This window comes from Siphateles boraxobius, unplaced genomic scaffold, assembly GCF_051911475.1.
Source record: "Siphateles boraxobius isolate OS27281-9 unplaced genomic scaffold, OSU_SipBor_1 1, whole genome shotgun sequence".
In the NCBI taxonomy this organism is placed as follows: Eukaryota; Metazoa; Chordata; class Actinopteri; order Cypriniformes; family Leuciscidae; genus Siphateles; species Siphateles boraxobius.
This window is the reverse complement of record NW_027508699.1, coordinates 28,985,107-29,091,724: the sequence shown is the minus strand read 5'-3', so window position 1 is coordinate 29,091,724 and position 106,618 is coordinate 28,985,107. Positions and strand designations below refer to the sequence as shown.

At 38.3% G+C, this 106,618-nt stretch overlaps 7 protein-coding genes and 1 pseudogene across 8 annotated transcripts; 5 read left to right on the top strand and 3 right to left on the bottom strand.

Moving 5' to 3' along the window:
* The first annotated feature begins 603 nt into the window (after nucleotides 1–603).
* LOC143739887 (interferon-induced protein 44-like) lies at nucleotides 604–4,022 on the top strand. Its single transcript, XM_077232269.1, has 6 exons — nucleotides 604–668; nucleotides 2,463–2,691; nucleotides 2,815–2,967; nucleotides 3,114–3,285; nucleotides 3,539–3,639; nucleotides 3,729–4,022. The coding sequence occupies exons 1-6, from the start codon at nucleotides 604–606 to the stop codon at nucleotides 3,912–3,914; spliced, it is 906 nt and encodes a 301-aa protein (XP_077088384.1). The 3' UTR covers nucleotides 3,915–4,022.
* Nucleotides 4,023–5,086: 1,064 nt separating this feature from the next.
* Nucleotides 5,087–12,263, top strand: LOC143739731 (interferon-induced protein 44-like). The gene is made up of 9 exons (XM_077231991.1): nucleotides 5,087–5,178; nucleotides 5,440–5,923; nucleotides 6,010–6,061; nucleotides 6,210–6,405; nucleotides 6,517–6,669; nucleotides 6,816–6,987; nucleotides 7,241–7,341; nucleotides 7,431–7,606; nucleotides 12,017–12,263. Exons 2-9 carry the CDS (start codon nucleotides 5,446–5,448, stop codon nucleotides 12,042–12,044), a joined length of 1,356 nt encoding a protein of 451 aa, XP_077088106.1. The 5' UTR covers nucleotides 5,087–5,178; nucleotides 5,440–5,445; the 3' UTR covers nucleotides 12,045–12,263.
* On the top strand, nucleotides 9,140–9,651 carry LOC143739773 (interferon-induced protein 44-like; annotated as a pseudogene).
* Nucleotides 9,691–11,381, top strand: LOC143739789 (interferon-induced protein 44-like). Its single transcript, XM_077231994.1, is given in 4 exon segments — nucleotides 9,691–10,864; nucleotides 10,976–11,128; nucleotides 11,242–11,302; nucleotides 11,305–11,381. Coding segments are annotated over 4 exon segments (435 nt in total). The 5' UTR covers nucleotides 9,691–10,705; the 3' UTR covers nucleotides 11,367–11,381.
* rabgap1l2 (RAB GTPase activating protein 1-like 2) lies at nucleotides 12,259–17,619 on the bottom strand. 2 transcript variants are annotated; one of them, XM_077231993.1, is made up of 9 exons: nucleotides 17,082–17,619; nucleotides 16,790–16,950; nucleotides 16,128–16,196; nucleotides 15,865–15,975; nucleotides 15,653–15,757; nucleotides 15,469–15,552; nucleotides 15,313–15,384; nucleotides 15,032–15,223; nucleotides 12,259–13,470 (listed from the first exon to the last, which is right to left on the bottom strand). In XM_077231993.1, the coding sequence occupies exons 2-9, from the start codon at nucleotides 16,898–16,900 to the stop codon at nucleotides 13,252–13,254; spliced, it is 963 nt and encodes a 320-aa protein (XP_077088108.1). In that variant the 5' UTR covers nucleotides 16,901–16,950; nucleotides 17,082–17,619; the 3' UTR covers nucleotides 12,259–13,251. The 2 variants fall into 2 exon arrangements, with proteins under 2 accessions (XP_077088108.1, XP_077088107.1); XM_077231992.1 differs by lacking the exon at nucleotides 17,082–17,619 and having other exon boundaries at nucleotides 16,790–16,986.
* Nucleotides 17,620–20,069: 2,450 nt separating this feature from the next.
* fam163aa (family with sequence similarity 163 member Aa) lies at nucleotides 20,070–44,648 on the bottom strand. The gene is made up of 4 exons (XM_077232807.1): nucleotides 43,049–44,648; nucleotides 23,264–23,363; nucleotides 22,966–23,080; nucleotides 20,070–21,836 (listed from the first exon to the last, which is right to left on the bottom strand). The coding sequence occupies exons 3-4, from the start codon at nucleotides 23,056–23,058 to the stop codon at nucleotides 21,477–21,479; spliced, it is 453 nt and encodes a 150-aa protein (XP_077088922.1). The 5' UTR covers nucleotides 23,059–23,080; nucleotides 23,264–23,363; nucleotides 43,049–44,648; the 3' UTR covers nucleotides 20,070–21,476.
* A 3,290-nt stretch (nucleotides 44,649–47,938) lies between these two features.
* Nucleotides 47,939–61,065, bottom strand: nrd1a (nardilysin a (N-arginine dibasic convertase)). Its single transcript, XM_077231989.1, has 31 exons — nucleotides 60,981–61,065; nucleotides 60,365–60,652; nucleotides 59,856–60,099; nucleotides 59,512–59,593; nucleotides 59,257–59,410; nucleotides 58,988–59,061; nucleotides 58,804–58,899; nucleotides 58,593–58,715; nucleotides 58,449–58,506; nucleotides 58,302–58,375; nucleotides 58,139–58,208; nucleotides 57,665–57,742; nucleotides 57,439–57,559; nucleotides 57,087–57,145; nucleotides 56,912–56,966; nucleotides 56,646–56,750; nucleotides 56,378–56,501; nucleotides 54,681–54,767; nucleotides 54,472–54,591; nucleotides 54,270–54,321; nucleotides 53,941–54,091; nucleotides 53,727–53,854; nucleotides 52,647–52,809; nucleotides 52,502–52,533; nucleotides 52,260–52,398; nucleotides 52,112–52,159; nucleotides 50,923–50,975; nucleotides 50,752–50,835; nucleotides 49,137–49,344; nucleotides 48,930–49,019; nucleotides 47,939–48,821 (listed from the first exon to the last, which is right to left on the bottom strand). The coding sequence occupies exons 2-31, from the start codon at nucleotides 60,538–60,540 to the stop codon at nucleotides 48,606–48,608; spliced, it is 3,264 nt and encodes a 1,087-aa protein (XP_077088104.1). The 5' UTR covers nucleotides 60,541–60,652; nucleotides 60,981–61,065; the 3' UTR covers nucleotides 47,939–48,605.
* Nucleotides 61,066–66,890: 5,825 nt separating this feature from the next.
* On the top strand, nucleotides 66,891–72,547 carry slitrk3b (SLIT and NTRK-like family, member 3b). The gene is made up of 2 exons (XM_077231988.1): nucleotides 66,891–67,260; nucleotides 68,362–72,547. Exon 2 carries the CDS (start codon nucleotides 68,386–68,388, stop codon nucleotides 71,029–71,031), a length of 2,646 nt encoding a protein of 881 aa, XP_077088103.1. The 5' UTR covers nucleotides 66,891–67,260; nucleotides 68,362–68,385; the 3' UTR covers nucleotides 71,032–72,547.
* Nucleotides 72,548–106,618: the final 34,071 nt, after the last annotated feature.

Genomic DNA, 106,618 nt, shown 5'->3' with positions numbered 1-106,618 from the left:
AGAATATAATATGCCGGTAACTCCCAAAGAGTTTGTCACAGTTATGGATGCTATTCCATCTGGCATACTCATGCTTTTCAAAAATAATACTCACTCTTTGGGTTCATTATCTTTTCCTGAACCTATCAACACTCCTAATAGGCTTTATGCACAGCTTCACTACTTCCTGAACTTCAGCCAGTCCTTTGTTTCCTGTCTGTCATTATTGGACAAACTGATTAGTCCAGGTGTGCCTGATTATTGTTACTGAGGCCAGGCACACCTGAATTAATCAGTTTGTCCAATAATGACAGACAGGAAACAAAGGGCTGGCTGAAGTTCAGGAAGTAGTGAAGCTGTGCATAAAGCCAATTGGTCAGATATGTTTCACTGAAAAAAAGGAAGATATTATAAAGTAATTCTCTATAAAGTCATGCAATCTCATATTGGAATGGACTTTTTGATCATTTAAATTGGAAAAATATATGGTCCATACAACAAAGGTTTCTCCTCATAAACAAAGTAAAAGAGATATCTTTTAAATTAACTCATATTTACCCAGTCAAAAATTTCCTTAGAAAAAATTCAGATCTGATTTTGACACTAATTGCTCTTTCTGTCAGAATGACACTGAAACTCTTCTTCACTTGTTTTGGTTGTGCAGTTAAACTCTGCAACTTTGGAAAGATGTTAGTTGTTTTTTCCGAAGCAATATCTTGCAAAATTTCTCTATGAATCCCAAAACTGTTATTTTAGATTTTTTGAAGCGGATTCAAATGCCTGCTTTATAATAAATCTAATTATTTTCCTATGTAGGTTTTTTATATTCACAAATTAAAGGTATTCTTTTTTGCACAATTTTTTGAGATAAACATTAGTTGATTACAATTTCATCCTCTCTTAACCCAAAAGCACTCAGAACATGTACAATTTGCAAGACCTACAAACTTTTTACCTTAATAAATGTTTAGTTTTCTTTTAATTTAAGTAATGCCCTCTTTCTTTATTTTTTCCCCCATTCTTGTTTATATCACTGTCTAACTGTTTTTTGTTTTGTGCTATGATGTTGTTGAAGTGTTTTCTTTCATTATTCTTCATATTTTTGTTATTTTTAATTACTGTTGTGTTCTTATTCTGTTGTTTCACACTGTAAACTGAATGTTCAAATAAAGCCGAAAAAAAGAGTTGCGTTTCCCCCACAAAAAAGAAAAAAAGTTGCATTTCCCTAAAAAAATAAAATGTTGCGTTTCCCTAAAAACGAAAGTAATCTCTTTCAGGGCATAGAAGAAAGCAGACGATCCTGACGACTTGTTCCAATGTGAGCAGTTTTCATTAAGTTTTTGTTTTGTTATTTGCATACTATGGAGGTAGTTTTGTTTCTTTATTATTCAATCAAAAAATATATTTTCAATTAAAAAAACCTTCACTTCAATAAAAGAAAAACTTTTCAATCAAAGAAAAAAAGTATTTGAATCCAAAAATATATTTGAGGCTCAAAAAAATACATTTGAACACTGCTTTTCTTTGATTGAAAAGTTTTTCTTTTATTGAAGTGAAGGTTTTTTTAATTGAAAATATAATTTTTGATTGAATAATAAAGAAACAAAACTACCTCCATAGTCCAATCAAAAAACAATGTTACTTCAATTAAAAATGTTGCTTTAAACAAAACAAAAAGGACTTCTATCAAAGAAAACATTTTCAATCAAAGAAAAGCAGTGTTCAAATGTATTTTTTGAGTCTCAAATATATTTTTGGATTCAAATACTTTTTTTCTTTGATTGAAAAGTTTTTCTTTTATTGAAGTGAAGGTTTTTTTAATTGAAAATATATTTTTTGATTGAATAATAAAGAAACAAAACTACCTCCATAGATTTCCTACTGATAAAATTCGCGTAGTCGTTTATACTTTTTTTTAAAAAAATCAATAAACAGCAAAGCAGTCCAGCTTCCCTGGCAATAAGACCGAAATAATAACATTAAAAGAAATACATATGATAAGATATCGTGAATAAATGCCGATTAAACAGCTTTCTCTGCTGCAGCCCGACTGGCAGAAAGAATCGTGCATTACATTAGTAAAAAAATAAATAGGCTAAATAAAAACCACGTATCGCCTCTATTGGACTTTTCACCCGAAAAGTGCAGGGAAAACATACCTGGAGGTACGTATTTCAGGTTTTGCACCATGAGCCTGGGTTGTTTCGTTACTATGTTGCTCTGCGTGCAATGAAGCAAGCTTAGTTCAGCGAATAAAACACTGACACAATAAAAGTAACAATAATATTTGCAATAACATAGTTTTACTGAATAATTAAGTAAACATACATTCTTAATTTATCCTTGTAAAGAAACCTCGCTGAACTGGCTACTCTGTCTCAGACGATGACATAATTTTCCTGTCGGGCACCGTAACTTTAGTTGGTTGCAATTCGTAATCTCACCACTAGATGCCGCTAAAAATCACACACTGCACCTTTTAGGAATTTGACAATTATAATTGATAATGTTTTTAGGAGAAGAAAGGAGCTCTTAAGCACCATCTCGGACTGGAAGCCTTCTGTTAGCTCAGTTAAACAGGCTCGGATTCTACTGGTGGGTCCTGTTGGTGCTGGGAAATCAAGCTTCTTCAACTCTATCAACTCTGTTTTCAAGGGTTATGTGAGCAGCCAGGCCAACACTGGCACTGCTGGAACCAGTTTGACTACTCGGGTAGAAATGCACCTTGATTATTACACCTCTGATATTTTACAGAGGGAAATATTGTGTAAAGTATTTTGATTAGTTATCTCTGTTCTGCATTAAACATATTTGCTAAATATTTCTGCCATGTAGTTCCGTACCTACTACATAAAGCCAGGCAGCGGTGTCAGCCATGTTCCCTTCGCTCTGTGTGACTCGATGGGTCTGGAGGAGGGTTTGAACAGCGGTCTGGATGTGGATGATTTTGCCAGTATTTTGAAGGGTCACATTCAAGACAAGTATCAGGTAAGAACTTTATAAGGGGGTAAACATAATAGTTATAGGTTTAGAAGATGTTTTACTAGCTAGTTACAGGAATAAAAAAATATGGACATTACATATAATTTTTTACTCTTGATGATTTAAAGATATTTGACATATGTTTTTCTTAGTTGAACCCATCGATGGCTTTACAGCCAGACTCCCCTCATTTCCATAAATCTCCTGGCTTGAAGGACAAGATTCACTGTGTGTTGTTTGTGATTGACACCAGCAAAGTCAAGCTCCTCTCTGACAAAATGATTGAAAAGTTTGTGGTTTTTCGAAGGAAAACCAACCAGCTTGGTGAGTGACTGATAATAATGACACAGATTTGAATTAACTTCAAGTGGCATCGGTGTATTTTGTAATTGAAATGATGGAAATTCAATTTACAGTCTCTCTCAAGCAACCTGAGGTCAAGTCCCTTTCTCAAGAGCAACTCTTGTGGGGATTGCGTTTAAAACTAGCATAAATGTTTAACCACTAGGGCTGCTTCACCCATAGGTTAATGATCTCTGGGATTTTATAGCATTTAAGGTGTTTTTCTGTACTTCAGGTATTCCTCAGCTGGTTCTTCTCACTAAGGTGGATGAGGCCTGTCCCTTAGTGGCAGAAGACCTGAAAAATGTCTACCAGAGCCACTATATCAACAAAATGGTACAAATATATCATTTATAGTCAGTATTCTATACCGTTCTCTTTTACATCTTGTTCTTTAGTATTTCTGATGAACTGTTTTGTGACAGGTACAAGAGGTGAGCACTCAGCTTGGAGTTTCTATGTCTGCTGTAATCCCAGTGAAAAACTACTACCAAGAACTGGAAATAGACCCTGAGACTGACATTCTGCTTCTAAACGCTGTTGTTCAGATACTCAGAACCGCTGAGGGCTTTTTTGATGATTTTTACTATCCAGAGGAGAGGTCTGAGTAGAGCTCACTCTCTTTTCCTTGTCTAAGCTAAAGATGGATGTAGCCTATGATTTGTATAAAAAAATTTAATCTTTTGGTTTACACGCATAATCACATTTATATTTGTTACAGTTTGTGCTTTGAGTGTTTTCCTCTCTCTGTATATGCGTGACATCATTACTCCTTTTATCTCTCTGAGTATATGTTAGTTTAGCTCCACTCTTGTGCACCTGTGTTACTTATTTTTAAGAGCGGATGCAGCCATTTGTAAATTGAACGTGTTTGGTTTCTGGTGTCATCTGCTTTATTATTATATAATTGTTATTTGTTTGTGTTTTGGTAATTTGCTGTAAAGCCATTTAGAGTTATTTCACCTTCTTGTTTCTCTGATGAAACACATTTCATTTTGCATCTGGTAATTTGTGTTTGTATTAAATGTTTCAATATAATTGCATCCTGGTTTCATATGTCCATTATGTTGCTTACACCTTTGCAGTGCAAATGTAGTCGGTTACTGATTGCAAATTACATGGCAAATATTGTAGTTAGTAACATAATCCATTACATTACACATTTAAGGTAATATAATCTGAATACTTTTTTATTACTTTTAGATTACTTTTGACCTAACTCATTTATCACACTGATTTGAATGAAAGAATGAAATACTATATTTTTGAACGAAAATACAAAGAGAAAGAACATTTTGAATAACATGAAGTGTATTAAATGTTATATTATGCCAGGGTTTCCCAGAATGATTTTTTTTAATGAACTGCAGGTTTGTGAGTTTGATAAAAAGCAATTTTTAATGAAATCATACAATTTTAAAATTAAAACAATGAAAATTTCTAAATAGATTAAACAAGATATGTATTTTATTTGTTTACCATATGACCATTATAGAACCGTGAACTTCATTTTATTATTATCATAATAAATATAGCCTAATATAATTATTTTGGTTGTGTTTTTTTTTTTTTTTGCAGGGCAGCAGAGCTACAGTTTAAAGATTCGAAATGTCATTAATTTTAAGATTGTTACATGTTGGTCTTATAAGCTTTATTAGGTGTCATTACTAAACTATTTTTTATTCGAGTGTTTTAATTATGAAACATCACATCTCTGATATACCGAACCCGCCAGAACCAAACCAGCGACGGCACGTTTCATTTTTGTGACGTAGGCTACGACGTATTACAAGCTGCTTTTCCCTAAAAACGAAAGTAGACTAATCCCTACCGGGTTTCGAAAGAAAACAGGCGATTCTGACGACTTGTTCCAACGTAAGCTGTTTTCATTATGTTTTTTTTTTTTTTGCAAGAACATTGCATTTTTAATTTCATTTGCATACTTAATATAATTTGAATTATTTGAGTCATTTCGGATGTATTTGGTGCATGTGGGGAATAATATATACGTTGCTCTTTTTTATATAGGCTAGTAGTATACATATTTTACAATATATTCAAAATACTTTTAAAGGACCTTTTCTTTCTATTCCATTATAACAGCATGCTTTAAAATGTTGGTTGAATGTTTTTCAGATCATTATGAGCACCATCACATCCAGCTTCACCAAATGGCAGAAGAAGAAGCTCTGCTCCTTGCTCAGCAATGACAGACTCTGCCTGTTGTTCAAAGCCAGTGTGCACGGCTACAATGTCAATGCATTTCACCAAAAGTGTAATAAGCAGGGACCAACTGTTATTGTAGCTTACAATAAGTCTGGATATGTTTTTGGAGCTTTTACTAGCAAGGATTATGGTCAAACTGGCCAAAATGTTGTGGATGACAAAGCATTTCTCTTCAGCTTTAATGACAAAGAGGTTAAAGAAGCTCCTCTCCGTGTGTTCAGTGGAAATCCCCAGTTTGCTTTCAATGACAATGGTCCGAACTTTGATTCTTTAGTGTTTCTTTACAGTAACACAGCCACAGTCTACAGTAATCCAGCAACATACAAATTCGATCCACAGCAGATGCATGGGAATGACTTACAGCTGACTGAATGTGAGGTGTACAGAGTTGAAGGTTTGTATTATTTCAGATAATTGCAGAGAAAATAGTGCACCTTCATTAATGATTGTGTGAATAACTTTGGTTTGGATTCTCACCAGAGTGTGGAGGACTCTTGGAGAAACCATGGAGAAATTTGCAGTGGAACTCTGAGTGAGTGAAGCAAATTTAGTGTCTTCTTTAAAGTAATTTAGATATTAGTTTGGTCTGTTGTCCTTACTTTAAGATCAAGGTCTTTTACTAAATGTTTCTGACTTACTGTGTTCCTTAAGGAATTTGACAATGAAATTAATAATTTTAGGAGAAGGAAGGCGCTCTTGAGCACCATCTCGGGCTGGAAGCCTTCTGTTAGCTCAGTTAAACAGGCTCGGATTCTACTGGTGGGTCCTGTTGGTGCTGGGAAATCAAGCTTCTTCAACTCTATCAACTCTGTATTCAAGGGTTATGTGAGCAGCCAGGCCAACACAGGCACTGCTGGAACCAGTTTGACTACTCAGGTAGAAATGCACCTTGATTATTACACCTCTGATATTTTACAGAGGGAAATATTGTGATTGGTTATCTCCATAGTGTATTTAAATTAATTGCTAAATTTTTGTGCCTTGTAGTTCCGTACCTACTACATAAAGCCAGGCAGCGGTGTCAGCCATGTTCCCTTCGCTCTGTGTGACTCGATGGGTCTGGAGGAGGGTTTGAACAGCGGTCTGGATGTGGATGATTTTGCCAGTATTTTGAAGGGTCACATTCAAGACAGGTATCAGGTAAGAACTTTATAAGGGGGTAAACATAATAGTTATAGGTTTAGAAGATGTTTTACTAGCTAGTTACAGGAATAAAAAAATATGGACATTACATATAATTTTTTATTCTTGATAATTTAAAGATATTTGACATATGTTTTTCTTAGTTGAACCCATCGATGCCTTTACAGCCAGACTCCCCTCATTTCCATAAATCTCCTGGCTTGAAGGACAAGATTCACTGTGTGTTGTTTGTGATTGACACCAGCAAAGTCAAGCTCCTCTCTGACAAAATGATTGAAAAGTTTGTGGTTTTTCGAAGGAAAACCAACCAGCTTGGTGAGTGACTGATAATAATGACACAGATTTGAATTAACTTCAAGTGGCATCGGTGTATTTTGTAATTGAAATGATGGAAATTCAATTTACAGTCTCTCTCAAGCAACCTGAGGTCAAGTCCCTTTCTCAAGAGCAACTCTTGTGGGGATTGCGTTTAAAACTAGCATAAATGTTTAACCACTAGGGCTGCTTCACCCATAGGTTAATGATCTCTGGGATTTTATAGCATTTAAGGTGTTTTTCTGTACTTCAGGTATTCCTCAGCTGGTTCTTCTCACTAAGGTGGATGAGGCCTGTCCCTTAGTGGCAGAAGACCTGAAAAATGTCTACCAGAGCCACTATATCAACAAAATGGTACAAATATATCATTTATAGTCAGTATTCTATACCGTTCTCTTTCACATCTTGTTCTTTAGTATTTCTGATGAACTGTTTTGTGACAGGTACAAGAGGTGAGCACTCAGCTTGGAGTTTCTATGTCTGCTGTAATCCCAGTGAAAAACTACTACCAAGAACTGGAAATAGACCCTGAGACTGACATTCTGCTTCTTAACGCTGTTGTTCAGATACTCAGAACCGCTGAGGGCTTTTTTGATGATTTTTACTATCCAGAGGAGAGGTCTGAGTAGAGCTCACTCTCTTTTCCTTGTCTAACCTAAAGATGGATATAGCCTATTATTTGTATAACAAATTTAATCTTTTGGTTTACACGCATAATCACATTTATATTTGTTACAGTTTGTGCTTTGAGTGTTTTCCTCTCTCTGTATATGCGTGACATCATTACTCCTTTTATCTCTCTGAGTATATGTTAGTTTAGCTCCACTCTTGTGCACCTGTGTTACTTATTTTTAAGAGCGGATGCAGTCATTTGTAAATTGAACGTGTTTGGTTTCTGGTGTCATCTGCTTTATTATTATATAATTGTTATTTGTTTGTGTTTTGGTAATTTGCTGTAAAGCCATTTAGAGTTATTTCACCTTCTTGTTTCTCTGATGAAACACATTTCAATTTGCATCTGGTAATTTGTGTTTGTATTAAATGTTTCAATATAATTGCATCCTGGTTTCATATGTCCATTATGTTGCTTACACCTTTGCAGTGCAATTGTAGTCGGTTACTGATTGCAAATTACATGGCAAATATTGTAGTTAGTAACATAATCCATTTCAATACACATTTAAGGTAATATAATCTGAATACTTTGTTATTACTTTTAGATTACTTTTGACCTAACTCATTTATCACACTGATTTGAATAGGAAAGAATGAAATACTATATTTTTGAACGAAAATACAAAGAGAAAGAACATTTTGAATAACATGAAGTGTATTAAATGTTATATTATGCCAGGGTTTCCCAGAATGATTTTTTTTAATGAACTGCAGGTTTGTGAGTTTGATAAAAAGCAATTTTTAATGAAATCATACAATTTTAAAATTAAAACAATAAAAATTACTAAATAGATTAAACAAGATATGTATTTTATTTGTTTACCATATTACCATTATAGAACCGTGAACTTCATTTTATTATTATCATAATAAATGTAGCCTAATATAATTATTTTGGTTGTGTTTTTTTGTTTTTGTTTTATTTTGCAGGGCAGCAGAGCTACAGTTTAAAGATTCGAAATGTCATTAATTTTAAGATTGTTACATGTTGGTCTTATAAGCTTTATTAGGTGTCATTTCTAAACTATTTTTTATTCGAGTGTTTTAATTATGAAACATCACATCACTGATTTACCGAACCCGCCAGAACCAAACCAGCGACGGCACGTTTCATTTTTGTGACGTAGGCTACGACGTATTACAAGCTGCTTTTCCCTAAAAACGAAATTAGGCTAATCTCTTCCGGGGTTCGAAAGAAAACAGGCGATTCTGACGACTTGTTCCAACGTAAGCTGTTTTCATTATGTTTTTTTTTGTTACAAGATCATTGCATTTTTAATTTCATTTGCATACTTAATATAATTTGAATTATTTGAGTCATTTCGGATGAATTTGGTGCATGTGGGGAATAATATATACGTTGCTCTTTTTTATATAGGCTAGTAGTATACATATTTTACAATATATTCAAAATACTTTTAAAGGACCTTTTCTTTCTATTCCATTATAACAGCATGCTTTAAAATGTTGGTTGAATGTTTTTCAGATCATTATGAGCACCATCACATCCAGCTTCACCAAATGGCAGAAGAAGAAGCTCTGCTCCTTGCTCAGCAATGACAACTCTGCCTGTTGTTCAAAGCCAGTGTGCACGGCTACAATGTCAATGCATTTCACCAAAAGTGTAATAAGCAGGGACCAACTGTTATTGTAGCTTACAATAAGTCTGGATATGTTTTTGGAGCTTTTACTAGCAAGGATTATGGTCAAACTGGCCAAAATGTTGTGGATGACAAAGCATTTCTCTTCAGCTTTAATGACAAAGAGGTTAAAGAAGCTCCTCTCCGTGTGTTCAGTGGAAATCCCCAGTTTGCTTTCAATGACAATGGTCCGAACTTTGATTCTTTAGTGTTTCTTTACAGTAACACAGCCACAGTCTACAGTAATCCAGCAACATACAAATTCGATCCACAGCAGATGCATGGGAATGACTTACAGCTGACTGAATGTGAGGTGTACAGAGTTGAAGGTTTGTATTATTTCAGATAATTGCAGAGAAAATAGTGCACCTTCATTAATGATTGTGTGAATAACTTCGATATGAATAATTTAGATATTAGTTTGGTCTGTTGTCCTTACTTTAAGATCAAGGTCTTTTACTAAATGTTTCTGACTTACTGTGTTCCTTAAGGAATTTGATAATGAAATTAATAATTTTAGGAGAAGGAAGGCGCTCTTGAGCACCATCTCGGGCTGGAAGCCTTCTGTTAGCTCAGTTAAACAGGCTCGGATTCTACTGGTGAACAACTAAAAATCAAGTCAGGAATCTGGGTGTGTCTCTAGAGTCAGACCTTAGTTTCAGTAGTCATGTCAAAGCAATAACTAAATCAGCATATTATCACCTGAAAAATATTGCAAGAATTAGATGCTTTGTTTCCAGTCAAGACTTAGAAAAACTTGTGCATGCTTTCATCACCAGTAGGGTGGATTATTGTAATGGACTTCTCACTGGCCTTCCCAAAAAGACCATAAGACAGTTGCAGCTCATACAGAACGCTGCTGCTAGGATTCTGAGCAGAACCAGAAAATATGAACACATCACACCAGTCCTCAGGTCTTTACACTGGCTGCCAGTTACATTTAGGATTGATTTTAAAGTATTATTACTGGTATATAAATCATTCAATGGCCTAGGACCTCAATACATTGCAGATATGCTCACTGAATATAAACCCAACAGATTACTCAGATCATTAGGATCACATCGGCTAGAAATACCAAGGGTTCACTCTAAGCATGGCGAGTCTGCTTTTAGCTACTATGCCAGCCGCAGCTGGAACCAGCTTCCAGAAGAGATCAGATGTGCTCCTACAGTTGTCACATTCAAATCCAGACTCAAAACACATCTGTTTAGCTGTGCATTTACTGAATGAGCACTGTGCCACTGTTCGTCCGACTGTTTGCACTGTATTTTATTTTATGTTTTAATTATTCTGATTTCTGTATTTTATCTTTTATTCTAAACTGTTTTAATTATTCTGATTTCTTTTGATTATTTTAATTTCTTCTATGTAAAGCACTTTGAATTACCATTGTGTATGAAATGTGCTATATAAATAAACTTGCCTTGCCTTGCCTTGCCTTGGTGGGTCCTGTTGGTGCTGGGAAATCAAGCTTCTTCAACTCTATCAACTCTGTTTTCAAGGGTTATGTGAGCAGCCAGGCCAACACAGGCACTGCTGGAACCAGTTTGACTACTCAGGTAGAAATGCACCTTGATTATTACACCTCTGATATTTTACAGAGGGAAATATTGTGATTGGTTATCTCCATAGTGTATTTAAATTAATTGCTAAATTTTTGTGCCTTGTAGTTCCGTACCTACTACATAAAGCCAGGCAGCGGTGTCAGCCATGTTCCCTTCGCTCTGTGTGACTCGATGGGTCTGGAGGAGGGTTTGAACAGCGGTCTGGATGTGGATGATTTTGCCAGTATTTTGAAGGGTCACATTCAAGACAGGTATCAGGTAAGAACTTTTGGTGAAAGGTAAACATACGTGTGGCAGATGTTTTATTACTATTTTAAGTCTCACTTAAACTACTTAATGATTTAAAGATATTCTACATGTTTTTTTCTTAGTTGAACCCATCAATGCCTATAGAGCCAGACTCCCCTCATTACCATAAATATCCTGGCTTGAAGACAAGATTCACTGTGTGGTGTATGTGATCGACACCAGCAAAGTCAAGCTCCTCTCTGACTAAATGAATGACAAGTTTGCGTTTTTTGGAAAGAAAACCAACCAGCTGGGTGAGGGAATAACAATAATGAATTAGATTTAAATTAATTTCAAGTGACATGAGTGTATTTTTTCATTTAAATAATAGAATATTAGATTTTCAGCCTCTCTCATAAGAAAAAAGAGGTTAAGTCCATTTCTGAGCATTTCTTGATGTCACTTCTTCAATTAACACAAATGTTTAACCACTAGGGCTGCTTCACCCATAGGTTAATGATCTCTGGGATTTTATAGCATTTAAGGTGTTTTTCTGTACTTCAGGTATTCCTCAGCTGGTTCTTCTCACTAAGGTGGATGAGGCCTGTCCCTTAGTGGCAGAAGACCTGAAAAATGTCTACCAGAGCCACTATATCAACAAAATGGTATATATGACTTTATAGTCAGTATTCTATACCGTTCTCTTTCACATCTTGTTCTTTAGTATTTCTGATTAACTGTTTTGTGACAGGTACAAGAGGTGAGCACTCAGCTTGGAGTTTCTATGTCTGCTGTAATCCCAGTGAAAAACTACTACCAAGAACTGGAAATAGACCCTGAGACTGACATTCTGCTTGTTGTTCAAATACTCAGAACCGCTGAGGGCTTTTTTGATGATTTTTACAATCCAGAGGAGAGGTCTGAGTGGAAGGTTCTGGATTTATAGTAGAATTATAAAATCGTACCTCTTTGTTTACATTCATATTGTTTTATTTGACGAAATCATCTTTGTTTGTGTAAGGTCTGTTGACATTTCTACTGTTGCTCTTAACATGCAAACTATTGGTGATCCAAAACATGCAATAAGATGTCTAATATTCAAAGCTTTCTTTTCAGTTTGAGAGAAAAATTTGTGGTTTAGAATTGAAATAAAGGTCTTATTAAAGGTCTCATACGGTTTATTTGTTGTAGAAGATAATGGAAGAAATACATTCACATTGTAGAGTACCAACAATGAACCGTAAATGCGTTTGAAGGCAATTGTTTGTACTTGATCTAACCCTTAAAAATGACTTTTGTTTATGTACCCTAATGTAAGTTAGGTTAATTTAGTGAAATTAAAATAAAAAACAGTTAATTTAGAAGCATAATATTTAGGTTAAGTTGCAAAACACTTTTTGCAGTGCTTAAACTCACAGTACAAAAACTTCATACAGTCTTCATGTGAGATTGCCTTAGAGCAACTGATCTCATGGGGCAGATATTTCTTTCTGTCACCCATCCTTTAAGAATCCTCTCGTTCCCAATGTTTACAATCATACAGCTCTATCCACCTTGTTTAGCATTACATATGTAAGCTAATTTCTGTGAATCTGTGAGACTTCTGGTTCATTAGCCACTATAGGTAAATAACTAGAAAAATAACCATGTGCTACAAACCAGTGTGTTTATAATTGCAACAATACTTTAAAATAATATGTAATAAGAAACAGCAGTTTGCAATATCAGGCAGCATAACAAGCTGTTTTGTACAGCTAAAAATAACTGGAAGCGGATGACACCAGAAGCCAGACACATCAAATTAGCTCTTACGTTAAAAATAAGGTGGATAATGTCCTCTGTGGCTAGTTGCGTATTAAATTAGTCTTAAAAGTTAGTCATGTAATTGTTTTTTTCTTTAAGACTGGTCATAACTTTTTTTAAAGAAAGTTAAACAGGTGAATTAGTCTAGTTTGAATCTGAAAAGTAGGTCTTTTTAGATTACCCCTTGACTAACTGTTGGTCAGACTAGTTCTTAAAGTATTAACATTGTGACTATGTTCATGCAACTGGCCCTAAGGTCTGAGAGAATAGCCTTCTCATCATTTGTGAGACTCAATTCAGCAGTGCTCTCACGAAATATTTTTCTTCTCCACTAGTAGGCCTCCTCCTTTTCATACTTTGGCCGCTCTCCCTTCTCGTTGGGCCCAGGAGAGCCTTCTGGTGACCCAGCTGGAATGGGGGTTATTTGTGGGGCTCCAGGCAGAATCTGATTGAGATTGGTTCTGATGGCTGCTGGCAGCTGTCCTGAAAGAGCCCAGAGTTTTTCTGAGCCATGTGTTCTTAGCAGCCTGAAGTTCAGTCCTCACAACTGCGTTTTGGTGCTCCAACTCCTTGGGAAAACAAGATGATAAATAAATGATGAAAAAGAGAAACAATTTTTGCATAAGAGTATGCATTTCAGTAACACTTCAGTAACACTTAATTATAAGCTTCAATTTATTAACGCAAGTTCATTTATTATATCATGAACAATGAACAACATTTTTAACAGCATTTGTGAATGTTAATTTATAAATTTACTATTGTTCATTGAGTCATGTTATTCACAATAAGTGAACTAATGTTTATTTATAAAACTTGAATTTTGAAAAATGTATTGAAATAGATAAATACATTCTGTAAAAGTATTGCATGGTTTAAAAAAATGTAACTTAAATTTGTAAGTACCAGTCATTTCAAGTCATTTCAACTGCAATGCTTATATTATGTCTATAGAATTTTTTTCGATGAGTAATAAGAAATTAAAAAACATATAATTTCACACCTAATGTTGTTTTTATTAATTTATTTGTTTTTACTTTTCATTTTATATTTATATGAAAAATTCTAATTCTGTTTTTCTTGGTTAATCAATAAAGACTTTCCCAGAATCAGAAATGTTTACAAATGTTGTAAAGCAATATAGAGTAAAAAAAAGGTAGAAGAAAAATTAGGGCTGTCAACGTTAACGCGTTAACTCATACGATTAATTTTTCCAGTTTAACTCGTTAACGCAACATCTAACCAGCGTTACATTATATGATCACGCTCTTCTTCATGCAAATGCTATTAATCATTCAAGCGCGTCAAGACAACAGAGAACGCGCTGGCTGTGAATGTCCTGACACACACTGGACGCATAGATCGGGACGCGCGCTAGAATCGTGAGTGAATCAAGTTCTGTTTCGCGCTCGAACGACAAATAACACACACAATTATATGCCAAAATGTCCGGTTTGTCGAGTGTCTTCATAAAAGCAGTCTTAAATAAGTTAAATAAAGTCTTAAATGAACGTAAATAATTGAGAGAGAATAAGACGCGTGCATTTAGTCTATATTTAATTTATAATTAATGCAGTGCAGACTGTTTGATGATAACTAATTTCTGTATATTGTTCTGTATATGTTAGACAGGTAGGAAGGGCACGGGTAAATATGACAGTTATTATGGGTTTATGTGAGGATTGTTAAATTAAAAGTTATATTTGTTTTTTTGAAGCCCAATAAATGTAAAAAACAAATTGATAGCTTGTAATAACAATGTAATGTTGAATGGCTATAATTAATGTATACAATTGGGGAGGGGAAATCATTTTCATCCAGACATTAGTAGCTGTAGCCTATTAGTATCTGTGATACTGACCTTCATTCATAAAAAAGATGCCACGTACAGAAGTATTTAAAATATAGTGCCTTTATGTTGTCTCTACATTAATTTGGAGATTATATGAAATTATTACATTAAAAAATATATAAAAAACGTAAGTGTTTTTAATTGCGATTAATTGCATTATTAATTAATTAATCAAGTAAATTTTTTCATCGATTGACAGCACTAAAAAAAATATATTTTAAAAATCTTCTAAAAAAAAGTTTCAAGTCACATGCTTTCATCAGACTTTTATGTCTTACTTGTATCTTGCATTTGGACTCCACCATTTGTAGCTTGGTCTGGGCTAGCTCTCTCTCTAACTCTTGGACCTGTTCTCTGACCGAGGCCTTCACTTCCTCCTGAGCAGAGCTATCTTCACTCTCAGAGCACAGCTGAATTGATCCATCCATACTAAAGATGTGTCTGCACCGCTCACACTCCAGCATCTTGCTCTGAAATAATAAAATAATGTATGTGAGAAAACATGCCAGTAAGACTGACGGTGAGGGTCAAGCTGCTTTGAGGTCAGTTTGTTTCTTACCTTGATAACTGCCAGCTCTTTGTCTGCTTGAGCTTTCTGGTTTTCAAGATTAGTGTTCAGTTGGGAGCAAATCTAAAGGACGCAAGAAAACGGGCTGAAAGTTGGCATCAAATGCAACAGTTTATTGAATACGTGGAGTTGTAATTGAATGTTTACCTGCTTGTAGTCGGCAATGATGTTGTTTGATCTCTTAATGTCTGACTCTGCTTTGTCCAGCTCTCTCCTAAACATCTTTTTTAGCTGTAGAACACAATACATTAGACAAGGGGAAAAAGCATGAGCTCTCTTTCACAGAGATTGGTCAAACACTTTACTCTCCAGATCAGTGATGTTAAAGCACCTGTGAAGTCTCCTCCTCCTTTCCCCTTTTCTCCTCCTCTGTAATCCTCAGAAGCTGTTTGGTTTTTAATAGCTCCTTGGTTAATTCATCCACCTGGTCCTCCGTCTGAAAAACACACCAGATCTATCTAAACATACACAGCAAATAAAACAGAAAATGAAACCAGCCTGTTGCATATGATATGCATGATAACTCGTAATAATTTGACAGACCTGATCTAAAGCAGTCCTCAGTGCAATCTTGCTGGTGACAAGTTTTTGTGCAAGATCATCATTTTCCTGCTCCAGGCGCAAACTGGTTTGCTGAAGTATACGGTTTTCTCTCTAGAAAATAAAAAGAAGAAAAACATTAATACCACAAATCTACAACCCTGAATTATTCAATGTATAATTATGCAAGAGCTGTAGTTGTGTAGATATGGGTGTTGCAGAGCAGGACGGAACCTTTTTGTTTTTGTCAGGGTGTGATCACCTACCTCGTACCTGTCGAGCGGGTCTTCTGGCTGCAATTGGTTATCTCTTAATTTTGGCTTTTTAGATGGCACCTGTTTAAAAAGAAGATTCAAAAAACTTTCAAATCAAATCAGGTAGCCTCCGCAAATCTAAGGCATGAATGGAATGTACTTTAACATCTTCTAAGTACCGATTATATAATAAATTAATAGTTGCAATTTTATTAATAATTTTTAAAAATTCATTTATGTATTTAATTAATGTAAATAAACACACACACAATTTTATCGATATATTTTTAAATTAATTTATGTATTTAATTCATGTAAATAAATGCGCACACACACACACACACACACACACACACACACACACACACAAACGCATGCACGCACGCACGCACACACACACACACACACACACACACACATATATATATTTTACATTATACATTATACACCATATACATATATTTATTATAATATTAAAATATTTATTAGTGAGCACCAAGGAGTAAATATTTGAACAATAATTGATCACTACACTGATATTTCTGAATTGTTTTAATAGAGATTTGAAAAACAAAACAAAAATATATGCTGTTGTGCTACTCCTTTAAAAATTCCAGCATGCCAGCTTTAAGTCAACATGTGACAAATGTTAGGTCCAAGCTTGCTGAACTTACCACTTGTTTCGGCAGAGACTCCACCACTAGACTGGCCAGGATCTCCTCCTCTGACATTTGGTCAATAATATAGGCATCATAAGCAACAGCAATAGACACTTCTTCCATCATTTTGGCAGGTGAGTAGAACACAAGTGATCTCAAAATACCACCGAACGTTTCTGGAGAAATGACAACAGGTTTGACAGGCAACGGTTTATACTGTCTTGTCTCAATGCAAGCCCAGCCCTACCATAAGACAATGGGAGGAGTTTCATTTCAGTTCACCTTTGTCCTGTGGTTCTTCACTTACCTAATAAGCAGGTATCAAAACACTATGGCCTTCCAACTGCTCCCTGTTGAACTTCCTCACAGTATTATTCCACAATCCGGCAGCCAATACTATTATTTCCTCAGTTAAAACCCAGTTAAATATCATTAAAATTATGAATCCAACACAATTAGGTTCCAGAACAGATATATATTTTTTCAGAACAGAAGATATTTTACCGTCACAGTTTAGAGTTTGTAAGCCTGCCTGTGGCTTCAAGCACAGGGCTAAAGACTGTGAAATTGGAATTCTTGCTGTAATCCTGCAGGTCGCCCCTCACACAAAAACACTGTGGTTTGCCGGGAAAAATCAGGTGCCAGTACATTCCTCCATTCCTTAAGCTGCTTATATCTGGCTGCTGTATATGTTCACTGGGATTGATGGAGGCTGAGAACTGCTGTTTTTATCATTTCACTGCAGCTTCATGGCAGCATCGTGCACATATTATTAAGCAAAATGAACAAAAGCACTAGTTTCTTATAAAACTAAAAGCAATTTTTTTGTCTGTTCTGCAAAGCTAATCTGTTGTGGTCATCAGCTTGAACAAAGCCGAGCTAATAAGGCGAAACATAAGAAGGAGAGAGAAAGAGAAGGGGAATGTGAACACAAGTGGGGGAGGATGTTATTAGTAATTGAAAGAAGGTAGGAGAAAAGAGCAATAAAGACAGCAAAGTGTGACAGTGTTCAAAGGTTCTTGTATTAGAGGAGGCGCCAACTCAGTCTTCAGGTATCATCATGAACCTGCCAAACAAACAAACGCACAACTGACCGTGAGGTGGCTCTCACCTCCATTTGCTAAGTGTGCTGCTTATTATGGCTGAAAACTCATAGCGAGTCAGTGGAAAGCTTTATCATGCTGAGAGTGAAATTCTTTTACAGTTGCTGAACTGCAATGGAAATGAGATGCATGAAACAGCTATTTGCTTAACAAGATCTTAAACTGGTCCTTCAAGTCGTTTAACACAATCACAATGCACAGACAGAATGCAGTCCCAGCCCGGCTTGACACTCCCGGGTAAGTATCTTCAGTGCTTTTAAATATCAAAGTGAAACAAAATGTTGCAAAGAGAAAACGGTAAGATTAGTGGATTCTGATTTTGATTTAGTCAAAATTACACAAATGTCTGTTTACTCAAGCAGTGGTTTTATACACTACCGTTCACATGTCTGGTGTTATGTTTTTAAAATAAATACTTTTATTCACCAAGGATGCATTACATTGATCAAAATTGACAGTTAACATGGTTACAAAAAATTCTATTTAAAATAACTTTTCAAGTTTCTATTAATCAAAGAATCCTAAAAAATATTTATATTTTCCACAAAAATATTAAGCAGCTCAACTTTTATATTTACACATTTGGTAGACACATCCAAGAAATTAATTTGATCAGTTCCTGCTTTCCCTGAGAATCAAACCCATGACTTTTGCATTGCTAGCACCATGTGCTACAGTTTGAGCTACAGTACAGTGGATAGGATAAGTGAACACACCCATGCTAAAGTTGACTAAAAAGAGGAATAAAAAAATCATCTTTTGAAAATTGATCTTAATGCCTTAATTTAAAAAATGAGGAAAAATCCAACCTTTTAGGACACCAATTTTTTTGTGAATGAATAATGTATCGTAAATAAATACATGTTCTTCCTTAAAATACAGGTTGCATAAGTCAGGACACCCCTATGTTAAATTCCCATAGAGGCAGGCAGATTTTTATTTTTAAAGGCCAGTTCATGGATCCAGGATATTATACATCCTGATAAAGTTACCTTGGCCTTTGGAATTAAAATAGCCCCACATCATCACACACCCGTCACCATACTTAGAGATGGGCATGGTGTTATTTCAGCCTAGCTGGTTGGATTTGCATTGAGAGATGATCTTATGGAAAGTGCCCCATGCCAATCTCTAGGTATGTTGAAGGGTATGTGATGTCGTCGGGCTATTTTAATTCCAAAGGCCAAGGGAACTTTATCAGGATGCATAGTATCCATTAAATAACTTGCCTTTAAAAATAAAAATCTGCCTGCCTCTATGGGAATTTAACACAGGGGTGTCCTGACTTATGCAACCTGTATTTTAAGGAAGAACATTTATTTATTTAAGATACATTATTCATTCACAAAGCAAATTGGTGTCCTTAAAGGTTGGATTTTTCCTCATTTTTTAAATTGAGGAATTAAGATGAATTTCCAAAAGATGATTTTTTGTTCCTCTTTTTAGTCAACTTTAGCATGAGTGTGTTCACTTATGCTATCCACTGTATACTTCTCAACATTAATAATAAGAAATGTTTCTTGAGTATCAAATCAGTACATTATAACGATTTCTGATGGATCATGTGACACTGAATCCTGGAGTAATGATGCTGAAAATTCAGCTTTGCCATCACAGGAATAAAATCCATTTAAAATCTATTGAAATATAAATACATTTTAATATTATTTGTTGTATTTTTGATAATTTAAACAGTTTTGGAGATCAAGAGTCTTCAAAATCATTAAAAATCTTATTTTACCCCAAACTTTTGAATGGTAGTGTGTATGTTTGTATTAAAAATTTGGTTCACAAAACAACCCTCAATTTTGATAAATTCTGTCCTTTAAGCTAAAATTTTATTATTTTAATTGAAAGGCTAAACTGTGTTTTAACTTTTAGAATTGTCTATTGTGTTTCTTAATTATTTTACTGTTTAAATTTAGCTGCAAAGCAGTTTCCATTGTAAAAACACCACATGACCTGCTACTGGGGTAAATATGTGTTCAGTGAAATGGACAAAAAATGGAAATGTTAAATTAGCTTTTTTGGGAATAAAACATTTTATAACCAGTCTTTTTCACAGTTTCCTGTAATCCACAGCTAGAATATACCATCATTAATAGGAATATGGAAGAAAAACACAATTAAAGCAAACAGAAGCATTGGCAGTCAGTTCGAAGATACAAATATATAGAGACTTGACAGGAAACTTTTTAATCATTGAAATAATTTGATCTTTATGTACATGTATTTTATAGATGTGAAATGGCTTTTATTACTCTGATCACAATTGACCAATTTTATAAAAGTCTACAGGCATTTATAAATGCTTAATTTATATTCAAAAGCATTCTGTGAAAGATGTGCACAATAAGCTACTTTTGTCTTCAGTATTATAAACCATAGACTGATGTACTTCCAGAATTTTGCATCCCCCCCTCCCATTTTTGCCAAAAAAGTATTCACATGTAAAATAGAAGTGCCTTTTTGTGATTTGTAATGTGATCCAGTTACTAACAAAGAGTGTTTAAGACAGAGTAAATATCGACATCAGAATGCACAATTCATAAACCGATGGCTACTGAAAACTGTGAGAAAATATAATAATTTACATACACACTTTTGCAAAGACAAGGAAACTATTGTTCCAATAAGTATAATTTCGATGAGAACAATGAAATGTTTTTAATATTTTCCAGTCATTTTCTCTCAGTGACTTTGCCTTAAGATAATTTTTTTAAAAATGTTGTGTATGAATCTGAAAATTATATGACATTGGAGATATCAGCAACTGCACTGAAATGTTAATTTAAAAAGCTCTTAATTAAAAATAATTATTATAATTAAAATACGTGAGAATGAACAACATATGACTCCAACCTCAATCTTATTTGATTTTTCAACAACTGCCAACACACATTTCACACTGTGCCACGGTGAATTTTAGTTGATGTGACATATTTAAATATGAATTAACCAATATATTCATCATCAGTAATTAATTTTACATTTTCCCAACAGATCTTCATACATTAAGACAATTAGATTTTGGTTAATTCTTCATCCTAAAATAAGTGTTACAAATAAAAAGATTCAGCATATCAGGGGCTATTTAGATAAAGCTGAATGTCATGCTTTTTCCAACAAAAATACTTTCTTTTAAAAGCTATTAAAAGCTTGTGTGAAATGTTTTCCTTTTATGTCACTATAAACAATGAAATACTTGAGATGAGCCTATATAGCTTCCTTGGGACGCTCCGATTCTTTTTTCTAAATTTAAAATATGCTTATATATCTGACTTTTCCAGATAAATAAAATATCCGATTGGCATTTAACCTTTAACATTTAAAAGGCCAAAACCCCCACAAACACTTCACGTCATATAACACACAGCCCTCACAGCAGAGAGAGAGGGAGGGCTGTGCAAGAAGAAGAGGTAAAACTGGTCAAACGAAAGACAATGGAAGACTGAAGATGGCCTTAGACCTGCGTGGAAGAATAACATGGCACCCTGGAGGTCTTTTTGACTCTTGGCGCAAGGAAATGGCATGGCCCCCAGATGCTCTGGTTCACAGAGGCAGCTCTGTCCCTGGGTCCATCTCCGGGTCTGTGAGGGTCAGACGTCAGTGCTGATGGCTCGTGTATTGGTGTAAAAGTCTGGTGTGCTGCGGTGGCTCAGCACGGGGCCGTACATGGCGGCCAAACCAAGGGCAGTGGCGCCATGGTTCTCATAGTGAGCGGGCATGTAGGACAGGCGTTCGCCGCCATTCCGCATCTCATCCGAGCCACGGAGGTAGTAGGGCGAGCAAGTGGGGCAGTAGCTGTGCTGTGGAGCGGGGTCGTAGGGCAGCGAGAGAGGTGTGACGGCCGCCCCGTCCACTCCCGGAGCGCTGCATGCGTTGCAGGCGAACTGTGGCTGAGGATCTCCGACCGAGCCCGCCTCCCCTTCTGACTCATTCCTCTTACAGCAGTAATACTGGGATGGAGGGACAGTTAGATATACAGGGGAAACAAGATCAGGAATTGGTGCTTCAACACAGATCTTCCTCAAATTGTTGAGTAACATGCTGAGTGTACTTGAGCACAAAACACAGAAAGATTCTGGAATGGATTGGAGTTATTTACATAACAGAGCTGTTTAGTCATGATGTCATTTAGGCCAACAAGTAAGGCTAAAACAACGTTCAGTACTTTCTAATGGGTTTTTGATTATGATTTATGTAAGGTCTGTGGTCAGCACTACATGAGACTTTAAATTACACCTCAATAGTGAATTTTGCAAACATATGGGCTGGGTCCGAAATCACATACTCTCTTGAGTAGGTACTTATTTTTTGAATACTTCACGACCGCTAAATAAATTATGTTCTATATGGTATGAATGTAATTGGGATGTACTACATTCCCCATGTTGTCATTATGGCCTCATGGGATAGTAAAGTGTCCATCGAATGCACACATCAGAATCTTGCAGGAAGTAGTAAGTCATCCGGGTAATTTTGCCTACTCTTATATGAGTACTGTGAATTCGGACATACTTGTTCTGTCACGTATGCTACTGTTTTTCACCTACTACAGGGAAGTATGAGGTTTTGGATGCAGCCATTATTTGCAAACCTTCCCACGACTTTTTATTTAATTTTTATTAGATTTTTATTTAATTCATTTCCTCATTTTAGTTAGATTGCGGCTATGTTGAATTACTTCATTCCCTCGTTTTTAGTGGTCTCAAATTTAATTGAACTACAACTACTGAATGGATTAGCATATTATGGAAACGAATTAGCACAATGTGGCCATTGATTTACATAAAATGCGGAAACGAATGAATAAGTTGTGGCAACCAATACTTAATTTGTAGCCACTATTTCTATTTTTTTCACATGTCATTTGTGGGCCTCTGCACTTAGCCATAGTTTTTGAGCGTTGCACTCTTGGGTATCTTTTGTCCTGCTCAATACATTCGAAAAGAAGTTGGAAAAAAACGCATTCCACTGTCTTGCTTCTCACGTTTTAAACACAAAAACATGATGTGTGTGAATGGTCCCTTATAACTTACAGCGCCCTGCAGTGAAATTTAAATGAAATGTAAATGCAATGCTCACCTGGAGTCTACAGTAACAAAGCACTGCAATGATACACAGGAGTATCACTGTTGCAAGAATTCCTCCGGTTATGACAACAGTTCCAGCTGTCATCCGACCAGATCTCCATCAAACCCTGAGAGCAAGACAGAGAGTCAATTGTCTTACTGAAACTTCATTTCCATATGTAAAAACAGACTGAAACGATGTTGTTAGTCCATTCACAACTTTAGAAACAACTTTAGCTAAATAACATTCAAAAGGACCCCTGATTTATGTGTTAAAGGCTGTGGATGGGATTAAATTTAGCAGCACTTACATTAGAAGAGAGCAGAGGGGACGACAGGCCACAGAGAGTTTGTATTGCTGCTTCTCCTGACGCAATGCTCATTGGTTGCAGAAGCTCACCAGTAGAGTTTCTGGATATCACAAAAGAAGTGGAACATGTGATATGTAAAAACAGATTTGTTAAAAACTTCTATTTCAGCAATAGTATAACAGCCACAATAACCATTCCATCCAAAAGGAGGCAGTATAATATAGGACATCACCACAGCACAGTTTACTTTTGTAGCATCAAAGATTCACAGAGGTACACAAATCAATTTTTTTGCTTGCAGATTAATAGTAATGTAATAATTAAGAGAAAATTAAAAAATATATATTTAACAGAATAATGTGTTAAGAATTATGTTTATATCTACAAAAAACACTGTAATTGAAATATGCAGACACTTGTTCAGCAGAACAAACGCAACAATCTAAGGTAAACTGAGAAGCGACATTACTACAGAGCACTTGTAATATGGCACTGTTAAAATATAACTGAAACAAAAATGAACTAATAAAATAATCAGTGTCACCTTAAAGGGTTAGTTCACCTAAAAATTTAAATGATCTCATAATTTACTTACCCTCAAGCAATTATACTGTAGGTGTATATGACTTTCTTCTTTCAGCCAAACACAATCAGAGTTATATTAAAAAATATCCTGGCTCTTCCAAGCTTTATAATGGGAGTGAATGGTACCAAAGAATAAGAAAATATTCATATTTATAACTTTATAAATTGATGAGAGAAAAAAAGCAAAACAAAACACCAGGTAGGAATTAGAAGTATAAAAATGAGAATTTTTAAAGAGAAATGTCAGAGGTGCTTGTGTTTGTTGCCCAGCCTTATTTGTTTGAACCGCAAGACCCGTCTACTCCCAACTAAGCTTACGCTACTCCTACATCCTACGTCATTCATCGGGTCACAGGTCACTCTTCGGCCGGAAATCGACTCGCGTACGGCCCTTACCGGAAGCCAGGGATTATGGTTTATAAAGCCATATATATATATATGGATATTTTCTTACAAAAACGCATCACTTTGCTTCAGAAGGCTGTAATTAACCCCCTGGAGCCGTATGGATTTACTTTTATGATGGATGGATGCGCAAGCGCTTTTTTGGGCTTTAAAATCTATGGTACCATTCCCTCCCATTATAAAGCTTGGAAGAGTCAGGATATTTTTTAATATAATTCAGATTGCGTTCAGCTGAAAGAAGAAAGTCATATACACCTAGGATGGCTTGAGGTTGAATAAATTACAGGATAATTAAAATTTTTGGGTGAACTAACCCTTTAACTACAGAACCCAGACTCAATGGAAAGCAGTCTCTAGTTCAAAATGAGGGACGTTCTCAAACCCATCACACATACTCTTCCAGTCCATTTTATTTTCTCAGAGTAAAAGCACTAAATTATATACAGGAACGGTGGAATGCTAATGCTGTTAAAAGCAATGTGCCATCTATTCTCCCTGGAATGTGTCCAAGCAGCGTGTTCCTGTCCCCCTGCGCTCCTTGCCAGCGGTTAAACTGGAGGAAAGTACTGATCTGTGCTCTTGTGGTGGGCTGCTGGAGGTCAATCCCCCCCCCCCCCATCAGTGTAACAGTGACAGCAACGGGCCACTGATAGGACATGTTTCGACAATCACATAGACTTATGGGCAAGACAAGGTTGCTGTAAGTACACCGAGAACACTTTGAATAACAAGGATAGGTGGGGACTGAAGAGTGCTAGTGTTTATCAAAGTATTTTCTTGTGCTAATTTGTGGTGATACTGAACTGTGAAATTTGATTTCAAAGTAATACTATTTCTGCACATAATACCAAAATCCAAAATCCATTTACTTGGTGACCATCTTGGCAATGCAGCTAATTTCTATGATCTACTACAATAGGGCAAGGCCTAGAAAAATGTATATTTGCTAAGCTTACATAATGCATACATGAATAGTCAGCCATTAATGGGCAAAAAAAAGTGGGCCGAGTAGGTATTGAAGCTTGTGTTCGCCACTGAATAAAAAATAAAAAGGGTATGCGACTTTTAATCAGAAAATTCTGACTTTTGTAAGAAAATTTCAGAATTGTGAGCTGTTTTCCCCCTCCTCATAACTCATAATTGTGAATTTATTATTGTGGGATATAAACTAGCAATTCTGACTTTTTTTCTTGCAATTATGTGTTTCTTTATAACTCACAATTGCGAGTTTATATCTCGCAATTCTGACATTAAGTTTTATATCTCGCAATTGTGAGATAAAAAAAATCGCAATTATCTTTAAAAAATTTTTTATTCTGTTGGGGGAAACAAGCTTCCATAAGTGGGAGCTACTCACCAAAAAAAAAAAAAAAAAAAACTAAATATAAATAAATAAAAAGACCTACAATTCTCATTTTAGAGTAAATTACTTAGTTTTACTTATCTTAAAGCATCCACTAAGAAAAGTCTGTTACAATGCACAAAACAATCGGACTAGCAACAAGACAAATACTGCAATATATTGTATGAAAAAGTTCTCTGATGGTTTTAATTCAATGGATAAATGCTGCGTTCACGCCCTGCTGAAAAAAATGCCATAAGATGGCTGGCTGGTCTTAGCTGGTCTCCCAGGCTGGTTTTAAGAGGGGTTTTGGACACTTTTTTTTTTGCTGGCTGGTCTTAGCTGGGAGACCATCTAAAACCAGCTGAACACCAGCTTGGCCAGCCTGGAAGACCAGCTTAAACCAGCTCCTTCCAGCTTAAACTAGCCGGGGTTTTTCTCAGCAGGGCGCCTTGTCGTAATTCATTACCGTAATTTCGAAATGACAACATGATATTCTACTCAGAGAATTCTACTGGGAATTCTACTTTATGGCAACACTATCAACGGCTAAATGAATCTGCTGCAGTCACAACACTTTTTACTAGTTGAAATCTTGTCATTTGTATACGTACATTTCTGAAATACATAACTTAGACAGTTACCTCTGAAAAAAGATCATTCTAAATTGTTATGCGGATTCATGAATTTTCTGTAAAGCTGCTTTCAATGTGTATTGTAAAAAGCGCTATACAAATAAATGTGACGAATTAATTACAATAATTACGACATGGAGAGTGTTTTTCCCCATTTCACTGCCCGTTTTCAACACAAAAATGTGTTCTGTGTGAATAGCCCCGAGTAGTAGTAGCTCAAGAATGTTTTGTTGACTTTGTGACGGCTCATGAGTTGTCTGAGACAGTGATTCGCTATTTTTGACGTGGCTGCACATGTGCAACATCCTTTCGTTAATTTGTCATGTGACAGCCACATGAACTCTGTATCTGTAATCGGGATGTGATTAGTTCACCTCCCAAGTACTGCATGTTTTGTTAAACTAGTGCAGTAGAAACTGCATAAGCAACGTTTGCGTAAGTGGACACATTCGAGGGGATTTGGCTATTGAAAACATTTACATTAAATCTGTAAATTAATTCTAAATTTACAGCTCAAATAAACAAAATTACGTCAATAAGGGTTATTAGATTTTGATAAACGGGATTCAAAGACCCAAGTGAGTAAAATGAACTGAACCTCCCATCACAATTAAGAATAGTATGCTATTTGGAATTCAGCCACCGTGACGATTTTACCAATGAGGTGATCATTTGATATTTTAGCTGATAGAGAGGTGGGATTTCCTTTCCTATTACTGACGTACAAAGCAATCCTATTAATTTTCCAATGTATGGCCTGTCTCTTTCTTCTTACACCCAATATGTCTCTGACCATACATACTGCATAACCATATTACAGATAAAACCACACTGCAGTGTACACTGAAGCCAAAAAAAGCAGAACCGTTAAATTGAGCAGTGCTTTAAATTGGTCCTCAAGTCCCTGGAGAGATATTTTTTTGTAAATGGAGTCAATTATTCATAGCAAAAAGTAAAAGACACCACTAAGCGCAATGAACACTGAGATAACACTCCTACCATACCTTTTGTTTGGTGGTTTATATTTTGGTGTTCTGTGGGGTTAATGAAAACTCAATAAAAAACAGACCTGTCAACACTGATGATGGCTTCCCCCATCCCACAAACACTGTTCATTAACAAAGCGCACATGGTGTACATTGCAAGAAATTGTATGTTTCAATGTGTCTATTCATGAAACAAGTATTCATGCATAATAATATGAAATGATCCCATGTAGATGTATGTGTATTATAGCATGTGTGGAGAAGCAGACGGAGATGTGCAAGAGGAAGTGTGACCCAGAGTAGACCTTGTCGGCATGCTCGTTTATCACCTGGCTCACTCTATTACACCAATGAGTCTGCAGATCAATACACAGATGCTCGTATATCTCCGTTGCCATGGTACCCAAGGCTGCTGACCCACTTCTGCCCAAATACCCCAGCACCCCTCTCCTTCGCCCAATCTCTTTTTGCTTTCCTTTTGTTGTTTTCCCCCCTCCATTTACCAGTATATTCAGTGCGTCACCAGTATATGTCAGCCATCTTCACACTGTGAGGGCATCACAGGAACCACATCTGAAACGGATTGAATCGATTCCTTTCCTATAGCTCTTTAACTCCAATTTAGGGTGAAAAAATGGATCTATTGGAGACGTCCTATAGATTACTGAGGCGCGCTGAAAGAACACCACAGACACAGAACAATCAGCATGGGAAAATCTCACATTATAACAAGCAGCTGTGAAAAATATGATATACCGGAGTTTTGCCAGATGAGAAGTTTATCATCTTTTGCTCTTTTGATTCCTTTTAAAACTGTATCATATTAATATCTCTTTTAATTCCTTTTTTCCTTGCTTTTATTTAGAAAAATCCCAGAAATAACGATTTGCTCCTATATATATATATATGACCCTGGACCACAAAACCAGTCACATGGGTAAATTCTTTGAAATTGAGATTTATATATCATCTGAAAGTTGAATAAATAAGCTTAGGATATGATAGGGCAATATTTGGCAACTATTTGAAAATCTGAAATCTCAGGGTGCAAAAAAAGCAAAAAATTGAGAAGTGTTTTAAAGTTGTCCATTTATGTTCACGATTGTGCTGCATTCACTCACAAAAATCAATGTTTTATATATTTACGGTAGGAAATTAAAAAAATATCTTCATGGAACATGATCTTTACTTTATATCCTAATGTTTTTTTGGCATAAAAGAAAAAAAATATCTTCATGGAACATGATCTTTACTTAATATCCTAATGATTTTTTGGCATAAAAGAAAAATCGATAATTTTGACCCATACAATGTATTGTTGGCTATTGCCACAAATATACCCGTGCTACTTGTGACTGGTTTTGTGATCCAGGGTCACATATGGTCTTGAAGGACAACTCCAGCGCAAAATGAACCTTTGGTCTAATTACACATTGGTACATAGTCAACTGTTCTCTGAGATTTGTTTTCATGATTATCGAATGTAGAGAGTTTTATCTCTAAAAACTGTTTAGCTTATAACGCTAGTATATAGGGCATAGAGTAATGCAAATAAAAATCGCTAGTTAATACCACTAACAAGGCTCAAAATAGCCCAACACCAACACGGTAGCATAATGAGGGTTCCTACCTGCAAACTGAAGCATTGAGAACGTTGTAAGTGTACAGACAGTTTAATAAGAAGATATTTTATAAAGACAGTCCACTTCGCTTATACAGGCAGGAGCCATCTTTGGAAAACGACTCGGTTACTAACGTAACCTCGGTTCCCTGAGAGGAGGGAACGAGTATTGCGTAAGTAGCTTACGCTATGGGAAAACTCCTTTTCTCCAGAATATTGAAGTCTTTATGTAAAACGCATTGCAGCTGCACAGCTGACAGCAATGAACGAAGGCAGCTCGGTCATTGGCTGTGCTGCGGCAACTTGCTCGAACCAATGACGGGGCGACTCTGAATGCGCGACCAATGAGCGCGCTTCGCGCCCGCGCGCGTCAGAGCCCGCCAAGATGGGCGTGGCCAAGAGCTATATATTGGGCGCCCCGTCATGAGAGTTCTTTAGGTTAAAACGACTGAAGCGAACTAACCAAGCACAAGCACGGCAGCTTACGCAATACTCGTTCCCTCCTCTCAGGGAACCGAGGTTACGTTAGTAACCGAGTCGTTCCCTTTCGAGAGGTCTCTCCTATTGCGTAAGTAGCTTACGCTATGGGAACACCATGCAAAACGCCGTGCGTGCTGAACTTCGCCTTATGATAGCCAGAGGCAGGTGCCTGAGCTAAAAAAGCAAAGTTATCATCCAACTAGCCGGCAGAGGCGAGCTTTATATGTGGGAAAGAATACAGAGCGGCTAGAAGGCGCTCAGTGTGACACAAGCACATACATAATCTAGATACGAACTCGTAGTTCAACTAGCATCATGCTGATAGTACATTGGAATGCAGTGTCGGGACCTGTAGGTTGTAGAACCTGATAAATGTGGACGGTGAGGCCCAGCCTGCCGCCGCACAAATATCCTCGATCGGTATCCCGCTCGACCATGCCCAGGAAGAAGCCACACTCCTGGTGGAGTGTGCTTTGACTCCCCAGGGGCATTGAAGTCCCTTAGCTTCATAAGCCAGCGCTATAGCTTCAACTATCCAGTGAGAGATTCTCTGCTTTGAAACGGCGGAACCTTTCGTACGGCCGCCAAAGCATACAAACAGTTGTTCTGTCTGTCTGAATAGGGCAGAACGCTCCAAATACACTCTGAGAGCCCTAACGGGGCAGAGTAGATTAGCGTCGTGTTCGTCTGCTGGGGACGATAGCGCAGTTAGGGAGATAACCTGTGCTCTGAAGGGAGTGGTGAGCACTTTAGGAATATACCCATGTTTCGGTCTAAGGACGACCCTGCAGTCGTTAGGTCCGAATTCTAGGCAGGCAGCGCTTGTCGAAAGCGCGTGCAGGTCGCCCACTCTCTTGACCGAGGCGAGTGCCAGCAAGAGCGCAGTCTTGAGCGAGAGCTGTTTAAGGTGCACGGTTCGGAGTGGTTCGAACGGAGGCCCTTTAAGAGCGTCTAGGACAGTAGCTAGGTCCCAGATCGGCACTGAGGGGGGGCGTGAAGGGTTCATCCTCCTAGCGCCCCTTAGGAAACGAATAATTAGGTCGTTTCTTCCCAATGGACGTTCCATTACAGGGTCGTGTGATGCTGTGATGGCCGCCACATATACTTTGAGCGTGGAGGGGGCGCGGCCCGCCTCCAGAAGCCCTTGTAGAAAAGCGAGTACGTTCGTAATCTCGCATGTTTCAGGGTTCAGGCCCTTGGCATTACACCAGACACTGAACACTTTCCATTTCTGGGCATATAAGCGTCTCGTGGAGGGCGCCCGCGCCTCAGCGATGGTTTTTAGTGCTCCGCTCGTGAGGTTCCTGGGAACCCGTTGAGGGGCCATGCATGAAGGGCCCACAGATCGGGGCGGGGATGAAATATCATCCCGTTGGCCTGACTGAGGAGGTCTGGCCTCAGTGGAATCGGCCGTGGTGCAGATTGCATTTGCATCAGATCTGGAAACCATGTTTGGTTCTTCCAGAGTGGGGCTATCAGCAGCACTGCGTCTTTCTCCTCTCTGACCCGACTGATGACCTGCGGTAGCATCGCGATCGGGGGAAAGGCATATAAGGGACGGCTCGGCCAGCTCTGGGCGAGCGCATCCATGCTTTTCGTGAAGAAAAGAGGGCAGTGCGCGTTCTCCTTGGAGGCGAAGAGGTCGATCTCCGCTTTGCCAAAGGTTTTCCATAACCAGTGAATCGTCAGTGGGTTGAGAGCCCATTCTCCTGGGAGAATTTTGTCTCTGGATAGCATGTCCGCCCCCTGGTTCAGGGCACCTGGCACATGCGCTGCTCTCAGCGAGCGCAAGTTGTGCTGGGACCATAAAATGAGTCTCCTGGCCATTGAATGCATGGAGCTCGACCTGAGTCCACCCTGGCGATTTATGTACGATACTACCGTCATGTTGTCCGTTCGGACCAAGACGTGTTCGTTTCTCAGCTGTGGGAGCAGGGCTCTGAGAGCCAAAGCGACCGCTTTCATTTCCAGACAGTTTATGTGTAGGCGCTTCTCCGGGTTTGACCAAAAGCCGGAGACAGGCCTGCCCTCGTAAAGGGCCCCCCAACCTATTTTGGAGGCATCTGTCGTTATCATCTTTCTCCTTGTGTTCACACCCAGACTCACGCCTGACTGGTACCAGTCGGCGGCTTTCCAGTGCGTCAGGGCTTTTATACAGCCGTGGTTCGCTCTGATTAAAAGGTGGCCCGAACGCCACGCGTGAGTAGGGACGCGGCTCTTGAGCCAGCGTTGGAGAGGGCGCATATGCAACAATCCTAGCTGGAGTACGGCCGATGCTGAGGCCATGAGACCGAGCATCCTCTGAAACCGCTTGACGGGGGCGAGCGCGCCCGCCCTGAATGATGTTGCAAGGCGCCGGATGGTGAGCGCGCGCTCTGATGAGAGACGCGCTGTCATTTGCATCGAGTCTAGAACTATTCCCAGGAAAGAAATCCTCTGGCTGGGAGATAGTATGCTTTTTGCAAAATTGATTCTTAGACCCAGGCATTCTAAATGGCTGATAATCCAAGATCTGTGTGTTATTAACTGACTCTCTGATTGTGCTAGAATCAGCCAATCGTCGAGATAATTCAGTATTCGCACTCCCCTTCGCCTTAGGGGGGAAAGTGCTGCATCCATACATTTCGTGAATGTACGGGGAGCCAGGGACAGGCCGAACGGAAGTACTGTGTACTGGTACGACTGTCCCTCGAAAGCGAATCTCAGAAACGGCCTGTGATGAGGCGCTATTGGAATGTGAAAGTAAGCATCTTTCAGATCCACTGAGAGAAACCAATCTCCTGGGCGTACTTGCGCGAGGATATGCTTGGTTGTTAACATTCTGAACGAGCGAATCATTAGTGCTTTGTTCAGGTGTCTGAGATCTAGGATGGGGCGGAGACCGCCATCCTTTTTCGGGACGAGAAAATAGCGGCTGTAAAAACCTGCCTCGCTCAGAGAGGGGGGAACAGTTTCCACAGCGCCCTTTTCTATTAGTTTGCGCACCTCGGTGCGTAGAACATGTGAGCACTCTTTTCTCACTTTCGTCTCGACCACAGTCGTAAAACGTGGTGGTCTGCGAGCGAACTGGAGCGAGTATCCGTGCTTTACTATATTCAATACCCATTTCGGCATATCTGGAATATTTTCCCATGCCGCTGCGTGTACAGATATGGGCTGAATACAGGCTAGGGGCGGGCCGCTGTGACGCAGGGACCCGGCCAGCGAATCGCCTGAGCTCATAGCTCTCAGAGTCGCGGGCGCGCGCTGAGCAGCTGAGTGAATGGGCGCGTGTGTGATTACAGCAGCGCGCGCTGTGTCTGTAAAACTCGCAGCCTGGGCTGGGGTTGTGTTTGACACTGTAAGGACAGTGTTTATAAGTGGGGGTGCATAAACAGTGGTAGGCACACGCGTCACTTTTATAATGTTTCCCGCTTTTACTGGGGATGAATTTATAACTGTGTGAACAGTGCTTGTGTGTAGTGGTGCGTACATGACCGTAGGCACATGATCTACATTCATGGGGTGCGCAGCTTGAGCTGGGAATGAATTTGGCACTGTTTTGACAGTATCTGGGAATGCACACCTTGTGGACATGTGAACCCTTAGTGACACAGGCAGAAAAAGACTCTTTTTGTGTTTTCTGTGCGTCGCCGTAAAAACGGCGTTTGTTTGCAGGTGAGCGAGCTCTGTGACTGGCCCATTGACTGCTGTATGAACATATCCAGCCGCCTGTAAGGGGACTGGGTAATGCTTGAGCTTTTGCAGAGAGAGTGGTCCGGCTTTTGCGAGACACGCACTCTCTCTTTTCATTCTTGTGGCTAGGACGGCTTTCGAGGCTCGGGGTTCAGCACAATCTTGGGCCGAGGACCCCGTCGCTCAGAAGGCGGCTTGCGGTTGTGAGAGCGCGAGCGGCGTCGAGCGTCAGCCTGAGGCGCGGGCTGAGAGGCGGTGGGGGCTGTTCTAGCCCGCTGCGGCTGCGGCGGCCTCTGTCTGCTCTGCGATGAGCTGGAGCGCTTGGGCAGGAAATGCCGCATAGCTTGTGAAGCATTCTGGGCCTCAGTGAAGCGTTCGGCGAAACCCTTAACCGCCGGTCCAAACAGCCCGCTGGTGGAGATAGGCGCGTCGAGAAATGGCGCCTTATCCGCGTCCTTCATCTCAGTCAGAGTCAACCACAGATGGCGCTCGAGAACAGTCAAATTAGCCATGGCACGGCCGATAGACTGGGCGGTGGCCTTCGTGGCTCGCAGGGCTATGTCAGTCGCGCTGCGTAGGTCCTTAAAGGCTTCGGGTTCGGGGCCAGACTCGTCCATAGAGCGGAGAAGCTTGGCTTGGAACACTTGAAGTACCGCCATAGAGTGAAGCGCTGATGCAGCTTGGCCGGCGGCGGCGTAGGAGCGACCGGCGAGAGCTGAAGTAGTGCGGCAGGGCTTCGAGGGGTGGGAAGCTTTGGCTTTCCATCCGGTGGTGGAGGGCGGGCAGAGATGATTGGCCACGGCCTCCTCGAGGGGCGGTGTTCCCTCGTAGCCTCTTTCCTTTGCGCCGTCCACAGAGGAGAGCGAGGAAGAAAAAGAAGGCTTTAGGCGCGCAGAGTGGGGGGCTTTCCACGACTTGGTGAGTTCGTCGTGAACTTCCGGGAAGAAGGGAGAAGGCCTTTGCCGAGGGGCCTGCTGGCGCCCCTGCAGAAACCACTCATCCAGTCGGCTCCGGGTTGGTTCTTCGGGAGAAGACCAATCGAGCCCGAGGTCTTCCACGGCCTTAGAGAGAACGCGGATAATCTCGCTATCCATGGTGGAGCCCCCGCTCGCGCTAGCTAGCGTCGACGGGGCGGGGTCGAGAGTGGAGCCCGGCCAGTCGTCCGATGCAGCGTCGATTGACAAGCTGTCATCCATTCCCCCGTCGTCCTCGGACGCGCCGAAAGTCACAAGGCCCACCGCTCTGCTAGAGGGGTGTGGGTCCGGCTGGGTGAACTGAACCGGCGGTGGGGAAGGCAAGAGCGGCTGTGAAGCACGCGGAGACTGGCTCGGCGTGACGTCACTGAGCTCAGGTTCAGGAAGCCTCTGTGAGCGGCGCTTTTTCTTAGTGCGCGGCTCGAACAGAGGGATGGCGGCGATGGGCTCGCTCACGGCGAAAGCGGCGAGGCGAGCCCGCAGTGCGGAGAGACCCAGGTCGTCACATTCGGGGCATCCGCCCTTGGTCAAAGCAGCTTCTGCGTGGTCCCGGCCCAGGCAGCGAGCGCAGATGATGTGACGATCCCCGTCCGGGAAAAGGTCTCTGCACGACGCGCAGGAAGGCATTTGAAACAACGCCTTGGAAAATTTGCTCTTTTACAAGTGTCGCAGAGCGAACAGATGTAAATACTTGCGTGAGCAGTACGCCGGATGGCTCAGTAGGATCGCGTTAGAAGGCGGCTGAAGGTGCCGACGTCCTCGTAGCAAATCCCGCTGGTATGCTTTTCGACGGCGAAGCTTCAATAATCCGGAGGATCCAGCGAAGAAGGTGTTCGCTGAAGGAGATTAAATCTAAAGAACTCTCATGACGGGGCGCCCAATATATAGCTCTTGGCCACGCCCATCTTGGCGGGCTCTGACGCGCGCGGGCGCGAAGCGCGCTCATTGGTCGCGCATTCAGAGTCGCCCCGTCATTGGTTCGAGCAAGTTGCCGCAGCACAGCCAATGACCGAGCTGCCTTCGTTCATTGCTGTCAGCTGTGCAGCTGCAATGCGTTTTACATAAAGACTTCAATATTCTCGAGAAAAGGAGTTTTCCCATAGCGTAAGCTACTTACGCAATAGGAGAGACCTCTCGAAAGGGAACAGTCTCGACCAGTTGAATCATGAACGCCGAGCCAAGTGCGCTGAACTTGAGTGCCATTTCTGTGTATCTTGTGTAAGAACTAAGTCTCTCTTTTTTAATTTTTTTTAATTTATTCATTTTCTCTGTTGCGTTCAGTGCTTCTCTTATGCGCTCAGTGCTTTCTTCCAGAAACAACGGACCATATGAGATTCCAAGACAGTTGGCACTTGGCTCGGCGTTCATGATTCAACTGGTCGAGACTGTTTTCCAAAGATGGCTCCTGCCTGTATAAGCGAAGTGGACTGTCTTTATAAAATATCTTCTTATTAAACTGTCTGTACACTTACAACGTTCTCAATGCTTCAGTTTGCAGGTAGGAACCCTCATTATGCTACCGTGTTGGTGTTGGGCTATTTTGAGCCTTGTTAGTGGCATTAACTATAGCGATTTTTATTTGCATTACTCTATGCCCTATATACTAGCGTTATAAGCTAAACAGTTTTTAGAGATAAAACTCTTTACATTCGATAATCATGAAAACAAATCTCAGAGAACAGTTGACTACCGGTATGTACCAATGTGTAATTAGACCAAAGGTACATTTTGCGCCGGAGTTGTCCTTTAAGAGCCTTTCACCAGCTATATTTTTAAATATGAATAGATTCCATTTCAGTTCATCAAATGTCTGTGAAATTTGTTCAGTTTGTCTCAGTTGATGAAATGTTTATATTTGATACACAGACACCTTCTGATCTTGTTCTTGAGAACATTATAGAGTTTTCTTCACCTGCTCACTTCATCTCACCTGCTAGGGTTTCTTGGCAACTTTCTCTTTTTCTCTCCTTGCCTCAAAAAATATGACTCCTCTCACTTCTTTAGCCTCCCCTCTGCTTCTTTTTTTAAAGAACCACATGATGCCACTTCCCCTCAGAGCTCTGGTAGTGTGTGCTGCCTGTCCTTCCTGTCTTTGCTCCAGAACAGTTATGGACTTTTTATCTGGCAGCTCTATCTGACCTCTTATCTGTCTGACTGCACCAGGCCCAATATAGCTGTGGGGGTTCCACATGTTTATGACACAAAAATGTCTGCAATGTTAAAAGCAAAATCACATCCTATTAAACATGACAGGAAAACAACATTGAACTTCATTTAGTATAGTGTAAAGAAGTCTCCAAACAATAGGCTGTCATATAACTAGATGTAAGCAAAAGAACATTTTAATGAATACTCACTCGAAAGCTGCTGTTTTGACTGTTTGCCGTTTTTTTCTTTTTTAATGTTTTAAGAAAAGCATATGATAAACACATAACCTAGTTTGAATAAACACTATAAACACAAAGAACATTAATAAGATTTATAATAATAAGATTTTTATTAAGATTAGCAAAGCTAATAGTAGAATGCAAACCCTGCTATAAAGACCAACGCTGCATCCTAACTTACTGCATACTGTACTACATTTGGTTTGAAACTTGCTCTGACTGTTAAAAGTATGTTCTATATATGAATGTTTGTAGTATGAATGAAATTCAGAAGTACTCCATCCGGCATGTTGTCACTGTCAGTGGCATCAGTTGCGTCGCTTCACTGTCATTCATAAATCCTCTCCTATGGCCTCATGGGATTGCAAAGTGTCCATTAGATGCACACTTCAGAATCAAGGCGGAAGTAGTAAGTCATCTGGGTACTTTTTTGCTTACTACTTTATGAATACTATGAATTCGGATATACTACTCAATTCACACACTGTTTTTTGGCTGTTGTTGGAAGTAGCCATTCAGATGCAGGGCAGGTGCAGTATGAATTTCCTTGCAAGTCCAGGCTGGTTTATATAGTGCGATTAGTTCTTGGTGGGGCACCAACATCCAAAACAACATACAGTATTCTGGTGAGCACCACTGTGGTCTTTTCAGCAGCAGTATTGTTTTCTCAGTGTAAATAACCTCATGTATCACCATTTAAAGTGGCAGCAAAACAGTTCATGTCACTGAGTGAGCTAAATGGGACAAAATAAGTGTCCTATATGGTTAAAAAAAATGCTAAATCTAAATGGCTAGCACTGAACGAACTCCTGTTAGACATGTTGAACACTGTGTGACTATCAAACAGCTAATTTCCCTCAACATTCTCATTTTCCTTCTTTATGATTTCACCAGCTTTGCAACAAATCACAGCTGAATGGCGCTAATAGAAAATAACTTGCAAAGAGCTGAGACTGCACTCTGTATGGACAGCCCAAAGGGCCATTATTAGAACTGTCCAAGCTTTCATTTAATCTAATTGTGGTTCTAACCTTAATAATATACACTTTAACAACTGGGTCTAATAAGATAAGAAAAGAGAGAAGGAAATCGAATCCCATTCAGCATAAATTTTCTCATAATCCTTTTTCGTTGTAGAGAATTCTCTTACAGTGGGCTGGTTTCTTAAAGGATTTAGAGAGATCACGCTCAGCTTCTCTTTGGGAGCTGAAAGTAGAACTGAATTTAATCTTATCACAGGTCATTGTAGAGTTTTTCTTTCTTTATTTAGGGGGGGGGGGGGGATTGTATTCCTTGTCAGATCAGACTCAGAAATCGATTAATAATAAGAAGAATTCTTATACATCAATGTTGTAACTGATTCTATCTGTCAAATAAATGAGAATTTCATCTCAGACCTGCATGAAATAAATCTAAAGAAAAAAAATCTATATTATTGAAACCCATTGACTTTCATTGTATGGATGAAATAAATCTGAGACATTTTTCAAAATATCGAATATAGATAGTCAAACAGGTTTGGAACGACATGAAGTTGAGGAAATGACAGAATTTAGGGTGAACTATGCCTTTAACACAAGTCATTTTGAATAAGTGTCAGTTAATAATATCAAGTAGCTGTCAGTTAATAATATCAAGTAGCTGACAGCTGTAAGAAGCACTAAAAACATGCATAAATTAAATACTCCCTGATGTATAGAACCACTCGGTTGAACTCAATGGGCTCTGACACAGTCAATGAGAGATATTTAAGGAACTATTTAAAGGAATCACAGGAGTGAATGACTCTCGAGTTGTATCAGATCAGACTCAGAGCCCATGTCTCTGGTGACAATGAGAGTTTTGGAGATTCGCTGAGATTCGAGTTTGGAGAGAAACCGATTATAAGAGAGAGCTTGCTAAGCTCCTTGTTCTCACCTTCATTTTACTTATTCCACCATCATAAACTCTGAAGATCCTGCTCATTCAACTTTAATGTCTTTTGGATTGATTGAAACAGTTCTTGTTTAGTTTTCCACATTTGTCATAAAAAAACCCACAACATTCTAGAGTTTTTTATAATACAAATAAAACCTCCAAATCTATAACGTCTGATGCAGCTTTAGTTTTAGCTTCTCTCTCTGTATGCCAGCGGGTCTCTGCTGCCTGATTTATGGACGGCCAGCATGCACATCCCGCCCCAAGGACAAATCAAGAGACAGCTTCAGATGTCAGGCTATAAAGCAGCTGCTGACTGGGTTCTTATTCAGCAATTGCCGCTACCCCACTTAATTCACTGGCGTTTATTTAGAGCACAAAGAGAGACTATTAAAAATTGAGTGGTGATTCTTTAAAGAAATTTGGATGGACATGGCACTCATGTACTGTGTCAAACAGTGTGATATTGATCATTTCAATGTGCTTTGAAGAAAAAAAAAAACTTAAAGGTGAATATATATATATATAGCCTATATATATATATATATATATATATATACACACACACACACACACTATATATATACTTTTTTATGTGAATGCAATTGTGTGTGCGTGTGTGTGTGTAATATATATATATATGTTTTTTATACATAGAAATAAAATTTTTCCCGCTTTTTTATTTTGTTCAGAGATGATAAAAAAAAATGTTTTAAAGATGTCCACATTCTACATTATAGCAAAAGCAAAACATAATTTTAAAGGTTTTTTTGTTTAGCTTAACTCAACAGCTTCGGAGTCATTGGAATGGTTATATGACTTTATTCGGGTTGAATGGTGGTTGTCTTGCTCCCCCCTGTTGCCTGTGAGCGGAAAAACCACCCTTGCAACTTTGGCCCGGCTGGGGCCTCAGCTTCAGGAAGTATCGTGTGATATCAGCTCTCGCGATGTAACGAATTGCTTCACGGTACTACTGCACACATATACCAATAAGCACATGCATATGAAGCACCCTCTATGGAAGACACTACACTAGCGTGCATTTCAGACGTGATGGCAGACTCGATGACGGAAAAAACGAAGAAAGTGCGGTCAGATGAGTCTAGGAAAAGGAAACGAGAATCTGACCGTGTGAGGAACCGGACACGAGTCCCACTTGGTCAGGTTTTCACTGTTAAAGTTGATTTCTGCGATTATCATGAAAAAAAGTTGTCAATATCTCACATAATTATCAGGACATAAATAAGCCTTCACGTTGTAAATGGTGTAAACGAGCGCAATTTCCAAACGATTATGATAAATTGCAATAATCATGTCTAACGACTTCATAACGGACAATGTTATGAAATAATGAGACGTACATGTAACTTTATTGATGTTAACTGGCATTTCGTAATGTTTACATTACACAAAAAACACAAATGAAATCATACAGTATGCCTAGGCTATAGGGTATTTACTTTAGCTCCAATCATGTAAAAACGTTAAGCCATCAAACGCGGTAGGCTACTTTATTATTACAAAGTAATAAAAGTGCAGAGCCTCTCTGCGTGAGTGGTATTTACGACAGTAACGTTAAATACAAGTACTCCACATCGCTGTTTGACAAAAACTGAATTCCTGCATAGTGTGTCGCCTTTAAGAAGTAGTTATATTCATTTAGCAGTATTTATTTTGGCAATACAATTTTCTTATATTGGCGAAAAAAAAATCAACAAAATAGTTTTATATTAGTTTGAATTTTACCCGTCAACTAGGGCTGGGGGAAAAAATCGATTTGATTTAAAAACCGAGTTGGTAGGTCAAATCGATTCCTAGTTTCAAAAAATCGATTTTTTAGATTTTTTTTCTCCCCCTCTTTTTCCTTGCAAAGAATGTTTAAAATGCAATTACATTTTTTTATGGCGAGTGGTGTTAGTGTTTACATGTACAATTCAACTAAGAGTTACCTCAGGATTTTTTGTTGTTTTATTAGCTCAACATGTTTAACAATCTTTGTTGCACACTGCACTGTGACTGTTCAGTTAGAGAAAGGTTTTTGCCTTTGCAATTTTGTTTATGTTGATACAGTTTAATTAAATACAATAAATATATATTATAATATATTTACAGTTCGCAGTTATTTTGTTTTAAATGGAAATCGTAAATCAAGTTTTTTATAAAAAATAAATAAAAACAATCGCCCAGCTCTACTGTCAACATGTTACTAATGTCACTGAAAGTATAAATGCACATATATTTGCTTAAATAGACAAGCTTGATTGCTTCATTGCAAAATGTAAACTTTATTATCACCCAACTCTGCTAAATGCAGCAAGAATATAAGATATTATAAACATTACCATTATGATTTTCTATTTAAAAAAAGCTGGGGTTTTTTGCGTATTGTGAAAAGCGCTTCACAAATACATTTGACTTGCCTTGGCATATATGAGCAGACAACCATGTCAGGACAAGAAATCAAATACAAAAATGATGTAAAATAAATACAACAAACACAGACATAAAATTTAAATGCATTTTCCCACAATTCAGACAGGATCACTGACAAAAAGCTCCAAACCAACCTGCGGCAAAAGCTGCAATGCTAATGGGCTCATTCAGGCGAAAAATTAACTTTTTAAATCATTGTTTACACAGCGTGAGTCAAATAAAGTGAAAATGGCAACGCAGTCAAGTGTGCACATGTCCAACTCAGCAATAAGTATTAAACTTCTCTCTTTCGATAGTTCAAGCAATACCGAGCTGATGACTCAGATGCCGTGTGCTCTGTTCACTCATAAACGCATTGTAATTTGTTTTTGATGTGTGTTACATTAGTCAGCAACAAACAGAAACCACCGCAATCACAATGCTGAGAGGCTTCTCTTGACAGCTTGTCGACCTGATCTATGATGTCACTTATAACAACGCTGTGGGGAGATAGTAAGGTGAACGTCCTTCTTCATTATTAAAATGAATCTCTCCTCCGCAGCCATGCAGAGCCAGTTCTGGCGCTGTGAAATGGAGAGGCAGGAGCTCTGATCATTGTTGAATGAATCCGTTCTCCTGACTAATGGCATGAATATTTCGGTGTGGAAGCCTCTAACTTTGCACTTGAAATCATGGCAAGCCTGCAATTTTAAAGTCGGCCCTTTTCAATTATTCAAATATCATTCCAGTAACAATATTCTTCCATCACCAGGCCATTTAGCCAGGTAGTGAAGGAAGGATTTTTCACCCCATTCTCTTCAAAAAGCACTCATCTCTGCTGTGTAAGAAGAGAATATATTTATGTCTAAATCTGGGACAGTTGCATGGATTTCAAAAATGAACAGAGAAAAGAGGAATATCGTCACTCGCTTTTCTTTGTCGGAGAGTATAAATGCAATCATGTCCATTTATACCATATAGGTAAGATTATTTTTACTTTTAATGTCAAAGTTGTTCCGAACTAAATCTTAATTGGCAGCTAATCCTAATATTCGGGTACAATAATGTCCCCCTCAATGTCTATGGTAGTTTACGGACCTGCAAGCAATTAATAATGACACTACATAATCAAACATTCTTCTACCAATTTCTCTTTTTATCATAGTATAGTAGTATTACATCATGTTGTCACCGCTCTTTGGCTTTTAACCCCATTGCTTGCAACGGACAATAATTGTTCACAGAAAAGCCCTTGATAGGTTCTTCCTTGTCAAGTCGACTCAGTGTTTGACTCAGGCAAACAGGCTCCCTCAACCAGTACATCTGCCAAGAGCACACTGCTGGAGAGCTTGCCATGTAAATCCAGCAAAACAAACAGTCGAAAAGCAGCTCCAAACACGCCAGGCCCCCTTGGCAGATAGAGCATCACTGGCCTAGAAATCATGTCTCCACTAAAACAGCATCTGTGTATGTGTCGTGTCTGCTAGAAACGCACAACATATGCTTCCCCCTCTGGAAAACATTACTTCTTGGCCAAAAGCTATAGCTTTGCATGAGACATCGGACTACTATTATGCTCAGATGTCACAAAAATGAAATCTACACTATGACAAATTATCCATCTATCTATCTATTCACTCATTCATCCATCCATCCTAATTTAACCACGGTATACAGTAGAAAACAAACAAAATAAACAAATAAATAAATCACTAAGTCTGGCACAATGTAATCACTTTATACAAATATGTCTTTTTAATAAATATATAAAATGTATTTTAAATTATACATACTTTACACAGTGATCTTCATTCTTCAATGAAACAAAATCTACTATAATATAGTATTGTCAAAAAAATGGTTCAACATAAATTTGTTTTTCTTTTTTGGGGGGATGTTGACCATGTTATATTTTGCCTGGAGTGCCAGAATCACCAGATTTTAGGATTCTCTCACCTTCATAATTCCAGTTTAACCCTGCAACAAGGCATACAACAACATGAACAAGTGGAAAACAATTATGTGTAGGCTATTGTGTCTAAAGGTTCTGGATAGTAATCCCACTTTCACTGTTGAATGCTTGTTTAGTATGTGTTTAAGAAATTTATATATATATGTAGGCTATATGTGTGTGTGTGTGTGTGTGTGTGTGTGTGTGTGTGTGTGTGTGTGTGTGTGTGTGTGTGTGTGTGTGTGTGTGTGTGTGTTTAATTCAGACAAACAAAGAGCATGCATGCACCAACATTCATAACCGGACACATTTACAAATTGAATTGCCACTTCAAACCTTACATTAGACTGCACAATCAAAATCAAACCATTTCAGCACAAGTGCATGTCAGCTCATAGAAGGACATTTCAGTTACCTTAAACCTGTTTCTCCTCCAGGGTGCAGGGTATTATTCCAAATGACTGCTGTCTGTCAGTGGTGAACACTACTGTAACTGTTCATCTGGGAAAGCATCGTCTGAGGCTTTGCTTCGTTTGCAGAAATGCAGCGTCCACTGAATGAACAGCTAGCTTTTATTATCTATCTGAACGGATGGCTGTCACATCATCATGTGTTGCGCCTGTAATTCCGTATATTCCTTGCGAAATGCCGCGTGTATGCTGTGAGAGACAATATAACACATCCGAGCTCGCAAATGAATGAGTAGTATTAGCCAGATTCGGTGTAGTGTGCAGGCTGTGAAGAGCGCTTACGGTCCCTCAGGAGGAAGCAACAGTCTGTGAGATGATGCTGCTACTGCACGCGCGGCGCGGAAAGGGTCAGGAAACCCACACCTTTACAGACATTAAACGCGAGGAAAGCGTGAGCCAATGAGCGTGCGTCATGTTTCACATGACCACCGGCCAGAGAATATATGACAAAGAAAAAAAAAAAAGGGACAGCATTCACATGCAACTTGGTTTTATCTTTAGGAAACGTGCATGGTGAGTTTATAATGTTCAAGTAATTAGTGAACATGATATCTTACTTTTTAAAGTTAATATGACTACATAGCGAAAAAGGTTAAAGTTGACTACATAAAGAAAATGTTTAGATAGACAGCAAAGCATTTGGTTGGTTATAGGCTATATACAGCCAGAGGTGTAAAGTCCAATCACCTGAATTTGCTAATTAGCACAATTTTTCCAGCCAGGAGACTTAGAACTAATTACTGAAATCAGCCGGCTTCATGAGTGGAATAAACATATGGGAGGACTTTAACTTTCTTACCCCTGGACTTTACACCTCTGTATACAGCCCATAATCAATCAATCAATCAAACATCCATCCACCCACCCACTAGGCAAAATAGTGGCAACTATAAAGATAGGGCAAGAAACTAGGCAGATGAACCACTTGTTTGAAACACAATTCTGGTCTACTGACCTATTAATTGCACATTTCATATTGCACAAGACTGGACCAAATAAACACATCTAATATACAACTGATTATGAGCAACCCTCACTCACAATTATTATTATTAAATTTTTTTTTTAGGTAACTTTACCTTTAAGTATCATGACTTGTTAGATCTTTTTTGGCAAGCAAAGGGAATGAAAATACCTTCTGTTTACAAACATGTTCCAGTATGAGGGAAGATTAATGACGTTTGCAGACTTAAAGGGTTAGTTCACCCAAAAATGAAAATTAAGTCATTAATTACTCACCCCCATGCTGTACCAACCCCGTAAGACCTTCGTTCATCTTCGAAACACAAATGAAGATATTTTTGATTAAATCTGAGAGGTGGATCACTGCTACATAGGCTGCCAGTGGGAATGAAACTTGACGGCCCAGAAAGTCATTAAAGAACATGTTTAAATATTCCATGTGCCTACAGTGGCTCAACTATAAGTTTATCAAGCGACGAGACTACTTTTTTCCCGAAAAAAACCCCATAAATAACGACTTTATTCGACTATTCCTTTTCTTCCTTGTGGGCCTGAGACGAGAGTTCAAGAGATTTCCACGACGCATGCGCGAGAACTGAACAAGAAGTATTAGAAGAAGAACGTCCTCTTCTCAGTTCTCGCGCATGCGTCGTGGAAATCTCTTGAACTCTCGTCTCAGGCCCACAAGGAAGAAAAGGAATAGTCGAATAAAGTCGTTATTTATGGGTTTTTTTTCGGGAAAAAAGTAGTCTCGTCGCTTGATAAACTTATAGTTGAGCCACTGTAGGCACATGGAATATTTAAACATGTTCTTTAATGACTTTCTGGGCCGTCAAGTTTCATTCCCTCTGGCAGCCTATGTAGCAGTGATCCACCTCTCAGATTTAATCAAAAATATCTTCATTTGTGTTTCGAAGATGAACGAAGGTCTTACGGGGTTGGTACAGCATGGGGGTGAGTAATTAATGACTTAATTTTCATTTTTGGGTGAACTAACCCTTTAAGAGAAGACACGATCACCCGCCCCCCTACAGTATGCACAAAAACTCCATCAAGCTCTACCTCTATATGCATGCACGCACATTTATATGTGCTCACACACACAGCAAGGTGCCACATCACTGACAGATTTGATTATGACAGCTGGCAGGGATTTGTTACATAAATTAGAGTACTACCAGCCGAAGGGATCTGTGACAAAGCTGAAAGAGCCTACTGAACTCATCTGTGTCAATGCATTTAAAGCAGGAAATGTGCTTTAGTGCAAAGCTACCATACTTGTCATTTGACATCTATCTAATTAAGACACGACATGGGAATGCCATTCCATCCTCTCTCACTGCAACACTGTCTTTAAATGTGAAAGGATGACTGCAAAAAAATGTCACCTTGATAAGCATGAGATGTTTTTTTCCAGCCACACTGATCTTTTATCAAATATATTTTATACCAGTGATAATGTTCCGTTTTTAAAAATCCATAATAGTACATTACAAATTATAATTACTACTATGAATTTATCTGTTATTAAATGAATAAAACAAGACGTCTGAATCTAGTATTAGTTGCCATTATCTCACTATTGAAAGGCCAAACCTAATTAACCTGCCTTACAGAAGCCCTTGTTTCTTTCCCTTGCTTTGGTGCCTGGGAGGCACATAATTCATGTCCTTCTTATATTTTACTTATACTTATACTTATAAAGGCAGGCAGTCTATTACAAGGCAGTCTAAATATTTACAATGTGATCCCTCTTGAACTGTGCCCGTTTCAGCAGATTGATGAAATTCTAGCCAGTGTAGCGCACCTCTAAAGAGTGCGTCAGGACAGCAGTATCAGAACAACGAGAGGCGGGTGGTCAGAGAAGAAGAGACCTGCCTGGACAAGGAGACGCGATGCCAACTCCATGTGATGCCTGGTAAGAGTTGGCATCGTGACAATTCAGCTGAATCTGAGGTCAGTTGAAAGCAAGCTTTTAAAAATGACACACCACCTATAAATCACATCCATATGTGACCCCTACAGCTCACATTATTTCAATATCCTGCTATCTACCTTATTTTTCAAGTATAAGAGAAGGCGAGGCCATTTGTAATTCCTATATCATCTGCTTCCAGTTATTATTAACTGTAGGCCTACAAATCAGCTAGTTATACTGCAAACTGGTATTCCTTACAATAATATTTTAATGTATTGTAATAGCTTTACCATTTACTGCACTTTTACAATTTTCTTCTCATTATTTCCCTATAGCGGCTAATGAATCGTCTCGCTTTGATAAATAAGGTGAATACTAAATGAAAATTTTTCAACACAGTAAACATGAAACAATATTTGCTTTTTACATTTTGCTTCTGCTTCTGAAATCAGATAAAACAGGACTTAATTAGCAGATGTTTAGGTGGATTCCTTGATTTAATGTAATGTTACTGATTTCATTTCAACTTTATTCATTTCGATTGGGACGTCATTAAAAACCATGATGATAATCAGATGATTTTTCAGGACAAGTTGATGCAGGACAAAACTGGGGAATATTAAATTACGCACCAGAATGAAGTGAGGCGATTGGCGGAGTGGAAGTAAGGGCAAGGTCACACTACAGGAGGACTATGAGACTACATGAATCGTCATAGTGCTCTCACTACACAAGTTTTCTTGTCATCTGTCATCTTCTTGCCTTAGTAGCGCTCATAATACACAAGAGATATATCTAACTTCAGAACCGCAGAACCACACGTAACAACAGTCTGAGGACAGCAGCACCAGGTCAGAAGCATCAGATCGGTAGTTAGGATCTATCGCGTATCCCGCCATAACCACTACCCCTACCCTTCACTATAACTATAAGCTCTACCTTAACGAATACCCAACCACTATTGACGCTATAAGCTCCACCCCAACACCGGTCTGAGATTACTGTCCTGATGCAGCTGTCTTTAGACTGCTGTGATGTATGGCTCAGCGGGTTCTACAGTTAGTTACACAACGCCGATAAGGTACACAAAAACTACATGACCTTTGACCAAGTGGCAACCCTGACCAACAATGGAAAAAAATTCTCACATGAATTCACGCGAGATATTAGAGAGCCTCTCATCAAGTTTGCTGCACTGTCCAAATCATATGTGCAGAAAAAAGATGAGACAAAAAAAAAATTGGGCAGAAATACACACGATGGGTTTTTAAAAAAAAGAAAAATATACATTTTTAAAACTTTAAATACTATAATCACTGTCTTCCGGCAACAGCCGTACGCAAGTTCATGAGAGAGTCGAGTTCCGGAGGAAGGGTGACCTCTGGCCCTTACAAAAATACATCACTTCATTTCAGAAAACCTTTATTAACCCCCTGGATCCATATGGATTACTTTTATGACGGATGAATGCATTTTTTTTTTTGGCCTTCAAAATCTATGGTACCATTTACTCCCATTATAAAGCTTGGAAGAGCCAGGATATTTTTTAATATAACTGAGATTGAGTTTGGCTGAAAGAAGAAAGTCATATACACCTAGGATGGCTTAAAGTTTAATAAATTATGGGATAATTTTAATTTTTGAATGCACTATTCCTTTAACGAGCACCATTTTGGCCGAAATCCGGGGGTTTTGTTGCAGACCTTGGAAATCTGTTTGCGACAGCAAAATACAGCCAAAAGTCGAAATGTGAGCCTGCCTTAAATGTGCTCTATGAAATCAGCCCAAAAGAAAAGTCAACTCGTTTCTGTGGCGGATAAAATTATTACATTTTGATATAGTAATACCAGAATCATGTATTAAGAAAGTATATAGTAAGTTCAGATTCCATGTTTACGTTATTTTCTTAATGGTGATTCATAATGGAAATATTCAAATCCAGACAGGCCATTAGTAGTTTTACGGTGCTTTTAATAAATATATTTGCACACTCTAAATTCAAGCAGTTACATTAGCCATCCCTCAGTTTGCAGATTGAAGTTGTGCCAAATGCAGCATGATGCTATAGCAGTAAGAGAAGCATCATCATTTTGGTCTTGCATGCTCAAATGCCAACCTCTGAAGCATCATTACACACATCCTCAGTATCAGGCGTCATCAACTGGCTACATAAAAAGCAGTCCAGCAACCTCTCTTACTCCATCTCATTTCAAATATATTTCATACTTTTCAGCACTGTCATTACATTATAAATCTATTAGTACAAACTTAAAACTGCAGGCCTATTAATAAAATACACACAATTCAGAATCATGTTTATGTTTTAAAGGTCCACTATAGCCAGGGATGGATATAATGAGACCTTGTGATCTGCGTCTGTCAGCAGGAACCCCAAACTGAGCCCCATCCACACCCGCACACACAATCACAGAACATTCACATCGACGTCATTTCAACAGCAGGGCTCATTATTAATGGCATCGTATGAGTGCATGGGTAGACCTCCATTCCGTGCTGATCTTTGCTCAAGTATGACACAGAAGACTGGAGGAGAGGATGGAAGATGGAGGTAGGGGGTGCGTGCCTGCTTGCCAGTTGGCAGATTGAGTCCATGCTTTTGTTTATTTGAGAATCTTGTGGTAAGGATAGAGATTGAGGGTGGAAGTAAAGGCCTGGATGTCTGTGATGGTAGTGGCTGAGGCCAGTAAAGTGGAAGCAGGAAGGAAGGTGAGTTTGGAAACCTCTCCATACAATGACATCTTACTGCCCTCCTCCTCTCCAGTGGCCGGATGCTCCGTACTAGGAGGGTCGTTTTCTTCTACTCCATAACCAACAACCTGAAAAGACAATAAAACTGAAAAACCTGGGGCCTGGTGTATAAGCGTTGCGTACGTAGATTTACTGAATAGATGAATCTCAAGCGAGTGGTATGCGGGTAAACTTACATGCACACTGAGCTTCCTGTTGCCTTGACCCCGATGTTCCATGAACCAGTTCACCAGTTCAGCCTTGGTCATAAGTTTCAGTGCATCAATCTGTTGTACAAGTAAAAAAATAAATAAATAATCCAAGTCCAAGTATATTCCCACAATTCATCATCAACACATTGCTGAGCTTGTCAGACTTTGCCCATGTGCAACAGGGCTCCTCACCTCTCGGCTGAGTCTGTCGAAGATGTATTGCTGCGTGACCACCTCTGTCCAGTTCCTGTCCACCTCCTCGCCGAGATGGGTGTCTTCACAACCCTTCAGCTTGACGAGAGCGGTCACCTGTGTCTTAAAGGCCTCATCACTCAAGCTGTTCATCTTCTCTCCAAAGCTCACCAGAAACTCCTCAATCTTTGTCTCCACCAGCTCAGTGCTTGAGCGCAGGAAGAGCGTGAAAAGAAGAGAAAAGAGCTTTTGTCAGTTTCATACCACATTAATGCACCCAAATTAACAGATTACATAATTTACAATGTGCATAAATATTTGCCCCTTCAAGCAAATTGAACTCAACTCGCACTATTAACATAATAGGGTTCCCACACTTCCATTCAAAAGTTGAGTCATTAGGATTTTTAAAAAATATTTTCAAAGAAGTCTCTTACGCTCAAAAATGTGGCAAAAGTCGTAATATTGTGAAATATTTGAATACATTTTAAAATGTTATTTTAGAACTTATTAATTTAATAATTAGAATTTACAGCAGCCATTACTCCAGTCTTCAGTATCACATGATCCTTCAGAAATCATTCTAAAGCCGGGTGAACGATTTATAAAAGTCCTTTACGATTGTTCCTTGTCAGACTGTACGATCATGATCCCTGCTGTAAACCGTGTCACACTGTAAGATCCAAGTTGTCAAATGTCAGACTGTACGACAGTCAAGATTTGTAAAAAACGGACGCACACAAGAAAACTCGTCCGGAATTTTTCATCAATCAATGACACGTTCGGTGACAGTTCACTGCATTACACGTGGGATTGAAATGGTGGCTACAAAGAAATTACACGCGTCATTAATCGGCTGTTGGTGAACATGTCAAACTAACGATTTAAGACTTCAGATTTTAATCAAGGATCAGAGGAATCTTTTAGAATTTGCAAAATTAGTCTCAGACGGACAATCTTTTTGATACTCATTTGGTGCTCAAGTAACATTTCTTGTTATTATCATCATGAAAACAGTTGTACTGCTTAATATTTTTGAGGAAACTTTTCTTCAGGATTCTTTGAAGAATATAATGTTCAAAGAAAGAACAGCATTTATTTTAAATGAAAGTGTTCTGATTAATTTAATTGTTCCTTGCTTAATAAAAGATGACATTTCTCATAACTTTTCCAGTTGTTTGTAAAGACTAGATAAAGATTTTTATTTTTTTTATCATTTGATAGGGACCTCAAGATTATTTCTAGATAAAGAAATTCTTCAGAACTAATTTTTTTTATTTAAGAAATTTTTTTAAATTAACACTTTTGAATAATTATTATGTTTCCAGTGGTAACCCTGATATATAAACAAACTTTTGCAATAAAGACTTATGAGGCAATACAATTTTAAGCATCATTAAATACATGGATGTATTGTTAACTTTCAGTGTATTTCACTTCAGAAATACTAAAGAGAGCCAATCAGTGTAAAGTAACTGCAATTTAGTCGAGATAGAGGTGGAGATAAAGGTTAATTATGATTCTGAAGTCAAGAGGCAGCAGCTGCAGTACATAAATCAGACAATTCTGATGCAGCAGTGAGAACTGCAACTAAAAAAGCACAGCGAGAGCTCACTTGAACTTTGTGGCCTGAGTCTCCACAGTGACTGAGAATCCGAGGACACCTGATGTGTTTCTACAGGTTGGGTAGACGTGATATCTGTGAAAACAGATGGAGTACAACTAATTAAAACCAGCAACTGGAGTAAGATAACGTCTTAATGTTGTCCCTTCACCGCAGACTTACCCTAGTGTCTCTTTGGTTCGGAGGAAGTCAAAGCATGGCTCCTCCATGTGCATCTACAACACAGAAGTCACAATAAGACATGAGTTAATGTAATGCCGCCCGTGTACAAACATACTTTAGTCTGCATCCAAAACAGTAGAATAGTACTGAAGTCGCCTTATATTAGAGTTTGCTGATATAAGGTGCAGACTGGGGTAAGAATTTCTGGTTAATTAGACAATGGTTTTAATATCATTATATTCAAAGAGAAAAAAAAACGGCATTCCCTTTAGTGAGGCTTTAGTTTATTATGCAAACAATAATCCCAGGTAACTTTAAGTTTGCGTAGTTGCACATTACTACATGTGTACTTACTACAGTAATAACAGTAAATTATGCATAATTACAAGTAACTAACCCTAAACCAAACCATAAATCTATAGTAAGCACATATAGTTTATTAATATTCCTCAGTACTTATTTGAATAAGTACAATACAACTACATCACCTTAAAATAAAGTGCAAGCTAATGTCAGGGATTGCCTACAATGAAAAAAGGTTATTAACATTTTTAGCTGATAGTCTCAAAAGTTATCAGCAGCGATTAATCGGCAAAAGTAACTAAATGGTCGGACACTTTAAAATGAGAGCAAGCTCAAGCTGTCAGAGTGTTTTAAAGTAACTGCTGAGAAAGACAGAACTGGACAGTATCCAAATCAGTCTTCAGTATAAAGTAAAGTGGATGATTTGAGCTTATGGCCATGCAGATGTGTGTGCTCAGCACCCTAAAGAGCAATAACTGAGAACTTCTTTTGAAACTGGCCGGAGAGACTGACTTTATTGCTTAAAAGCAGGGGATGCTGTGCTTATACATGTACAAAGTTATGGTAACACTTTACAATAAGGTTTCATTTGGTAACATTAGTTAATGTATTAACTAACCATGAGCAATACGTTTGTTACTGTACTTGTTAATGTTACTTCACAGTGCATTAAGTAATGTTAACAATTTTAAAAAAAGGATAAGTATATGTTGAAATTAACGTTAACAAAGATTAATAAATGCTGTATAAGAACAGTTCATTATTAGTTCATGCTAACTAATGTAGTTAACTAACCTTGTTGTAAAGTGTAACCAGTTACAGTAATGTTTACTGTAAGTGATACCCTTCGTTATGAAGTCAGCTACCAAAACAGAGTCATACTCACCACTAGCAGCTCCATCAGAGTGTGCTCACGTAGGTTCTTAGGACCAGACTACCAGAAGACATTAGTAGAAATTAGGGACAATCACTGAGATTATGGTGATACAATATACAATATGTAATGCACTGCTGTTGGTTTAGCTTGGTATTACCTGGTAATAGACAGTGACCTCAGAGTTCGCATCTCCCTTGTTGAGAGACTTGACTTTGCAGAGATTATGTTTCGGCGGGAGCTCTACCACTCTAAAGAGAACAGGGACCTCTACTGACAACTTCTTGAACTGCAATTTTCTGAAAGCGGAAAAGAAATGCAATGCTATTTTTGATTCTATTTTTTTAAAACATTGTGGTACTGCTATACAAAATTGGTAGACATAAAAATAGAAGTGCTTACTCAGTAACATACTGCAAAAACCCCATGGATTCCTACAGGTAATGAGAAAAGAAAAAGGTCTCATTCATGGGATGTTTTGAACCTTGAACGTTCCTCGAAAAACCAAAACAAGCAATGTGTGTGTATAAAAAGCGTGCAAACTCACAGTGCTAGTAAAGTTTCCCTGCACTAGTCCTTCAGCATATAGCTCAGACTTGAATCTGCTCACAAACTCCATGAGCTCACCCACACTTAGCCCATCCAGCACAGCCTGGTACTTCTGAATGGTTGACCAGCGAGAGTGCTCTAGAATCAGAAGCCTCACGTCTCTGAGGAGACACAGACAAAGAGAGAGAGAGCTATGAGAGGAAGACTATGCATTTCTTTCTTTCATTAAATATATTACAAAGGCTATATAGACACTAGTATTCTGGACTGCAGGGGTTGTGGAGGGACACACCAAGTTGTTATATACCAATTATATTATGCTTCAATTTGCCTATTCTAGAGTCGTTTTGACACCACATACAGCATTTTATCCTGCATTTAGCAAGAATGTAGGACAAAAACTACAGTAATACCATTTATAATGTTACAAAAAATTTCTATTTCGAATACATGTTCTTTTGAACTTTCTATTCATCAACACAAAAACAAATTTCCATGAAAATATTAAGCAGTACAACTGTTTTGATAATAATAAGAACTGTTACTTGAGCAGAAAATCAGCATATTAGAATGATTTCTGAAGGAGCATGTGACACTAAAGACTGGATTAATGGCTGCTGAAAATTCAGCTTTGCATCACAGGAATAAATCACATATTAAAGTATATTAAGAGAAAACTACTCTTTTAAATGGTGGTAATATTTCACAATATTAATGTTTTTTTCTCTATTTTTGATCAAATAAATGCAGCCTTGGTGAAAATAAGAAACTTTTTTTTCTTTACCAACCCCACACTTATGAACGTTAGACCTTTTATGGTGGCATAACACAATCACAAATGTGTGTAATGCTTGAATGTTGATCCGCATGCATCGCGGCCAGAAAACACCATAGATTGGCAGTGTAAATACGCAGTGAAAAAAGTATTTTAACACTTGCATTATCTAAATGAAAAATGCTTATAAAAATTAACAAAAAATTGCTAAGAATGTTGGTGTACGATGTCACTACTTGTGGGTGGGGCTGCAGGGGCAAATAAAGTGAAACTGCAGTAAAGGCAAATGTAAAAGAGACACACTTTCCAAGCTTCTCAGGCTTGATGAGGATGTTAAAGTAGGTTTTCTTCAGCTGCTCTGCAAACATGCTGAATACGTCAGGAGCGGAAGAGAAATCAGCGAGATAATCCACAATCAGGTTGAACAGCAACTGCAACATATGTCAGCAATTTAAACAATAAATTAAAAAAATAAAACCAATTTCTGAATATAACCTGACTTGCACTTGTTACTTACCGGTAGTTTGTGGTTGAAGCCCTTAACCTTGATGACCAGGCCGTGCTCCCCAGCAACCAATTTATATTCTAGCTGGGCCACATCAGCCTCGTAGGCCGGCTCTGCCAAGTTGTGCACCAGGATATTCACAAACAGGTCAAAAAGCACCAGGCTAAGTGGAGAGAGGAGAGAACAAAAAGAGAAGGTAAATGGATGAGCAAGAATAGAAACTAGAGATGAAGTCATTCCGAAAGACCTAAGCAGACACACTAATGGCTAAATGGGGTTTCCATGGCAACAGCATTTACAAGATCTGCTTGAACGAGATCTACGTTTTTACATGATCTTACTTTTTTGGAGACTTCTGAACCACAGGTGATATGAGGTGGAAACGCACGTATGCTGGAGGAAGAGAAAGAAAATGAAAGTGTGAGCTGGGTAAGTGAGCACAGAGGTTTGGGCAAGAGACTTTTTGAACTGCCCATTCAATCTGTTTTGCTATTAGACATCGGGTACATGATATATTGACTGTAGAGACAAACACAATCACACCTTTGGGGATCTTGAACTTGTTGTCCTTCTTGTACCACAGACACCCTCTTTCATTGTTCATTATTCTGACAGGGTACTCAGTGTCCGGACAGTCAGAGCTTTTGAGAGCGAAATCAGTGGCTGGAGGTGAAAACAAACAGTCATGAAACAGGCTACAGATGCAGTACCTGGCAACAACATTAGACAAGACGTCAACTAAAGACACCCACCGATGAACTTGTTCTCAGCAGGTAGGTGAAGGCTCAGGTTTAAATCGAAATCAGAAACCCAGAGCTCTCTCCAGTGCTGCTGTATGTCTGTAAAGGACAACAAAACATGGTTCAGACAAGTGTTTGTGTCTACAGAGCTGCACAATATAGAGGAAAAATGCTTAATGCTATTTCTTGCATAATGCGATTAACTAACAATAAATTGCAATTATACTCAAGTAAATTTAAAACCAGGAAACAATAAGATTCAGCAAGCACATCTGCCTGAGAAAGGAAATCCTCAAAGTGCATTCGAGTAAGAAGAAAGAAAGAAATAGCAAATCTTTTACTTAAATTACATTCTGTAAAAACTATTATTCAGCATTAATGTCAATCAAATGGACATCTAACCACAGGTGGGCTTATATAACAACTAGGGATGCACTGAAATTTCAGCTACTGAAATTTTTCAGCTGAAACAGCTATCTCTCTCAACTTTAAAATTCTATTGATTTTATTACGAATTTCAAACAATAAATGTTGTTTTGGCACCCTTTAATACTGACAGATCACTGTAGTGGAGTTCAAGCGGCAGAACAGATCAAGCATATGTGAATCCATCATCTCATCTCCTCTTTACTACTCATTACAGCACAAAATAAACATGGGTGAACGAGGTATGTTGGAAGATACATTACAACTTACCGAAATTACACGTAATCACTCAATCAGTGTTTCAACCGGAGAAAGACGTCAATAAAACAGCTTGTAGGCATAGGCAATGTCACTTAACGTTACATTTACCTCAAGCAAGTTATTCAATGTCCATACCTCAAGCAAGTTATTCAATGTCCATAAACTCAGTTAACTAGAAAAAAATAACGCAAAAAAAGATAATTTTGCTAAATATATGCACTCTATCACATATTAATTATATTTTAGTGATGTATGTTTGAAAACAATCTGTCAAGAAAACAAGTTATTACGGTTTATTGTTGTTTTAAATGCTTATATTTTACCAACAAACTGGAATAGAAACTATTAAAAACCACCTTATGTGCAATTTAATGTTTGTACAACTCAGTTTTAGGTATTTGAGTGTTTATTATTAAATACGTTTGATTAATTAATTGATTGATTAAAAATGTATTGTTTGCAAAGGCATCCTGAATTTTCAGTTTCAGCCCAAAATTTTCATTTCCGTGCATCCCTAATAACAACTTTTGTGTGCAATATGACATCTAGAACATTAAGATAAACAGATTATGGAGAGAATGGAGAGTTAGATCCCCCCATGCTTACAGGCAGTAACAGCTTGTTGTGCTTGGACTTAATATGCATTTCCCTTCTGAATAACCACCCACAATCTTGTGGTTGTGTTTAAAACCAAAATACTCCCACACAACCAAGGGGCTTCCTAATTTTGGCATCAGATATTCATCTACAGCTGCAGGGGCAGCACTGATTCATTTTGATAAGCTAGCGCATGTTCTCCACTTCCAACTGGCCCTACTTCCGCTAGTTTGTTCAAGTGTATGAGTATATTAAGTATACTGTATACAATTCCATGGTTCATTAAAAACTTATTGCAATAGGTTAATCTGCAATGTTAACAATTCGACACTGTGCATTCTGACTTTCACTTCCAGACTGAACAAATATGGACACATATCAAACGGAATGAAAACGGAGAATTGAAATTAAAAAGTAGTACAAACCTTCCACACTGTATTGGGTCCCAAACCACTTTTCCCTGAGTGGACACTGGCCTTCATGCTCGGGGGACAAAAGGAGCAAGTTGGCCTTCTCTGGTGTGAGGAGCTTCAGTGCAGCAGAAATCACCTAAGAGAAAAAAATGCCCACAATAATAAAAGATTTCCTGTTTTCTTTCGCTAGGCTATGCTAAAATAGCACAAATATGTAGTACCAATATTTTACAAAACATGTTATAAATGAAAATCAGTGGTGCCTGTGAAGGACAACTACCTCTGGTTTGAACTCAAACATTAGCTGGTCTCCTGTTAAAAAGTCCTCTTTTGGGAACAGCTGCATGTTTTCACAGATGTCTTCCACATACTCAATAGGATCAGTCTGTAAAAGTAACACTACAAGTACTAAGTCTACATGCAAATACTCATAACCATCTACTTTTAAAAAGGTTCTAATAGCCAGGAATACAAAAATACAAAATTTTTGTTGAGAAACAGTTAAGTGTTCATAGGCTGACAATAATGTAAAATGCTTAGTCGCACCTGCTCCTGATAGTGGAATTCATTGGCCTCGATCTTCTGAATTTCTTCATATATTCTACCAAAGAAAAACAAAGCTTTTCATAATGTCTCTCAAGCTTCATTATTGAGTGTAGTGTGTGCATAAGATTCTACTTCAATAATACCCTGTGTAGCACACTTAACGTAAAGGGCCTACCTTTGTTGGGGCCCAAGAGTCTGAAGCATTTTCAAGTACTGGAAGACCAGATGAGCAACCTGAATAAAGAAAAATATGCAATTGACCATGGATACGTTCCTTCTGAGTGGGACTAAACTTTACATCAATTGTGCCTGTTATAATTTGGGATGGCAAAGGGGTGTGTTTGTGCCTCAAAGGCTTTGTAATCCTATTTTACACATAATTCTAGCAAAGCTTTTAGTTTCTCAATGACATTAAGTGTGAAAAGAATATTATATCTTAAGGATCCTTGTAACTGCTTATTTTTTTACATGAACTAAGTGTAGAAATGTAAAACAATGCAGTATTTGGGCTGTTGACCCTTGCAGACCTCGTAGAAGTTCTGGAAGCCCTCATCGGTCAGAGTGATGGAGATACTAAAAATTGAGTAGGTGGTGTTCTGATCAAAACCAGTTTCACTGTTTCCACCAAACAAAGCCAGAGCCCAGCACCTAGTCAGAAAGATAGAGAGATCCAGTTGAACATGTACAGGTTACAAAGAAAGCAGAAAAACCTTGCCACTCATTAAAAACCAAAATATGAGAGAAAGGCCTTACTTCCTCCTAAGCATGGACAGAATGCTTCCAGTTCCCTCATGGCCAATCAGCCAAGCGATGTAATGCAGAGGCTTTACCCTGAGGACCGACATAAAGAGCTAAGCGTCACATTATTTGAGAAACAATATTGGCATTCCAACACAGACCAACAAAATCAATACATAAAGACCCAATGAAATGGCTTTATAAGAGCAGTTTTGATATATTTGCTATTGAAACAGGAAGATAGGGCAGGACGTAAAGATGTGGATATACTGTAGATGTTCTCAAGCTAACAGATACAGACTTAGATCAATATAAGCCCTTGTTAATTTCATTGTGATTTTAACAACACTATTCCAAAGATGTTTTAAAAATGAAACCCAGTAAAAATACACTGTAAAAGCACTGAACTTCACTGTGGATCACTGTATATCTTTTAGGAAAAAATGTAACTGAAAAGGGCCATGCAGAGCACCACCTTGGCTGGTTTACCTGTAATGCTTCTCTTGAGGGGGTAGAGCCCATGTGATGGTGAGTGCATGTACTTTTCTAACAGGCACCACTGGAACAAACCACAAACCAAATATTGGTTGTTAAAATATTGGAGTTTTAGACTTTGTTAAACCTCATTCGAGTATCAAGTTCTTTAACATACCTCTGTAAAGTTTGTTGAAGTCAAGTGTTTCAAAGGGGCTCAGCTGGTCTGAAAAATCAGGCTTTGGCTGCCCACTGGAAGAAATCGAAAAACTTTTTAATCGGATTCATATCACATTTTCAGAACTCTAAATAGTCTTTTGCTTACTTGTTGGGCACTTGACTGAATATTTCTCTAACCCATTCCTCAAGGGTGTCAAGATTCTCTGTGAAGGTAAGAATAGAAGAAATTTTAGGATAATTGTCCATTAGAAATTCCATATCCAAGTCAAGTCCTGCATACATTACCTACCTTTAGACTGCACAGCTAAGGTCATATAGTGGGCAGAGTAGTACCTCTTCCAGAAGTCACGGAGTCGCTTGTAAACATTGATATTCTTTTCCTTAGGTTCAGTCTTCAAGGTCTGCGCATTTCCTTAAATACGATCACCAAAACAAAAGCAACTGAAACTCTAGAACAAATCAAAGAGTAACTCTAAAACAGCTTTGTATGTTTGACTTACCCCAGCAGAACTTGCTCATGGGATGGTTGGGCTTTGCTAGGCTACCAAAGAGCATTTCCTTACGGTGAGAGTCTGAAGGCTTAGCAAGCTGGTATTCTGTGGCCAAAAAACAAAAAAACATGAGGCTGTTAAGCTGCCTAGTTAAGCTATAAAGACTATTTTAACCTATAAAAGCTTCACTCACCACTGTCCACAGCCTCAACCTCACGATCAATGGCGTCTTCAATCATAAGAGGGCAGATGAAAAACTGAGCCCATCTGAAAAAAGACAATTGCATTCTTTTAAAGGTTATGTATGGCCAAAGGTTAAAACATTTTTATTTTAATATTTTTTGTTAGGAAAATACTCAATTGGATTGTGCGAAATATTACAAGTGCACTTGTTCCGAAAAAAAGAAAGAAAAGACGACATCAGGATAAGGTGATAAGATCACATCTTTAGAGCTACTTCACCTGTCAAGGGCTTCTTTGAAGCGTTTCCTTTGCACATCAAATTGGAAAATGGTTCTCTCACAATCAGTTGAAGCATTATCACTGCCACCATGCTTTTTCAGGAATGCATCAAAGCCATTTTCAGAAGGGTACTTTTCACTGCCCATGAACACCACTGGGACATAAGAAGAGAGATACGGTCAAGTGAAACATTATCACTGAGAACAAAGCATTACTGAATACAGTAATGGCAGAACAGCTGCAGGTGTGACTTACTGTGTTCAAGGAAGTGTGCAAGGCCAGGTAGGTCATTAGGGTCACTGAAACTCCCTACACCAATACAAAGGGCCGCTGCAGACTAATTTCAGGAGGACAAAAAACTTAATGTACTGAAATCATATCATCAACACTAAATCTGATATTTTACTGTAATGGCTGATTTTCATTTTATAGCCGAAAACAGATAAATTACTGATATTTAGAATTCTAGATTACTTTGTCTAAACAAATTAAAAGTAAAACTACCAACTAAGATCAGTCATTTTAAATGTAGAGTTATGAAAGTTTGAATAAAAAGCAGTCAATATTACAGTTTAAATCCATAGACAACAAAATCAAACCTGTTTTTCAGATCCTTTTTTCTTTATCCTGTCATTTTCCTCATCTAGCTCCTCAAAGTCACTATCCTGACTGTCCCCTTCCTCTACAGATTCCTCGTCCGTTCCTTCCCCTGAGTCTCCCTCCTCTTCCTCTGCCTCTTCCTCCTCCTCTTCTGAATCTTCATCATCATCTTCAGCTTTTCCATCTAAACCACTCCGATCAGAGATCAGAAGAGCCCTCAGCCCGTTACTCAGCTCAATGTATCTGGATGAAAAGAGAAAATATTCTGTTAGCCGGTTTAGTCATCGGCACTTGCATGCAGTGTTGTGTTTCACACTCAGAGATGGAACCAGAGCTTGTGTTTTACTTGTGTGATCTCATATTTCTGTTGACTCCCTATACTCCAGTGCCAGCATACTGTATCGTAAAATGATCTTTTAAAAGGTTTCACTTGTTATTTTAAGAATAAGACAGGTGTTGACTGATAGAAACTAGATATCATTTCTAAATCTGTACGTCTGGACTTTACCTGTATTGTTTGGGGTCACTTGGGGACTTAATAATTTGAGGGTCCCCTGGGTTGTCATCTCCACCACTGTCCCCTGGAGGTGCGTTGGGGTCTCTGAGTGGTTCTCCCCGGTCTGGAGCAGCAGACTGAGCAGGGCTGCTAGCTGCAGCACATTTGAACTTGTTTGTTTGGGGCATCTTGAGAAATGATGCTACTTTAGCACTGGAGTTGAGGTGAATGGGGCGGTTTATGAGCCTGCTACAAAACAGGGGAAACGCACGCGCAGCCTTCAACAGAGCGATAATGAGTCTAAAAGAAATGATATGTATATTATTAACAGGATCACCATTAAAAGTAAACACATTATGTATGCTATCTTAAATGATACAGTCGGGTCTGGCTTTTCACGAGGGAATACTTAGGAGACATATTTTTTACAATGATCATCATCACTACTGTGCTACAATGAAGCTAATCCGCTACAGACACAATTTAATATGACGCAAAGACACAGAGATTCACTAGCTATGTTTAGTAAACGGATTCAGCTAATTTATCTAAAATTTGATACGACCAAGTGAGTTCAGTTCATGGCAATATTTCACAAAGTTAGTCAAGTTTCATCGCCGTCTCATACCTGCTGTCCTGATGATGGGTCAGCCGAACTTTACAGCACAGGGCCTGCTACCGGTAGGTTGCGTCTATGCAATAAGAAGTGTTCTGATTCGTCAAAGATCATTGACGTAGTAAAACGCGAGTCTGTGATTGGCCAAAGTTTTTGCCTGGGTGAATAAATCTGTTTCATCTGTCTCATCATCATTCCATACGGTGGTGTGTTGTTGTCTATGGGTAAATGTGGATACTTAGACTACATTCGGATTTCCATCATCGATTACGAAACTTTTGTGATGATACGATGTCTATTTTTGTTTCTTTTTTATATAATAAATGCCAGAGAACATAATCCAATCGCCCCATACCCAAATAATATTTTTATTTGTGAGTTAAGTAACTTATGTATCTATACTGTACATGCACAGTGATTTTGGACTTATTTAAAATTACAAACGTTTTACAAACTTTTAGAGATGGTTTTGTGGGTGTGTGGATGGATGGACGGATGGTGATCCAAAAAAATTACCTTGAAGAAAAGGAAGTGTAGCCTACATAATTGGTAATACTAAGCATAACTGAAGATGCATTGATGGCATATAAATACACACCCTCCCTTATGAGTTTATATACATTTTAAGCTTATATTCTTTTTGTTATAATAAAAGTTCATGGACATGTTATGCGTGAACTATCCCAAACACATACTTCATATGACCTTTACAAGAACTGTAATAATGATACAGTGGTGGTCAGAATTAACGGCACCCCTGGTAAATATGATCAAAAATACCTGTAAAAAATAAATCTTCATTGCTTATCCTTTTGATCTTTTATTCAAAAAATTTGCAAAAATCGAAACTTTCATTGAAGTAAAATAATTGAAAATATCCTGAAGTATATTCACATTGATATTTACCTTTTTTTTTAGCACACCAGAGTGACGGAACAGGAACATTGTCTAGCTATTGACTTCTTGTTTCATATGAGTTTAAATATGAGGACACACAAAGGCCAAATTCCCTTAATCATCCATCACAATGAGTAAAACTAAAGAATATAATTCTGATGTGCATCGGAAGCATTAAAAAATAGATAGTGGCTGTAAGAAAATCGCAAAGAATTGAAAATCCCCATTTGACCAGGGCAATAATTAAGAAGTTCCAATCAACTAAAGATGTTACGAATCTGCCAGGAAGAGGACCAGTGTCTATATTGTCTTAATGCACGGTAATGAGGAAAGTCTGAGTGTCCAAAGACTCTCCAAGGATCACAGATTGAGAATTGCAGAGATTACTTCAGTCTTGGGGGACAGAAAGCCTAAAAAAATATATCAAACAGCACCTACATCACCACATGTTGTTTTGGAGGGTTTCAAGAAAAATCCTCCTTGCCAAAAAACAAACTCCAGCATATTCAGTTGTCAGACACGACTGGAACTTCAAAAGGGACTGGATTCTATGGTCAGATGAAACAAAAAAAATGGCTTTTGGCAGCAAACCCACCAGATGTGATTGGTGCAAACAGGGATAAAAAGTACCCCATACGGTTAAATATACTGCTGGATCTTATATGTTGTGGGCCTATTTTTTTGCTGGATGTCCTGGACATCTTGTTCAGATACATGGTATTATGGATTCTAGCAAATAACAACAGATAAAAAATCAAAACCTGACTGCCTCTGCTAGAAATCTTATAATGGGCCGTGGTTGGATCTTCTTCCATCAGGACAACGATCCAAAACAAACATCAAAATCACCACAAAATGAAGCTTCTGCCATGACCGTCTCAGTCCCCTAAACTGAACCATGTAGAAAATAAGTGGGGTGAACTGAAGAGAGGAAGCACCAACATGAACTTGTGCATCTGAAGGATCTGGAGAGATACTGTATGGAGGTAGGGTCTCTGATCTCTTGTCAGTTGTTCTCCAAACTCATCAGGCATTATAGAAGACGACTCAGAACTGTTAACTTGGCAAAGGGAATAATAACAGGGAGCCAATAATTATGGCCAGCGTGTTTTGGAGAAAAGGATTTATTTCATAATGTGACCCCCCGTAGGGCATTTTTGATCATATTTACCAGGGGTGCCATTAATTCTGCCCACCACTGTATGTTTAAGATTGTCTTGACTATAAAAACATAATTTTTGTCAAGCCTCTATACCAGTAAACCCTGGCATATGAAATAATAGTATAATAAAATCTATTATAATTAATCTAGTATAATAAAATCTTGTGTAGAGAAAAGGCCAATTTAGGCCTATTTGAATTGGTTTCAATATCAGATTGCTGACCAGCCTATATTGAATGTTCAGTAAACTAATAAAAGTGCACAGCACAGGCACAGCTTAATTGTTCTTTTGAACCTCCATTCCTCTCCATTTAATTACCTTATATGCTTGTATGCTGCATCCATGACAACCAGATGTGGAAGAGTATGCTGGTAAAATACTATCATTATAAGACTATCACATGTTTAGAGTAGGTTATGCACATTGCACAGTGTTTTGTAGCATATCACATAAATGCTGCTATTGTGGATTAGACCTGCTGGTTTGTGCTTGAGCGTTATGTGTTGTGTTTAATGAGTTAGACCCTGCTGAGAGTGAAATAGCCTAAATTGACGTTTTTTCTTGCAAAGTTCTTATTTGCTGATGTTTAAAACAGGTAATCTGCTCTTAGTCATTTAATTCTGGTTAATTGTTTCTATATTTACGATTTGAAGGCTCTCCGAGTGGAGATAATCATAATCATTTGATTCCCTCCCTGTATAATCCTGTGTGGGTATTAGGCCTACATCCCCGTGAACGCGTTTGCATTGTTTAGTAGTGAATGACTGCAACTCTCTCCGTCAGTAGGGGGAGCTCTCGTCATGGCATATTTTCTGCTTCATTTATTATCGCTGCTTTGATGTATTTTTTTTTTAGCATTTCAAGTATGATTCTTTACATGATAAGAGGTGATTTCCCTTGGAGCACTCCTCCTGTTTTGTGCAATGCTTTGTCGCCACACAAAGTTTGGGTGTGGTGTGTTTCAATTTTTAACAAGATACTATTGACAGGGGCATGCTAGGCCAGAACAACACTCAAAACCGACAAACAAATCAGACTGAAAATTAAAGGGATAGTTCACCCAAAAATTGAAATTCTGTCATCAGTTACTCGCCCTCATGTCTTTCCAAACCTGAATGTTGGTAACCAGACAGTCTACTACGGAACCCATTAACTTCCATAGTGTTTTTTCCCCCAACTATGGAAGTCAATGGCCACCGTCAACTGTTTGATTACCAACATTCTTTAAAATATCTTCTTCTGTGTTCAACAGAAGAAAGAAACTCATACAGGTTTGGAAAAATTTGAGGGTGAGTAAGTTATGACAGAATTTTCATTTTTGGGTGAACTATCCCTGAAATATTAATAATTTCCAAGCAAAATAAATAAGCCCATTCAAAATGAATAATATAACACAATAATAATAATAGTACTAATAATAAAGTGCAACGTTTAGGGTCAATACAGGTAAAATGGAACAGTTTCTGACAATTTGTCATCACCGTTGATTTTAAAATATGATCTAAATGGCTACATAAATGCTTTAGAACTTAATGCTGCTTTTTAATGGACGAACATACACATAATGATAGATGATTTAAGCTAATGTGCTATATACTTATAGTCAACCTACGGAATGGTCCTGAATGGTCTTATATGAAAAGATTTAACAAAAGATTCTAATTGGTCAACCAAAGTATTCAGTGGTCAGATTTTTCCTACTATTCGCCATCGTCCATGGCAACGCTACATCTCATAACTGGCACCTCAGTATTAATATACTGTAATTTTGCTGCAGTGTTCACCTTGTTGCTATAGGCTGATTGTTTTGTAAATTTTAGTATGCAATATTAAATATACATTTTTATATGATAAACAGCTGTTTATATCGTAATCTAAAAAACAAAACAAAAATTAAAATTCATATTTTTTATCATTTATATGTTAGTCCACCTGTCTGTACGGACACTGCCATTCTCCTGCATGGCTTCTGAAATATAGCACCCTTCATCCACAGCACTTAATCCATCAGGAGTTTACATGGGGACTCCAAAGGACAGGTTCCCATGGCAACTGATTTATATCCTAATTAAAATGGGAGGGTAGTTTAATTAGCCTAACACTGGTTATTGCTCTAGGCCGGCCGTCCTTGGTGGAGGTGTGAGGAGAGGGGTCATTGCTCTGTGCTATCCATGAGGAGCACCTCACTAAATGGTTAAAGCACCTGTGGATCCAGATAGCTCCCTCTCCTGCTCCTCAGCGTCAGCTACGCCCTTCATCTTCTTTTTCTAAAGCTGGATAATTAATGACCAGCTCCAGGCTAAATGAGCGTCAAATGGCCTGACCACTAGATTACATCTCGTGATTTATTTTTCTTCTGAAAAAAATTACACCTCTAATTGTGTCTCTTCAGTGGCAAATTGAGACAGTTGGTTTTGTCAAACAGTCTTTGTTGGTTTCATGTGAGAGGGATTCATAATTTAACGAGAGTGCTTTAAATGATTTGTTGATTAAGGTGGTTAAAATCATGTAAATCCTTAATACAATCATTCTTCAAACAAAGATAATCTTTTGTAATTATATTAATTACATATAATTACTTGCTTAAATTGATCAGTGGAAAGCATGACTTGGCTATTATAATATTATGGAATGGAGATTTAATTGTTTTCTTTGAAGGGGGTTCAAATATGCGTTTAGAATATGGCATTAGTTTTCAGAGACGGTTGGGGTTTCTCTGATTCTCCATTACTATCCTGTCAATCACCTCATCGCCGTGTGCCCTACACCACATATCTTTAATAGCGATCATAATTACAACCCCACAATTCCTAATCAATTCTTAGTTTTTTTGTTTCTCTTCTAAGGTCTCTGGTCAATAATCTTTCAGCTATGTGATGGAGAAACACTGCTTTAATCACCTTTAACAGGCTTTTGAAGAAAAGGGAAGCTGCTGTCACAAGCTAATTCACTGGAACATGTTCAGATCTGCAGCCCTGATCTGTGTGACAGAATTAAAGATTTTGTTTTTTTTAAGGATCTTCAGGAAAATGCTTTAATGCTCAAAGGCACAGAGAGCTGCTGAGACAGAGTATTAACTAGCTTTAGCTTAGATTCTCTGTTACCTGTGGGAAATTCACAATAAAGGGAAAACTAAAGTCGATATGCCTATGTGTTCAGAATATTATTTTGGATGTATGAGAAGTTAGTTTGCTTTGCTTTTAATACATAAAGGGTTTGAAGATTGCAGGCTGGTATTTATTAAGCATTTATTTATCCATGCATACCACTGTCAAATGACAAACTCATTATGAAGTAATTAACTGGTGATTTATAAGATAATTAATCAGCCATATGAGAAATCAGCAAAAGTGGGCATAAAGTCAACATTGTTCATTCTCAATTCCAAAATAAGCAACATGCCCATGTATGAAGCACCACACTGGTGTGCAGTAGCAGATGGCAGTATGTTTCCATGGTAACCAAATTAAGGTTTCATTAAATTGTTAGGGGCCTACATCATGAAGGATGATGAATAAGTAACACAATAAGCCGTATCGCTCTGGGAAGTTGCAGTTTTATTTAATAATTCGAGTAAAGTGGCCTAAATGACCCGTCACCAGCGTTACGTATATTCTGGGTACAAACAAACTCAACTAGCCTACTTTCTCTCGTAAATCAATGGAAAACTCACAAATATGTCTCATGAGAACGAGCGTAACACATTAAATCGGGTTTAAAAGCCAAGGTAAATCTGAAACGGTGTGTCGCGCACCGACTGCTGCGTTCATATTATTCTCATCATCTCGCGCATATTTTGGAGCGTTTCATAGCAGGGCTGCAGGCGGGCGGGCGCGCGCGCTCGATGCAAAATATTTCACTTGGAAACCGAAGTCCGAGGAAGCGCCATCCTGTGATTTTATTTCCATGCCAACTTGAACCGGGTTATTTTTTGTTACTGTTTCCAACCGAAATGTACTAAGATCTCGCTCAACATCAGTCCTCACAGTGGTGCTGAACTGCAGCCTTCGCTGTCTTCACTGTTGAGCGCTCGTCAGGGGAGCGGACCTGCATCCTAAAGCAAACCTTTGTGAGACATTGCAGTCCTGTCACGTCTTCGGCTCTCCTATTTGCTTCCACCACGAGACCGGAGAGAAGAAGAAGAAGCGGCTCAACGGTGGTGACATGGCAAGAAGCAACATTATTTAAAGTGCTCAATCTTCTGCTCTTTTAATTCCACTGCAGCAACCTGAGTGAGTAGCGCACATTTCTGCTCAGTTAATGCCTCTGCTATGGATCCGGACGCGGGCGGTGGTAAAGCCAGACAAAGGGGAATGCTAATAGATTGCATTTTAGCGCACTGGATTATCATTATGTGTTAATTATATATCTGACAGCCTAATATAATGGCATGAATCGCTCTTGGTAAGCTAATGGAGAATACATTGTGTTTAGCTTCCATAAGTTCAGCTTTTTCATGCAGTGCTTGAATGGTTTCCTTATGTCTTGTATTGCATACCTACTCAGTTCAAAGCTGGATCTGATCGTTGGGTCTGTTCTGTCAAGAGAGCAATGCGATTTTATGGGCTTTTTAAATTTTATTTTATACAGTTTAACTTTGTCTTAATTTTTTTAATTTATCTTTTTGGGTTTACATGGATTTGCCAAATAAGAATATTATTTTTCTTATCATACTTTACCTCAAAGTACTGTAACTGCAAGAACATTGTTTTTTTCAGTTACCCTAAAGATTTTGCTTGCAATAATATGCTTTGCATGCATTAGTGGCGGCCTGAGGGAGCTACATTATTTCAATGACCTGTATGCACATACCCCTTCAGCAATCAATAGAACCTAGGTCTTATTAACATCACATTCCTAAGTGCCCTGCTGTGCACATTAGCTAATAGGTGCTCATGGAGGAGGGGAGAAAGAAATATTTTCCATGGAGGTCAAATTGATATTCTAGAGTCATTAGTTGATTTAGAAACTAAATCGAAACCTCTAGAGAAGCATTTTGCCTTTAAATGGATTATGTAACATTTTGCATCTTCTCAATATCACTTTAGTAAATGCAGCAGGCATACTTTTAAGTCAGTTTTGAGCTCTGGTGCATTTGCTGACATTGGTAATTGAAGCCTTTATTTTTTATTTTGACTATATTGTTTGCAGTAAAAAGCTGCAGTCAAAGCTGCTAAGCTGCATTATGCTCCGTCATACAGTATAGATGATAGCCTTCCCTATTCTTCAGTATTATCACAACTAACTTGTCAAAAGTCAACATCATTTGAATTGAGCAGTTGTTCATCATCCTCTATGTATTCACGCCACTAAAACTGTTGTATTTTTTTCAGTGCAGTGAAGGAGCTCTTGAGGCTATGCACTTGCCTGCATTTGGTGAAAGCATGTTGTGGGTTACACTGCTAAGCACAATTGCACTTGGATGGACGACACCTATCCCTCTACTTGATGATTCAGAAGAAATAGATGAACCTTGCTTTGAGCCCTGCTACTGTGAAGTGAAGGAAGGCCTGTTTCACGTTCATTGTGAAAGCAAAGGATTTACAAATATTAGCCAAGTCTCACAGTCATGGCTTAGACCATTCAAGCTCTACCTGCAGAAAAACTCGTTACGGAAGCTCTACTTCAACAGTTTTTTGCACTTGAACAATGCAGTGGCCATTAATCTGGGCAATAATGCCCTGCAGGACATCCATGTTGGGGCTTTCAATGGTTTGAGCTCCCTGAAGAGGTTGTACCTTCACGAAAACAAGCTGGAAGTGTTCCGGAATGACACATTTCTTGGACTGGAGAGTTTAGAATACCTTCAGGCAGACTATAATGTTATCAAGAGAATAGACAGTGGGGCGTTCCGAAATCTCCACAAACTCAGAGTGCTCATCCTTAATGACAATTTAATACCCATGCTGCCGGCGTTTCTTTTCAGATCTGTCTCTCTGACGCACCTTGACTTGAGAGGCAACCGACTAAAGACGTTGGCTTATAAAGGGATTTTGGAATATATCGGTCGCAGTCTTATGGAGATCCAGCTGGAGGAGAACCCTTGGAACTGTGTCTGCGATATCATCCAGCTCAAGGCCTGGTTGGAGCGGATTCCTTACACTGCAGTTGTTGGCGAGATCACGTGCGAGTACCCTTTCCACCTCCACGGAAAGGACCTCAGAGAGATCAAACGCAGTGAGCTTTGTCCCTTATTAAACGAAGGCGAGATTGAGTCAATCCTAGCCGTCCTACACTTACCATTCTATACAGGGAGGGCGAGGCCTACAAAGCCTTCATCTATAGTCTCCCCTAATCAAAACACTGTCTCCTCTGTGGAACAAAGAGAAAGACCTCCAAAGCCAACAAAAAGACTTAGGCCCTCAAAGACACCACCAACACCACGCAGTGTGTTCCCTAATCAGCCGCCTGTAGCCGGATACCAAACACGTCCGCCTATACCTATCATTTGCCCCATTGGATGTACCTGTAACTTGCATATTAATGACCTTGGTTTGACAGTCAACTGTAAGGAGAATGGGTTTCGGAACATTTCTGAGTTGATGCCTCGACCCTTGAACGCCAAGAAGCTGTACTTAAGTGGCAATCTCATTCAGAGAATATACAAGTCTGATTTTTGGAATTTCTCCAGTCTTGATTTATTGCACTTGGGAAACAATCAGATATTTTACGTTCAAGAGGGGGCTTTTGTTAATCTCCCTAATTTGAGAAGCCTTTACCTGAACGGTAATAGTATTGTGAAGTTAACTCTTGATATGTTCCATGGTTTGCACAGCCTTGAGTATTTGTATTTTGAGTACAATGAGATACGAGAAATCCAGCCGGCTGCCTTCAGTTTAATGCCCTCCCTGCAGCTTGTCTTTCTCAACAACAACCTCTTGCGAACATTGCCCGTGGGAACGTTTGCAGGTACCTCGCTGACACGCTTGAACCTGCGGAACAACTACTTTCATTGCCTCCCAGTCAGCGGTGTTCTAGAACACTTGCATGCTGTAGTCCAGATCGACCTAAATCAGAACCCCTGGGACTGCTCCTGTGACATCATCCCTCTCAAAGAGTGGCTGGACACGCTGAGCTTAGTGGTCATAGTCGGAGAAGTGGTGTGTAAGACCCCCCAGCTGGTCTCAGGAAAAGATTTACGCTCTCTGAATTCTGAAGTGATTTGCCCTGAGCTCCGACAGTCCTCACTGTCTCCTGCCGAATCAGATAGTGGGCTTATCACTACGTATCCCGAGGTGGGGCCGCACCCGCCAAAAGGTGCCATACCCCTCTCTGTTCTCATTCTCAGCCTGCTGGTTCTGTTCGTGTCTGCCTTCTTTGCTGCTGCAGCTCTTTGCGCATATGCTCTTAAAAAGCGTGAAAAGCTTCCCTTTAGGAAGCAAGGGGAAGTGGGCCTGGCAGGCATTCAGATGGAATGTGGAATATTCACAGAACAGTCACCAACCTTACCAGAAACTCCACCTTCCAATCACGTGTACGATAGCATTGGTGCTCCCTCTTCGCACATGTGCAGCAACCCCGTTTACAAAAGCGGACAGGAGGAGTCGGGGCAGAGGCATCCATTCTCAGAGACAAAAGAGAGCGGGTCGCACTACAGAACGCTGGTGGAGAAGGAAAAGGAGTGGACCATGGCCATCTCCAGCTCCCCCATTAACACTATTGTCAGCGTCGGCCCACCGTGTGGTGACATTGCCGGCTTTCATGAAAACGGAATACTCTGTCCGACTGTCATTGATAGCCAAGGTCCCACGCCCAAGGTGGGATTAGTGGACAGTCTTTTTGGCACAACTCCTCAGTTTAGCAACCTGCCCGACAGACACATGCATCCTCCCTTAGAGTATCCACATGCCAAACAGGATGCCAGACAAAAGCAAAAGATCACAACCACAGGGACAAGGACAGGATGTCCTAATCAAACCCAAAGTGATTACCCTGAGCTGAGGGCTAGACTCAAAACAAAGATGGATTACATTGATATGCTGGAGAGGTCATATCAATTCTAAGACATGTGAGATATAAGACTGCATATCCAAAATGAAAATGGTAAGGTGGAAAAAGAATTAATGTGATATAAGATGGTACGGTTTTCTCTCAAGTTGCTCTGGAGGAAATCCCTTGTTCAGATTTTTTTAAAGTGCCTTCATAAGAGCAGCCAGCAATGTTGTAAATGAGTATTTTTATATCACAGTTTTATTTATCTAAAATACATAGATTTACATTAGAAGGAAAAGGATCAACTGCTGTTTCCAGACTTTGCAATGTTGGTAAACGTGAAGCAAATTATTCGTATGAATGCAGGGCGTGCGGTCTTGGCTTTTAACTCGTTTGCATCAAAAACTTCTGAGATATTTTTTATTTAACTAAAAATTGTCTATCAGCAATAGAGATACTGCAGTTATTGTATAACTGTTAAGTGCTTTGTTGAATCTGTATTTTCAAATTGAGTAGATTGTCTTTATCTGGACTTATTGAATGGTTTTATGGACCAAGCTAAAGGTCAAAACATGTAAAAGATTGGGAACTATTGATCATGTCTAGGGACGTAGGCTACCTTTCCATGGTCTATCTCACATAGGCAAAGACAGATATGTGCATATATTTATTCTTAGATTTCAGTGTTGCAATTATTATTGTTAGACATCATGTTAAATCAGTGTATAATGATTATGCCTCTGGTTTAGCCTTCCTTGAAAAAATAACCCATGAATTCAATAAAGAGTGCTAAACTAAGCCAAGTTCTGCAAACTGTACCATTTTGAGTTGCAGACATGCAGATTTTGGCCTCTGCAGCACACACCCACACACACACCATCACACCCAACACACACACACACACACACACACACACACACACACACACACACACACACACACACACACACACACACACACACACACACACACACACACACACACACACACACACACACACACACACACAGCACTGTATCCAAATGCTTATAATATGCTTCAAAATAGATTCCATAGAACAAAGTGTTTCAAACGAGACCTTATGCTAGAAACTAGAAAATAACAGTGTGAAATTTGTCAGAGATTGCACAATATTGACACAGTCAATTTGCGAAAGACTCTGTCAGGTCACCCACATACCTGGAGGAGAGGAAGCAGAGAATCTGTGCAGCAATCTTATAGCATCCTCTGCAGTCTCCAGTCCCCTGAGTGTCCATGGGAGGGCATCAGTTAGATACACCTATTCACCATGCATAAGCTGGCTTAACCTAGTTACGCAGCATTGCGTAAGGGTGAAAAATACCTTTTTTGGCGTCATACTGTAAAAACCTTGAATAAAGCCAAACCTGGAAAGAGATGATCCATCATCCCCCGATTTGACTTTTTGTTGAATTCCTCATTCGCATGATCTTTTTTTGCTTTTATAATTTCTCGTCTCAATGTATGAAATGCAATCACAAACCTCTACTTAGAGCCATCTAAACACATATTCCCATTTTAATCACAAAGAGCTACAGTAAACATTAAAGTAATGGAGTGTCTAAAGTATGAAAGTGTGTGCCTGATTGTTTTCTGATTGTTGCTCACAAAATGGTTTTGCTATTGGTCCAGCTTCTCTTGAAATTGGCCAGTCTACAAGCTGAAAGTCCAAGGACACGCATGTGAAAGGAGGGTAACGTCAGAGCCCCGGATCTGCTCTTATCACGCTGCCCCTGTTTATTTTTTGCTAATGTTGTACTTGGCAGATTCCATCCCTCACAGGCCATCCATCATTTACACAGTTGGACGTTTATAACGGCATTTCTGCTTCTAGCATACAGACCTGCTTGTCAAAGAGAGCAGCTTCCTAACCACCTTTCCTCAGTGATAATTCACAAAGCTTTTGTCCAAAGTATGAGGAGAGATAATCCTCTCAATGCCACTCCAGTAACCCTCATTATACGCCTCTGCTACCCAATCCCACAGACGGCTTGGCCAACTGATCCTGTATGCAGAGAATGCGATCGCAGGGGCAGTCAGCTGCTCTGCTACATAGTGCTCATGTGCCTCGCCAAGACAAAGTGGCATTTAACCAAGAGACCATGAACAGAGAGAAATGGGCAAATGTGAAATGACAGCTTATGTTTAATGGTTGATGCAATCTAACTAACCAGCAGTTACTTTCTTTGAGAGTATTGTTTGACTTTTTTATGGGAATGCTCCTAACATAAAGTGCCATCATTATGAGATTAATAATTACTTCTGGAAAATGCTCTCAGAACAGCCATTTAACAAAACACTGTTATTAAGAATTCTGAACACGACATATGGCGTTGAATGCGAAAATGTAATGCGCCGCACCACGGATAATGTGTTCCCAACACGTAAATGAGCCACAAAGTACCTGCAGAATTTTCAATGGGATGCAATTAGTCAGCAAACGGTGTGTGCCGTTGCTCTCTGACATTTGCATTTTTACCAGAGACTGTGGCCTTTTCCTCTGGCTGTCACGCCTGTAATGTGTCTGCTCAGACATGCCGTCAAAACCATTGCCCCTTGGGAAATTCAGGGACACCATAGTGCAGGCAGTTGTCATTTTACTTAGTTGAAAAGCTGGACAGCTCGGACATGGTTCAAGTGTTCCACTGTCGTCAATGCTGTTCTTTTTCCAAAATTGATCACAGAGCGGAAAAATATGAAAAAATTTGCACTGGCTTGCATTTAGATGCGCTTCTCTTTAAGAACTAGGCATGTTATTGTTCTGAAAAACCTCAGCGAACACCTTTCTAATACTGATAATACCTTTCTATATTGACCAATATTGCTGTGGTATGGTGTTGGGTGATATTTGCTGCTTGTGGTTTGTGCTTTAACCTTTCAATATATTGAAGTTGATTGTTTTTTTTTTAAGAAAAGAGGAATAATAAGAATGTGCTTGAAAGGGACAGGCAGAGACAGAGAGAAAATGGAAAGGTTCTTTAGACACCACACACGTAGTCGTTAAGCCGTTAGATATAAGATTTTACACAGGTCACTATTTTATTGAACCAATTTAATCCCGAACCAATTTAATCCCTGAACACTATACTATACTATACTATACTATACTATACTATACTATACTATACTATACTGCAAAATGGCAACTGCCAATTGTTACTCTAAAGAGCTGTCATCTAATCCTTAGATTTTGTTTTGGTGGTGTATTTAGGTTTATTCAGTGAACATTTTTTATTTGAATAAAATTAAATTGTTTCGATGTTACCACACAAAGTACATTTTTCTAGTAGGGATGCAAAATTGATCTGTACCATACTGGTGCGGCCATTATATTAATTTTCAAGGATCAATGAATATTGGATATTGAATGAATAATTAATTGTCATTTCCTTTTTTTCATATTATATTAGGCTCTAAGTAAGTGTCAGATGATGGCAATGGTTGATCTTTAAAAACAAATTTAATAACACTCTTAAATGAATTTTTATTTGTGAATGAATGAATATTTATTTTTCATACTGTACATTATAATGTTGTGATGCCTAAATTCACTTGTAGAATTGGGAAGGGATTTTTATTTAATTATTAAAGACAAAAATTAATAATTTTTATTATTAATATTGCCATTTATCAATTCAATTCAATTCAATTCAAATTTATTTGTATAGCGCTTTTCACAATACACATTGTCTCAAAGCAGCTTTACAGAAATTGCATTTCGGAAATGTACATAGAAAAATACAGTTAGTTAATCAAGTATTAATTTATGGCATAACATATCGCCGGCTTTGAGTCGTCTCTTCACAGGCGTCGAGTCGTCTCTTCACAGGCGTTGGGGCATCTGAAGTCTCCGTGAGAGGCTGGATACAAACTGGAGCTGACGAACGCTATTTACCTCGGGACTAGCGTCCCGAGATAACAGCAGAAAGGCAGATGGGAAATAATTAGCATAGCTGATGTTCATAATGTTAATGCATTCGAACTGATTCAGCAGTAGTATCAAAGGTTAAGCATTAAGTGAATGCTTGGTTAAAGAGATGCGTCTTTAATCTAGTTTTAAACTGGGACAGTGAGTCTGAGTCTCGAACAATATCAGGAAGGCTATTCCAGAGTTTAGGAGCTAAATGCGAGAACGCCCTCCCTCCTTTAGTGGACTTAGATATCCTAGGAATGACCAGAAGCCTCGAATTTAGTGATCTTAAAGAGCGCGATGGATTGTATGGCGATAGAAGGTCTGTTAAATACACAGGAGCTAAACCATTTAGGGCTTTATAGGTCAGTAGGAATACTTTGTAATTGATACGTAACTTAATAGGTAACCAGTGTAGAGATGATAAAATAGGTGTTATATGATCATATTTTCTTGATCTAGTAAGAACTCTAGCAGCTGCATTTTGCACTAACTGTAGCTTGTTGATTGAGGATGTAGGACAGCCAGCTAATAAAGCATTACAGTAATCTAGTCTCGAGGTCATGAATGCATGAACTAACTTTTCTGCATCAGAAACAGATAGCATGTTGCGTAGCTTAGCAATGTTTCTAAGGTGGAAAAAGGCTGTTCTTGTAATATATGAAATATGATTTTCGAAAGTCAAGTTGCGGTCCAGTATAACACCCAGGTCTTTTACTGTAGTGGATAAAGTAACAGGACATCCTTCTAAATTAAAGTTGTATTGTAAGGGATTTTGTGGGTAGTTTTTTGGACCAATAAGTAATACCTCCGTTTTATCTGAATTTAATAGCAGGAAATTACACGTCATCCAGCATTTTATATCATTTAGACACTCTGTCAATTTAGATAAGTTAGTGTTTTCATCTGGTCGTGATGAGATATATAATTGAGTGTCATCAGCATAACAGTGGAAATTAATTCCATGTTTTCTTATAATATTACCAAGTGGCAGCATGTATATTGAGAATAGCAGAGGGCCTAACACCGATCCTTGCGGTACTCCATAGTCTACTGACGTTATCTTTGATTTTTCCCCATTTAGACAGACAAAATGGTAACGGTCTGATAAGTAAGATCTAAACCAGCTTAATGCCTGTCCCTGAACACCAGTGTAGTTTTGTAGTCGATCCAGGAGTATTTTATGATCGATAGTGTCGAACGCAGCGCTTAGATCGAGTAGAACTAGTATTGAGATACAGCCTTGGTCAGAAGCTAAAAGTAAATCATTTGTAATTTTAACTAGCGCAGTTTCTGTGCTATGATGCGGTCTGAATCCCGACTGGAATTTTTCATAGATATCATTTTCTTGTAAGAAAGAGCACAATTGAGCGAACACAATTTTTTCTAGTATTTTAGACATAAATGGAAGATTTGAGATGGGTCTGTAATTTGCTAAGTTATTTGGATCTAATTGCGGTTTCTTAATGAGAGGTTTTATTACTGCCAGCTTGAATATTTTTGGAACATGACCTAAAAATAAAGACGAGTTAATAATATTAAGAAGAGGCTCTTCGACTACAGGTAACACTTCTTTCAGTAGTTTAGTGGGTATTGGATCTAATAAACATGTTGTTGGTTTCGATGCAATGATAAGTTTATTTAGCTCTTCCTGTCCTATAGTTGTAAAGCGGTGTAGTTGTTCTAGAGGGGCCATAATTGAGGCTGAATCATAAGACATCATAGAGGATTGTATATTTACAATTGTGTTTCGGATGCTTTCTATTTTCTCATTGAAGTAATTCATAAAATCATTACTACTATATTGTAATGGAATATTTTGCTCTGGTGATGTTTGTTTATTTGTTAGTCTAGCCACGGTGTTGAATAAAAACCTTGGATTATTTTGGTTATTTTCTATTAGTTTGCGGAGATGCTCAGCTCTTGCTGCTTTTAGAGCCTTTTTATAACGTGACATACTGTCTTTCCACGCGATTCTAAAGACCTCTAAATTAGTTTGTTTCCATTTACGCTCTAAGTTACGAGTTTCTCTCTTGATTGCATGCGTAGCACTGTTGTACCATGGTGCTTTAGTTTTCTCTCTTACCTTTTTTAATCTAATTGGTGCAACAATATCTAGTGTACTAGAGAACATGGTGCTCAAACTGCTAGTCATTTCCTCTAGTTCATCTGTTTGTTTGGGTGCACTGCGCAGCTGAGATAGATCAGGTAAGCTATTTGAGAATCTATCTATAGTGGTTGGAAGGATTGTTCTGCCTGGTCGATAACGTTGCGCAACGTGACAAATTTCAGCAGTACGTATTATACAAGTTACCATGTAATGATCAGTGAGATCATCACTTTGCGGTATAATATTTATATCAGTTGGATTGGTTCCATATGATATAATTAAATCTAGTGTATGATTTAGACGATGAGTGGGAGCACTGACGTTTTGCGTGACCCCAAAGGAGTTTAATAGATCTGTAAACGCAGTCCCTAACGCATCATTTGTATTATCTACGTGTATGTTAAAGTCTCCAACAATTATTGCTTTATCGACATTGACCAATAGATCTGAGAGAAAGTATGCAAACTCTTTTAGGAAATCAGCATAGGGCCCTGGAGGTCTATATAGGGTAGCCAAGGCTAGAGATAATATGGATTTGTTTCTTGCATCTAAGAGCGTAACATTTAGCACAAGTACTTCAAACGAATTAAACCTGTGACCTGTTTTCTGAGTAACATTAAGAATATCTCTATAGATTGTTGCAACACCGCCGCCACGACCGATCAGACGGGGCTCATGCTTATAACAGTATCCTGGTGGACTAGACTCATTTAGACCGAAATAATCATTTGGTTTAAGCCAGGTTTCAGTAAGGCAAAGTACATCGAAACTATTATCTGTGACCATTTATCAGTTAATATTAAAAATATCAGTCAAAATAATTATTAGTCAAAATTGTAATTTTGAGGTGTCCCTATTTAGTATGTTTTCAGTGTACTTTTCTTATACTTAACAACACTACGGTGTATTTTTTCCCCCCATTCGCATGTCACTCTGCGGCTCACATCTAGATTGTCAGATCAGCTCAGAAACCCTGACTGAATAAAATATTGGTGGTTGCTAGTATAGGAAATAATAAGAAAATATTACCTCACTCCGCACACATCTCTAAATGTACAGCCGGTGCAAGAACAGGCTTGTTTTGTATGCTGTACAGGTTCAATCTCTGTTTGAAGCAGCTTTGACACCATACTGAGAGCTTTGTCTTGGGAAAAGAGAGAAGGATGCTGTCAAACCAGATTTTTTTTGTTTCTCCTCCTTTATTTTTCTTTCTTCATCTGGAATTAAACTCTGCCAGCAAGTAGAAAAGTTGTATTTTAGTGTCTGACGAGTGACTTTTTGTGCCCAATTTCTTCGTACAGCACGGCGGCGCTGATACAGTTAGTGTGAGCTGGTTATTCCCTGTCCATGGTGCTGAATTTCTTTTGTGCAAAGGATAGAGAAGCTACTAGCAAGGCGTTCTGCAAGGCTCTGTGCTGTGCTGTGCAGCTTTTGCGGTGTGCTATTTCCTGCAGTGGGAGCTGTTTTTATGCATTTGAGGATGAATCTAGAATCTAGTACACTGTGATGCAGCAATCTGCACCGTCTCTTAAGTCCACCATCTGTTGTAGTTCTTGGACATTTATGGGAGATCTGTCTGTGTAATTGTGTGTTTGTCTTGGCTGGGAGGGCATTGATCTGACCTACAGCATCTAACGGAACACCACTGTCTCAGTAATTACAGGTTTTCATTAAGAAAACTTGATCAGCGTGCAAAGGGGAGACAAAATGAAAACAAAGCAAATTATATGTTGTATTTGTTTATTTGAATTGAATTGATTTGAATTTCTATATTTAAACATTTGAAAGTGATGCTTTTTATCTCTGATATCTGCCAAAGGGTTTATGGGAAATCACTATATTACAAAAGAGGCTTCTTGGAACTTTAGACAACATGGAATGCTTTTAAACTGCACTTTATTTTTAATTAGGCCTATCTATTATTCTCAATGGAGAATTTTGCTGATCATGTTTTTTTCTTCTTCTTTTCCCAGCAGCATGTTTCCTGGAAATATCTCTCACCTAGCAAATTCCTCACATCTTTCTTAATCTTATATAAAGGGAGAAAGAGACAGACATGCAAGCACAAAGCGATAGTGTGATTGAGTGATGATTTTTATTATTCTAATATTAAAATGCTGAATTCTCCACAGAGATGTTTACGCTTGTGTCAGAGTGAGCTGCTTTGGGCAGGGGGGAACTAAATGTGGAAAGCAAACATTGAAGAAGGTGAAAAAATAAAGCAGAAAAAAGCTCAACTGAACAAAGGAAGCTCTTTGTTTATTAATCTTCTATCCACGTTTCATGTCCTACTCAATCAGTTATGATAGAAAATTATGTTAGAGCGTACATGAAACGAGAGAGTGAGTCCTTGATGTGATATTGTCGACATGGATAACGGCAAATTTAGTGCGCAACAGTCGGATTCCGGAAGTAAATCCCCATTAATTTTCTCCAGAGGGGAATTTATTTCGAACTAACTTACAAACCTTTAAAGAGAGACCCACTGTGAAATTCAACGTTGTTAATTGATGGTATATGCTTTTGTTTATAAATTCTGTTCAGAAATAGTTTTGTGTTCATTGGAATTCCTGGTAAAAAACTACATTACCCATGATTCTGCTGAGAAATCTCCACCAATCATAGAATCAAGATAAGCAAATCTCTCCAAAAGAATACTTTAGCACCTTACCACCAGCATTCATGGGACTGTAGTTCTTTCCCTCATTAAAGGAGACATGAATTGAGAAATCTAATTTTCCTTTATATTTAATATATAAGAGGTCATTGTACTATAAAAAAATATCCTGTAAGTTTAAGAACTCAAAACTTCCTAGTTAGTCCAAAAACAGGCTTTATTTAATTTAATTTTTATTTTATTGAAACTGCCCTAACGACTAGTTTTGGATTTTTGTCACATTATGATGTAATAGTGTGGCAAAAGACCGCCTCTGCTATCATCACCTCTTTAGCCACGCCCACCGATCCACCCATGTCATGTAGGAATACATATATTTTATTTAGGCTATATATGAATCTAAATAATTTATATTAGATATATATATATTTATATATAAATCTTATTTTATATGTATCTATAAATCTGAGATGCAAACACAGGATTACTCCAGCAACAAAATGAAAGAGATGCCTTTGAAGATTACAAGATCTTGTAGAAGAAAGCTTGCCAAGCTGTGGAAAAACAGTCTTTGCATTGCCTTCCTTGTGATCGTATTAAGAACGAAGATTTTAACGAAGTTTCCAGACCCTGTTCATTTGTTTGCTTAATTTTACTGTGGATTCGTTTTTAACAAGACTCAGTTCAAGGCTTTTTCAGCATGAAAATAAAAGATGACGCAGTTCCGACTATATTGGATCCGACAGCAATGTCGCAACAGACAAGTGTGAGTAACTATGTTTTTACCATGTGTCACTATTGCTTTGTCTGAAACAGATTTGATATGTACTATTTACTATTTATAGTGTATGCTGAAGCCAAACTGTGAATAGATGTGAATAGGCTAGGCCTATATATGTAGAACATCATATGACCAAACCGGAACCCTGATCTCATGTTAACAGAAATCAACTGACGCTGATATATATATGGACTTTTAAGGTAATCCGCTAGATCACTTTGTTAGTGGCGTTTTATTCTATTAAAATATCTAAAGATTAGTGTGAAAAAGAAAACTTAAAAAACCTTTAGATCTTTGTTACCTAATCATAGCAGTGGGCGTTTACTTCCAACTCTTGATTGTGACACGCCCATCAAAACGGAGTGTTTGAAAGAGAGAGTCAAAACCAGGAGAGAAAATAGCTTATTACTTCTAGGATGTTTTTTGATGTAAAAATAACATTATAAGTGGGCCCCAGAGAGCATTAAAAGAGGGATTCTTTTTAAATCCCTATGGGTATTTTTATGAATAGGAAAAATACTTCTAGAACCAAGGCCACTGAAAAAGTGGACGGGCATTGTTCCACTCTTTTAGGAAATATCTAAACAGCGTGATTGACCAAATAAGAATTAAGTATTCCAGAAAGCTGTTACATAAAATAATATACTGCAGTAATGATGGAATTCAATTAATATTATAACACTAGTTTCCATAATAAGCTAATTACAAAAAATTCCACTGAGCTAGATAAGACCATAACTAGCGAAATGTACAGTGCACAGTGCAACATTTTAATAATTAAATCTCTTGTCAGATTGACAGAAATAGTTTCGCTATCTTAATGTTTGTACAAGCGACCTGAAGCTATTTAGTGTTTCTGCATGATAAGACATAACAATAATAAAGAGCGTTTTTTATGTTTTATATTGGATGCAACAATATAATTACAAAGAGAGCATAATTAGAGTCTTGTGCCCTACCACCTCAAGAATATGCCGCTTCAATTTCTTTTTCAGTCAATCCCAAACCAATCAAAATATCTGCGGAGAGGCAAATACACTCTCTGTTTTTTCTTCCCCCTCCATTTTCCTTCGTTTAAATGAGAGTGCTGACCCCATTAGATAAAAAAAAGAAGAGAAGACAGACTGCGTTCATTTTGAGAAGAGTGATTAATTACAGATGTTACTGAGACAATGAAATATAGATCATACCGACTGGGACTCCAGCCGGGTTTACTCAGTGTCAGGCTCTTCCAATTTTGATCAGAAGGAAAGGAATTTATTGCCGAGCTCTTTGGCACAGGTTTTTGTGATCATTAACATTTTCTTCAAAGGCTTGCAAAAAAGCATACTAACCAAAAAAAAATCCCAAAAGGGAGAGAAGGAAAGCTGTGACTTAGTGTGATGTGTTATGGTAGATTTATCTAGATATTTTTTGGAGCTTGTGTGGCTTGTGTAAATGGCGTTCTGAAATGAAATCTCTAAACCAAATCCTTTGGTCGACAGATGCACGAGAGAACGAAATGAAAACGAGAGGATGTGTGGAGGAAAAGGCGAGAGAATATATGGCTGAGATAAAGGACAGATCATTAGTCAGGGCTCTTAATATAACCGCAGGAACAGGAGACTATGGCACTGCCAGTTTTTAGACATTTGGGATCTATTTCCAATTTATGTGTACTTATTTCATAACTATCTGCAGATGTTAAACATCTAGTTTACGTTAATGAAATGTGTAATTTACTTTTAAACAGATAACATGAATTGGGTTAAGCTGATTTTATTGAACCTTTTTTGTTTTATTTCTCCATCTTTTCCTGCGCATTTTTAATTTATCCTGGAAAAACAATGACTATAAACAGAGCAATTCCTAGGGTCCTCACACCATTGGTGCTCGGGCCCTAAATACCTGAGTCCACCTGCATTTTGGAACATTTCCAGAGGAAACATTATGCCAAACAAAGCAATTTATTATTATGAAAAAATGCCTTTTACTGTATTTTTGCTCAAATAAATGCAGCCTTGTTGAGCAAAAGAGACTTCTTTCAAAAGCATAAAAAATCTTACCAACCCCAAACTTTTGAACGGTAGTGTAACTTGCAATTTCATGTTTCAACCACAGATGTCGGTAGAGAGGCCAACGTTCTGTAGTGCATCTTTGAAGGGAAAGATCATCCCAAACTGTTGTCGTGTTTATATCTATGAACTGTTTCCCCAAACCTCTCTGACTTGCATTCTTCTGCAAATGAAGATTTTTTTGAAAATCCTGCAAAAGAACCCAGGGGGATCATTTTGACTTCCATTGCGTAAAGAAAAAAACATGAGACATTAAATATATATATATATATAATTTTTTTTCTTTTTTTTTTTTCTCTTGAAGAAATAAAGTCATAGAGGTTTGGGACAGCATGAAGGTGAGTAAATCATGACAGAAACGTATTTTTTGGGTGAAAGAAAGCTTTTGCTGTATTAACTGCTGTCCGACTAATATCTGACAAGTTAAAACATAAAAAGCTATTTGGGGGTTAACAGTAGTTTGGGAAGTGTAAAGTAATCGAGAATTCATTTTTTTATGTTTATTATTTTTTTAATAATTTATCCTTGCACACATAATTTTTTTATATTAATATTTAATCAAAAACATTAACTTTTAACCCTAACATTTAACACTTTACAACAACATCTCTTCTCCCATGACGTGTGCAATGACGGGACAATAGGCGGGACAGGGCAGGAAAATAATCTCTCCCCTCCAGCAATCTGTCACTCAGTTAGCAATTAGCAAATGACAACAATACAACAATCTAATCAATTCCCAATGGATAAAATCCAGGCCTAGATTTTTTTAGGGATCACAATAGGGAAGAATTGCAATTCATACAATATAATGTAAGACGATTGCAGCTTCCGTTTAATGATAATAACTCTATGACTGATCTTCCTTTTATAATTCATTAAAAAAAAATCTTTACACACATTACACAGTCTTTTAAAAAAAAAAAGTGAATTATAGTACTATATTACATTACATAGCCTACTATAGTGGAATTATGGATTAAAACACCAATTCTCTAAATATCCAGTTTAATGCCAGTAAATCTGCTAATGTAATTTATTTTTGCAATGTCAGGGGATGAGTTTGATGTCAGGGGATGAGTTTGCAGAGTTCATAATGAGAGTGAGAAGATTCACCATACACTCATTAGTACCGTAGTGAAAGGAAATGTTGTACAGTGGGAAAAAAAAAGTGCACAAGCTTGTCCCATAATGCTCCAATAAAAGCTTAATGATTTCCTCAGTTGTAATGCAGGCAGAGTTTAGCGGTCTCCATTATGAGTCTTTTTTCATTTCCTCTGAGGAGAGCAGGTTATTGTTCACATCATCACTAGTCTCAATTCCAGAACGGTTCGTTTCAGAGAGCCCAGCGGCTTCAGGGAGTCTTCTCCACTCTCTTAGGCTCGCAGCCAATCGTCTCTTAACTCTGACGGCTGGAATAACACCCTCACAGTATCAATTATTACAGTCTATTTCCCAGTCTGACACTCGCCATTATCCTCTCAGATATCATCGCTGTCATTGAAATGGAGCCATTGCGGAAGCGTTTGTCTACCTGGGAATTTGCACCTGCTCATCCCTGACATGGAATGGATGCACAGATGACACATTAAAATGATGGCTCATCTTTTGTGACCCACGTGTTCTATAGCCCATCCTCTGCAACACAGGCCCCCGTCGTAATACGAAGGGCTTCTACTTTGTCTAGACTCTTGAAGACGGAGGAGGGGTCAGATGACCAAATGGATTTCACTTCAATAAGGTGCTCACACGCATGTCACAATAGTGATATTCAAATTATTTTTGAAGTGCTTTTCTCGCAGAGGAAGCTCTGTACCCAGCAACGCATTCATTCGCTCACCCGTGAATGTGGAGAAAAAATGGTCCGTGACTAAGCACAATCTCTTTGATTTCAGCGTGGAGGATTCTGGGAATTCACTTAGACCAGATGGTTGATATGCGATGATTTATTTTCTTGTATGATTGAAATGGCGTTCAGATCAATTACAAAGAGAGGCCTTGAAGTGATAAGCACTTTTTTACTGTTAAGTTTGCCCTGGTTATGAAACGTACACGCCATCAAACGTGGGTCTGACCTTGGCTAGCGCACATGAAAGAGAAAATGACAGTGGCGGCTGTACGATATGCAGTGGTGCTGTCTTCTACAGTCTCTTATTTAGGCCTAGTCCCCGAAGTCATTTGCAAGGATAATTAGAGAGGTACATGAATTGTATCTGCAGAGCTTCTCTCCTCGTCCTTAATAAAATATGAAGTTTTTAATGACAGTGTGGTGTTATGCACCATTCATTATTCATCACTTTACGTAACCTTTATGTAAGTCCTAAATTAATCGGAACATCAATAAGTTTGAGGGACGGAATTTTGAAGGTTTCATGGTATAGTTAAAGATTGCAGGTTCTGATTCGGAATGGGATAGCCCTACGGAAATGAAGAGGATGAGCAAACATGAAAGGGAGTCCTGTGCACAAGCACATCGTAGATGAAAACGATGAGATCAATCATTTGGTGGTATTTGTTCATGTGCTGGATACATAATCTGTTCCATACAAATTAAAAGAGATTATAGTTGTAGATTGGTCGTGTTTCAAAGCGCCGTACCTGGTTAACGGATTTCATGGCTTTGCAGAGATAGAGAGTGCGAATTTGCATTTCCCTGAAAACAACACAGGGAGAGCATGTTGTTTTAAGGGAATTAACCTTTGATGTTAATGAGGCACATTTCCAAAGCACATTTCAGCAGCCATATCTGAACTCTCCACTGCATGCTATCAGATAGCATCAGTTGCAGCAAAGCAAACTGTTCTCTCAATCTCCCTCTCTCTTGCTCTCTCTCTCCACAAGGCCACTAGCCAGGTTTTGTATCCCATGAGACCAAGAGGGAAGAGTTCACTGAATTATGGATGTTTTACAGTGCCAGGAATTCTGTTGAAATCTTCTGCAAATAAGCTTTAAATCACTGCAGTGTCAACGCAGATTACCTCGAAACCACTGAAATGCTTCAAATACAGCCTAAAACTCAGCAAACCCAACAAGTACAACAGGACAATTTTGCAGACAATGCAGCAACGGAGGAAGAAAGGAAAATAATATTTTAAGATGTGTCTTTATATTATGCTAAAACTAATTTGTTTGTTTTTCGAGGAACTTAAGGGGGCGTTCACACTGACAGTGATTAAAATGTTGGAGGTCGCTGAGGTGTTGGTTTCGACTGGGCGTTCCTATTGCTGCAGTACTGTTTGCATTCCCATTGGTCGTTGCCCTGTCCTGTCGCTTTTCGTTTGAATAAAGTTGAGCTCATGAGAATAGATGATGTATGTTTGCTTCGTCTCTGTGAATCACTATTGATGTGTGGCTGGTTAGCATTGGTCTGTTAACCCTTGCTGGTAGATGTTATAACTTCATCTTTCTCCATTGATGGCCATTTATGTTTTAGATGAAATATACAATTTTAGTAGAGCCCAATTCATTTTTAGACGTTTGTAATTTATGTTTTAGATGAAATATACAATTTTAGTAGAGCCCAATTCATTTTTAGACGTTTGTAATTGGATGTGAAATATTTATACTATTTTATACATTTATTTGATACACTATCACATATTATAGGCCTATCACTAGCTAAGTAGGCCTAACTGCTTGTAAAATGAATGGAAATGCTAACATATAGCTCTTTAGGTATTAAAGACCTTGTTAGTTTGCACCAAATAAACCATAAATAGGATTTATTGATCACAAAAAAGAGAGGGAAAAGTAAATGAGGCTTGGTTGGACCTTTAGCACACAGTGTCATTTTGAGCTCGCTGTACTCTAACTCTAAGCTTGCCTCCAATCACTAGAGTAACAGCTGTGGTTGTTTGCTAAGGGGAGCTAACCCAACAGCAATACCTCAACCTGAGCTTAGATGTGCTGTCACTACAGACCTCTGTGGCCCATTGTTAGACAGACAGCTACAATCTGTTCCTGCCAAAGGCCGGTTTTTATTCTTCTTACTGGGTTTGGTCTGAGCTCTCTGGGTTACTCCTCTGCATCACTCTTCCTCTCTCAACATACTGAGGTTCCAGTCAAAGGGATAGTTCACCCAAAAACGAAGATTCTGTCATCATTTACTCACCCTCAAGTTGTCTCAAACCTGTATGAACACAAAATAAGATATTTTGAAGATTATGGGTAACCAAACAGTTGACTTCTATAGTATGGAGAAAAAAAATACTATGGAAGTCAATGGGACCCATTCAACTGTTTGGTTACTGACATTCTACAATATCCTCTTTTGTGTTCGGCAGAAGAAAGAAATTCATACAGGTTTGGAACAACTTGAGGGTGAGTAATTTTTATTTTTGGGTGAACCATTCCTTTAAATCCTAAGAAGAGATATTTTTAAGGGACATCTATGGTGGCCAAGAGAGCTCTACGTGCTGCAGCTGAAGAAAACACATGCAAATAGAAAAAGACCAGCAAATTAAGGAAACACATCTTTATCAGTTTGACACGTGCTGCGAATACACACAACGCAACCAAATACAGAAATGCGCTGCAAATGGCACAAAGCCCAACTGCTGCAAAGAAAACACATGCAAATAGGAAAAAAAACACATGCAAATTAAGAAAACATCTTCACCAGTTTGACAACACATGTGCTGCAAATGCTCACAATGCAATCGAATACAGAAACACGCTATAAATAGCACAGAAACGTTGCAAGGGGAACCCAACAAGTGACAAACCTGGCTGGGACCGCATATTGTTCATTTTCTACTCATCAGTGGTGTTGTCGATGACCTAAAAGGTGAGTTTTTTAATTTTATTTTAATGTCTTGATCGTATGCGTGTTGTGAGTATTTGCAGAGCGTTTCTGTATTTGGTTGCGTTGTGAGTATTTGCATCACATCTGTTAATTAGCACATGTTTTTTTTTCTATTTGCATGTGTTTTCTTCAATTGCAGCACATTGAGCTCTCTCGCCCACCATACATTTCACCTCCCTCTCAAATAAGAGCAAGCTAAAAGAAACAAAGATCAGAATGCAGATTGGTATATGAGATTATTTTATTTTATTGATTTTGCCATCATTAATGAGGTCACATTCTTAGATTGATTGAGATGTTTTCATCTTTATAAAATTATAAGTTTGGGTTGCAACGATATTAAAATTCTATCTGGTACTGTTACGAACTGCTCTGAGACAAGGTTGAGGATCCAAATGCTGTTTATTATAGTAATCCAGAATCCTAATCAAACAGAGGCAAAGGGTCAAGCACAGGAAGGCAGTCCAAACAAACAAACAGGAAGGCAGGGGTCAGAGGCAAAAATCCAAGAGACAATGAAACCAGAGAGAATGCTCAGAAATGCAGCGCAACAACATACACAATTTCACAGAGAGTGAATGAGAAAACCAGGCTTATATGGGGTGAGCTAAACAAGATAATGAGACACAGGTGAATGTGATAATGGATGAAGAGTCCAGGCAGTGAGTTATGGGAAATGTAGTTTGTGAGGGAATGACAATAGTCTGATGTGGAGTGCCCTCTGGCGACTCAAGGGCACTTCAGCTGGTGACTGTTACAGGTACTGATAAGCCAATTTTTTTTTTCATATTATGGCTGATATCTGATAATTGGCTGATATTACAATTCTATACTATTTTGTCTAAATAATAAAAAATTGTATAAATTGTATTTAATTTAATTTAATAAATCCTTATTTCTTAGACCAATATGAGAGTGCATAGGACATTTCTTTAATCATATCTCTGGCATCTGAAATATGACTGAATATATGCAATAAAGCATTCTGCCGCCAGAGCAAAAAGGAACATACTGCTGCTAGGAAAGAAACTTTTTTTTCACTGCTGCAATGCAGAGAAAGATCCATCAAGACTGTACTTGATATGTCTGTTTGGTATATTGTTTATGCCTATTTCATCATCATGGCCACCACCACAGTGATTGCATCATCTCTTGCACTGAAACATTTGAACCCACAGAATCCAGTAGAATTTCCCTTAGGTATTCAGCGCAAGTTTGACTGCAGTCCTTATTTCAGTATTTATATTTTTCGATTTCATTTCAACACTCAAGCAGATTAGTGAGAGAAAGAGAGAGAGAGAGAGAGAGAGAGAGAGAGAGAGAGAGAGAGAGAGAGAGAGAGAGAGAGAGAGAGAGAGAGAGAGAGAGAGAGAGAGAGAGAGAGAGTGTGTGAACATCTCATATCATTTGGCTTAATAAATGCAATTCTGTTCCAAAGTTTCAGCACAGCCGAGTGTCAGAGAGAGTGTGCTATTAAGTATTGTGAAGTTCAGAGAATTCCATGAGTTGCTTCACACAATGGCTTTCATCTAGATTAATTGAAAATGACTTCGGCTGAGTACAGCCTTTGCAGACACAATGTCTGCTCGGTGCTGTAATTATTATCAGTTGATTTGGACCATGCTGTACAATTTACTCTTTCTCCTCTCTTTTTTTCTCCTATCCATTATTGTTGTTTGGTAAAGTAGAAATACAATTTCACAGCTCAGAGGCTGGGTCAGGACTGGAATTATGATTAATAATATTCCACTGAAAATGATTCAGTTCTCTGTGTTGGTGAAAACTAATTACTCTTCTTAATTGTACAAAATATTGCCTCACGAGACATGGAATATTAGAGGAAAAACAAAAGACATGCACAAAACTATAGCATATTACCCAAGTTTTAACCAGCGCTTTGTAATGACCTCTTAAAGGCATATCGGTGGTGTGCAATTATTGATAATTCAAGAGAAGTTCCTATTGAATTATTCAGAAACAGACTCACAGCTTTCATTTAACATCTCAAGCTGTCTGCTTTATGGTCCCTGTTCCCATTCAGATAATTGAGCCAATCCATTTGGCTTGGTATGGTGATAAAGTCCTCTGTGCTTGCGAGTTCAGTTATGACACTTGAGTTATTAATTAAGCATCTTAAATTTGGTCATTGACTCTAATGTTAAATTGCCAACAGAACCCAGTTGCACATTGTGTCAATTTACATGAAGTTAAAAGACTTTTGTAAATGCATTATCTTTGCAACTTCTGCCCTGTAGCTCATCTCTAGTTATTCTTCCCATTCGACAATACACTGAGGGAGAATAATCTGATCCTTTACAGAAGGAAGCACCGTTTATTTATCACATGACCGCTGTTGCTTGGCAACCCAAAGCCTTCGGTTTATCCACCAGCACAAGTAATAAATCCATTATACAGAAAAGCAAAGTAGCCTCCAACAACAGACATACAACTCATTCTTCCATTTCCTATTGCAACAGATCCTCTTCATTTATTATTTGAATGAATGAATCCCATCTGTCTGTCTGTCTGTCTGTCTGTCTGTCTGTCTGTCTGTCTGTCTGTCTGTCTGTCTGTCTGCCTATCTATCTATCTATCTATCTATCTATCTATCTATCTATCTATCTATCTATCTATCTATCTATCTATCTATCTATCTGTTTTTCTGTCCGTCTGTCTCTCTGTCTGTCTGCCTGTCTATCTGTCTGTCTGTCTGTCTGTCTGTCTGTCTGTCTGCCCGTGTCTATCTATCTATCTATCTATCTATCTATCTATCTATCTATCTATCTATCTATCTATCTATCTATCTATCTATCTATCTATCTATCTATCTATCTATCTATCTATCTATCTATCTATCTATCTATAGATATGTTGAAAGCAGTTATGCAACTTACTATTTTTTTTAGATATCGTAAAAATTATTTCCCCCCCAGAATTCTGTCTGTCTGTCTGTACACATATGTACATTAAATGTGTTGATGTATCCCATTTTACCCATATCCACATGAAAGGCCAAAAGATGATAGATAGATAGATAGATAGATAGATAGATAGATAGATAGATAGATAGATAGATAGATATATAGATAGATAGATAGATAGATGGATAGATGGATAGATGGATAGATAGATAGATAGATAGATAGATAGATAGATAGATAGATATATAGATAGATAGATAGATAGATGGATAGATGGATAGATGGATAGATAGATAGATGCAGTTCGTCTTAACAAATCAACAAAATGAGTTTTCTGTATAAGAACCTCATAGACACATGTGAAGCTGAGAGCAATCCAGACTCTTCCAATATCAGATAAGTTAGAAACAATAGCTTTCTCTTGATACAATCTCTCTAAAGTGTCCACTTGATTTTTTAGATTGTCCCTGTGCTATCTGCTGCCGGACTATCTTGAGATCCTGTCACCAAAAAAAACGGAGGCTATCTAGTTGGTAATCTGTAAAAAATACCTCTGAATGTGGGGTGTATATTGTGTTCTGCCACTTCAACCACAGAGACAGAGAAAGTGATCCAGCTTTTAATGTTTTAGACTTCCCAGCACATTCTCTTTTACTCGGCTGCACACATTCAGAAATGCGATCGAATGTGACCTTTTTTCCTACACAGAAGTGGGAGTATGTTTTTGAAGAGTTCATCTCAAAGCCTTTGACTTGATTACTCAAGCTGTGTTGTTTGTGCTTGCAGGCATCATAAAAGACAGAGAAACCCACAAAGTAGCAGTTTGAGAGCTGCTATTCATGTTGCAGAAACACAGGTCAATGACAGAGCTAAAATAGCTCATCATTACAGCTGATTATTTTTTTAAAGTGTTTTATTTGAAATAAAACCATTAAACGGGCTGCCTATGACATCACATGTTAAAATTTTCTAGTTTTATATTCCTAGCCAGAATTTCTAGCAAGCAATCCTTCAAAACGTGCCAGTAAGCAAACTAAGATACTACCCAGACGACCTTGAGCAGACTCATCTTTGTGTGTGGTCACTGGCTGTGAATGTATTCAAGGCTGGAGGACCACAGCGTCAAGTGTGGTGTTTACAGGAAGCGCTTAAATGTGACCGAGTATCTACAAAGACACTAATTCGAAATAATGCCCAGCACCTGAATTTCATTTATTGTTTTCCTCTTCCGTATGATGTGGGTTGACGTCGTCCTCGTGACCGTCTGCCTGCAGTGATTAAAATTATGATCAATCACAGTGCACTGGATGGGCCCTCATCAAGCTCACATTCCCACTGGGGCTCGAACACATTGATGAGAGCGGTTGATCCGTTCACTAATGATTCAGAGCAGAGTTAGAGTCAAGACTCATTACAATAACAGATGATGTGCTCTTTGATGACATGGAATTGCTCCAAGGAGTAGTTATTGAAGAAGCCCTCACTGAAATGAACGGTGAGAAGCTGTGTTTGTGCTGGCATAATAGTGCAACCTTGAGATGCAAAGAAAACAAATGCAACATAAAAGCTGTGTGCATTCCCGACTCCTCCACTTATTCTCCATCATGCATTCAGCCATGAAACTTCCATAACTGCAGTTTCTTATTTGTCAAAGGAATAGCCTGTTTCTAATGTTAAGGGATAGGAATGGCAAGTAATTTAACAATTTTTGTTTGATTTTGATTTCTCTTAATGATTCAGATTCCTTAACAGCCCTATTAACATTTTTTAAAAATATTTATTAAGAAATATTTGGAAAGCAGAAATGCAATTTTGTTGCCAATTGCTTGAATCAATAATATTCATGCCTCATTCCTTCATTTTTTATACATTTTTTAAAAAAATACCACTGATTTATGTGTTTAAGCCTTAAGTACAACATACTTTAACACAGTATCCGATCTTAGTTATTTTTTATTATTTATATACTATTATAGTATTTATTAATATTTTTAATTAGGTTTTATTTTTAGCATTCCACTTTTCATATTAAGATTAGTTTCAATAACTCTGTGCTTTTGTCATTTTTTTAGTTTTTAAATATTTATATTAAGATTTAATTTATTTTTATTTCAGTTTTAGTTTCTGTAATTTTAGTACTTCAACTTAAACGAAAATTAGAATTGTATACATTATCTATATAATATTATAAATCATATAATTACATTTTTGCTTTGTTTAAATGACAAAATTATTTTTTTATATTTTTAGCTTTAGTTGACAGTAACACTACTTAGTACATGGAGTTAGACATGACGGAACTAGTTACTATTCATGTGCATGATTCAAAAGAACCTGCTCATAAGAGTCATTGCCTCAGGAATTGGACTGGGGTGCTGTATGTCTCACGTTAAAGGCCCACTGAAGTGCATTGGAACGCACAGCTTTGTGTGATGCTTGAACGTAATTTCCACTGAAACAGGAAGCTAAGGCGGGACATATTGAATGGCTCCTCCCCGTTTTCAAATAGCCAATAGCGTGTAGTTTACCTCACAGACTGCAAGTCGTACTTGACAATCCGAGCGCTGATGATACGTTGGATTCAATAGTAGAGGTGTGAATAAATTCTAGCCATTTCATTCTTAACCAATGTACAGTTAGAAAACGGAATAAAACTTGAGTGTTTGAGCAACCGAACACACATCTCCAACCCTATTGTCTGTGACGTGTCAACGGTCGCTTTGCCGAGGTGGTTTTATAGCATAGGGGGCAGGCCGCTTTAGAGCATTTGATTAGACAGAAGATGTGATGAGAAGCTGAAGTCCGCGGTGATGTCATAAAAATCTCTAATCCATTTTAGCGGAAGTGAGAGACTGTAAGTTCTGAATGCTTATATCTCCTAAATGTGAATTTTTTCACTGTTTTGGAACACACCAGCTTATTCATAACCTTAGGGCTAACATATTCATACTAAAAGCTAAAAAAATTAAATTTTGATTTCAGGGGGCCTTTAAATATTACCACCTGGAATACTATCAGAATATTTTAGTACAATGCATCTGCATTGGAAGAATGAATGCGCAAGAACTGTTTACAGATCTGAATGTCATGAAAATGATTCGGTTCACTGTATTGTTTTTCTGTGATGGGACTGGCCATCAGTCCATGGTGTCCGGAGACGCTGAGAGAGGCTCCAGTATCCCTGCGACCCTGAAGAGGATAAAGCTCTTTAGAGAATGATTGGATGAATGTATTGTTTTTTTAATGGAACAAGACCCGGTTCTCAGTTTCCAACATTATTCATGTTTAAAACAAGTGATGAATGAATGAATGAATGAGCATTTATATAGTACAATCATGTCGGCGTCTCTCCTCATCCACCACCAGTGTGCATGCAGCATTCACTTGGGTTATGTGACGGCAGCCACAGTGTACAACGGCGCCAGTGCACTCACAACACACCAGCTATAGGTGGAGAGAGGAGAGAGAGTGATAGAGCCGATTCAATGGGTGTTGTTGGATAAATAGCCAGTTCATGTAGAAGGCTGAAATGTGGGTGGCCAAATCTGGCCAAAATGGCAAAAGAAAAAAAAAACTGATACCAGATGTTAATGCATGCTAATGGTAGGCTGAAAGTATGCCTCGTTCATGCACTTTCTACATCAGCATTTCCTTCCATAATCACTATCACTAGCTCTCTCTTAAGTACTTTTTTTTTTTTGCGGGCAAAGTGTGTGGAGCTCTAAGCTCCTCATGGCTGCAGCATATGCAGAACGATAACAAACAAATCTGCCATAAATTCTACAAACCATTTATGAATCACTTTGGAACTGCATGTATTACATAAAACATTTCTGTATCAGAGCATTAAATAGATAAACCCAGAAATGTACAAACCAACTTTGCCTGAAATTCAGCTCAACACAATCTGAAAAAAGTGTGTGTGTGTATATATATATATATATATATATATATATATATATATATATATATATATATATCTCCACCCTGCTATCTCTTGCCGTGTTGGGGTGGAGTGCGTTTCTGTGTGTGTACAGCTGTGCAGCTTCTGTTTAGACTCGACTCCAGGGACGTCGCTTGACAGTAATCCTACTCCAGCCCTGATCTTTCAAACACACTTACAGCTACAGTGTACGATATAAAAACAAAGAAATGCTTCAAACTCAAAATCGATTGTAACTATAAATAACGTTAACTAGCCATTTGTTAGGGACGCATAAGTGGAAGACATCCCTCACCTAGCCTGTTCAATCAATAGGCTCTCATTAATGGTATCCCTCGTCATTATCATCTTGCTGTCAAGTGCAAGGCTTAACCTTACAGGAGCGTGTAGTTCCTCATGATTGCATATGTTTTAGTTGCATATCTGCACTTCTGCCATTAGTAATTCATGAGCTTCTTTTTTTTTGAATTGAGCTGGGAAAATGGAGGAAGTAAAACCATTTCTCTGCATTTTTCATATTCTGTGTCAAAGTAATTAGGTCCGCTGTGTTTAAAGCAAAAAGTTGGTATCACGTCCTCCATTTTTTGTGTGTGTGTAAGTTCCATATTTATCTCCTTACTATCTGAGCGTTTATGCATTTAAAATAATTAAACTATTTTAATGAAGCTCAGCATGCAATAACAGTCTTGAAGTGTTTAATTATTTTAATAGTTTTGATTCCGCTGTAATTCTTCACAACGCTCATCAATGGTGAATTATATCTTCCGTTTATTACAAGCTGCAATTGCTCATTTTGCAGAGTCACAGCGTAACCATAAAAGTAAGGTCTTCTTATGTTGTTTTTGAGTGTGCTTTAAAAACATCTACTGATGCCTATGGGCTTTAAAAAGAAAATTAATTTGATTTTGACTAATAAAACATCTGCATGCGTCCTTTCAAAGATGAAAGAACTCGTTTACCTTGGTTCATTAAATCAAGGACATTTTTGTGAATTCATTTGCAGTATCATACAGGTGGTGAAGTAAATACCAGGCATAATTCAGTTACATATTTAATTATGTATAATGTAAATTAATATGACATAATTACAATGGAAATTTATCCTTAAAGCTTGAAGTCGCTTAGTGGGAAGAGATTTACACCATGACTGCAGCTTAGAGAAACGGGGCTTTAACTTTTTTTCTGACACAATTATATTGTACTACTTTCTGACATCATAATGTGGGCTATGAGTCATCACTGTTAATTAATGCTTGACAATGGTCGATGTTGTATTGCACTGCAGGACGTCAGAGCATTCATGAGGTATTAGACAAAGCATTCTCCAAAATACTCACTTTTAAAAAAGCATTCATTTGAAACAGATCAAACTGTGAGAGACAGTGAAAAGAGCGAGAGCCACAGCTCCAGTGCTGAGGAAAAGGCCTGTTTTGTATGTACAGACACAGAGCTCATTACAGAAGAGGCAGAAGCCAAATCCTTCAGTGCCCGTAGGCAGGGATTTACCGAGGAGGAGATAAAAGCTGGTTCATGATCGCAATAGAAGTACATGCTTGGTCACTGCACTTAAACACTTCATTGTTTTGGCATTCAGTTGAAATAGTGCTTTGACGGAGCTGTGTGAATACAATTGTTTCTGTCAAATTACATCTCTGTTCTCATTATAGAAAGGAGTTTTGCTGTTGCTAAGAAGAAAGTAAAACACATCGGCGGGCCGACTAATTTGGGAAGCTGTAAGTGGGAATTTTACACGCTTCGAAACGATCGTTGTCAACACCTTCTATGTGGTTCGCAACTGCTTCTAAAATGTGTGACCTCTAGCTGCATGAACACAATTCATTAGCAGATGCAAGGGCATCACTGAAGGCTTCTGCTTAAAATAGCAGCAAAAATCATTTTGATTCATATTCTTATGTAGCTGTGCATTCATGTGGGCAAAGTATAACAAGCGATTTTGCAGTACTAACAAAATCAGTTTCCGCAGCACTTCCTTCTCTACTGTAGGCATTGACATCGATTCCGATGCATTTGATTTGCTCCCCTTCATTTACTTTAATTGTGCAAGCTGTTTGACATTCCCCGAAGAGTCAAGAATTGTGAGGAATGCGGCGAGAAATATATATCAAGGCTATGACTGCGTACATGACAGATATTCTTGTTTGACTGCGCTGACTTTGTAATCCCATGAAAGTATCCTGGAGGCTGCACTTGTGTGGGCTGGTATACATTTTCTTGATGTCTGATTACAGAATTAACAATATGCAGAAAATCAAACCTCAAGGGGTGCGGATGGGAGATGAGCAACAAATGAACAAATACAAATATCCTCTTAATAACTTTCTGGGGTTCTGCTGTTTCCCAAATTATGTTTAATATCAAGAAGATTGAGTATGCAGATAGTACACTGTATACTGCAGAGAGCAGTCCCAGAATACGGATCCCTCACCAGTCTAGCATTTAATATTTGTAGAACATTGTAAAATGACGAAAATTTAACTGCTCGGATTCATTGTGTTGCAGCAATAAGAAAGTAATTAAACCACTGCAGGCATTATGATGCTCCTGTTAAGAAAGAGGCCAAGTTTTTTTAATTTGTTTGCGCTGTAATGAAAAATGGATCGCAGATTTTTGATAATGTTATTTTAGATTGGCAAGAAGACAAGAGCCTTAATGTCGCTTTTTTAACCTCTCACAGATTTACAACATTCACAGTGTTTGTTAATATAAATAATTTCCAAAAAATATGCACTGACTCAAATTTTTCTCTTATTTATTCAATTTGTAAAGAACTTACAAGATACTTCATCAAAAATGTACAAAGCAGTGAGAAAGGCAGCAACAAACAGACACTCTCAGAGAGCAGAAAGCAAAAATACAGAAAGAAAGGAAGAAAGAAATGAGGACATGAATTTGTGCTGTACAAGAACAGTGTATCATATTTCCAAGCAAAGTCTTATTGGTTTGTTTATTGAAGCTGGTGGAAAAACTCATTTTATGGATAGTAATAAACCTCTCTCTTTATTGAATACACAGATCAATTATAGACTGGGGAATCAAAACTGTAATCTTTTTTCCCCTCCTGTGAGCACAGACCCACTATTCTGCTTCGGCTTATGACAAACAAAGGAACCTCTGTTTTATTTCCAGATATAAAAGAACCCTACACAAATAAATAATGGTGGATTGAATCCTTTTTGTCTGTTTATTTAAAAAGAAAGACTTTTTTTTCATTTTGTGTCATGACTGTTTCATGTTTTTCATCCATCTGTTGCCAGAGAGCTTTGGCATGCCGCTTTCATCTTCTCTACTTCACTATCATCTACATTTGTTTTGACCTCGGCGAGGACAAACGTGATTGAACATACCTTGTTCAGAGAAACAGAATCATCCTGTTACAATCAGACTTGGAGAGCAGGCGAATTAAAACTGTGAGGCATCAACAATATTGAAACTGAAACAGCTTTAGACTAGGTGGACAGAAATATGGTAATAACATGACTCATAGGTCGGCAAGGTCACCTGACGTTCTGTAGCTAAAAAAAAGACAGTGTACGCACACATTCGACAGCTTCCAAAATAAGCTTTGATTAGCTAGCTATGATGGCAACTTAGCATTGTTCAACCATATGTGCTCTAAATCATGTAAACCCCCTGCTGATGCCTTCCCCGTGAACTCGTAAACAGCGGCTGGCTGAATTTTCAAATCTGCCGATTTGATTAACGTCAAAAAACAATAAGCATCAATTACTTCACAGCGACTTCCTGACAGCCAGTTGCCCTTGCACTGCGATATTTGATTTCACATTAACCAACTGCTAACATGAATTGTGGCACATTTCATGCTAGCTGGCAGCTCGCTATCTCTTGGTAAATCTATTTCTATTGTGACATCCTCTGGAGGAAATTAAAACACACTTATATAGATATTTATGCTCTTTGAACTGACTTAGATTGTTTAAACATTTGTTCAATAAAATATGTGGATAATAATGGATAAGTGTGCGTTGATTTTATTCATTTAGCAGCTGTTTTTTATCCAAAAATATTTATTTATTTAAAAAAGCAAAACTATATATATATATATATATATATATATATATATATATATATATATAAAGCTGACTTAAACTCTAAATTATTTGCCTATGAAATCTGTTTAAATGGAAAGATATTAAGGCCTAATCAGATAATATTCTTTTTATGAAATCTCTTGTCGGAAATATTTATTTATATATATATATATATAAACATTCAAAGAGTTTGTTGCTCAGTGCACAGTGCTTAATGAAGTTTCTCCATTTTGATTCCATTTTTTTGTATTGTAAACCTATAACGAAGTTGAACATAATGAATGAAAAAGAGGTATGATTATTGACTTAAAGCAGGTCTTAGTTAGACCAGAAAGCTCATCAGCATCTGTCATGCGGTACTGTACGAACAGGAGTGAGAACGTCAATGAGAAAGAAAAAAAGATATAAAGAAAGCTAGCAAAAGAAGAGAAAGGAGAAAAAGAGTAAGAGGGTGGGGAGGGGTGAGACGGCCACACGAGAATCGACTCCTCTGTAAATCAATTCTTCAGCCAGGTTTCACAACAGTCTGAAATCTTCTATCATCAGGATGAAGTATGAAAACACAAAGGAGGAGAAAAAAAACCAAGACTTTTGTTAAGTTTTAAACATCAATAAAATATCTGTGCTTCTCTCTAGATAAGAACGGCAGCCCATGATTGTGCAAGAGGTGCATGGTGCCTGAGAAACCACTAAAAACAACATTAGCTAAAAAATGAATAGGAATTTGTCTTGCAATCAGGGCCTTTGAAAAAGAAAAAGAAAAAAAGAAATGATTGCATTGCGGTGAATGGTGTCCTGTCCAACGTGAAGGTTAAGCAAAATGAAAGCACTGAATATCAGCTCTCTATCTTTTGCTTTTACTCAGCATTTCTTCAGGAACTTCAGTCTAAAAACCAGGCAAGTGTTCTGAAATGACTCCACTCCAGGTTGTTTGTTCCTCATTTGCTGATTCATATGTTACTGTGAGAGAATTGAAAGCAAACGCTCTAGTTCTCACCACTCGCATCCTCTGGTCTGAAATGTAAAGGTGACACAAACAGTGAAAAGTAAGTCCCAGAGGCGTTTCACTAACTTTTAGCATTTTTGGAATGCAGATTTTCCAATCAGAATTGATGGATAAAACATTTTTTTACACCTTGGAACTGATAAAAATGTATATATAAAGTGTCATCAATTGCAATTTCTGCAGTGTCATCTGCTATTCTTTGCACCTGTGAATGACTATGTAAAAGAAACATTCGGGGAGTTGTGAACATATGCCATAATCCTAAAGCTCAGTATTTTAAACTGCCCCTACTATGCTTTTATGCGAATATTACCTTTCATGCAGTGTGTAAAATAGCTGTCTGTGAATCTAGGTCTAGAAAGTTTTCGAAGAATGTCAACAAATTTATTGTTTCTCTCTCTCTCTCAAAAAAAAAATTGATTCTGAACTGCTGAAACGAGTTGTCAGAAATTCTAGTCTGACTTCGTTTTATTAACCTACGTAACAATGTAACAAATTTGCATAATGCCTGCCTATGGTGTTCATTGGCTGCCCGCAGTGACGTCGACTGTGACCTGCCCTATAGTTATAGTTGAGGCATGAAAAAGTTTGGTTCGTGTTGTCGACATGTCGAGAAGATGCTGTTTTCAGCGCTGCGAATCCACGCACTTCAAAAGGTTGAGGACTCGCGTTGGATTTGATACGGTAAAATCGATGCCATTGTCACTATCACTGTGTATCAAGTTCTGAGGAAGCCTCCAGAGCTGAAATTCAGATGTGGTAATAGGCATTTTGTTTCCGACACACACTGTAAGCAGTAGACCAATCACAACAGACTGGGCCATCTGACCAATCAGAGCAGAGTATAGCTTTGCGGAAAGGAGGGGTTAGAGTTACCGTTTTTTTTTTGAGAAATGAGGTGATATGCAATGTATGAAAATGAAAGTGTTTTTTTTTACCTTGGATGCATGTAAACCTATTAAATAGGTTTACATGCATAATATATATATATATATATATATAATAGGAGCCCTCCATAAATTTAGAACCTTTAAAATAGCATAATAGGGGCACTTTATAGAACGTTCATTAATATTTCTGGGTGTTATTTTAAGTTATGGAACACATTAACACATATGGTCAGAGATAAATCATGTTTAGTGATGCTATTTATATTTTTGCCTGCACCACCCTTTTTAGTCGGTCGAGCATCTTGCTTCGGTGAGCAGTCCAGCCCATTGTAGTATGATGTTGGATAACGCTTCGTCTTCACTTGGATTGAAAACACCCTCCAAAACAATGAAAGCTTTTGAAAGTTCACACACTTTTTGGACAATGTTGTGGCTTTTATTTGGAGCTCTGGGGAAAATCGAATCTATTTCATGAAGATTACTCTCCTAGAGGCTGCAGATGGCTCTCACCGGGTTACATGCTTTTGATAATTGCTACTGCAGAGAGGCCTGAGGTTACAGCAGAGTAACGGAGCATTCCGAATGAGAGCCATCAAAGTGCTTTTCATTAGCCTTCTTCAGTCTCCTTATCAATTAACTCCTTCAAATTACACATTCACAAAGCTACCCAGACGTTCGGCGAATACGGAACGGGACGTGAAAAACTCTATAGTGGAGCGCCAGCATCAATACAACCACCAGACATCTCACCTCCACAAAGAGTTATTCTAGAGGGAGTAGGACTGTATTCTCAGCCTTTCACTTTGTGGTTGTCTCTAATAGCTGTGATTATGCATTATTAGTTATGCCGGCGTATTGGACTGACTTTATCAGCTCGAAAAACAGTGAGGTGGGAGTTTTCGAATGAGACCCTGTTTTGTCCTCGTCTGACAATGAGGCTGCAATTACTGATTTGCCATTTCCAGTGAGTCCCATGCCTATTGTTTTAAAAGGTGCAGAGGCAATGATTGATGCGGATGTTTTTGTAGCTGTAATAGAAGTCCTGTCACTGACAGTGAAGACGTGATGGCCGCATTGTGTTTTGTGGGGTATCCATCTATCAGATTGTCATATGGTGGCTTGCTTTGCACCGATAAGCTAATTGCCTTTTATCAAATAAAAGAAAGCAAAAAATTATCAGATCGATAAGACTATCTTTAAAACGGCCTAATTGCTTAAGAAATGGGTGGAGAAAGTATGAATGCGGCTATTAGAAAATGTTTGCAGGGATAATTCGCTCATTAAATGCATGCCTTGATCCACAGATGCACTGATACAGTTAGCACTGAAATCCAGCGCTTCAATTCTACATTCTCTGCACGCATGACAGAAGAACATCACAGTCTCAATAGGACTCGAGATAACCCCTAACTCGTATAGTGTATTTAAAATTCAGTTCTAGCACAATATTTCAGTTCTTATAGGCTTCATGATCACAACTCATAAATCATATACACTGTGATGGCCATACTTTTACATTTGCATAAGGGTCCCTGAGATGAGGGTCATATTTGGTCAAGCATAGTATGTTTTATCTTATAGAAAAATATATAAATATTATTAATATTTGAAAACTTATGGTGAAGCTTGAAGTTACATGTTACTTGTAGTTGTAGGTACATGTTATTTATATATATATATATATATATTACACTGTCATTTTTCTTACTTTACTTGATGGTTACACCATATGACTTTTAGTCATAGTCATATTTGAAACTTTTCTCAATTTTTCAAAACAACATCAAACAGTGTTGTTATTGTAACTAATTAAAACTATTAACAATTAATAGTTTGTAAACAACAAAACTAAAGCTTAAAAAATGAAAATTGAAATGAAACTGAAGTACAACTATTATTACTATTACATTACTATTATACTACTATTACTAAAACTATAACTGAAATAAATATAAATTAAAGCTATATAAAATAAAAGCATATAACAAAATTACCAAACTAAATTTAAAATGAAAATATAAAAACAAAGGCTAATTCAAATGATCAATAAATAGAATAGTTGGCCAAATAACTACTATTAATACAAATAGGACATTTTTAGTTTTTTTTTCTCCTTTAATTATTGACAGTTATATTTAGGCCAATTATTGCCCTAAAGAATGAACCACTAGCAGAGTAGGTCCTTATATACAGAGCATCTCAGTGCAGCTCATCTCTTTCTGACAGGCGACATTTGGAAAATAATGGTTAAATCTGACATAATTATTTCGTCTTAGGCACAGACTTCTAGTCACGGCTTTAAGAAGATGCAGCGATGAGCTAATTTACTGTATTGTCAGAGGGCCTATCATGGCATCTTATTAGGCTGCATTGCAAATCCTAAGCTAAATGATCTGTGTCTGGCCTTCCGAGGGAGAAAACAGCATTCTGCGGCACAACTTCCGCCAGCGCAAATGAGAAGCAAGATTTGAAGAGAAATCCTCTCCCCCATACAGATATAAAAGCAAGGACGTGCACACAGCCGCCTCCCGATCCAAACATTGACTCATCAACACACGCCACCTGTGAAAACACCAAGCTATTTTCACAAGAATAAAGAGATGCACCAACTTGCACGTTTAACTGTTATGTGCCACACTTAATTCCAGCACAGTTGTATGCGTGTGCGTGTGTCCTAAACCTACAATTTATCACATAAATGCCAGATAAACCTAATCACTATGCTAACATTTGCAGCTCCAATTGTGCCAAACACAGACGCGTTAATTAATCTAATGTTCTTGCGGCAGACGCACACAGTCACACATGCAGTCACGCTGTGGGAGTGATTTGTAAGGCACCATGTGGGGCTCTAATCTGCGGGTTGCAGAGGGATCTTTACAGCCTGCTCACGGGCCCGAGTGGCAGAAATTAGGCCCAAATTCAATCAGTCGTCCAAGCAGTCTCGGGCCTTTCCTACAGGCCTCGAGGCACCTTGGGACCCAAGCTCCATCTGCACTAGGGGTAAAGAAAGCTTGCGCTCACGGCGCTGGGGAGTTATGAGTATTGCAGGCGCCATCTCTCCGCACATTAGTGTCATGGCTAAACTAAATAAGGACTCGGGTTTGAGTGTTTCGATGAGGAGTAATTTAATTTAGGGAACAACGTGGTGTTGTAAATCACAAGGATGAGATGCTGGACTGCATGTGGAAAAGGGTGCAGTCTCACACCCTGAGATTATATTCCTGCAGACAGCGTTCGGATCTCTGTATTTCTGTCGTATTTGGAAGCCGGAGCCGTAAAGAAATAATGGCGGAGCCAAACAGCTCCTATTTTTCGAGTAAGTTAACTTTTATACGGTCATTGTTGAGGGATTTTTGCAGTGGCATCGTGCGCTGAGAGCAGTGTATTACCCGATTGCATCAACTAATCCGCCAACCTATTTGCTGAGGAATATACAGAGCAAGACACTGGAGAACTTAAATGCGTCTGACTTGGTCGTCTGTGAAATTGATAACCCACGAGAGATCGACCGTTTCTTATGAAATGTGCCGAGCGACAAACATGCATAAAACACTGTGGAACACAGAAGAGCATAGCAGGAGCCATATGCACCGTACTCAGGTAAATTGTCTGCATATCTCGAATATAATTCATCATCCCCAGCTGCAGTCCTGGCATATTCATTTTTCTCTCCCTCTCTCTTTCTGCATGCTGAAGGATTGTGGGTGATGTGATAGGGCGCATAAAGGTTGTCCCTTGAGGCCAAACTGACATGATTGGAGCATACCATTAAAACCAGAATGAAAAGTCCTCACAATGGGAGAAACTCTTGGGAGCAAAATCGGCCCTGGAGAACGCGTGAATCCCATGGTTTTCATCAGCAGGTGAGAATGCGATTTTGCATACCTTAGTTTGCAGCATTCGTGTTATTTCAAATTGATTTTGCAAGAGTGATATGTACAAACTGTGCGAAGTAAAAGAAAAAAGGTTAGGGCGACAAAATAAGAAGCTAATCCGCAGCCAGAGCTGATCCTTTCGTGCAAATGGAGTGCAGGTTGTAGGGGCTTTAGCCGCACAATCAGTGCAGGAGTTTGTGATGTAGTGCTCCATTGGGACCTAATTTACAGAGAGAGGTGCTCCACAATATACAGAGCAAAACCCCAACAAACAAACTACTTACCAATTCATTTATTCCGGCACTCATGCACAGGAGACACAACTATTTTCACTTTTACCTTGTGCTTCAGGAGCACCGTTTCTAATGCAAAAGGTTTTTTTTTTCTCTGCAAAAATCTTTTTAAAGAGGGAAAGAAAGTCAGCATGCAAATAATGGTTTAGGTTCTTAGCTGCATACATTCATGCGTATAGATTTAAGGTTTGGATTCAGTAGGAAATCTATAGCTTTAAATATTCATATCAAGTTTTAAAAGAATGCCTTTAGCTTTAGAGAAATATACTTCTTCAATGCAGTAGAGCAGTTTTTTATGTGACTTCAATAAGGTTGATTTTAAATCATAAAGACGGTTGTTTTGAGTTTAAAGGCCTTTAAGAAAACATCCAAATAATTTTATTATCATTACTATTTCAGAGAAAATTGAATTAAACTCAGTATGCAATATGTCCGCTTTTGATTGAATGACCTTGGGCTGACATGCAGTCCTCAAGCGAAGATTCATGGTTTCCAGCATGATTTGACAATGTTCCAGGCAGAAGCATAAAAAATGTGAAAAGGAGTTTACATGCTCAGTGTCACAGATTTGCTTATTTGATCAGAGACCTAGAAAAAGTGCAAAATCTTAGCTATTCTCATTATTACACAGCACTGCTTTGGAGTACTTGATTCTGATTGGTCAATTGCAACATTATTTTGCAATATTACTTTCATGCATGACACACCCTGGACTCGCTCTCTCTTTTTCTTACAAACGCATCTGGAATCATCTCACGTCTATTAATTCACATAAATGCCAAATTAATCTTAGTTATTAATTGTAGTAAAAATGGCCTTATACTAATTACTGTAGCATTGTTACAGTGTTTGTCTGGTTGCTAGACTGATAGTTTTGTACATTATAATGTATTATATATTTTCTTAGCAAAAGCTTTAAGATTATGGTAAAATTACATTTAAATAATATGTTCGCAAATTTCTTTTCTTTAATTTGGCGAATAACCCCCGTCACTGTTTAATTTGCGATAATGAACATTACACTTATATTTACGTGTTTTAATTTGTTCAAAATCCTAAAACTTAAGTTTATTTACAAGTTTTTCAACATGACATGTATCTAGCATCAGGATGTTTTGTATGCTATCACTCTCTTTTTCTTCCAGATGCTGAATGCAGTGTACACTTGACTTCACAGTAAAGCTGTCATTTATTACCACTATAAGCAAAATAATAGATTGGAAGGTTTGGGAATATTATTCAATTTTACAGCCTGTCGTAAAAGAGGGTTTTTACTTCCCCCACAGATGAATCCGTCTGCCCAATTGCTGTTCCTGGTAATACACGATAAACAATATCAAAAGGCATTTTTGCAGAACAGGAAGGGCAAAAATTGATCACGCTCTTCCATTACTGGAGCACAGGGAGAGGAGGAGAGATGAAAGAACATCAATGTGGAGAAAATGTGCGAAGCCACAGAGAAGCACTGCCCGGCATAATGACTCAGCTAGTGCTCAGGGACCAACAACTTTCGGAAGCATCTCAGACATTAGGCAGAGAGACGGGATGCTCCTTGCCCAGTGCTCCGACTGTGGGCGCAACCTGATGCAATTAAAGCGAGCCCACAGTGCCTGTGCGCAGACGCAGTGAGATGCCTCATTCTACTGAAGTAACACATCAGTGTTGTAGGGTCCTAATCTACACTTTTTTTCCACAGCCGGCACACCATGCATAATTAACACGCATTACTAATTCAAACCTAAAGTGGTGCCCATGTAATCTACTGCAGTTCACTTTAATTAAACACATGTACTCTCGAACGATCTGCAAATGCGTATGAATGAATAAAGAACTGCAGTGAACTTGTGGTCATGTGCAGCCATGGACACATTAACTGAAAACGATGGGATGGGATCATTTCAGGGAAATAATCGTTTGAGATATAGTGTACCCAAAATGTTTTTTGGACACTTAAAAAAAAATCATTGCACAGAAAACAAAATTAAAAAAGTGGCATCTCCAAACAAATGGTAACTACTTTTCTCTGTGCTAACTTCAGTTTGCTGAGCTACTGTATTTTTGCATTGACTTTTAATTATACAATGTTCAAGGTAATGGTGCAAGAGCCAATCTGTACTGTAAATGTCAATGTGTCATGCAAAGAAAAGGGACTAATTCAAACTATAGTCTCAAATATACTTTACACTCCAACTATCATAAGTGTAGTTTTAATTAGCCTTCCTCATCTGTCGACATGATGCAGGTGCAAGATGTCCACTTTGATTAGATGCTTTCTTAACTGATACTTTCTCATGCTGTCATTTTTGTTGTTTGTTTGTTTTGTTATTGAGAGGCTATAAAACGTTGCTCTTAGTAGCATGGGC

Coding starts and splice junctions, on each gene's coding strand:
- LOC143739887 (XM_077232269.1), top strand. CDS start 604: ATGACACTGAAACTCTTCTTCACTTGTTTTGGTTGTGCAGTTAAACTC. Junction 669..2,462: donor CTCTGCAACTTTGGAAAGAT/GTTAGTTGTTTT, acceptor TGCACCTTTTAG/GAATTTGACAATTATAATTG. Junction 3,286..3,538: donor AAGGAAAACCAACCAGCTTG/GTGAGTGACTGA, acceptor TCTGTACTTCAG/GTATTCCTCAGCTGGTTCTT.
- LOC143739731 (XM_077231991.1), top strand. CDS start 5,446: ATGAGCACCATCACATCCAGCTTCACCAAATGGCAGAAGAAGAAGCTC. Junction 6,062..6,209: donor AATTTGCAGTGGAACTCTGA/GTGAGTGAAGCA, acceptor TAATAATTTTAG/GAGAAGGAAGGCGCTCTTGA. Junction 6,670..6,815: donor ACATTCAAGACAGGTATCAG/GTAAGAACTTTA, acceptor TGTTTTTCTTAG/TTGAACCCATCGATGCCTTT.
- rabgap1l2 (XM_077231993.1), bottom strand. CDS start 16,900: ATGATGGAAGAAGTGTCTATTGCTGTTGCTTATGATGCCTATATTATT. Junction 15,976..16,127: donor ACCCGCTCGACAGGTACGAG/GTAGGTGATCAC, acceptor TTTATTTTCTAG/AGAGAAAACCGTATACTTCA. Junction 15,758..15,864: donor TGAGGACTGCTTTAGATCAG/GTCTGTCAAATT, acceptor TGTGTTTTTCAG/ACGGAGGACCAGGTGGATGA.
- fam163aa (XM_077232807.1), bottom strand. CDS start 23,058: ATGACAGCTGGAACTGTTGTCATAACCGGAGGAATTCTTGCAACAGTG. Junction 21,837..22,965: donor TTTGTTACTGTAGACTCCAG/GTGAGCATTGCA, acceptor CCTCCATCCCAG/TATTACTGCTGTAAGAGGAA.
- nrd1a (XM_077231989.1), bottom strand. CDS start 60,540: ATGCCCCAAACAAACAAGTTCAAATGTGCTGCAGCTAGCAGCCCTGCT. Junction 59,062..59,256: donor TTCAAAGAAGCCCTTGACAG/GTGAAGTAGCTC, acceptor GTCTTTTTTCAG/ATGGGCTCAGTTTTTCATCT. Junction 52,399..52,501: donor TTTTTGCAGTATGTTACTGA/GTAAGCACTTCT, acceptor TTCCGCTTTCAG/AAAATTGCAGTTCAAGAAGT.
- slitrk3b (XM_077231988.1), top strand. CDS start 68,386: ATGCACTTGCCTGCATTTGGTGAAAGCATGTTGTGGGTTACACTGCTA.